Source organism: Tamandua tetradactyla, chromosome 9 (assembly GCF_023851605.1).
Source record: "Tamandua tetradactyla isolate mTamTet1 chromosome 9, mTamTet1.pri, whole genome shotgun sequence".
In the NCBI taxonomy this organism is placed as follows: Eukaryota; Metazoa; Chordata; class Mammalia; order Pilosa; family Myrmecophagidae; genus Tamandua; species Tamandua tetradactyla.
Window position 1 is genome coordinate 91022182 of NC_135335.1, and position 144179 is coordinate 91166360.

Genomic DNA, 144179 nt, shown 5'->3' on the forward strand with positions numbered 1-144179 from the left:
TTTGACAGCAGCCATCGGGGCCACCAGGGCAAAAGCTTGTCCAGTGTTGTAAAGGGCAATGACATCTGTCCTAAAGGGGAGCGTAAAGCCATATATAGGCATACCTCAGAAATATTGTGGGTTTGGCTCCAGACCACTGCAATAAAGCTATTGCAATGAAGCGAGTCACAAGAACTTTATATTCCCAGTGCATATAAAAGTTAGATTTTACTCACAGTAGAACTTCTTTCAAAATTGGAGTCAATCTTCTCAAAACTTGCTGCTGCTTTATCAATTAAGTTTATGTAATATTCTAAATCCTTTGTTGTCATTTCAACAATATCCACAGCATCTTTATCAGGAGTAGATTCCAGCTCAAACCACTTTCTTTACTCATCCATAAGAAGCACTTCATTAACTATTAGGCTTTGTTATAAGATTGTAGCTATTCAGTCACATCTTTAGGCTCCACTTCTAATTCTATTTCTCTTGCTATTTCTATTGCATCTTCAATTACTTCCTTCACTGAAGTCTTGCATAGCTCAAAGTCATCCATGAAGGTTCGAATCAACTTCTTCCAGGCTCCTGTTAATGTTTGACCTCCTTCTATGAATCACGACTGTTCTTTCTTTTTGTTAATTAAAAAAAAGAAAAGAAATTAACACAACATTTAGAAATCATTCCATTACGACTGTTCTTAATGGCATTTAGAATCAGTGATGAATATTTCTAGAGGTTTTCAACTGACCCATCAGAGCACTCACCTTCTATGTGACTTATCATTTAATGGAATTTATGTCTTGGGAAAGAAGATTTGAATGTCAAAATGACTCCATGATCCATGGACTACAGATTGGATGTTGTATTAGCGGGTGTGAAAACATTAGTCTCATTGTACATCTCCATCAGAGCTCTAGGGTGCCAGGTGCTTTGTCAATGAGAAGTAATATTTTGAAAGGCATCTTTTTTTTCTGAGCAGTGGGTATCAATAGTGGGTTTAAAATATTCAGTAAACCGTGTTGTGAACAGATGTGCTGTCATCCAGGCTTTTTGTTGTTGTTGTTCCATTTATAGAGACAGGCAGAGTAGATTCAGCTTAATTCTCAAATGACCTAGGAGTCAACTTAAAGTCACCAACTGATTAGCCTCTAGCAAGAGAGTCATTTTGTCCTTTGACACTTTGTTGCCAGGCATTGACTTCTTTCTAGCTGTGAAAGTCCTAGTGGGCACTTTCATCAAATAGAGGCTGTTTTGCCTACACTGAAATCTGCTGTTTAGTGCAGCCACCTTCTTAGCTAAATCTTCTGAAATCCTGGGGCAGCTTCTGCATCTGCACTTGCTGTGTCACCTTGCATGCTGATGTCATGGAGATGAGTTCTTTCCTTTAGTCTGATGAACCAGCGCTACTGGCTTCAAACTTGTCTTCTGCAGCTTCCTCACTTCTGTCAGACATCCTAGAATTGAAGAGAGTTAGGACCTTACTCTGAATTGGGCTCTGGCTTATGGGAACATTGTGGATTGTTTGATCTTCTATTCAGACCACTAAAAGTTTCTTCATGCCAGCAGTGAGGCTGTTTTGCTTTCTTATCATTCATGTGTTTACTGGAGTAGCATTTTTAATTTCCTTCAAGAACTTTTCTTTTGCACTCCCAACTTGGCTAACTGTTTGGTGCAAGAGGCCTAGCTTTCATCTTGTCTCAGCTTTTGGCATGCCTTCCTCACTAAACTTAATAATTTCTAGCTTCTGATTTAAAGGGAAAGACTTGTGAGTACTCCTTTTACTTGAACACTCAGTGGCCACTTAGGATTATTAATTGGCATAATTTCTATATTGTTGTGTCTCAGGGAATAGGGAGGCCTAAGGGGAGGGTGACAGATGGAGGAAGGCAGGTAGGTGGACCCCCCCTTATACTGATGCAGTTTACCATCTTATATGGATGCTGTTATAGTGCTCCCAACAATTACCAAAGTTACATTAAAGATCGCTGATCATAGATCACCATAACGTATATCACAGTAATGAAAGTTTTAAATATTGTGAGGATTACAAAAATAAGACACAAAGACACAGAGTGAGCACATGCTATAGGAAAAATGGTACCAATAGCTTTGCTTGATGCAGGGTTGCCACAAATCTTCAACTTGTAAAAAAATGCAATATCTACAAAAAGCAACAGAGTTAAGTGCAATAAAATAAGGCATGCCTTTAAATATTTCTTAATAAATATTTTGTAGTGTATATAAACCTTAAGTGTCATTCTTATGAAGGACCGGATGCCAAAAGGGAAAATTCGTCTAGTGACATCACTTTAAATGAGTGCACAAATCACAGCAATTAAAGCAGATCTACCAGCAGGGATAGGCAACATCTTATTTGGTGTTATGATAAAACATTTAAAAATCATCATTTTTCTGAAATATTCCTTCTGATAAAATATTGCCTCACAGCCTTTTTTTCATTCTTAAACTGTTCACACAGTGACACTTAAATGGAAAAAGACATATTACTTGTCAGGATTAAGGTAAATCAGACCAAAGGGTAAAAAATGATACTGACTATATTCTAATACTTCAGTTTCTGTGTGAGACCAAAGGAAGAGATGTTTATTTGGTGCAAAATTCGTATTCTCTGTAGCACACTAATTTAACTTGTATGGTCAGCTTATTCAAACACCATAATTACATGAATCCTTGAATATGTAGTGAGATCTTGTTGGTTTGTACAGATTAGTGTGATGCCCTGATTCACCACACAATAATGTGGGCAGAAGAGACAAAAGTATTCACAAAGTCCCCTTGAGGGACTGGGGAAAAAAGTTGGAAATATTAAACTTCCCCACCTGGGGAATTCCTGACATTCTTGCAAGCATTGGTGACTGCCAATTTGGTGGGCCAAGCCCTCAAACTTGGGGCTTGCTCTTATGAAATTTATTCCTGTAGAGGAGAAGCTAGGCCTACTCATGATTTTGACTGAGGGTCACCCTCAGAGAACCTCTTTCATTGCTCAGATATGGCGTCTCTTTCTAAGCTAATTCCACGGGTGAACTCACTACCCTCCCTCACTACATGGGACATAACTCCCAGGGGCATAAATCTTCCTGGCAATGTGAGACATGATCCCAGGGATTAGCCTGGTCCTGGCATGGGATGGAGAAAGCTTTCTTGACCGAAAGAGGGAATAGAGATGAAGCAAAATAAAGTTTTAGTGGCTGAGAAATTTCAAATAGAGCCAGGAGGTCATTCTGGAGGTTATTCTGTTGATCTCATGCATTATATAGATATCTCTTTTTAGTTTATGGTGTATTGGAGTGGCTGGAGGAATGTACCTGAAACTGTTGAGCTGGTTCCAGTAGCCTTGATTCTTGAAGATGATTGTATAAAGATGTAAGTTTTACAATGTGACTATGTGATTGTGAAAACCTTGTGTCTGATGCTCCTTTTATCCAGGGTATGGACAGATGAATAAGAAAATAAAGACAAATAAATAAATAAATAATGGAGGGAGGTACAGGATGTTTTGGGGTGTCCTTTTTTTTTTTTTTTTTTTTTTTTACTTTTATTTCTATTTTTATTCTTATTTTTAATTTTTGGGGGGTAATGAAAAATGTTCAAAAATTGATTGCGATGATGAATGTACAGCTGTGTGATGATACTGTGAGCCACTATTTGTAAACTTTGGATGATTATATGGTATGTGAATGTGTGTCTCAATAAAATCACATTTAAAAAATAGAGATACCACTGGGAGTTCTTACTAGTTTACCAAGCACTTGACTAGGAGTCTAAGAAGATTCAATGCCTTTTCCTCTCTCCTGGGTGGTTTAGCTCCAGGGTTTAATGTTAAATCGACTATTCTTTTCCGTGAGGGACTGGAGTATACCTGCCACTAGGGGGTGCAATTGCTCCTTTGCTCACTCCCTGGCAGTTTCAATTGTGACCCGGTCAGCCTAAATAGAGGAGAGAATAGAACAGGAGGCTTCCTGCATCCCCAGTGAGTTCTTTCCTCTAGGGCCCCAGAGTTGGCTGACTCTTTAGGAACAATTCAGAATAAAATGAAACGGCTAGTGAATGAAATGTCCTTGTTAAAATGTTTTCAAATGTCTCAGTGAGGTGAATCAGAACAGCTACCTGATCTCATCAGTGGTCTAGTCCCTTTATTAGAGTCTGGGGAAATCAACAAGTTTTTGAAAAGCTACTAAGGGAAAGGAAGGTGAATGGGCAGTGGGGGTATGTCCTAGCAGGAGGTGGGGAGAGACTATGTCCTTGCTGATCCTTCCCCTCTCTGATGGAAATCTTTCCTCCCCTCACCTGCTCTAGTATTGGCACAGACATCATTTGCCAAAACCAGCTTTGTGGAGTAACAGTTTTGGGGGGATGTTAGAAATACAAGTTCTAGGGTTGCATAAATTTGACAAACTCTGGGTTGAGCAAGTTAAAAGTTATTTTTGGTACATAACTTTCAGAGTATTTAATTTATGATGACCTGAGTACCGTGCTTTGCGATTCTCTAAGGCTAGGGGTAGAAGCTGTAACAGAACAGTGGTTGCCCCTCAGGGGACATTTGGCAATACAAGGCATTTTAGATTGCCATGACTGGCAGAGGATGCTACTGGGGTCCACTGGGAAAACACCAGGGATGCTGCTAGACATTCTCCAATGTACAGAAAGCCCCTTTCCCTCCACCTTCCTCACAAAGAATTATCCAGGCAGAAACGTCAAGAGTTCAAAGGTTGAGAAACCCCTCCCTATAAAACACACAGTTTTTTATACTTAACCACAAATTATTATTATTTTTTTCTTGAAGTGTCTTGCAGCACCAGAGTTCTGTGGACAATATGCTGGAAAACTCTGGCCTAAGTCTATCAACAATGCCCTACTTCCCAAATGGTGTGACTTTCTCTCAATACTCATTTTCTTTGACCTCCATATGGCATCTGTCATTGTTGACTGACCATTTCTTCTTAGAATTCCCAGAACTGGCTTGTCAACAGTATCATTTTGATTTTTTCTTCTCCTTCTGTAACCCATCTCTCTCTTTCCCATCTCATCTCTCTTTCTTCCTGCTTCCTGAAAAAGGAACTTTCTCATGGTTTTGTACTTCATTTTGATCAGTCTAGAGAACGTGTATCCCATGACTTTAGTTATGGTCCTTGATGCTGGTGGCTCTACCTATATCCCTACTCCAGATATTTCTCCCCACAGGGATCTGCATTTCAAGTTCTAGGGGTGGATGGCCCCCCACCTCTCCCCACCCCCAGCCAAACAGCAACAACAAAAAAAACCTCTCCAAAGCCACCTCTTCCTCTTGACTTCTTCTTTAATTTATTCTTAAATCCTTTCAAATCTCTTGGTCAGTCAAACTTAAACCATGTTCAATCAGATATATAAAGCCTTGTGAATTCTTCTTGTTCTTTTGCATATTCTTTCCTAAATGAGGCCCTGATTGCCCCTTCTCTGAACTACTGAAATAAATTCCAAGGCACTCTTCCTTCTTCCTCTCCAAAACCCTTCTAGGTGGGCTGCACAGTCGCACTATCACAGTCATTCTAAAACACTACTTTGATTATGTCACGTCCTTTTTAAAAAAGCTTCCAGTGAGTGAGTTCTCACTGTCCACTGAATAAAGTTCACACAACTCATGCTGGTGGTCAACATTTCCACAGTTTAGTACCCATCTATAGTTAAAGCCTTTGGTCCACTGGTCCTCCATTGAAATTCCAACAGACGAGAAATATTTACTGTGAAAGTAAAGACATGGAGATGAGAGAGTGCAAGGCACTTTGTGAAAGGCAGTTTTCTGAAGCCTGTTAGGGTTATAAAATCTATGAGATTCCTGCACTGAATGATTCAAGCTCTAAATGGTTATAGATACACCTCAATGTATATGAATCATCCCCTACACTGAGGATACTCTATAGACAGGCTAATGTGGCCTTATAGCAGGTAAGGGATGAAGAAAAAGAAGAATCCAGACAAGACTTCTACTGGTCGAATCCAATAGTCGATCACATTATTCATTCTCAGTAAATATTTGTTGTGTTTAAAATGAACTAATTAATCCATGAATTTATTAATCCACGAAAAACTGCAGTAGATGCAGTTGGTGTCCTGCCCATATCCTTTTAGCACTCATCTCTACGTGACAAATACAGAGACATGCAAATACCTGCAAACCTCTACGTAAAAGCCTTTTTCTGCACCTGTGTGACCCAAAGGTCAAGTGGAAAGTGTGGGAGAGTCAATGTCTTCAGAAACCACCCTTAACCCATGATGGGCAGGTGAGCGTGGATAAATACTCCAGTTTCTAAGAGCTCTTTAATTGGAATAACTCTGAAGTGTGCTCTGCAATGTATCCCAGTGTTTCCCATGGGAACTGAACTCCAGTTGCCCATGGATGAACTTGATAAAGCACGCTGACTAACTTCTTTCCCTTCCCAGTCTCACTATTCACCCCAGCAGTGCTTTCTAGGATCACCTCTCAAAAACAACAAGCAAGCAAACAAACAGACACACACAGCTACTTGCAATTGAATCCTTGACTCAGAATCTGCTTTTGGGGGAACCCAAACTAAGATAGCACAGAATATGAAATTGCAGACTATGTACTTAAAAGGAGTCAGTGAAATCTGACATTCATGCAAGGGGAGATGAGTTAAAAAATATTTCTTTTGGGAGTTAAGGACCATCTTCTCTATAGTAACAGTTTTTCCACACAAATTACTGATGATTTGAACAAAAGATGTGGATGCTTTGCCTCTGGAAGGCCACAATTAATTTATGGGGTGGGGTGGTTGGTTTCTATTATCTAAGTCCTTTGGATGCAGGAAGAAAAAGTCATTAAAATCTGAAGATATCTGCTGGTTGACTATTAACTTATAACATTAGTGTCAACTCAAATTTATTTTCCTACTTAAATCTTTTTTTTCGCATGGGCAGGCACGGGGAACTACTTAAATCTTATGTCGATCTTATCCATAGTATCCTTACATTGGGTTCCAAAATGTTTGACCAAACAGTGCAAATATAACTGTAGCTCAATTTCCACAGGAAATCTGAAATTTTGCAAGAGCTGCAGCGTTTCATGACATCTATGGAAGTGATGTTGGGAGAAGTGCTGCAGTCAATACAAAGCCATCAACAAACGAGGATCTGGCCAAATAAAATGAATTAACAGCTGCAGATGAGAAAATGGACATGGATGAGGATCCTGATAAGATCTTTCCAACAGAATAATTGAATATGAAAGGATTAAGGGAGGCTCTTGGGAAAATGGATTGCGCCCTCAAATGTGTATGCAAAAATGAGGCTCTTTGTGATCATGCTGTGAAAGTCAAGGACAGAAAGAAGGATACTGCACTGTACTGTGTGTGTTTTTGGGGGAGAAACTGTACTTCAGAACTGCATTTAGATCTATTCCCTCACAAAGTGTTCCCTCTCAGAGTTTGGTGTATAACACCCTTTAAGAGAATCATGAAATCATCCATGCAGTTTGGTAGATTGAACTGGAAGGAGGCTTGTCCCTAGCCTCACATAGAGATTTCTTTCATTGAAAATCACTTAAATATTAACTGAGAACATTTGCGATCTTTCCAGATTTACAGATATGTTTATCAGAAATATAGTTCCAAACAGTCCCAGCTGGCTATAACTAAGGCCTGTGTAATTGATAAAGTGCATCTGGCTTCAAGACACAGGCTAAGGATAGGGGCAGGCTAAGGATAGGTGCAGGCTCTTCCCGGAGAATCTGGTTGGGGTTAAGTGCTAAGTCTCGGGATCATTTGCTCTAGGATTTGAGAGCCAAGTTAATCCACACCAGTGAGAGATAGAGAGGGAGGCAGACAGCTGGGCTCTTTCTTCGGTTGAAAAACTGCACCCTGTGCCTGCAGTGGAAAATTTCCTCCTCTCTTCTGCCTTGAATGCTTTCCCAAACATGAAGGTAAGATGAAAATTTCATTACTTTTGTAAGTGAAGCTATCTCAATGAAAGTAATGCTTAACAGAAAGAAATTAAATAAAGTGAGGTACATGAAAAAAATAGAGAAGAATAAGATCTGGGGGTGATTCTAAGCAGCATTTATTTAACAGCTCAGCCAGAGTTAGTTCTTTCTTTCTTGTCTTGAATTAAATTATTGGTTCAGTGTTGGAAATTAGAAAGTGGAGATAATGTTTATGAAACTCCCGAGAAAGCCATAAAGAAACACAATAGAACTACTGCTATGTCTTAGGGAAAAAATTCAGTGTACTATTTCTGCTTGAATGAGAGGCATGCAATGAAGCCCTGTGACTTGACTGAGCTAAAAATTTTATAGAGAAATATATTTAGGGATTTGGAACTTTAGAATTTGGAATCCTGACTAAAAAGAGCAGGATTGTGAGACTAGAAGATACAGTTAGAAGGAATGAAGCTAGGGGTCTACCAAATACACGTGTTGGCCCAATGCATAATCACCAAATATTAAAAAAAAAAATTACTATTCAGGCAAAAGGGAGAAATCACCACTATAGGCTGAATTTTGGGTCGGCAAAATATGTTTAAATTATTTTTACAATTTTGTTATAAATTTTGATATTTAAACTTAGACATTCGTCAATTATACTGCTGGAACAATAATTTCAGTGCACTGTTAATGGCTAGATTATTCCCATGGTAACTATGCTGTACATTTGCAATATTGCATCCATGCTTGCTATCTACTGGGGTTGGAGGAGGAGCAAGATATGGAGCTTGAATAATTAATGAATGACTGGAATTAAATAATTAAGTATTAAGCACAATTTATAAAGTTAATTGGTTGAATGCTAGGGTACAAGAACACCAGATAAAAATAGTTGGAATTATCATATAATCTAATCTCTATTACTCCGCTTTCTATTTTTATTTAAAATTTTAGAACGTCTGTCAGCTCAAAAGCATATAAGGGCCTAACTGAAGTCATCTAGTTAACATACTCTCCCCCCATATTTGTATTAACTGCCAATCTAATTTTTAATTTATTTTATGATGAGATGTCTTAAAATTTCTTTGTGCTTAAAAGTAAATATTTACAGTCAGTGATTACTATGGTATTTGCTGCTGCAATAATCTTCAATTGACTGATAGAATATTAACTCCAAGCAGTTATTTAACTCCAAGTTGCATGTAGAATTCCTACCTGTATTTGAAAGCAGATATTCACATTTTTGCTGTAAATCTGAAAATCATGTTTCTGTGATAGGCTTGAGAACAGAAACTTGGAAAGCCCTGCGTTATTCAGAAACCAGAAGTGGTTTGCAGAACTGGCGTTTAGGGGTATTCTTTTGTCCTCTCATTCATGTGAACTAAATCCATCAAGGCTATTCCAGAATCTTCTTGGCTATCTCTATGTCCCTTCAATAAGAGATAACTTGACTCTAGTTGTTTTGGAGCAAAAGAAACTTCCCTATGAGCTGGCTGTGAGCCAGCCCTTTTATTCCATCCTGCCAGGACTGAGCTGAACCTGGGATTATGGTGTGGGGTATTGCTCAGTCACCTGGGGCTGCCAAGGGGCCACGCCTCACAGTGTTTCAGGTCAGGGCCTCTCTGCTTCTGTGCTACTTCCAGAGCTGATATGAAGTTATCCATTGTCTTCGATCAGTTATATTGTGTTCATATTTGTTGTGCCTTTAAAAAAAATTTCCTTCCCAGATTATACTACTATTTTATTGGCAAAAATAAGTTAAAAATTTAAAGAAGATAGCAGTATCTATTATCTCTCCACCCAGAGGTGACAACTGTTAACATTTTAATCTATTACTCTCTAGTCTTTTATATGAACATGTGCAAAATATATTTTATTAAATTGCTATCAAACTGTACTGGAATCTGTTTAAAGAATATACCATAAGCATTGTTTCTTGTAACTGGAAAATTTATAAAAACATGCTTATAGTGACTGCATTTTACTCTATCATATATATGGTACTGTCACATTTCTTTATTTTTAGAAGTATTGCAAATTGACGTTTATTTCTAACACAGATGTAAGGAAATTGATTTAAAAGTCTGCATTCTTCTTCAGCCATACAGTATCCTATGTTCTGAATTTATTGATCACTGCATTAAATAATACATGCCAATGATTTATATTTGATTTACCGTACTTTTTTGGGATTTGTGCATTTGGAATCCAATCTATACCATAGAATTTAATATTTTATTGTGACCCCAAATAAGTTCGTGATTCAGAAAAAACCAACACAAATGACCAGACTTGGAATTGAAAGAGCAGAGATGATGATTAGAGTTGGAAAACATTAGAAGAGGGAGGTAGAAGCTAATAGTTAGTGAAAAGGAAGAAGAGAGAGGAATTCTGGGAATGTAGTTTCAGCGTAGCTAGGTTGCCACACTGAAAATCTGCCATGTACCTCTCAACTAAGCAATTCCTTTATGGAATCACTTTAGATGTTAGTCTATTTCTGTCATTCATATGACTTTTATCTATTTTTTTCCATTTGATAATAAGCTCTTCACAGGCAGGAGCAGTCATTGCTTCCTTTTTATCTACCCCGCTAACAAGTTTTCAAGAGCTTGTCCTGGTTAGTAATTCAACTTGTATAACTCATTACCAGAATTGATCTGTAAGGAGCAGATCTTGGTGGTCTAGAATAAGAAATACATGTTTGGGGAAGGTGGTGGCAAATACAGTGCTGCTTAAAAGTATGTTCCCTAAAACTTGGTTGAAAAAATTTTAAGCTCATGTAACAGGATATTTAAAATGTCTTTTTTCCATGATGCCTTAATTTTGGCTGAAGTTTAAAGGCCCAGAGCAATAAGTGCTCAGTGCTCCCACATTTTAAAGTGAGGTGATTATATTTCATGCAATGTTTCAAAGAGAGTAGCTCCAAATCAGTCTGGTGACTCTTTGGCTATCCTTATTCTTAAGGCTATGCAAACAGAGGCTTAAAAGATCTCATCACTTGGAGTATGGGGGCTATAAGGACTGATACATGACTCATATTTGAGAAAAATCTATAGGTTGGCGGGTCTGCCTGGTAGCGAAGTAAATTGACAAAGCAGTGGCACTAACAACCTAATTTGTCAGGACAAAGATATGTGCAGGTCTCCCACTGGGCAGATATAGACCTTTGGAATGGAGCCAGTCTGAAGTCATTGGGGACAGTACCTGAGAGGCTGCCTTCAGGGTGAAACAACCCCAATAGATAGCATCATTAAGGAAAGGACTCCCAAGAAGCAGCTGCTGGTGAGTGTCACAAGTGAGGAAAAAAGGCATGAATCATTTCTGCCAGAGAATATGGGGCACAGGTCCCCAGGGTCCAGAATCCAGAGACCTACAAACACACCTCAAGAGATAAAGAATCAACATTCAAACATCCAGCGTACCCTAAGTCACCATCCCAGACTCCAGCTGGATTGGTCAAGCAAGATCCTTTTTGGCCTTTGCTCATCTTGCCCGGGCACTCTGATTTGAAGACGACAGTGGCAGCTTGGGAACGCAGAGGAGAGCAGTGGAAGAGCAAGGGAGAATTTTGATGTGGATCCCGCCTCTTTGGACCCTAGGAATCTAGGAAAGAAATTGAAATATCAACATTAGACTGTTCTAGAATTTCTGTTGCCTGAAAAATTGCCTACTAAGGCTTGAGCATGATAAGTAAAGCTACAAAATAGGCTTTCCCAGGGTCAGGAGTGAAAATGAGTTGACTGCACAGAGAAAGGGCACAATGTGAGAAAAAGAAAAGAAAAAGTCTACAATTAAACAACCACAACAACAACACAATAATTATATGCTTAATGTATTCAAAGCTTCCAAACCTTGTTCACCCATTTCCAAGCTGCTCACAGTACCTCAGTACCTCTGGCTCCTTTGGATATGCTAGTCAGAATGATAGGTTCTAAACTAAATTTTACTATGATTTTACTATGGAAAGGAAGATGGCTAATAGGAGGTCTGGTGGCCTAGGAAAGCAAGTGGAAGGGTCTACAAAAAAATGTAGGGAAACCACTTCACAGCTATGCTGAGGGGAAAGAAGTTTGGGGGGCTTTATACTGGGTTATGAATTGAAAGCATTTGCTATTCTTAGAGAGTCTTCACCAAAGATTTGAATTGTATTCCATCTTTGGTTGTCAGTTAAAGTAGGAAAATACATATAAGTAAAAATGATAAAATAGAAATCACCTATAATATCACCACCCAGAAATAAACGATCTTTTATTTTTTTTCCCAGATTTGTTTTTTCAGTACACGCATACCTCTTAAAACAGCATGCAATCACATCCTGCATACAGTTATGGAACTGGATAGAGTTACTCCGAATTTACTTAAAATTACTCAATATGTAGGCTTGTGGTGGCACATAAAGGTGATTACAAAAGATCTCAGAGGATGGGAATGTATAACTCAGTAGATCTTGTGGCAGACGATGGCTGTGACTAAAAGTACAGCTATAAAAATTTCCCTCCATGGACTAGAACAAAGGTATGCAACTATGACAAGGAGTTAACAGTGCAGTGACACATAGGAAAAAACATACCTACTGCAGACTATGGACCATAGTTACAGCAAATCTTACTATTCTTTCATCAACAATAAAAAATGTGTTGTGCACCATTGCTATGGATTGATGATAGGGGGGATAAGGGATATGAGATGTTTTGGGTGCTTTTTCTCTTTCTTTCTCTTTTGTTCTCTCTCTCTTTCTTTTTACCCACCCTCCTTCTCTCTCTCTCCCCCTCTCTCTTTCTCCTCTCCTCCCTCCCTCCCTCCTTCCCTTCCTTCCATCCTTCCTTCCTTCCACTTCCTGAAGTAATGAAAACACTCTGAAATTGATTGTTGGTGATGAATGGAGAACTGTGTGATGATACTGTGAGCCACTGATTGTTTATTTTGGGTAGATTGTATGGTGTTTGAATATCTCTTAATAAAATTCATGAAAGGGGAGAAAAAAATCCCTCACAGGGGCTTTAAACACTGAGGAGCCACCCACAGGACTAAGAAATGAGAGCAGAATTACTACCCTGTGCCCAGGACTGTGTCCTAACAGCAATCAGCATGTTATGTCTTCCAAGCTTTCTTCTCTCTGGATGTTTCTCCTCCAGGGTGCTAAACTTGGAGAGAAGGCAGGTAGAGAAAGGGATTAAAAGATGATAGGACCCTAAGGACATGCTTCAGGCTATTTTATTCTGCAGCACTAGAGAAGCCAGCATTTTAAATTTATTTTTCCATGACATTGCCCAATCCCTGGTTGTTTTTCCAGAAAAGAATAATAGAAGATAGGATCAACAGAATTATATTAAACTTTTATTTAAAATAGAAACTGAAAAAGAGAAGCAGAGTCATGTAGTTTCTCAATGGTTCCTTTATTTTCTTATGGTCCCAATTTACAAATCTCAACTTGGACAAATGTATTAATTTTCAAATCCTTAAAGAAATGCAAGCTAAAATATTGCCTTATTGTTTTTCTTCTTCAGGCATTAAGCTTATTCATTTTGGTGGGATTTATAGGAGAATTCCCAGGTTTTTCAAGGTAAGATGTTTTTTGGATTATGTGTAGAAATTATTAAAAATTCTTATATTTTACTTAAGATATTTTTTAGTAGAGTCTGATTTTATATTGTAACCTGGATGTGTTTTAAATATAGAAAGACCTTTGCTCTTTCTATATTTAAAAAAAGTAAGGATAGCAAAAATGTGTTTTCTTATTCTTATTCTTATTTACGTTTTTTCCCCATAAGGAAGAAACTTGAGGACTAAAAATACTTCCCAGTCCTTTGCTTGGCCCAGGACCATGGTTGTTGCCTGTAACTCAGAGAATCAGAGCAGACCTACACCTCGTAGAGCAGAATTTGATTTTTATATGTAATCCTTGCAAAACATCCTCTGGATTTTAAAGTTGGGAGGTTTTCTTTATTTTATTTTTTAAGAATATAGTTTTATCTGCTCCTGAGGCCTGGAAAAATTGCAGCATCATTTACTCATGATCTTGTTTTGCTTTCACATGTGTGTGATGGGATAAGGCCAAGTCAGTTCACTTTACTGTATTAGACACCTGTGTAAGTTCCTGGGATTCAAAGGGCAGTAAGATGGCACGGAGAATCTGTTGATCAATGCAGACCTTTAAGCAATGCATTTCAGGCTATAGGAGAGGCCTGCCCAGGGTGTGGTGGGAGTATGCACCACTGAAGCCAAGCCCCCTTCCCAAGCCTTGGGGGGTTTGGAGAAGGCTCTGGCTTTCCCTTGGATAAACAGACAAATAACAGTAAGTTCAGATTGTTCAAGGATCAAAAATACTAAGGTAATTGTACCATGGGTACCATTATTAGAGATATAGTAGAGATGTTAAAACTACAGGTAAAGTAAGGTTGATCCTATAAAAACACTAGAAGCACTCACAATTAAGAGGTGGGACTGATTGCAAAGGTAACTTGAGAGGTTATAGATATGCAAGAATCCTCTTGACTCAGGATGTCTCCTAGCCATGGAATGTAAACAAAATGTAGAAATCAGGAGTCCAGCTTCCATTATTTCTTGAAGAACCTGGTTTTAGGCAAGTCTTCCTTAATCTCTTAGCAGTAATCCGTAAAATCTCACTTACAGGACCAGAGCTGAGTATTGTATGAAAAGTCAGAAGCCCAGTTTATTGCTTATAGTACAATTTAAGCATTCTCTAGTGTCCACATATACTTATTAAAGTGGATTTGTTCAAGCTCAAAGCTGCTTCCTGCCTAGATGGATGCTTGGGAGGTGACCTAAATGAAGAGGGAGAATATTTAAAATTAATTCTTATCTATTCTGGGTCTGCATTTTTCAGTCTTTTACTTCTCATAGGGTCTTGTTAAAGCTTCTTGTCTCTCATTGAAAGTTTCTGGAAAACTTCAATTCATCATTTTGAACCCCTTAGGAGGTCGTAGTAACTTCCTCCTGTGTGTTTCTGCCTTCGGCTCTCTGACACTGACTGCTCTATTATTTATATTTCCATAACGTTTTATACTGTACATATTTCTTTATGAAATCTATCAAATTTGCATCAATCTTTATTTGTTAGACCTCTACGTTCCAGTCCTCTCCTCTATCAATAGTCAGTGACCTATTGTTTCGGTTTTCTAAAGCTGACACAATGCAATATACCAGAAATGGGTTGGCTTTTTATGGTGGTGGGGTTGGCTTTTACAATGGGATTTATTCATTTACAAGCTTACAGTTTGTAGGCCATGAAATATATCCAAATTAAGGAACCAAAAGGGCAATACCTTCCCTGAAGGCTGGCTACCAGCAAGCTTAGGCTCTTCTATCAGACAGCAAGATACATCGTAGCCTCTGCCAGGGCTTTTCTCCCAGATTTCATTGCTTTTAGCTGATGGGTTCAGTGACTTCCTCTCAGTTTTCTGGGGTTTTTGCTGTGAGCATCTTTTAATTTCATCTATCAGCTTCTGTCTGTGTTTTATCCTTTTATAAAGGATTTTATAAAGGATTCCAATAAGGGGATTAAGATCCACCTTGAATGAGGTAGGTCACATCTCAATGAAATATTACTATCCACAAAAGGTCTACAGGCACAGGAATGGATTAAAAGAACATGATCTACTTATTCATTACATAAATATCTCTTTTTAGTTCCTAGTGTATTAGAAAAGCTAGGAGGAAATACCTAAAATTGTTTGTCTGTAATCTAGCAGCCTTGATCTTTGATAATGATTATATTACTATATAGCTTTTATCATCTGACCATTTTATTGTAAAAACCTGTGACTGATGCTCCCTTTTTTCCAGTGTGTGAGCAGATGAGTAATAAAATAAAGACACCAGCAAGAAAAGACAGGGAAGTTATATTTCCTAAACAATGTGATGTGAGCATGATATTAATATCCGAAGAAATTGACATTTTTGTTCTATCTGGCTGTTTAATCTCCATTCCCTCTTCCTAATGCTATTCCAAATTTATTTGAAGCCTATCCTCTTGTTGAATCTGGGTTATTGATTCAGTGGTTGTGGTAGGTTGAATTATGTACCCCTGAAAAACGTGTTCTTGATCTCTTCCTGGGTGGCTGTGGGTGTAAGCCAATTGTAAATGGAATCTATTAATTTAGTTAGGATGTGACCCAATTGAAGGAGGGCACGCCTTAATCTGATTGCTGGGGTCCCTTATAAGCAGAATAAATTCAAACATAGTGATAGAAAGCCACAGGGGGGAACTGGTAGGAGCAAGTCAGCAGGAACCTGGAAGAGAAAGGAGAGGACGTTGCCAAGAGTCAGGGAAAGCTGAAGAATCCAAGGATTGTCAGCTAACTAGAAGGCTACTTACCCAGGAAGGAAGCAACGCTTCTAGCCTTCAAAACTGTGAGCCAATACATTAAACCAAAACAGAAAAGAAAAAAGAACATGATCTATTCTGGGGTACAGACAACTTCAAACTACTTTTTTTTTCTTCTTTTCATTTTAGGGTATTTTATTGTCTCAGAAAAAAAAAATCATGAAGCTAATGTTCTCTTATTTTGAATATTCTTTGTGTTCCTCTCTCTTATCTTTCTACTTGTTTTGTGACGGATAATTTGACACGGTGACAGTGCCTCTTCTCCAGTCAACTGCCAGTGGGACTCCTATGCCCCTTGGTCGGAATGCAATGGCTGTACCAAGACTCAGGTAGGACCATGAAGAAGTTTTGTATTTGAATATTTTTATGCAGAATTAGCTTAGAAATAGCCAAAGGTTATTAACTTTTGAATGATGTTTTTGTGTTTCTTGAAAATTACTTTAATAATTTTGAAGGGATAAAAGTGTGACTTGTTTAATAATTAATCTTGTAAGATAGTGATTTCTGCATTCTAAATTTTTTGAGCTAGAAGTGCACATGGATAAAAGGTAAGGGAAACTTGTTACGCTTTGAACTATGAGAGAAATAGGAATAACATGAAATGAAATCAGTAGGTTATTTGAAATCTGCTTCATGTTTACTGTTCAATCTTTTCATTTGAACAAACACTCACAAGTAGCAAGAAGGCCTGCTTTGTTTTACCTCACAAATAGGGAGAAGTCATGGAAAATTAAACATATTGTAATGTTTTGGAGTTAATTACTAAGTAATTAAAATAAAATATCGGATATAATCTGGAGATTATAAAATGCTTCTAAAAATGTCTTTTCTTTCTTATTATAATATGCCCATTGGAGAAAATACAGAAAAGTATAAAGAAAGGAGCAAACAACTCATCATTCTGCTATTTAAAAGAAACCAATAGGTCAACATATTGATGTGTATTCTTTCAGCTTACTTTATCTGCATTTATAATTTTTAAAAATAGGATGATTTGTTCACCAGTTTGTATCCTACTATTTTAACTTGATGTTATATTGTGAGCAGCTGCATAATGTTCCATAATATGAATATACCCATCTTTTTTATCCATTTCCCTTTTGTTTGATATTTAAGATTGTTTCCTTTTCTGTTATTATAAATAAAACTTTAATGGACATTTTTTATACATGGATATCTACCCTTTTTCCTGATTATTTTCTTCTGATGAATTCCTAGAAATGTAATGTTTAGTTTTAAAGGTCTGAACATTTTAATGGTGAAACAGCTTTAAGGTAGCTCAATTTGGATAAAAATATATATTCAAAAATATTAATTTTTTTAAGAAACAGACCCCTGTTATAGAAGATAATTTCTGTTTTGAAACATCATCATAATCATCATCTCCATTAAAAATTTATTTAGTATATACATGTGTGGTACTCCCAAAACAAGTTACACAAATGCAAAACTTGGCTTCTGGCAACTATAATAGATGACATCTCTGAGTACAGGCAAATGGGTACATCAATAACAAGGTAAAGGTCAAGAAAATGCCAAGCACCTAAACATTTTTAAAAATTTAAAACCACTTAAGAAAGAAAGACCTCTAAATAAAAATAGAAAGCTAGATGGTATTTTTCATATTTTTTTTTCTTCACTGAATAGACCATCATGCAATGGACAAAGCCTTGGATTATAAAAGCAAGCTGCTCATGAAGAAAGACACAAGTGAAAGTGGGAAAGCAGTCATAAGATCAGAATTTGACAGGTGGGAATGAGACTGCTGAGACAGGGTAGCCTTCATGGGCATCCTGGTAAAATGGAAAGGGGAAATATTACTTACACAGACAATACAATCTGTGCTTTGGGACTTTAGAAAAGAACATGTTAATTAGCTACATACAAAAGGTGTCTTCATCAGTCAAAAACAGAAAGAAAAAATTTATCTTTTTTTTTTTTTTTTACCAGGTTCCACTTTCCATTCATTTTCCTCAATGGCCCCTCTGCTTAGACACAAAGAGATACCGGATTCAGTTTTCACCTTGGTGCAAGGCTGCTCAGGGTTCAAATTTACATTACTGTAACTTCTTGTAAGGAATACCCTTTGTAACCCAATTTAGGACGGAGGTATAAGTTCAAGATTGGTTCACATATTTCCTCCTCCCTGTTAGTCTCTGCTTAACATTTCAGTCCTCTGGAAGCTCAGATTTGGTTCATTTTCCTGAGTGGCGAAGAGGGGAGTACAGAAGAAGCCCTAAAAGATGCATCTTTGATTGACATTGGGGAGGAAAAGGATTTTGCTGATCTTCTTTTGATACATGATTTCTTATTAAATGAGGATTAAATGAATTTTAAGATGAATTGGTTCTCAATTTCTCATTTGGCTTGATCATTTCTTCACTTTTCCCATACTGCTTTGTCCCCACACCTTTGTTCTCGACATATTTACCATTTTAGAAGTCAGTTTTTGATTATCTAATAAAATTCCATTGTAGAGGTCGCTTTACCTTTGGACTGCTTGGATTCTGTCCTGTAAACTTGACCTCCATATAGTATATTTTCCTCTCTCTGGATCCTTTTTTGCCTGGTCTGCCTGAAGAAAGTTTAAAGTTCAGCTCCAATCAAATGACGCCATTTTCTAATGGTTTCCCTGACTCCATTTCATCTCTGCTCCCCTTTCTAGTTTGCTTACCTCCCCTTTGGCATAATTCATTTCTCCTTTTCTGGTTAGTTCTTTGTATACAGTTTTGACAAAAACCTTAATAATTCTATATTGCAATCTGTTTGTTTGTACGTCTACGCAGATAAGCTTGACTCTTACAGGTTATTTTCTTAATGATTCATTAAGTTTTTTTCACTCAACCCTGAAAGTAGATATGTAACTGAGACCTTTCTATAAATTATAACCTAAGTGTTACTGAACTCAAGGGCAAGTGGGTCTGAGGGTTCATTGATTTTGTAGACTTTGTCAGAACAATTTCCCCCCAAATTGTTCTCCCATTGTTTTCATTTCACTTAGATTTTTTTTCTCAGATAAAGTAAACTGAACATTTCTAAAAGCATTACCTGTTTTCTGTTTAGACTCGCAGGCGGCCGGTTGCTGTTTACGGCCAGTACGGGGGCCACGCTTGTGTAGGAAGTGCTTTTGAAACCCAATCATGTGAACCCACACGGGGATGCCCAACAGAAGAAGGCTGTGGAGAGCGCTTTAGGTGTTTTTCAGGTAAGTCTTGTGTCATCGTCTTGGGGATGCAGGCTGTAAATTCAGTTGTTATTTTGTATAACTTGCCCAATATAGAGATATTTGTTGAATAACACTGAATTTATATTGGCCTATAAGTTGATTTCCCCCCAGCATCAGTAGGAATTTTGCTGGCATATTAATTGCACACTTAGCTATCATACTTTCAAATGCAAGGGTGAGCCCCTGGTAGTAGAGGTAGGGATACTTTTTGCCTCTTCAAATAGAGCTATGGTTATGGACAGACTCAAACAATTCTTGATGTCATATTTTTTAAAAATATATTTTCATTGAGAAATATCCACATGCGTACTGTTCAGACATATTATACAATCAGTAACTCACAGTATCATCACATAGTTGTGTATTCTTTACCACAATCATTTATAGAACATCACTCCAGAAAAAGAAACAAAAAGAAAAAAGAACTCATACATCCCATATCCCTTACCCTTCCTTCTCACCGACTCAAGTTTAACTCTTTATCTCCCGCTATTATTTATTATTATAACTTTCAATTTACCCAAGTTTTACCCTTATCTCCCCTATCATTCATTTATTTTTTTAGTCATCTGTCCATACCCTGGATAAATGAAGCATCAGACACAAGGCTTTCACAATCACAGTCACATTGTAAATGCTATATAGGTTTACAGTGTTCTTTAATAATCAAAGCTACTGGAACTCAGTTCAACAGTTGCAAATATTTCCCTCTAGCCACTCCAATGCACCATAAACTAAAAAGGAATATCTATATAATGCGTAAGAATAACCTCCAGGATAGGGGTGAAAGTCTCCCTGGTAGCATGAGATGTGACTCCCAGGGATGAGCCTGGCCTTGGCACTGTTGGAGTGACAATGCCAGCCTGACCTAAAAGGGGGAAAGAAGTGGAACAAATAAGGTATCAGTGACTGAGAGAGTTCAAATCGAGTCGAGAGGCTACACTGGAGGTCACTCTTACATAAGCTTCAGTTAGACATTGCTAATTTATTATAACTTGCCAAACTCCAACCAAAACCATTCCAGCCAATCCTAAAGAACACCTAGGGCAATATATTAGATTCTACAAAGGTTCCATGTACTAAGGTAACTTTCCAGAAACCTACAACCTCCAGATGTGTCCCTGGGCCAGATAAGCCCTGACATGCAGAGGGGTCAGCCTTGCCAGAACATCAACTAATTCCATCCCCCATCCCATATTATTGACAACCCCTTCCAACACGAAAAAGTCAGTATGGTCAAAGCCCAAATACCTCTAAAGAGTGGGAGAAAGATCAAAGGTGATGGTGGGGTTATACGGAGAAGGTAAGGTTTAAAAAATGAGTATGATTGCTGAATCATTATATTGATATTTCTTTTAGTCTTCAATATCTTAGAGCAGCTATGAGTAAAAACCTAAAATTGTGGCATTTTAACCCATACCAAACTCTGAAATCTGTTCTATAACTAATTGTTGTGCTGTGCTTTGAAATGTATTGCTTTTTTGGTATATATGTTGTTTTTCAGAAAAAAGAAAAAAGTGATGATAAAAAAATATTCCTTCTAGCTTCCAATGTTCTGGAGCAGCTAGAAGGAAAAATCTGAGAGGATGGTATGGTAGCCCATGATAAAGTCTGGGATCTGTCCTGTAACTACTTGTTGAAGAGTGCTTTGAAAACTATTGCTTCTTTCTTTCTTTACTTTTTTTTAAATTTATTTTTATTTATTTATTTATTTATTATTATTTTTTTATTAATTAAAAAAAGAATTAACAAAACAATTAGAAATCATTCCAATCTACATGTACAATCAGTAATTCTTAATAACATCACATAGTTGCATATTCATCATTTCTTAGTACATTTGCATCGATTTAGAAAAAGAAATAAAAAGACAACAGAATAAGAATTAAAACAACAATAGAAAGAAAAACAAAAACAAAAACAAAAACAAAAAACCTATACCTCACATGCAGCTTCATTCAGTGTTTTAACATAATTGCATTACAATTGGGTAGTATTGTGCTGTCCATTTCTGAGTTTTTATATCCAGTCCCGTTGTACAGTCTGTATCCCTTCAGCTCCAATTATCCCTTCTCTCTTTTTTTTTTTTTAATTAACGGAAAAAAAGAAATTAACCCAACATTTAGAGATCATACCATTCTACATATGCAATCATTAATTCTTAACATCATCACATAGATGCATGATCATCATTTCTTAGTACATGTGCATTGGTTTAGAAGAACTAGCAACATAACCGAAAAAGATATAGAATGTTAATATAGAGAAAAAAATAAAAGTAATAATAGTAAAATCAAAACAAAACAAAACAAAACAAAAACCTATAGCTCAGATGCAGCTTCATTCAGTGTTTTAACATGATTACTTTACAATTAGGTATTATTGTGCTGTCCATTTTTGAGTTTTTGTATCTAGTCCTGTTACACCGTCTGTATCCCTTCAACTCCAATTGGCCATTATCTTACCCTGTTTCTACCTCCTGCTGGACTCTGTTATCAAGGACATATTCCAAATTTATTCTCGAATGTCTGTTCACATCAGTGGGACCATACAGTATTTGTCCTTTAGTTTTTGGCTAGACTCACTCAGCGTAATGTTCTCTAGGTCCATCCATGTTATTACATGCTTCATAAGTTTATCCTGTCTTAAAGCTGCATAGTATTCCATCGTATGTATATACCACAGTTTGTTTAGCCACTCTTCTGTTGATGGAGATTTCGGCTGTTTCCATCTCTTTGCAATTGTAAATAACGCTGCTATAAACATTGGTGTGCAAATGTCCGTTTGTGTCTTTGCCCTTAAGTCCTTTGAGTATATTCCCAGCAATGGTATTGCTGGGTTGTATGGCAATTCTATATTCAGCTTTTTGAGGAACCGCCAAACTGCCTTCCACAGTGGTTGCACCATTTGACATTCCCACCAACAGTGGATAAGTGTGCCTCTTTCTCCGCATCCTCTCCAGCACTTGTCATTTTCTGTTTTGTTGATAATGGCCATTCTGGTGGGTGTGAGATGATATCTCATTGTGGTTTTGATTTGCATTTCTCTAATGGCCAGGGACATTGAGCATCTCTTCATGTGCCTTTTGGCCATTTGTATTTCCTCTTCTGATAGGTGTCTGTTCAAGTCTTTTTCCCATTTTGTAATTGGGTTGGCTGTCTTTTTGTTGTTGAGATGAACAATCTCTTTATAAATTCTGGATACTAGACCTTTATCTGATATATCATTTCCAAATATTGTCTCCCATTGTGAAGGCTGTCTTTCTACTTTCTTGATGAAGTTCTTTGATGCACAAAAGTGTTTAATTTTGAGGAGTTCCCATTTATTTATTTCCTTCTTCAGTGCTCTTGCTTTAGGTTTAAGGTCCATAAAACCGCCTCCAGTTGTAAGATCCATAAGATATCTCCCAACATTTTCCTCTAACTGTTTTATGGTCTTAGACCTAATGTTTAGATCTTTGATCCACTTTGAGTTAACTTTTGTATAGGGTGTGAGAGATGGGTCTTCTTTCATTCTTTTGCATATGGATATCCAGTTCTCTAGGCACCATTTATTGAAGAGACTGCTCTGTCCCAGGTGAGTTGGCTTGACTGCCTTATCAAAAATCAAATGTCCATAGATGAGAGGGTCTATATCTGAGCACTCTATTCTATTCCATTGGTCGATATATCTATCTTTGTGCCAATACCATGCTGTTTTGACCACTGTGGCTTCATAATATGCCTTAAAGTCAGGCAGCGCGAGACCTCCAGCTTCGTTTTTTTTCCTCAAGATGTTTTTAGCAATTCGGGGCACCCTGCCCTTCCAGATAAATTTGCTTATTGGTTTTTCTATTTCTGAAAAATAAGTTGTTGGGATTTTGATTGGTATTGCATTGAATCTGTAAATCAATTTAGGTAGGATTGACATCTTAACTATATTTAGTCTTCCAATCCATGAACACGGTATGCCCTTCCATCTATTTAGGTCTTCTGTGATTACTTTTAGCAGTTTTTTGTAGTTTTCTTTATATAGGTTTTTTGTCTCTTTAGTTAAATTTATTCCTAGGTATTTTATTCTTTTAGTTGCAATTGTAAATGGGATTCGTTTCTTGATTTCCCCCTCAGCTTGTTCCTTACTAGTGTATAGAAATGCTACAGATTTTTGAATGTTGATCTTGTAACCTGCTACTTTGCTGTACTCATTTATTAGCTCTAGTAGTTTTGTTGTGGATTTTTCCGGGTTTTCGACGTATAGTATCATATCGTCTGCAAACAGTGATAGTTTTACTTCTTCCTGTCCAATTTTGATGCCTTGTATTTCTTTTTCTTGTCTAATTGCTCTGGCTAGAACCTCCAACACAATGTTGAATAATAGTGGTGATAGTGGACATCCTTGTCTTGTTCCTGATCTTAGGGGGAAAGTTTTCAATTTTTCCCCATTGAGGATGATATTAGCTGTGGGTTTTTCATATATTCCCTCTAGCAGTTTAAGGAAGTTCCCTTGTATTCCTATCTTTTGAAGTGTTTTCAACAGGAAAGGATGTTGAATCTTGTCAAATGCCTTCTCTGCATCAATTGAGATGATCATGTGATTTTTCTGCTTTGATTTGTTGATGTGGTGTATTACATTAATTGATTTTCTTATGTTGAACCATCCTTGCATACCTGGGATGAATCCTACTTGGTCATGATGTATAATTCTTTTAATGTGTTGTTGGATACGATTTGCTAGAATTTTATTGAGGATTTTTGCATCTATATTCATTAGAGAGATTGGTCTGTAGTTTTCTTTTTTTGTAATATCTTTGCGTGGTTTTGGTATGAGGGTGATGTTGGCTTCATAGAATGAATTAGGTAGTTTTCTCTCCACTTCGATTATTTTGAAGAGTTTGAGGAGAGTTAGTACTAATTCCTTCTGGAATGTTTGATAGAATTCACATGTGAAGCCGTCTGGTCCTGGACTTTTCTTTTTAGGGAGCTTTTGAATGACTAATTCAATCTCTTTACTTGTGATTGGTTTGTTGAGGTCATCTATTTCTTCTTGAGTCAAAGTTGGTTGTTCATGTCTTTCCAGGAACCCGTCCATTTCATCTAAATTGTTGTATTTATTAGCGTAAAGTTGTTCATAGTATCCTGTTATTACCTCCTTTATTTCTGTGAGGTCAGTATTATGTCTCCTCTTCCATTTCTGATCTTATTTATTTGCATCCTCTCTCTTCTTCTTTTTGTCAATCTTGATAGGGGCCCATCAATCTTATTGATTTTCTCTACTGTTTTCATATTTTCAATTTCATTTATTTCTGCTCTGATCTTTGTTATTTCTTTCCTTTTGCTTGCTTTGGGATTAGTTTGCTGTTCTTTTTCCAGTTCTTCCAAGTGAACAGTTAATTCTTGCATTTTTGCCTTTTCTTCTTTTCTGATATAGGCATTTAGGGCAATAAATTTCCCTCTTAGCACTGCCTTTGCTGCATCCCATAAGTTTTGATATGTTGTGTTTTCATTTTCATTCGCCTCGAGGTATTTACTAATTTCTCTTGCAATTTCTTCTTTGACCCACTCGTTGTTTAAGAGTGTGTTGTTGAGCCTCCACGTATTTGTGAATTTTCTGGCACTCCGCCTATTATTGATTTCCAACTTCATTCCTTTATGATCCCAGAAAGTGTTGTGTATGATTTCAATCTTTTTAAATTTGTTAAGACTTGCTTTGTGACCCAGCATATGGTCTATCTTTGAGAATGATCCATGAACACTTGAGAAAAAGGTGTATCCTGCTGTTGTGGGATGTAATGTCCTATAAATGTCTAAGTCTAGCTCCTTTATAGTAATATCCAGATTCTCTATTTCTTTATTGATCCTCTGTCTAGATGTTCTGTCCATTGATGAGAGTGGGGAATTGAAGTCTCCAACTATTATGGTATTTGTGTCTATTTCCCTTTTCAGTGTTTGCAGTGTATTCCTCATGTATTTTGGGGCATTCTGGTTTGGTGCATAAATATTTATGATTGTTATGTCTTCTTGTTTAATTGTTCCTTTTATTAGTATATAGTGTCCTTCTTTGTCTCTTTTAACTGTTTTACATTTGAAGTCTAACTTGTTGGATATTAGTATAGCCACTCCTGCTCTTTTCTGGTTGTTATTTGCATGAAATATCTTTTCCCAACCTTTCACTTTCAACCTATGTTTATCGTTGGGTCTAAGATGTGTTTCCTGTAGACAGCATATAGAAGGATCCTGTTTTTTAATCCATTCTGCCAGTCTATGTCTTTTTTTTTTTTTATTATTTAAAAAAAGAATTAACAAAACAATTAGAAATCATTCCAATCTACATGTACAATCAGTAATTCTTAATAACATCACATAGTTGCATATTCATCATTTCTTAGTACATTTGCATCGATTTAGAAAAAGAAATAAAAAGACAACAGAATAAGAATTAAAACAATAATAGAAAGAAAAAAAACACAAAAAAAACAAAAACAAAAAACCTATACCTCACATGCAGCTTCATTCAGTGTTTTAACATAATTGCATTACAATTGGGTAGTATTGTGCTGTCCATTTCTGAGTTTTTATATCCAGTCCCGTTGTACAGTCTGTTTCCCTTCATCTCCAATTATCCCTTCTCTTTTTTTTTTTTTTTTAATTAATGGAAAAAAAGAAATTAACCCAACATTTAGAGATCATACCATTCTACACATGCAATCATTAATTCTTAACATCATCACATAGCTGCATGATCATCATTTCTTAGTACAATTTTTTCCCCATTGAGGATGATATTAGCTGTGGGTTTTTCATATATTCCCTCTATCATTTTAAGGAAGTTCCCTTGTATTCCTATCTTTTGAAGTGATTTCAACAGGAAAGGATGTTGAATCTTGTCGAATGCCTTCTCTGCATCAATTGAGATGATCATGTGATTTTTCTGCTTTGATTTGTTGATATGGTGTATTACATTAATTGATTTTCTTATGTTGAACCATCCTTGCATACCTGGGATGAATCCTACTTGGTCATGATGTATAATTCTTTTAATGTGTTGTTGGATACGATTTGCTAAAATTTTATTGAGGATTTTTGCATCTGTATTCATTAGAGAGATTGGTCTGTAGTTTTCTTTTTTTGTAATATCTTTGCGTGGTTTTGGTATGAGGGTGATGTTGGCTTCATAGAATGAATTAGGTAGTTTTCCCTCCACTTCGATTTTTTTGAAGAGTTTGAAGAGAATTGGTACTAATTCTTTCTGGAACGTTTGGTAGAATTCACATGTGAAGCCATCTGGTCCTGGACTTTTCTTTTTCGGAAGCTTTTGAATGACTAATTCAATTTCTTTACTTGTGATTGGTTTGTTGAGGTCATCTATGTCTTCTTGAGTCAAAGTTGGCTGTTCATGTCTTTCCAGGAACCCGTCCATTTCCTCTAAATTGTTGTATTTATTAGCGTAAAGTTGTTCATAGTATCCTGTTATTACCTCCTTTATTTCTGTGAGGTCAGTAGTTATGTCTCCTCTTCCATTTCTGATCTTATTTATTTGCATCCTCTCTCTTCTTCTTTTTGTCAATCTTGCTAAGGGCCCATCAATCTTATTGATTTTCTCATAGAGCCAACTTCTGGCCTTATTGATTTTCTCTATTGTTTTCATGTTTTCAATTTCATTTATTTGTGCTCTAATCTTTGTTATTTCTTTCCTTTTGCTTGCTTTGGGGTTAGCTTGCTGTTCTTTCTCCAGTTCTTCCAAATGGATAGTTAATTCCTGAATTTTTGCCTTTTCTTCTTTTCTGATATAGGCATTTAGAGCAATAAATTTCCCTCTTAGCACTGCCTTTGCTGCGTCCCATAAGTTTTGATATGTTGTGTTTTCATTTTCATTTGCCTCTAGGTATTTACTAATTTCTCTTGCAATTTCTTCTTTGACCCAGTCGTTGTTTAGGAGTGTGTTGTTGAGCCTCCAAGTATTTGTGAATTTTCTGGCACTCTGCCTATTATTGATTTCCAACATCATTCCTTTATGGTCCGAGAAAGTGTTGTGTAAGATTTCAATCTTTTTAAATTTGTTAAGACTTGCTTTGTGACCCAGCATATGGTCTATCTTTGAGAATGATCCATGAACACTTGAGAAAAAGGTGTATCCTGCTGTTGTGGGATGTAATGTCCTATAAATGTCTATTAAGTCTAGTTCATTTATAGTAATATTCAGATTCTCTATTTCTTTGTTGATCCTCTGTCTAGATGTTCTGTCCCTTGATGAGAGTGGTGAGTTGAAGTCTCCAACTATTATGGTATATGAGTCTATTTCCCTTTTCAGTGTTTGCAGTATATTCCTCACGTATTTTGGGGCATTCTGATTCGGTGCGTAAATATTTATGATTGTTATGTCTTCTTGTTTAATTGTTCCTTTTATTAGTATATAGTGTCCTTCTTTGTCTCTTTTAACTGTTTTACATTTGAAGTCTAATTTGTTGGATATTAGTATAGCCACTCCTGCTCTTTTCTGGTTGTTATTTGCATGAAATATCTTTTCCCAACCTTTCACTTTCAATCTATGTTTATCTTTGGGTCTAAGATGTGTTTCCTGTAGACAGCATATAGAAGGATCCTGTTTTTTAATCCATTCTGCCAATCTATGTCTTTTGATTGGGGAATTCAGTCCATTGACATTTAGTGTTATTACTGTTTGGATAATATTTTCCTCTAACATTTTGCCTTTTGTATTATATATATCATATCTGATTTTCCTTCTTTCTACACTCTTTTCCATATCTCTCTCTTCTGTCTTTTTGTATCTGACTCTAGTGCTCCCTTTAGTATTTCTTGCAGAGCTGGTCTCTTGGTCACAAATTCTTTCAGTGACTTTTTGTCTGAGAATGTTTTAATTTCTCCCTCATTTTTGAAGGATAATTTTGCTGGATATAGGAGTCTTGGTTGGCAGTTTTTCTCTTTTAGTATTTTAAATATATCATCCCACTGTCTTCTAGCTTCCATGGTTTCTGCTGAGAAATCTACACAAAGTCTTATTGGGTTTCCCTTGTATGTAATGGATTGTTTTTCTCTTGCTGCTTTCAAGATCCTCTCTTTCTCTTTGACCTCTGACATTCTAACTAGTAAGTGTCTTGGAGAACGCCTATTTGGGTCTAATCTCTTTGGGGTGCGCTGCACTTCTTGGATCTGTAATTTTAGGTCTTTCATAAGAGTTGGGTAATTTTCAGTGAAAATTTCTTCCATTAGTTTTTCTCCTCCTTTTCCCTTCTCTTCTCCTTCTGGGACACCCACAACACGTATATTTGTGCGTTTCATATTGTCCTTGAGTTCCCTGATACCCTGTTCAAATTTTTCCATTCTTTTCCCGATAGTTTCTGTTTGTTTTTGGAATTCAGATGTTCCATCCTCCAAATCAGTAATTCTATCTTCTGTCTCTTTGAATCTATCATTGTAGGTATCCATTGTTTTTTTCTATCTTTTCTGCTTTGTCCTTCACTTCCATAAGTTCTGTGATTTGTTTTTTCAGTTTTTCTATTTCTTCTTTTTGTTCAGCCCATGTCTTCTTCATGTCCTCCCTGAATTTATCGATTTCGTTTTTGAAGAGGTTTTCCATTTCTGTTCATATATTTAGCATTAGTTGTCTCAGCTCTTGTATCTCATTTGAACTATTGGTTTGTTCCTTTGACTGGGCCATATTTTCAATTATTTGAGCGTGATCCGTTATCTTCTGTTGGCGTGTGCGCATTTAGACAGATTTCCCTGGGTATTGGATCCAAAAGTTTGGAAGATTTTTCTGTGAAATCTCTGGGTTCTGTTTTTCTTATCCTGCCCAGTAGGTGGCGCTCGTGGCACACATTTGTCAGCGGGTCCCACCAGTAAAAGGTGCTGTGGGACCTTAAACTTTGGAAAACTCTCGCCGTCCGGGAGGTTCGCTAGCCGAAGCGGCTTGAGCCGGCCCGGGGTCCCAACGCAGTCTGGTCGCCGCAGCCTGGGAAAGAGCCCGTCCGAATTTCCTAGTCGGTCCTGGGCGACAAGCGTGGCGGGAGGGTGCCAGCGGCAGTGGCCCACCCGAGAGAGTGCACGTTCCCCAGGAGTCACGGGTTTAGAAGGGGCCTCCCCCACCCATCACCGTTCTCCGCGGCCTGGGGATTTCCGATCCAATTCTCTTTTGGTCCGGGGGGCTGCGCGTGGTGTGGGCGCCATCCGCCTTGGTTTCAGGGGCTGCCTCTCCAATTCTCCCAGCCGGCCCGGGAAGGGGGAAGGGAGTAACTCCGGCCGCTTCCCGTCCCGCCCGGTGAGGCCCGTGCGCCTCGGCGATCTCACCCGAGCTGCTTCTCTCAGCCAGCCAGCCGTTACAGGATGGGGTACGCTGTCTTTTTTATCTCTGTTGTGGCTTTGGGCGCTTTCTGTATCGTTTCTACTCCCGTAGTAGCTGTCCTGGAGAAGAAACTAAGATCCGCGCGTCTTACTAAGCCGCCATCTTCCAGGAAGTCCTTTCTTTACTTTTTTATATGTTATATTATACAACAAAAAAAGTTAAAAAAAAAAAAGGTAAATTGGACTTCATTAAAATTGTAAGGGAAAACATTTGTACTTCAAATAATCAATAGTGTGAAATGACAACTTAAAAATAGGAAGAAATATTTTAAAATTGTATATGTAATAGCAGATTGTATCTGGTCTTTAAAGAATTCTTACAGCTCAATAATAAAAAAGTACAAATAACACAATTAAAAACAAACAAACAAGCAAATAACCTCCAGGAAACCTCTTGACTCTGCTTGAAATGTCTCAGCCACTCAGACTTTATTTTGTCTCATTTCTCTCTTCCCCCTTTTGACCAAGAAGGCTTTCTCGTTCCAATGATGCTGGGTCCACACTCATCCCTGGGAGTCAGGTCCCATGTTGCCGGGGAGATTTATACCTCTGGGATTCACATTACATTTGTGGGAAATATGTAGAGTGAGTCTGGTATGAGCACTGAGATTGACCTAAATGATATTACCACCTAAATTATTGTTATATTTAAAGATAAACAGCTCTAATGAGTCAATCAAGAAAGACTACATCACCCCATCTTTAGAGTGATTAAAATATAGTTTTGATATTGAATATTGTTTACCCTATTGTCTTTTTTGTATTTATGCAGTAGATCAATTTAACGACCTTTAGCAAACATTTATTATTCTTATGTTCCAGATATAGCTCTTCCCTCAAAAATATTACAGTCTTATGGCAAAGTAGTACATAGATAATCCTTGTGTCTTAATTGCTCCTCAATAAAATATTCAAACTCCTGTCAGAAGACAACTGCTTTGGGATGACCTGAATCAGATGATGCTACCTTTGGAATGCCTTCCCTAAACCCTCAATTTAGAGAGCTAATTCACATTTCACTTCTCTATGTTTCCTACATATCTTCTATCATCCTGTGATCTGGATTATTTGTTGGCCTGGATATCTTTTTTTTTTAGACTGTGAACTCCTTGAAGACATGGGGCTTTATTTCTTGCACTTTTGCATTTGGAGTGCCTGGTACATAGTAGGCTTTTAACAAATATGTGCTGCACAAGATTGAGTGATAATATAGTAGGCTGCATGCTATGATAATTGTGTGTAGAACACACTATGAGAACACAGACGGAGGACAGGGATCCTAACTTGTGGGATAGGGATGATTTCTGAGAATATACAATGTTTAATTTGATTCTTGAAGGACATGTAGGAGATAGAGAAACCCTATAGGTAGAGAGAACTATAAGTGCAAAGTCATTGTGGATGATAGAAAACATAGTATTTTATTCAAGCAAGTGGTCCAGTATAACTAAGGCATCAGATGCTATAGGAGAATGACTGGGATGATGTTGAGGAGGTAGACAAGGGCTAGATCACATGTGTTCTAGTTTGCTAGCTGCCAGAATGCAATATACCAGAAATGGAATGGCTTTTAAAAAGGGACAATTTATTAAGTTCCTAGTTTACAGCTCTAAGACTGTGAAAATGTCCAAATTAAAGCAAGGCTATAAAATGTCTAATATAAGGCAACAACAAGAGGTTACCTTCACTCAAGAAAGGCTGATGAAGTTCAGGGTTTCTCTTGCAACTGGGAAGACATGTGGCAAAATGGCGATGTCTGCTAGCTTTCTCTCCAGGCTTCTTTCATGAAGCTCCCCTGGAGCATATTCCTTCTTCATCTCCAAAGGTCTCTGACTGTGTGGGCTCTGCAACTTTCACTGCTTTTTCACTGTCACAAAAATGTTTCAACTTTCGAAGGATTCTGGTAAACTCATCAAGACCCACCTGGAATGGGTGGAATCATATCTCCATTTAATCAAAAGTTAATACCCCCAATTGGGTGGGTCACATCCCATGGGAACAATCAAAAAGTTTCCAGCCAGCGATATTGAATGAGAATTAAAGGACATGGCTTTTCTGGGATCCACCACAGATTCAAACAAGCATAACATTGTACCCTCTTTCAGTGTTTCCTTGGTATCCTGGACATAGGCCTATCATAACAATCATAATAACGATTGTTTTGATTTGCTAATGCTGCCAGAATACAATGCACCAGAAATGGATGGCTTTTTTCTCTTTTTTCACATGGACAGGTACTGGGAATCTAACTCAGGTCTCCAGCATGGCAGGCGAAAATTCTGTCACTGAGCCACCATCGCACCACTTAGATTGGCTTTTATAAAGGGGATTTATTTAGTTACAAGTTTACAGTTCTAAGGCCACAAAAATGTCCATACTACGGCATCCAAGGAAAGATACGTTGACTCTGAAAAGAGGCTGATGTCTGTTACATGGGAAGGCATGTGGCTAGGATCTCCTGGTCCTTTGCTCCTATGTTGCATTGCTTCCTGCTTCCGATTCTAGTGGCTTTCTATGTTGGCTTTCCAAGAATCTCCAAAAATCTGTATCTGAGCTTTCTCTAAAATGTTCCAGTGTGTCTGCTCTTTTAAGGATTCCATTAATTAATTAAGGACTAATTAAGGTACACCTTAAATGGGCACAGCCACACCAACACAGAGATAATCTAATCAAAAGATCCCATACACGATTGGATGTGTCACATCTCCATGGAAATGCACCAATCAAAGATTCCACCCTAAATAATCAGTCTGTCCCCAAGAAGATTGGGTTAGGATTAGAAGAGCATGGCTTTTCTAGGGTATATAAGTTTCAAATCAGCATGATTATAAAAATTACAACCATCAGTGATTTATACTTTCACAGACTTCCCTATTAGATTGCAAGTTATGTGCAAAGATGGCCAGAAACCATGTTTACTCATATCTGTACTGAAACCCTCAAGAGTGCCTTACACAGAGTAAGTGCTAAAGAAATGTTGAGTTCTGAACTTTTGGCACATCCCTGTATTCTTAAAGATTTTATGTCTAAATGACCAAGAAAATCAGGACTTGGGCATCTTGGTCAATGATCATAGAAAAGAAATAGAAAGTTGGAGGGCAAGAAGTCAATCAATCTTCCCAGTAGTTGGTATTGTATGATTCCACCAGATGTTGGTGGAATCGAACAAACCACTTGATGATTGTGGTCAAGAGTTTGGAATTTTCAGTTCAGTTGGGTTTTTTATTTTGAATTTGACTGAGGTAAAAATTAGTGCTGAATGCTGCAAAATGAAGACCAGAATAATCATCAGTCCTTACCTGGACACTCTGAGGGTTTATCTTAAATCCACATTAGAAAATCAGTGCAGAGTTGGGAGTGGAAGAGAAATTTTTTATATCGTGGGTAGTGTTTCTCTTCTTCCTCCTTTCATTGGTGTGTGGGGCCTTTCTTGTTTTCAGGTCAGTGTATTAGCAAATCTTTGGTTTGCAATGGGGATTCTGACTGTGAAGAAGATGGTGCTGATGAAGACAGTTGTGATGACTCAGAAAGCAGACCCTCCTGTGACATCGATAAACCTCCTCCCAATGTCGAACTCACTGGAAACGGGTGAGGGGTTGGATGGTCTCCAGCATGCACTGACGCTGCCCTGCACATCACTTTCCATTCTGTTTTGTTTTGTTTTATAAAGGGCCTAGTAGAATGACTTGTTTGATTTACCCTGAGGTGGGACTGCTCATTCATGAAGAGAATGAAAAGATGAGAGAGAATGAGGACAGGAAGAGAAGGGAGAAAGGGATGTGCTGTAATACATGGGCTGAAAAGTGAATTCCTAACCCAGCTGGAAACTTTCATTTCCAAGTGAAGTTGGAAAAATCTGGTGTTTGCCTTTTCAAGAAAGAATTCAGAGGAACTTTTAGGGGTCATTTGATCTAAGTCAAAGTTCCAGGTTTTTAAAATAATTGATTTCGAAGTGATAGTTAGATGTGCCTTTTCTACAATATTTTAAAATGTATTTATAGCAAAACAGGATAAAATAATTCTGAATTATTCTGTGAATAAAATAATTCTGAATATACCATTCAGTACACCAGGAGGCAATTAGTTGAAATTCATTGTACCGTCCTCACGAGTAACCTTAATTGTACTGTTTTTATCTATGGATGTAGTTCAAAATCTGCTGTTGCCATAGATACAACAGGGCCGTGTACTTACCAAATATGTTCTTAGGCTGAAAGGATGTGAGATATTCCCAGCTATTAGTATTTGCCATAATACCAAGCAAAAGAAGATGGATAATGTATGGTTGGCATCAGGATGTGGTTTTCTTTCTTTGAAGTCTCTCAAAGAGTGCTTGACTGTAATGCATTTCAAGAACTTCCAGAGTTCTCTAATGATGTCTTTCTTGGCAAGTGTTGTTTCTCATTTTTAACTGCCTTTTATTCCTTTCTTCTTTTATATCTTTTTTTTCTTTCTTTCTTTTAATAGCTACAATGCACTCACTGGCCAATTTAGGAACAAAGTCATCAACACTAAAAGTTTTGGTGGCCAATGCCGAAAGGTATTTAGTGGAGATCAAAGAGATTTCTACAGACTGAGTGACAATGTCCTCTCTTATACATTCCAGGTACTTGAGTAAATTGGTTTATTTTATTTCCCATTTGTGAATTGTTGTCAGAGATCATTATTTATATGATATTAGTTTTTGTGGTATTTGTTGAGAGTTTACTTGTGACCTAATATGTGGTCAGTTTTTGTCAATGTTCCATGTAGACATTCAAGGAATAAGTATACAAGGCAATGATGATAATCAGATGATACAATTAACTTGTATCAGTCAAACTGAAATATCCTCAAGCAGTAATTTCAGCTCTAGAGTCCATATGGGCCCAGGACCTTACTATCAGCTTCTGCATGGGTATAAAATTCAAGGCCTTGGCTGTGACTGGTTATAATTTCCTTAGGATTGCCACATTGTCAACTTACTTAAAAATGATTTTATTTTATTATATTTTTAAAACATTTTTTGTTGAGATATCTTCAAGCACCATACAGTTCGTCCAAAGTATACAATCAGTGGCTCACAATATCATCATGTAGTTGTGTATTCATCACCGTGATCATCATTTTTAGAACATTTGTATTACTCCAGAAAAAGAAATAAAAAGAAAAGAAGAAAAACCCATACATCTCATACCCCTTACCTCTCCCTCTCACCAACCACAGGAATTGGAATATACCCACTTTTTAAAATAATGAAACATTTCATATCTACAAAAGAATGTAAATAATGCATGTACGGGTTAAAGAAAACTAATGAAACAAACATCCATATATGCCCACCATCCATCTGGAGGAATAGAATATTGTAACTTTGAAGTCTCCTCTAAGATTCTGCTTCTCGAATGCTGTTTCTGTCATATACACCTAAAGATGGGATGTATTACATTTCTTGATTTTTTGCAGAACATACTCATGCAAAATGGTTTTGCTTTTCGAGGATTCTCCTGAAGACTATAGGAAAGATAAGAGGAGAGAATTTCTATTGTAGTAGCGCAAAATTTTCAAATAAAACAGTTGGCATCCTCCATCTTAAGTATTCTTAAACAGTTTCAACAATTTAAAGTTTTTGGTCTCCTTCTGTTCCAGCCTCTTTCTTGTGCTCCTCTTCCAATATCCCCTCCATCCTTCTTTTCCTTCCTTCTTCCGACTACTCTAAAATTTTCCTATGCAGCTCTTCTCCTCTACTACTCCCAAATTTATAAAAGAAAACCATTAGGGTATTCATAGAAGAGCCTTTTGTTTACCCAGATTAATCCTTTTCAGTCAGCAGTTTTGATTATAAATAGCAAACTCACCACCCTTCAATTTACAATAGAATAAGTTATATCTGAAAGTCATTGAATCACAAAAATTAAAAGTAAAACTGGTCCGAAGAACCAGTTTTTGAATGTCTAATTTGGCATCTGCAACGATCTTAGGCAATAAATGTAAATTTAATCCTTACAACATCCTTGGAAGGTAGGTGATATCTTACTCTTTTATCTATGTGGAAATCGAGGCTCAGAGGTCAGCTGATTTGCTCAAAGTTACAAAATTAAAAAGTAGTGGAGTTTGGATCCAGGTTTGTTGAATTTTAAAGCTCTTTAGTTTTCTACTATATTTTACTTTCCCATTTCATTGTGTTTAACACTTTTTTCATCTATAAATTCCACATGGGGAACAGTACTAGGTATTATCATTTAACCTTTGGTGGAAAGGAGAATGCAAGGTAAGCATATACTTCCTCTATTCCTAGGAAGATGTGCTGTTCATTATTTAATAATTATAAGGGCCTGGGGTGGAGGGAAATTGCATGTACTTTTTGGGGTCAAATTTGGAAAGTTTCAGAGCAGAGAAAAGAATAAGGAAAAGCATTCTAACTTGGTTGGAAGGTAGATTTGCTAGAAATCTGCAGCCTGTGAAGAAATCTGCAGCCTGTCAGTGTGATCCTGACATTTGTTTTCCTCAGCATGGCTTCATTTTTGGATTGACATCTGGAATGCCTTTCCAATCACTGAATTTGAAGGTGTTTCTCAGAAGTAGAGGGAAATTACAACCTGATATTGAGGGAAGAATAGGGCGGTTTTGAGAATCTAGATTAAGGGAAGCGGCAGGTGGGTGAGTCAGTTATAAAAGTATTAACCCCCAGTGTGAATTTGGGCAGTGAGCAGCCTAATGGTTCAAATGCATTGACTTAGGGCCCCTGGGTACTGAGTTCTCTAGGAGGTAGCTGGTAGGAAGGTAGCTTCCACTGTGTGGAAGGTGATTTTTGGCTCGTTGGAACTTAAATATAGTGAATAAACAAAAAACAGAATCAGTCAACCTCTCCTATAATCTGCTTTGGTTGTCAGCATTGTGCTTTTCCCAGGACAAACCTAGCTTTTGTTGGATAAACCACTTACTTTGATACTATGCACGTTCTGTGCTTATGCTCACTTCTCATCCAACAAGAAAGGTATTTGTAACCTGAACACACTCCTGCTCCATGGTCTCTTTGGCAAGGTGCCCCTGTCCTTAGTTCAGCCTGGGAGACAGCTGAATAACTGTTGTGTTTATTCTCAGCATGTGATGAGTTGCAGATGGGGATGAGTAAAGATCATGATGGAGAAAATAACTTCCTGGATCTTTCTGTATTTGTTCTTGAATGTACGCCATTGTATTTTTTTGAAGCGAGATCCCAGATGCATATCAAATGAATAACGAAAATAAATTCTAAAGGAAATTTTAACCAGTGGTAAATTATCGGAGCCTCTGCTGGTATGAGTACTGATGGTTTTGAAATCTACCTTGTTAACCAGGAATAATTTGGGTAATGATAATAATCGCGCACATATGTTAAGAGCCTTTTAGATACTAAGCAAGGATCCAAGTGCTTTGCATGGATCTTTTTCTTGAGACTAATTCGAAGTAGGTACTCTCATCCCTATTTTACAGACAGTGAGATGGAGGCAATGAAGTGCTAAATAATTTACCTAGAATCTCAGAGGTAGTAGATGACAGTCCTGGGTTTTGAACTCTAGCACTTTGCCTCCAGAGCCTTCTCTCTTCAGTGACTATAGTTCTAGGAGGGAGAGGGAGAGGAGAGAGGAAGGAGAAAAGAGCCAGAGAGAAGGAGAGAGGAGGGAGGTGTGAGAAGAGAGGAGAGAGAGAGAGAAAAAAAAAAGAGAGAGAGAGAAAGAGAGAGAAGGGAGGGAAAAGGAGTGGGATAGGGAGAGGGGGAGGAGAGGGAGAGCGAAAGAACTGGAGGCTTAACATAAAACGTGTGTTTACTTCTTCACCATCATGCTTCCTACTGGATGTTTCCAACATTTATATTACTTCCCAGCTCTCTGGGGGCATTTCATTTTGACAGTTGATCTAGAGTAAATAAAGGATAAGTAAATTTCTCCTTCACCAAGCATACCTTTAGAAGAGCTGTCACTTCTTGGTCATCCAATGTGGCTAGCCTATTATCTTTAAAAATTGTTTTGGGGTGTCCTGTTCATCTACCATCTAATATAGGAAAAAACTAATTTTAACACTTGGTCAAGTGAAACAGAATTAGAAAGTTAAATCTACTAATGGATCACACACAAAAAACATGCCAAAACAAAGTCTAAAAGATCTAATTGTTTCCTATTTTACCTATTTGCATTTCTGTTTCCCTCTATTAGATGACACATTGAGAGCCAAATGCTTTGTGGTTTTCTGTTAGTGTGGTTGTGTTAACTGCCCATTTCAATGCTAAGTGCTAACATTTAACAAGAAAATGGAAGATGCCTATACAGGAATATGTTTTGTCTATCATTTGGTGTCTTAATTTGCCAGGGCTGCTGTGAAAATACCCACCAAACCTCCCCCCACACACACACATGCACACACACGTACTAATTGGCTTAACAACAGAAATTCACTGTCCCACAAGTTTCAGAGGCTGAAAGTCCAAAACTGAGGTGCCCTCAAGGACATGCTTTCTCCCCGAAGTCTATACTATTCTGGTGTTGGCTTGTCGCAATTCTTGGGGTTCCTTGGCTTGCACCTCTGTCTCCCTTTAATGGCAATCCCTCTCTCCATGCGTTTGCTCTTCTGTTTCTGCTGATTTCTAGCCCTTTCCTATGGTCTTCTCTTTATAAGGTCTCCAGTAATACAGATTAAAGGCCACATCCAAATGGGACCTTTAGAACATCTTTTCACAAATGAGTCCACATCTTAACTGAGAATACATCTTTTAAAGGTCCCATTTGCAAATGGGCTCATATCTACAGGAATACAGATTAAGATTAAGAACATGTGTTTTGTTGGAGTGCAAAATGCAATCTACTATGCTTGGGATTGCTGTTATTGACACCATGTCTCCTGCTTAACAAGCTGTAATTATAGAATGAACTCTATTCCTTAAACTCATAAAGACCTAGTTTTAATGACAGTCACAGTTTTTTTTTTTTGAATTGCCTTTTTTGGGAAGATTATGTGAAAAAAATATTCATAATATGATAAAATATTTTGGATGTATCCAAGGCCTTATTTTGGTCATCAATTTTCTTTTTCCCATTTTCTATCCAGGTGAAGGTAAATAATGATTTTAATTATGAATTTTACAACAGTAGTTGGTCTTATGCAAAATGTACATCAACAACACATACATCATCCACTGAGAAAAGCTCCTTTTTTGGATCTTCATCATCTGTTTCTAATTATTATTCTACCAATAGCCAAGAACTCCATAAGGAAAAGGTCGGTATGAAGTATCAGTCAACTTTTCTATTTTTTACTGGTCTTTAAGTATTGTTAACTTTAATAAAAAAATGTATTCACTAAGTTCCCAACTTTCAATTACTTGAGTAATAGTATGTTCTTTAAAGGGTCGATAGACTATATTTCTTTTAAAATAGTCTTGTCTTTTTATTTCTCCTTAATAATGTATTTATTTAAACTTTTTATCTTCTCATGAAAGTATTTGCTATCATTTGAAAGAATTACAAAAACAACTTACTACCTTGAAATCTGCTTAGAACTATCTCAAATTTCTCGTTCATGATTACTGATGCTGTTATTTTAAATATAATGCACAATCTAAAAAAATCCAATTAGTGCTTATATGTGTGCCCCAAACTCTAAGTATGAGTCTTTTTAGATGTATAAAACTAAAAGATCTTAATATACGCTCTTATTTTTGAAATACCAAAATTTTCATCTGAGGGAGCTAAAGGACTTGTTTTTTAACACTGTTGTTTTGAGATTCTTGGGAAACCTGAACAGTTGAGACAGATTGGAGTAATGGATATATACTTATTGCTGAAGAGCTTCACAGGGGGTTTTGGCATAAGGTAGATCTGTCCTGGACAACATTAAGGGATGTCCGTGATTAGGAAGTGTTGAAAAGACTTCATTGTAATGTGTCATAATCTGTAAGTATCCCTGAATGGGGGATAAATTATATGATCACCCTACCTATAAAGTCATTTTCATGATGTGTATCTTAGGGACACATTATTTTTTATTTTTATTTTAAGATTATTGAGCAGTTAATGAGATTGATTCTTTTTCTAGTTGGGGAGGGAGCTTCTAGTTGGGGAAAGCACAGCAACTTGGCAACATGGTCTTGGTTTAAAAAAAAATTTTTCTTTTTGCAAAATGTATATACAAAAAAGCAATAAATTTCAAGGTACATTGCAATAATTAGTTGTAGAACAGATTTCAGAGTTTGGTATAGGTTACAATTCCATAATTTTGGGTTTTTATTTCTAGCTGCTCTAAGGTACTAGAGACTAAAAGAAATACCAGTATAATGATTCAGCGTTCATACTCATTTGTTAAACATGATCTTCACTGTATAACTCCGCCATCACCTTTGATCTTTCTTCCACTCTTTAGGGGTATTTGGACTATGCCCATTCTAACTTTTTTCATGTTGGAGAGAGCTGTTGATAATATGGGATAAGGGGATGAATCTGGTTGATGTTCTGGAAGGGCTGGCCCCTCTGCATTTTAGGACTTACCTGGTTCAGGGACCTCTCTGGAGATTGCAGGTCTTGGAAAGTGACCCTAGTGCAGAATCTTCTATAATGCCCTAGATATTCTTTAGGATTGGCAGGAATGGCTCTGGTTGGGATCTGGCAGCAATGTCCTACTGAAGCATGTGCAAGCATGAACTCCAGGATAGCCTCTCCATGCTACCTGAATTTTCCCAGCCACTGCACCCCATTTGCCACACTTCTTTTCTTCCTTTTTGCCAGGATGGCATTGTTGATCCCATGGTGCCAGGGCCAGGCCCATGGGGGTCAACGCCCACGCTGCCAGGGAGACTTTCATCCCTGAATGCCATGCCTCACGCAGTGGGGAGGGCAACGGTTTCACTTGCAGAGATGGGCATAGAGTGAGAAAGGCCACATCTGAACAACAAAAGAGGTCCTCTGGCGGTGACTCTTAGGCATACCTATAGGTAGGCTAAGCTTCTTCACCACACACACAAGCTCTACAAGAGTAAGTCTCAAGACCAAGGGCCTGACCGATTGACTTGAGTGTCCCCAGTGTCTGCCATAGTATCTGGGGTTTCCCCAGTGGCAAAGTTCAACAGCTCCATAATCTTTGGCCTTGGGGTTTTAGAGGTGTTGTTTAAAAGAAATTAATGTGGTGTTACTCAGATGTTCTTTCTACTTGGGGCTCCAAAACATCCTTGGTTTACTTCCAGAAGGTGGCCCCCAAAGAGACTTCATCATGCATCATGTATCAAATTTGTACTCTCTGGGTTGGTTGGAGGTGGCACTGATGCAGACGTTGGACAGGGGACTATTCCCAATGCCTTTTTATCTACCATCTAAAGCTCTTTTTACTCTCTCATCTTTCATAGAGCTATCAATTATTGGTTATTCAGAACACTGTTGAAGTGGCTCAGTTCATCAATAACAATCCAGAATTTTTACAACTTGCTGAGCCATTCTGGAAGGAACTCTCCCATCTTCCCTCTCTCTATGACTACAGTGCCTACCGAAGATTAATTGACCAGTATGGGACTCATTATCTACAGTCTGGATCCTTAGGAGGAGAGTACAAAGTTCTGTTTTATGTGGACTCAGAAAAAATTAATCAAAAAGGTAGAGTATTAAAAATGGTTATATAAAAGCATTGCAGGGATTTTTTTCTTCATTGCAGGGATTTTAATGGGGGGAAAATGGTTAATTTAAATTTGACAAATAGAGATATAAATTGCAAAGAAATCCAACACTGAAAGTATCCCTTATACCCTACTCAAAATCTGACGTGCTTTAAGAAAAGCCTGCTTCCCCTTTCTGAGAGTTCCCTAAAATGTGAGTTTAACCATTATTATTATTGTTTACCTCCAGAGGGTGTTGACTGGATTTTTCAAAGACTTTTTAATCTTGCCCTTTCTCTGATTAAATAAAAGCCTCAAGGAAACCTAAATGAGGTACATGCTGATATTCAAGAAGTCAAATTTTTTAAAAAGTATTTTATTTACCTTTATTCTTTACCACTTACATTCCTTTTAAAAATCTGCCACTCTGGCCCAAATATCACAAGTTTGCTTACTACCTAATACTCATAAAAAACTGCCAAATTTTAGTGTATCACTTCTTCATGACAGGTGAGTTACATATGTTAGCAATAATCCTTCTTGCCATCCAGAAGACCAGGCACCATAATCCCTGACCTGCATATTGAGGAAGGAGATGCTATTAAGGGGCTCATTTAAGATCATATACACTGTAAGGAAGGTATTTATTCCTCTATGGCATGCCTCTGCTAGAATTGCCTGTTTTTTGATTAGAGTCAGGTAGGCCTCTGAGTTCTTGCTTTGTTGACTTCACCATGAGGGGAAGGTTCTCACCATCTGCCCCAATGTTGAGTGGTGGGTGAGTGGGGAGAGAGGTGTTTCAGCATCCTCTTCTCTCCAAAGACCTTTAGATTTTAGCATATTCGAGTTAAATTTGCCTCTTCCCACCTTTGTTTTATAGCTTATGCCCACACTGCACTTCCTTCTCCATTGCAAATCACATTCATTTTGATGGTCTTCCCCTTCACCTTTCTTACAACCTTGGAAGAGAATAAGACTTCTTTTGTGAGATTTGGAGGGGTCTTGTAGACTTGCCTTGTGGGTGATTTACAACATTTTTGTGTGTTTTCATCGGACATTTTTTTTTCTTTTGGTAGGTCTCCATTAAACAAGGTTTAACTAGAGTTTGGACTTTTCTAACCTCGCCAGGACTGGAAATGAATATACAAGCACAGTCTTCTGTAACAAAGACCGAGGCAGTGTTTCTTTGGAAAATCAATCCAGCAAGATGTTTAATCTAATCTCGGTTTCACTGCCTGTTTCCCACCTGCTCTCCCCTCCCCTCCCTCTGCCCAGCATTTAAAAGAAATGGGAAAAATTTTAAGATAACAGCTTTCCAAATTGGTAGAAATATTTGTTAAGTAAAAATTTTACTCTTGAGCAGTTTCTGTTCTCTCAAAGCAGAATTTAAATTTAAGAGTAATCAAATTCCCTGAGAGCTATGTCCTACCCCCCTTCCACAATTGTTCCTTATTTGAAGCAATATTAGGGTTATTCTAATTATGGCTAGTAAAATTATACAAGAGAAATACGTCTCCAAACTTCATTATTTTTATTCTCCTTTTTTTTTCATGCATTGGCAAAACTCCATTTGATAATGGGTAGAAATTCTCACATTCTAAGGTTATAAGTCATGGAAAGGATATGGTAGAAACAATAGATATTAAAGAGGGAGAGAGTGAGGCAGTAGAAGAAAGGTTAGGAATTAATTAACATGTGTAGAACCAGAACCCAGCTTTGGATAGCCCAGTAGGTGTGCTGGAGGCCATCCCACTCCTACTTGTATTTGCTGGATGACTGTAAGATAGCACTCCTTGGGGTGCTCATATCCTTTCACTCTTTTTTGTTTTCTTTTTTCTTAAGTTAGATTTTTTTTTTTTTGGCATGGGCAGGCTCCAGGAATTGAACCTGAGTCTCCAACATGGGAGGAAAGAATTCTGCCACTGAGCCACTGTTGCGCTGCCCCATATCCTTTCACTGTTGATTACATAGATACAGTTGCAGGAAACAATCCTTTATCCCTGCTCCCACACTCGGCCACCTGTCAAAGGAGGTCTTAGTGAGTATGGAAATTAAACACATGTCTTTTACATTCTTTCTAGATTTTGATTTGGAGATGAGGAAGAAATGTTCTGCCTCAGCTTTCAGCTTTATATTTTCATTCTCGCAACAAGAATGCAAGGAAGCAAAACAGGCTTTAAAAGCAGCTTCAGGTAATTAAGAAGGGACAATTTGCATTTTAAATCTTCATTCTTGTCTCTTGTGGTTATTTCCTAGTCTCGAAGGGCTTTTTTTCATGCATTTTTATTGAGATATATTCATATATCATATAGTCATCCAAAGAATACAATCAATGGTTCATAGTATCATCATATAGTTAAGCATTCATCAGCACAGTCAGTTTTAGAACATTTTCATTACTCCCCTCAAAATGAAAACAAAAAAGTACATCCATGACACCTCATGCCTTTCATCCCCCCTTAGTATTTATTTATTTTTTTGTCTTTATTTTCTTACTCATCTGTCCATACACTGAATAAAGGGAGTTTCAGTAACAAGGTTTTCACAATCACATGGGCACATCATAACAGCTATATAGTTATACAATCATTTTCAAGAATCAAGGCTGCTGGATTACAGTAAACAGTTTTAGGTATTTCCTTCTAGCTATTTGAATACACTAGAAACTAAAAAGGAATATCCATATAATGCATCACAGTAACCTCCAGAATGACTTTTCCACCACTTGAAATCTCCCAGCCACTGAAACTTTATTTTTTTCATTTTTCTTCCTCCTTTTGTTGAAGAAGTCTTTCTCAATCCTATGATGATAGGGTCTCTAAGGGCTTTTGAAGCTTTTGTATGTGTATTATTCTGTGTGTTTCCTATCTATTTGGTAATTTTTACCTCTGATCTCTCTTTCATGCATCCTAACAGTAAGACATAGTACAGAGTAGAGAGATCACTGGGTATCTCCTGTGTACTATAAATACATTCTCACAGTCCAACTTCCCCTTGATGTGAAGGGGACCTTGCAGTCTTCTGTCCTTGCCCAGTGAGACAAGAATGGCCCAACACAACATTCTATAGTTCAGTCACAAAGGAAAGTGATTTATTAGCCAGCAGAGGTGGGAGGCTTAGTCTCAGTCTGCTTCCCTGAAGGGCTGCAAGAATCAGGGTTATATGCATTATTTGGATCAAAGAGAATTGGGGAGGAACAAAGGAAAATCATGGAGATGACATTGATGAATTCTTTGGGAAATGAGAAAAGTTAGGGAATGTGATCAAATGTTTAGGGAATACAATCTAGTTTCATATTTGGGTTTTCTAAGATGTAATTAAAATGTGCAGAGGTAAGCATTTGATCAGGGGAATTGGTCAGTTGGAAGTCTGTTTACTGTCCAAGTAGTCCAATCCTTCCTTTGTTGAAAGGTCAGAGCAGCTGGGAGAGGATGGAGAGAAAAGCAGAGTTTTATTACTTCTCCTGGGAACTAAGAAACTTAATTACAGGGGCTTTTTCAGTTGGCAAACAAGACTAGCAAAATGACAAGATCAGAAAATTCAGTTCTACTGTGTGATATGGATACTCAGTGCCAAGTTTTTGGTGCATGCTGTTAGTGGTGGTGGTGATGGGGCAAGTGGGATAGGTGATGAAGTGGTCTTTAAGTGATTGAAAGAGAAACTTGGGGGGATAAACTGATATATACTGTGAAGGATCTCAGATGCCATGTTAAGAAATTTGGAATTCATTCTGATGGCTATAGGGTGCCATTAAAAGTTTTTGGGCAGAAATGATGAAACCTTTGATGAACGATTACAAAGGGAAAGGTGTAGAGAAATAAGAGGGACTGAAAGGGGATAGTCAGAGAGAGGATAAGAACCAGAAGAGATCAGTGACTTAGGAAGTACAGAAGAAGAAGAGAGTGGTTGACAGAATGAAATGCTAGAGGGGTCAAACAAAATAAGGAATGAAAAAATATACATTAAATTTGGCAAATAAGAACTAATAATTGCCTTAAAACAAAGCGATTCTGTGGTATGGTTGGGATGGAGGCAAGACTGTAGTGCATTGTGTGAGGTCATAGATTGATCCATATTACAACTTTAATTCTCCTGGAGTGATGGCAGAAATTGGGGTGAAGGTAAAGACTGAGTGCCAAAGTTTTTGGTTAATAAGCAGGGATTCTTGGGATATTGATAAATGACTGTAAGAGAAAGAAGACAGAGCAGTAAAACTAGGTTTATTTACTCATGTACTTACTTCATTCCCAGCTATTTATAGAGCCCTGAGCTGTGTGCTAGGAATTATTCTAGGCACCGGGGTTATAGCAATGACTATGACAGAGGAAGTGCTTGTCTTCATGGAGCTGACATGACAAAGGACACAGGACGTAACTCTGGAAATAAAAACAGGAATGGGAGCATTGGAAAAATGTTGATATCAGTTATCAGCAAGGCTGGCTATTGGAAATAGCTCACCTATTTTATTTTGTACCTAACAAACACTTACTATGCACCAGGTGCAAGTTACAAAAACAAACCAATATATTTCTCCTACGTTGAGTAGGTACTGTTAGTGTTCTTATTTTATAGATAGGGACACTGAGGCACAGAGAGTTTGCCTAAGATCACAATGAATAAAGAGTCAGTCACAAGGTTTAAATGAAGGAAATCTGGCTTCATGATCTGGCTTCTTCAGAGGGGAGTAGAGTCAGAGGGGCTGATTCTTCTGGAGGGACTATCTGGACTGAAAATGAAAAGATAATTGGTTTAAAAATAAATATAAAACTGATTTCTTAGAATCTGTAATTCTTAAACAGGTATGCAGGTTAAAGAAGTAATTCTCAAACTTCAGTATGCATATAAGGATTACCTGGGGAAGCCTGTTAAAATGCGGATTCTGAGGTTTATTCTCTCAGGTATTCTGATTTAATAGGTCTAGGTTGGTGCCCAGAAATCTGCAGTTACCTCAAGTGATTCTAATTCAGAGATTCAAGGATTAAATTGCTGTGATACACTGAACAAGAGGGTAAATATTTGCGTATTAAAAAAAATAGTTATTTCCTGGACTATGCACCCCCTCAAACAAACAAACAAACAAAAAACATAGCTAGCAAGGAAGATGAGAAAGTATTCAGAATGTTTTTTTAAAATTAGGTCTTAGTAATTTCTGGTTATAAAAGTAAAATATGCTCATTTTATGAAATTGATAAAGTTAGAATGTTACAAGAAAGAAAATGTACGTCACCCAAAATCCAATCTGCCAAATTAGGAATTTTTAGTCATTGTCAAAGTACAAATCAATTAAAAATGGAGATAAGAATATTTCTTAAATGGAATAATAGGATTCAGCTAGTATTCAAAACTTTCAGAACATTTTTCTTGTGTTAATGAATGCTTGTACTACAGCTTTTGCTTTAGCATTAAGTATATACCAATCTCCCGTTTAGTTAAATTAAAATATAATTAACACACAGTAAAATTCATCCCTGTTAGTACATAGTTCCATTCATTTTGACAAAGCAAGCAGCCAGGTAAGCACCACCACTTTCAAAATACAGAATATTCAGAATATCCCCCTAAATGCCCTTGTTTTCCTGTGTAGTCAACATCTCTTCCCATCCCCACTCTTAAAAAGCACCAATACTTTTTCTCTTCCTGTCACTTTACCTTTGCCAGAATGTCAAATGAATGAACCAGGTAATATGTTGAGTCTAGCTGTTTCCCTTATCATAATCCATTTAAAATTTATGCCTGTCATTGTGAGTATGTGTATTTCCTTCCTTTGCTGTTGTTGAGTAGTATTAAATTGTAGAGATGAGTCACAGTTTTTTTATCCATCCATGACTTGAAAGAAGTTTGGGGTGTTTTCAGTTTTTGATGATAATAAGGAAAGCCATTACAAGCATTTGTATGCACATAAGTTTTAATTTCCCTTGGCTAAATCCATACGATTTGAATTGTTGGGTCATATGGTAATGTCTAATGATATAAGAACCCTCCACATTGTTTTGAAATGCGGTTTTAATATGCTGCAATCCCACCCTCCTTGTATAAAATATACAATTGCTCTATATTCTTGCTGGAACTTTACAGTGGCTCTTTATTTATTTTAATTCCTCCACTTTAATAGGTGGGTAGTGGTATCTCACTGAAGTTTAAATTGCATTTCCCTAAAGACTAATGATGTCAACTATTTTTTTCATGTGCTTATATGCTATCTCTATATCTTGCTTGAAGAAGTGAAGAAATCTGATTTACTATTTTAATGCATCATTCTTTTGTTGTTGAGACTTAACAGGTTTTTGCTTACTGTTCTTATTCCAGATGCAATGAATAATTTTTCTCCCAACATTTTACTATGAAATATTTCAAACTTATGGAAAAGTTGAAAGAACATAATAAATATCCACATCCTATATACGACAATTATTTTGATATTTTATCATATATGACTATATAATATTTATATTGACTGATTATTTAGCAATATATAAATGTTATATATTAAAAACATTTATATTATTTGCTGAACCATTTGATAAGTTTCAGGCATTGTGACCTTTCATCCCTAAATATATGCATGTATCTTCTAAGAAAAAGAACTTTCTCCAGTGTAACACAATGCTCTTATTACATGTAATAACATCAACAATTCTCTAATATCCTATTGATATTTTGTGGACTTCTTTTTTGGCATGGGCAGGCTCAAGGAATTGAACCCGGGTCTTTGTCATGGCAGGTGAAAATTCTGCCACTGAGCTATCATTGCACCGCCCATTTTGTAGACTTTTTACTTTTATGTTCTTGTTTTCATTTCACTTGTGCATTCTGACTTATTTCATTTGATTTCTTCTTTTATAAGGAACCAAAAACAATGTGTTGCGAGGGGATCCATTTGTCAGAGGGGGAAGTCCAGGACACGTAGCTGGGCTTAGTTTCTTAGAGCTGGACAATCCTGCTGGAAACAAAAGGCGATATTCTACCTGGGCAGAATCTGTATCTAATCTTCCCCAAGTCATAAAGCAAAAGGTATGTGATGCTCTCTTTGAAGCAGCAGGAAGCAGTCTTGTTTATTTGCATTGGGAAATGAGATTAAATCAAGGTGGTTAAACAGAGACTGCTGTGATTAGCATGTTCTGTATCCCAATTATGTTTTGTATAATAAAATGCATGCATCATAATAATGAGAAATAGCAGGTGCATTATCTAGTGTGTTCACATTTCAATTGTAAAGGGTAAATGTCTTGAAACCCCCAAGAGAAGCTAGTGACAAAATTTGCATTTTTAATTTATGACCTAAATTTGATTATGTTTTCCTTTTGTCCTAAATTCAGACGAGTTTATAGATTCTTGTAAGTGGAAGGCAAATAGGCTTGTCCACTGCCACAGCTGTCAGGTCACCCTTCTTCTTGTGGCCGTGGCTTGCAGGGCACTGGTCTAAATGAAGATGGAACCAATTTTGCTGGCAGAAAAAAAAAATTGTGTTCTTACAACACAACATATGTGTTCCTACAGATTACTGAGCTCTGCAAAATTGCACAATAAAACCTCAGGGAAAAATGGGGCTGGGGCGCAACACTCCAAAACTGTATCTGTAATACTCATTAAAAAAAAAAAGAAGATAGGCACCAACAAATACAGTAGCACCATTTACTCATATTAAAGCATTTAGAAATGAATGAATTCTACAGTGGAGGTGGCGTATTACTTGAAAAAGATCTAAAACTTGTTTGTAGATAGGGCGATGGAAGGGTTACGGCTTGTGAGTTGTTGGAAAGTGATAGGAGTAATCTGCAATTGGAGGGACATGGTAACAGCTGATGTGACTGAGTGTGGTTTACAACACAGGCTGTGAACGGAGGTAGGTGTTAGAGCTATGCGTGTGTGTGCATTTCGTATATTCCTATGCATCTCAATTCAGCTGGGTACAGTTTTCTGTGTTCACCTAGTGTTTTTTTTTTGTAGATAAAATTGTACATAAGCAAAGGCAGCAATCACAGTGGAAACAACTTCGCATTTTCGAAACAAGTCATATAGCAGAACTGAGGGCCTGTGATCTGTTCCCTACCCTGGCAAAGCTTGACTTTCAGAGATGAAGAGACTTGGATACATTTTATAAGCTCAAAAATTACAACAGCTTTTCAAATACCCTCCTCATATAATACTACACCCAGTTGCCTCGAAATAAGAGCGTGGGTGAGAAGGGGCATTTTCCCTGGGAAGTCTTACCTTAAAGTCCTATCCGTTAATAGTCAATGACCTATATCCATTGTGTACCTTCCTATACAAATCCTTAAACATCCTAAATTGTTGGTTAGGGCAAAACAGACCTCCCTTCCCATTCTCAACTATGCATCTTTCCACACAGGACTTGCACTATCAGAGCTGTGCTAATTTACTAGCTGGCCAGGAAAGGGACAGGGATAGAAAGCAACATAATCCTGTTGAGAAGAGGTGGGTGGAGATGGAGGGAAATGTAACTGGCTTTCTGAGTTAATCTCCATCACTCACAGTGATGGCTGGAAAGCTGCAGCCAGGTTGTGCCCACTGTCTCTCGAATGCCTCTCTTCCCAGCTTGACGTTCAGTGAATTATAGCCTGAAATTGGCCATTGTGAGAGTAGTTACACTGAAGAAATTGGCAAATGCTACAAATCAGAGACTTTTTGTTCCCTGGAGAGTAGGTTGTTAAACTTTTACCAGCACTGGATCTATGATCTCGAAGTTGGTTTTCATCTGAAATACCAACCCAGAGCAGTAATGTTTACTTGCTTAAAAATTTCTCTAGGAGGAGAAAGTCCATGAGTTCCATTAGAAAAACAGGTGAAGTCTCTTAAAGTTAGGACCTTTCTTCTTAAGTTTAATTGCACTTAAATTAAATTTAAGTGTATTTCCTTTCCTTCTGTCCCCTATAGCAGTGAAAATGTATTGTCCTCAAAATAATCTTTAACTAACTGGAAAATATGCTCCTTAAAAATTTTATGGATGTGTAAGCATAAAAACAAACAAACAAACTTGTCTTTAGAACTACCATATATCCCAAAGAATTGAAAGACAGGGACTCAGACAGATATTTGTACAACAATGTTTATAGCAGCATTATTTACAATAGCCAAAAAGTGGGAACAACCCACATATCCATCACAGATGAATGGATAAACAAAATGTGGTATATGAAAACAATGGAATATTCCTCGGCCTTAATAAGGAATGATATTCTGATAAACGCCAGTATATGGATGAATCCTAAAGAAATCATGTGGAGCGAAATGTCAGGCACAAATTGACAGATATTGTATGATTCCATTTATGTGGAATAGCTTAGAATATGCAAATTTATAGCCGCAGAAAGTACAGGTTATCGGGGATCAAAGGGAGTGGTGGGTGATAGGGAGTTAATACATAATGTGTGTGTGAGGCTTCTGTTTGGATAATGGGGAAGTTCTGGTAGCGGATGGTGGTGAAAGCAGTGCAATATTGTGGATGTGATTAATTCCACTGAATGATATGCTTGGGAATAGTTGAGATGGGACAGTTTATGTTGTGGAGATGCTTCCACATTAGAAAAAAAAAGAGCAGCTAAAGAGACAATGACAACTAAATGTGATACATGATCCTGGACTGGATCTAGTAATGGAAGAGAAAAGACTCAAAAGGACATTATTGGGACACATGAAAAAAATTGCAATATCTATTGTAAGCATATCAATGTTAAATCTTGTGAACTTGAACACTACTTAAGGTGGTTCAATAAGTAAATCCTTATTCTTAGGAAATGTACATAGAAGTGTTTATGTGTTCAAGGAGCATGATATATACAATCTACTCCCAAATGTTTAGAAGATAAATACGCAGATAGATAGACAGTAGATGAATGAATTGATCAATAGATGGATAGATGCAATGATATGGCAAATGTGGCAAAATGCTAAAATTAGTGGATATGGAGTTCTCTGCGTGGTTTTGTATTTTTTTGCAATCATCCTGCAGTTTGAAATTATTTCAAAATAAAAACTTTAAGGAAATAAAAATATTGTTCCTCTCCTGACTGATCTTAATTTTCCCTAGGTTTGTCTAAATTTTGTTGCAAAGAAAGTATCACTCTCTCTCTTTTTTTAAATTTGAACAGGAAACAACTGGAATTGTTATTAAGAGTAGCTTTTGGTTTTGTTTTAATGAGAATTGAGACTAAATGTTCTCCTCTAAAGCACTGATTACTGACAGCGATGTCTTTACCTTCACAGCTGACACCTTTGTATGAGCTGGTAAAGGAAGTGCCCTGTGCCTCTGTGAAAAGACTGTACCTGAAACGGGCTCTTGAGGAGTACCTGGATGAATTTGACCCCTGCCATTGTCGGCCTTGTCAAAATGGTGGCATGGCCACTGTTACGGGGACGCAGTGTCAGTGCCATTGCAAACCCTACACATTTGGTGTGGCCTGTGAGCGAGGAGTCCTTGTAGGGAATCAGGCAGGTTAGTGCACTGAATTTTCCCTAGTCATGCTGACCACAATGAAGTGGAAATTACCCTTCCTCTCTGGCCCCCAAGATTGCGCATTTTCGTGTAGGGAGATGCGAAAGTCTCATCAGGCATTTGAATTTAAGTGTCTCTTTCCCTTCCCCACCTCCAGATTACAGCTACTGTTTATTGTATCTCTATTTCCCTATCTGAATCAATAGGCCCACTGTGCCCTCAGCTCCCCATTCTCCACTAGAATAGAATTATCCTTCCTTCCACAGTCATCTGTTGTCTTAACATAGGTCTATGCAGCTTATGGTACACTGTTTAACCTTTCTGATGGTAAGCTCTTTAAAATGTCTTTATTTCTATTTTGTGTTATGTACAATCAATCAATTTTTTGCAAATGCTTGTTAAGCTTCTGAAGGATGCTCAACAGCGTGCTTGGTGCTTGAGGCTCTTGGTACAGGGCTATGCAGAAGTGACTTTAAGAGTAGGCAAAGTATCACCACAATTTATATAGCTTTGTTTTTATATTTATTTATATTATTTATATGTCTCTCTCCTCTAGAAAGCTCATTTCTTATGTTAGGGCTGTTTGAGTCTCTTTTTTTAATTCCCAGTGCCTAACATAGGGCTTGATTCATCGAAGTCACTAAATAAACATTTAATAAATGAATAAATGAATAAATATATGAAAAATTATGGTGACTTACAGGCAGTGTCAGGAAAGTATCCTTTCACCCAAATATCTCCCCAAGTAGTCTGTCCTGGTAAACTGAGATTCCATCGATGTGATTCATTATTTTGCTGCTGAGATTTCTAGTTATCTGTTAAAATGAAAGCACCCCTTGCTGGTAAGGATTAAAATGGCAGTTACAACATATTAAGTCATTATTGCCCATCCTTACATCCCTGTTAATATATCCAGGTTGACTTTATTAAATAAATTTCTAATTAGGAAAATATAAGGAAGACCATGGGAAAATGTTGTGCAAATTAGTTTAGCTTTGGTGTGTGTGATATTGAGTGGGTATGGAGTGGGGGGAAAAGAAGGACATGGGCCACACAGCGTAGAGATAGCTAAGGGGTAATAAAGCACCATCTATTATTAGGAATCAGTGCTTTGGGAGAGGGGTTCTGAGATCATTTCCCAGCTAGGAGAGCAAGACTCTTAGAATGGGGTGCAAATTCCCTCCTGCCTCCTCCAAGGGGTAAGATGGGAGAGAATGCTAGAACTGTGAATGTTGCATAGGCCCCTCCAGTGGAAGGTGGCTAGGATGGGTTGAAGAATTTCTGTGGACTGGAGAAGGATGCTGGAAGGAGGTAAAAGAAATGGCTTAAAAAGCATTTCTCTTACTTACTCATTTCCTCATCTTGTAAAGAGCCAGGCCTGGGGTTAGCAGCGCGGCCATGCTCTGCTCATGCTCAGTCACTTCCTGAATAATAAGAACTTACTTGCCTTGTTGAGGAACTTGAGATAATGCAAAGAACCTGAACTCGGCCAGGAGTCCAAGTTACAGTCTGTGATGTGCATCTTTCCAGCTGCTACAATTTTGGGCACAACATTTAACCACTTACTCTTTCTTCATTTCCTCGTCTCTCTCTTTTTAAAATTTTAACTGAATATTTTATTAGAGCAGTTGTAGGTTTACTGAAAAATCATGCAGATAATACAGAGTTCCATATACTGCTTGTCCCCCACAGTTTTCCCTATATTAATATTTTTGCTTTAGTGTGGTACTTTTGTTATAATTGATGAAACAATATTGATATACTGTTAACTATAGTCCATAGTTTACATTAGTGTTCACTCTTTGTCTTGTATGGTCCTATGGATTTTCCCATTTAAAACCACTTTCGATTTCACAATTCAGTGGTGTTAATTATGTTCTTGGTGTTGTGCTACCATTACCACCATCCATTACCAAAACTTTTTCATCAACCCAAATACAAGCCCTGTACAATTCAAGCATTAACTTCCCCCTCCCCATGCTTACTGACTTGGCACCTGTATTCTAATTTCTGATGTTATGAATGTGTATATTCTAATTATCTCATATAAGTGAGATCATGCCGTATTTGTCCTCCTTATCTTTTTTTTTTTTAACACGATAAAGTTTATTCCTGACTAGGGTTATACAGTCCTGGGTTGATATGGTTGCTCCACAAAATCATCAGAGAGTCACAGTTCCACGATCTTGTTCTATCATGCATGGTTTCCATTTCTAAGGTTATGTCCTTCTTATCTCTTAGTGGAGATAACTGGCCTCCTGCCCATCTCAACTCATTGTTGCAAGTAAATAAATGATACAATTCATGCAAAAGTGCTTTGATACAGTTGTAAAACAATATTTTAAAAATATTATTTCTAGAAAGAGGCTAACACAGTCTTATATGGACATTCCAACTCAGCGTATGGGATATTCTGGCTATTCTAGAAAATGCCGGTGAACAGTGTAAAGTTATTAAATACCCAGAATCCTCTGCTCTTCCAGTAAACACATCAGCAGGAAGCATAGGACTAAACTCCGAAATCCTCTTATCCAAGTACTTACTGCAAAACCTCCCTCTTATCTGAAACAGGAGGGGTCGATGGAGATTGGAGTTGCTGGTCTGCTTGGGGTCCCTGTGTTCAAGGAAAGAAAACGAGGAGCCGAGAATGCAATAACCCACCTCCCAGTGGGGGTGGGAAAGCGTGTATTGGAGAACCATCAGAAAGCAGGCAGTGCGAAGATGAGGAGCTGCAGCATTTTCGGTAATGCAGACCAGACCTCCTGGCACTTACACAGAACACTGTGCCCCATGCAGGAAGCGAGGAACACAGGATTGCTGCTATTGAAAGATTCGAAAGTTACATGTGATTTTTATGTCTGACTGCTTTACCTCTTAGCACTGGGTCAGCCGAAGGAAGCAGACAGGTCATGGCCTCCTGCCTTACATTTCTGTGATTCTGGCTTTCTTTACCTACATGTTGCAAAACTGGGTCACTGGGGGGCAGTCCAGCTGAGTGGGGAAGAGCATAAGTTTAGGCATCAGACAAGACTACTTGCTGTATAACCTTGGGCAAGTTACTGGCTATACCTCTAAAATGAGGCTAATAATACAGGAAAAACAAGAATGGGATGCTGCCAAGATTTAACAAGTTAAGTGTGTAAAGTCTTTAGTAAGGTAGATGGCATAGAGGAAGCATTCAATAATGTAAGTATAGCACTTTTCAGATATACCCCTCCATCTCCCTCCCTTCCTTCTTATCCTCTTCCTCCTCCTCCTCCTTCTTTATTAACCCAGACATTTGAGATGGATGATATCTTGACTGATTATGCTAGTACTCTGGTACCAACTTCCCATTTGCTAGAATCTTTCAAAAGTGACCTTAAAATTTCATAATTGATGAATCAAACTTCTGAATTTTTTATGCCACCTTCTACAGGTTTTTTTTTGGAGGGGGGTGCATGGTCTGGGAATCAAACCTTGGTCTCCCATGTGTAAGGCGAGCATTCTATCACTGAACCACCCATGCACCCCGCACCCTCCATGGTTTTAAACTGTTCTTATTAACCTCTTCTAACCAGGGACTTGGCAAAAAGTTCATATAAGATTATTCGAAGGTCGTTTGAGTTGAAGAAAGATGTTTGCATACCTGGTTGAAGCATAAGGAGATGCTGTTACTTATTCTGGGGTCTTTGTGCCTTGTAATCTGACAATAATCAATATCTCTTACTTGAGGAAGCTGGCCAGCATTGGGATTATTGTGGGAGGAGAATGCTGGGTTTCAGAACATAGCTCTCTGGAAAGATGAGGGTTTCAGAGGCCTCTGCCCCAGTGGGGGTATTTCCTCTGTCTCTTAGATATGCAACTGGAGGGAGGGAAGCATCTTAACGAAAGCATTGAAGGAATTTTATGTCAATGTTCAGTGGAATGGAAATCTACTGCTCCTCCTCAGTTAAAACAGGAAATTTATGACCTTCACTTGCATTTCTCTTTCCTCAGTGTGTGGCAAGAGTATAAAGAACTCAGCTGAGAAGGAGGTACTTTCACAGGTTGTTTTGTAATATTTCCCCTCAGATTTTGTATCTCTAGAGTGGCCATAATACGGGGGTAAATTAACCTCAGGGACTATTGAAAATCATTGCTTAATGATGGATGCTATCATTTATCATTTGCATCATTACCTTCTCCTTCCAGAGGTGGCCATGGTGATAGTAAAGTGTTGAGACTCGAGCATTGGTGAGATGGTCTTAGGACTTCCTCCATCTTCCTAGTAGGTCTAGGAAGCAGATTCCTGCCCCAAGCCTTAATCAATCTTGTTTACATCAAAGGATCTGCTATCAGTCATATATACTGCAGAAAAAACTATAGGAACTTTGTGACTCATTAATTTTCCTCATTGCTTTTAAGAGGTAGAAAGAGAGTGATTTTAGGAGCTTACTCAGTGGATCTGAATCCAGTTCTGGTATCAGTTTATAACTGTGGATAAATTATTCAAATTTTCTGGCCTTTGCTTTCTTCACATATCTCAGAAGCTGCAGTGAGTACAAATTGAGATAATGTATACATGAAAAGCAACTTCCATGGTACCCAAGACATAATAAATGCTCAATAAAAGATAGTATCATTGCATGTCTCACAGGGTCAATAATTCTAATTGCCTTACTTTAAAGACAGAATTAAATCAGTGTTAAAGGAATTTGAGAACCAAACATGAGGAGAAAAGGTTTTTAATTAACTAATTTTTTTCTTTTCATTCTTTTCATCTATTTTTCTTATTACTGACCTAATATCGATTTAAGTTATTTAAAGCACTTTTATTTTGGAGGTTGAATTTATATTTAAGTTTTCTACCTCAGAATATGGTAAAATATTTGATTCAGAACACGTTTAAAAGGTCACATCAATGTGCCTACATGAATGGACTCCTTTCAATATAAATGAAGAATTCACTGTAGTGCAAAAGTATTTATTAAACTGAAGAAATCAATCACATTAATTATATGTCTTCTTTCCTTTTCCTTTCAGATTGCTTGAACCACATTGTTTTCCTCTGTCTTTGGTTCCAACAGAATTCTGCCCATCACCTCCAGCCTTGAAAGATGGATTTATTCAAGTTGGTTATGAAAAATACATTTTTATCTCTACATTTACTCTTTCTCCCAAGTTCCATCTCTCAACTGACCATAATCTATTTCTTTTTTCCATGGTGAAACAGTGCTAAAAATCTTTTATGCAAGCACTTTAGTTTTAACAGTGAGGGTTTTAGTTTGTAACTTTCCTTCTTTGGCCTGAGGTAATGAGAATCCTGCAGAAGGTTGTGTACCTTCTGTGGTAAGGGAAATCAGTATTGCTGCCCAATGAATTAGAAATGTAATCATGTCACAGGGCTACTAAACATTTCCACTTTGGACATTAAATTAGGAATCTACAAGCAAGTTCTTCAATTTAAAGAACTTTCCTTATTCTTGCCACTGAAAGAAGCTTAATGTGGGTGCTTGGGATGAGATATTAGTTCTGGAGACAACAAGACATTTAGCCAGTGTCTGGTGAAATATGGGCCATTCTACTTTGAGCAATTTTCTTGTTCTGGAAGGAACAAGAGTCACCTGTCACTTGTCCTCTTGGGAAATTTTCATAGTTTGGAGGTCTTACTCCCTATTACAATGAGGCTTTGGCCCACACATCAGGAAGTCTCTTGGTGATTTACAAAGGGTATAGTGTTCACCAGGATTCTCTCAAAGCTGCAAGCCTTACTTTCCCATTGAAGGATTTTGCCTATCAAATTCCACACCCTTGAGCCTAGGCTATACTCACTGAGAGTTTGCTGAAGTTTCCTCAAGTGTAGGTCTTATTGGAAGATGGAAGAAGTATGTGAGTGTGGGTGAGTGGAGAACAAGTACAAAAATGAGCCTTGGATCTCCACCATCCAAGAGAAACATATACTCACACTATGACACCAAACAAATTCATTGACTTTAGCAAATCATGAAGTTGTTGTTCCAAACTCCAGTGCATGATGTGCCTTCTAAGGAGCCAGAGGTTCCAAACGCTGCTCCATTGAATGGTACATCAGAGCCAACTCAGTAAACTTAAAAATATTCCCCCTAATCCTGTATTTCTGATTTAGAAGGGCTGGGAGTCTGTCCTTTAAAAAATTTGCTGCTCGTGGTTCTGATGGAGAGAGAACCAGAAATATAAGGGAAGGAAACAAGAAAGACCACAAATGAGCATGATTACCCCTAATCGGTACAGATTTCAAATTCTTCCTCACTTTTCCATGAAGTTCACCTCCTGGCACTATAAGCTAATGAAAAGTCCTTGAATCTGATCAAGTTCTAGCTGCATTTCCTTTACACAGATAGAGTTGGGGGGGTGGGGTGGGAGGAGATTGACATCAGACTGAACATTTTTGGTTGTTCATACTGGCATTTATTAAGAGATATTGCCAATGAACTGCCCATAACCTCTTAATACAAAGAGTTGACTGATGAAGAAGTCTTGAGAATATGATAACATATTGCATTTCCTAAAAATACAAGGGAAAGAAATTACTTGGACAGTGTCCATTAAAGTAATTTCAGTGAAATGCTTAGCACAGGATTTGGTATTTTGGAAGTAATCGATAAATTATGGTGCATTAGTGGCTTTATTGCAATTAATGGCGTATCTATGCTGCTGACTAGGACTAAATAAGAGAACATGGTTTTATAAATAAGTTTCTAAATCAGTTATTTGAACTTAGGTTGCCTGATGATTAAAAGAAGGTATGATTTCCAGGCAAACTATGTCTAAAGAAACATTTTGTTAATGCAAAATAGGCAAACCTTAACTTTTTCCATCTTTTATTTATTTATTTTTTTTAGGGTGAAGATGAAAAGTTTCCTGTTGGGAAAAACATAGTATACACTTGCAATGATGGATATTCTCTTATTGGAGACCCTGTTGCCAGATGTGGAAAAGATTTAAAGTGGATTGTTGGAGAAATGCACTGTCAGAGTGAGTCGTCTCGGTTGTAGTACATAATTTAAGATGAGTCAATAATGTGGAAAAGAAAACGATCAAGATAAATAACTGCTCACTATATGCTCCATGTTTTGATTACTCTTTCCTGAGAGGCTGATCTGATCCAGTCCTAGTTTCAGGCATTCCCTGAATAAGTCCTCAGTATTCTCTAGTTGGTAGTGCTCAAGTCAGGTGATGTAAATATTATTGCAATTTTAAACTATCTGGTAGATACTAGAATAGGCCAGGAAGCTCAGTTCTCCAGTTAGATTATTAGGGGTGCACCACAGCCAATCTACTTCCTTAAGTACTTTGGATCTTACTATGTTCAGGCTTGGAGTAAGTGTTTCTGCATGCCAGACCACTCCCCAAACTATTCTTTGTCTTCCTTCTCGGTTGTACTACAATGTAAGGTTGTTTAGCAGATAGATCAACAGAGGTGTGGAGATATATTATTCTTATTGCAATTTGTCCATGTTTTGTGAGAAAAGCTCTAGTGCACATACACAGTTTTCTTTGGGATATAGATATCTTACAGTGGAATTTCTGGGTCATGTCTCCAGATTTAGAAGATGCTACCAGATAGTCTTCAAATGGTTGTACCAGTTTATATCCCTGCCAGAAATCTGAGAGTCAGGATTCCTCTGTAGCCTTACCAACACTTGTTATCTATTTTCCAAAAATTTTAGCTATACTGGTAAAGTGCATATTGATTTTTTCCTAATGACAGATAATGTTAAGCATGTTTTCATATGTTTATTTGCCATTTGGATATCTTGGTTGAAATGACTATCGAAGTCATTTCTGCCTATTTTTCTAATTGTCTATTTTTGTCTTCCTGATTTGAAGGATCTTTCTTTTTCTCTTTCCCCCATGTGCCTCCTGGAGTCCTAGATTGGAATAGAATTTAAGTATTCACTTGTTAGGAATAATAAAGCTGGTAGTTGGTTCTTTGAAGAAATTGATAAGATAATTCTGCCTGAGGAGCTTCCATTCTTTCATCATGAATCTATTGGTGAAAATTATCTGAAAAATTTTATTCACCAATGTTTTTATTTTGCCTTCATGTTTGAAGCATACTTTTACTGGGTAAGGAGTTGTAGGTTAGCAGTTATTTTCTCTAAGCCCTTTTAAGATATTATCCCATTGCCTTTGGATTCATCGTTTTCTAGAGAAATCAGCAATCAGTTTTACTATTTCTCCTTTGGAAATTATGTCTTTTTTTCTCTTGCTGCTTTGAAGATTTTTTTGTGTGTTGGAGGTAAGTCTTTGTTTTTCAGTAACTCTACTCTGATGTGCCCACATGTGATTTCTTTTTTTTTTTTTTTTTTATCTTGGTTGATGTTCAAAGAACTTCTTAAATCTGTGCTTTCATCTCTTTTGTCAGTTTTGGAAAATCTTAATCATTATATATTCAAATTTTGTTTCTGCCTTATTCTTGTATACCTTTCCTCATGGGACTCAAATAGTACTTTTTTTTAGACCACTTTATTTTCTTACATTCTTTTCTTTGTTCACATCTTTTTTCTCTCTGTGCATTATTCCGAGTTCTTTATTGATCTGTCTCCCAGTTTTATTAATTCTCTGTACAGTTGTGTATAATCTGCTATTAAGAGCTTGAACTCTTAATTATGTTTTGGTTTTCAGTTCTAGATGATTCTTTTGTTTTTACTTTATTGTACTTTCTTATTCACTGGTGAAATTCTCTATCTTATCATTTATTTATATTTTTTAACATATTAATCACAGTTATTTCAAGGTCCATATCTGTTAAATCTATTATCAAGATTTCTGAAGGTCTATTTCTATTGTTTTTGTTGTTGAATTTGGTAAATTCTTGTCTTTTTGAATGTTTAATTAGTTTGATTGAATGCCAGGCATTATGCGTTAAACATTGAAGAAATATTTTGAAGCTTTGGATAATGTTATCTTCCTCTAAAGAAGATTTAGTGTTGTTTCTGGTAGGCAGTGAGGGTAGGTTCTAGTCAGGGTTTGAGCTAATTTGAAACTGGGCTTTGGTCTTCATGATATTTTATTTTATTTTTCTGGTTTACCTTTACTACTAGAGTTTGGCCATTAAGTGATCCCATTAAGTGATAGCCATTAAGTGATCTAGTGTAGTACTAGATTTCTCCCTGGGTTTCTCTTTTTAAATAGAACCAGACTTTAATTTTTTTTTTTTTTTTTTTTTTTTTATTAACGGAAAGAAAAAAAAGAAATTAACACAACATTTAGAAATCATACCATTCTACATATGTACTCAGTAATTCTTAACATCATCACATAGATGCATGATCATTGTTTCTTAGTACATTTGCATCAGTTTAGAGGAACTAGCAACACAACAGAAAAAGATATAAAATGTTAATATAAAGAAAAGAAATAAAAGTAGTAGTAATAGTAAAAAACAACAACAACAAACAAACCAACAAGCAAACAAAAACAAAAAAAAACCCTATAGCTCAGATGCAGCTTCATTCAGTATTTTAACATGATTACTTTACAATTAGGTATTATTGTGCTGTCCATTTTTGAGTTTTTGTATCTAGTCCTGTTGCACAATCTGTATCCCTTCAGCTTCAATTACCCATTGTCTTACCCTGTTTCTAACTCCTGCTGAACTCTGTTACCAATGACATATTTCAAGTTTATTCTCGAATGTCCGTTCACAACAGTGGGACCATACAGTATTTGTCCTTTAGTTTTTGGCTGGATTCACTCAGCATAATATTCTCTAGGTCCATCCATGTTATTACATGGTTCACAAGTTTATCTTGTCTTAAAGCTGCATAATATTCCATCGTATGTATATACCACAGTTTGTTTAGCCACTCTTCTGTTGATGGAGATTTTGGCTGTTTCCATCTCTTTGCAATTGTAAATAATGCTGCTATAAACATTGGTGTGCAAATGTCCGTTTGTGTCTTTGCCCTTAAGTCCTTTGAGTAGATACCTAGCAATGGTATTGCTGGGTCGTATGGCAATTCTATATTCAGCTTTTTGAGGAACCGCCAAACTGCCTTCCACAGTGGTTGCACCCTTTGACATTCCCACCAACAGTGAATAAGTGTGCCTCTTTCTCCGCATCCTCTCCAGCACTTGTCGTTTTCTGTTTTGTTGATAATGGCCATTCTGGTGGGTGTGAGATGATATCTCATTGTGGTTTTGATTTGCATTTCTCTAATGGCCAGGGACATTGAGCATCTCTTCATGTGCCTCTTGGCCATCCGTATTTCTTCTTCTGGTAGGTGTCTGTTTAAGTCTTTTTCCCATTTTGTAATTGGGTTGGCTGTCTTTTTGTTGTTGAGTTGAATAATCTCTTTATAGATTCTGGATACTAGACCCTTATCTGATATGTCATTTCCAAATATTGTCTCCCATTGTGTAGGCTGTCTTTCTACTTTCTTGATGAAGTTCTCTGATGCACAAAAGTGTTTAATTTTGAGAAGCTCCCATTTATTTATTTCCTTCTTCAGTGCTCTTGCTTTAGGTTTAAGGTCCATAAAACCACCTCCAGTTGTAAGATCCATAAGATATCTCCCAACATTTTCCTCTAACTGTTTTATGGTCTTAGACCTAATGTTTAGATCTTTGATCCATTTTGAGTTAACTTTTGTATAGGGTGTGAGAGATGGGTCTTCTTTCATTCTTTTGCATATGGATATCCAGTTCTCTAGGCACCATTTATTGAAGAGACTGTTCTGTCCCAGGTGAGTTGGCTTGACTGCCTTATCAAAGATCAAATGTCCATAGATGAGAGGGTCTATATCTGAGCACTCTATTCGATTCCATTGGTCGATATATCTATCTTTATGCCAATACCATGCTGTTTTGACCACTGTGGCTTCATAATATGCCTTAAAGTCAGGCAGCGCGAGACCTCCAGCTTCGTTTTTTTTCCTCAAGATGTTTTTAGCAATTCGGGGTACCCTGCCCTTCCAGATAAATTTGCTTATTGGTTTTTCTATTTCTGAAAAATATGTTGTTGGGATTTTGATTGGTATTGCATTGAATCTGTAAATCAATTTAGGTAGGATTGACATCTTAACTATATTTAGTCTTCCAATCCATGAACACGGTACGCCCTTCCATCTATTTAGGTCTTCTGTGATTTCTTTTAACAGTTTTTTGTAGTTTTCTTTATATAGGTTTTTTGTCTCTTTGGTTAAATTTATTCCTAGGTATTTTATTCTTTTAGTTGCGATTGTAAATGGGATTCGTTTCTTGATTTCCCCCTCAGCTTGTTCATTACTAGTGTATAGAAAAGCTACAGATTTTTGAATGTTGATCTTGTAGCCTGCTACTTTGCTGTACTCATTTATTAGCTCTAGTAATTTTGTTGTGGATTTTTCTGGGTTTTCTACATATAGTATCATATCGTCTGCAAACAGTGATAGTTTTACTTCTTCCTTTCCAATTTTGATGCCTTGTATTTCTTTTTCTTGCCTAATTGCTCTGGCTAGAACTTCCAACACAATGTTGAATAATAGTGCTGATAGTGGACATCCTTGTCTTGTTCCTGATCTTAGGGGGAAAGTTTTCAATTTTTCCCCATTGAGGATGATATTAGCTGTGGGTTTTTCATATATTCCCTCTATCATTTTAAGGAAGTTCCCTTGTATTCCTATCTTTTGAAGTGTTTTCAGCAGGAAAGGATGTTGAATCTTGTCAAATGCCTTCTCTGCATCAATTGAGATGATCATGTGATTTTTCTGCTTTGATTTGTTGATATGGTGTATTACATTAATTGATTTTCTTATGTTGAACCATCCTTGCATACCTGGGATGAATCCTACTTGGTCATGATGTATAATTCTTTTAATGTGTTGTTGGATACGATTTGCTAGAATTTTATTGAGGATTTTTGCATCTGTATTCATTAGAGAGATTGGTCTGTAGTTTTCTTTTTTTGTAATATCTTTGCCTGGTTTTGGTATGAGGGTGATGTTGGCTTCATAGAATGAATTAGGTAGTTTTCCCTCCACTTCGATTATGTTGAAGAGTTTGAGGAGAGTAGGTACTAATTCTTTCTGGAATGTTTGATAGAATTCACATGTGAAGCCATCTGGTCCTGGACTTTTCTTTTTAGGGAGGTTTTGAATAACTAATTCAATCTCTTTACTTGTGATTGGTTTGTTGAGGTCGTCTATTTCTTCTTGAGTCAAAGTTGGTTGTTCCTGTCTTTCCAGGAACCTGTCCATTTCTTCTAAATTGTTGTATTTATTAGCGTAAAGTTGTTCATAGTATCCTGTTATTACCTCCTTTATTTCTGTGAGGTCAGTAGTTATGTCTCCTCTTTCATTTCTAATCTTATTTATTTGCCTCCTCTCTCTTCTTCTTTTTGTCAATCTTGCTAAGGGCCCATCAATCTTGTTGATTTTCTCATAGAACCAACTTCTGGTCTTATTGATTTTCTCTATTGTTTTCATGTTTTCAATTTCATTTATTTCTGCTCTAATCTTTGTTATTTCTTTCCTTTTGCTTGCTTTGGGATTAGTTTGCTGTTCTTTCTCCAGTTCTTCCAAGTGGACAGTTAATTCCTGCATTTTTGCCTTTTCTTCTTTTCTGATAAAGGCATTTAGGGCAATAAATTTCCCTCTTAGCACTGCCTTTGCTGCGTCCCATAAGTTTTGATATGTTGTGTCTTCATTTTCATTTGCCTCTAGGTATTTACTAATTTCTCTTGCAATTTCTTCTTTGACCCACTTGTTGTTTAAGAGTGTGTTGTTGAGCCTCCATGTATTTATGAATTTTCTGGCACTCCGCCTATTATTGATTTCCAACTTCATTCCTTTATGATCCGAGAAAGTGTTGTGTATGATTTCAATCTTTTTAAATTTGTTAAGACTTGCTTTGTGACCCAGCATATGGTCTATCTTTGAGAATGATCCATGAGCACTTGAAAAAAAGGTGTATCCTGCTGTTGTGGGATGTAATGTCCTATAAATGTCTGTTAAGTCTAGTTCATTTATAGTAATATTCAGATTCTCTATTTCTTTATTGATCCTCTGTGTAGATGTTCTGTCCATTGATGAGAGTGGTGAATTGAAGTCTCCAACTATTATGGTATATGTGTCTATTTCCCTTTTCAGTGTTTGCAGTGTATTCCTCACGTATTTTGGGGCATTCTGGTTCGGTGCGTAAATATTTATGATTGTTATGTCTTCTTGTTTAATTGTTCCTTTTATTAGTATATAGTGTCCTTCTTTGTCTCTTTTAACTGCTTTACATTTGAAGTCTAATTTGTTGGATATTAGTATAGCCACTCCTGCTCTTTTCTGGTTGTTGTTTGCATGAAATATCTTTTCCCAACCTTTCACTTTCAACCTATATTTATCTTTGGGTCTAAGATGTGTTTCCTGTAGATAGCATATAGAAGGATCCTGTTTTTTAATCCATTCTGCCAGTCTATGTCTTTTAATTGGGGAATTCAGTCCATTGACATTTAGAGTTATTACTGTTTGGATAATATTTTCCTCTACCATTTTGCCTTTTGTATTATATATATCATATCTGTCTTTCCTTCTTTCTACACTTTTCTCCATGTCTCTCTCTTCTGTCTTTTTGTATCTGACTCTAGTGCTTCCTTTAGTATTTCTTGCAAAGCTGGTCTCTTGGTCACAAATTCTCTTAGTGACTTTTTGTCTGAGAATGTTTTAATTTCTCCCTCATTTTTGAAGGACAATTTTGCTGGATATAGGAGTCTTGGCTGGCAGTTTTTCTCTTTTAGTAACTTAAATATATCATCCCACTGTCTTCTAGCTTCCATGGTTTCTGCTGAGAAATCTACACATAGTCTTATTGGGTTTCCCTTGTATGTGACGGATTGTTTTTCTCTCGCTGCCTTCAAGATCCTCTCTTTCTCTTTGACCTCTGACATTCTAACTAGTAAGTGTCTTGGGGAACGCCTATTTGTGTCTAATCTCTTTGGGGTGCGCTGCACTTCTTGGATCTGTAATTTTAGGTCTTTCATAAGAGTTGGGAAATTTTCAGTGATAATTTCTTCCATTAGTTTTTCTCCCCCTTTTCCCTTCTCTTCTCCTTCTGGGATACCCACTACACGTATATTTGTACGGTTCACATTGTCCTTGAGTTCCCTGATACCTTGTTCAAATTTTTCCATTCTTTTCCGGATAGTTTCTGTTTCTTTTTGGAGTTCAGATGTTTCATCCTCCAAATCACTAATTCTATCTTCTGTTTCTTTAAATCTGTCATTGTAGGTATCCATTGTTTTTTCCATCTTTTCTACTTTATCTTTCACTTCCATAAGTTCTGTGATTTGTTTTTTCAGTTTTTCTATTTCTTCTTTATGTTCAGCCCATGTCTTCTTCATGTCCTCCCTCAATTTATCGATTTCGTTTTTGAAGAGGTTTTCCATTTCTGTTCGTATATTCAGCATTAGTTGTTTCAGCTCCTGTATCTCATTTGAACTATTGGTTTCTTCGTTTGACTGGGCCATATGTTCAATTTTCTGAGCGTGATCCGTTATCTTCTGCTGGCGTCTGGGCATTTAGTCAGATTTCCCCGGGTGTTCGACCCCACAGGTTGAAAGATTTTTCTGCGCAGTCTCTCGGTTCTGTTCTTTCTATCCTGCCCAGTAGGTGGCGCACGTGGCACACGCCTGTCTGTGGGTTCCACCAGCGAAAGTTGCTGTGGGTCCCTCAACTCTGGAAAACTCTCGCCGTAGGGGAGGTTCGGCAACCGAAGCGTCTTGGAAGAATGCCAGCCGGCCCGGGGTTCCAAACGCGGGGAGGGTCGCCGGCTGTCGCAGCACAGGAGAGCGCCCGGCCAAATTAGCTAGTCGGCCCGGGGCACCAAGCGTGGCGGGAGGGCGCCAGCTGTCGCAGCCCGGGAGAGTGCACTGTTCCCAGCCGACGGGGGAGTCACGTGTTTGGAAGGGATCCCCCGGTCACTGTTCTCCGCAGTCTGGGGATTTCCGACCCAACTATCTCAGTTGTTCCGGGGGGCCTCGTGTGGTGGGGGCACCAGCCGCCGCGGCCTAAGGGGACCGCCTGTCCAATTCTACCAGCTGGCCTGGGAAGGTGGAAGGGAGGGACTCCAGTCGCTTGCTGTCCCACCCAGGAAAGCCCGTGCCCCTTGGTGATCTCACCGGAGCTGGTTCTCCCAGATAGTCAGCCGTTCCAGGATGGGGTACGCTGTCCCTTTAATCTCCCTCGTGGCTCCGGGAGCTGCTCTGTATTATCTCCACTCCCCCAGTAGTTGTTCTGGAGGAGGAAAGGTGAGGGCGGCAAGGCTGTCGAGGCTGGTGGCGGAGGAGCACGGTGAAGGCGGGGGAAGAGGGCACCGTGTTGGTTGGAGAGCAGCCGGAGCAGGAGGGGGAGGAGGGGGGTAGGGAGGTCGGGCGGCTCGGCTGCTGTGGGGCGCGTGCGCCGCGCGGCGGGCCGGCGGAGAAAGAGAGGGGGTAGGGAGGTCGGGCAGCTCGGCTGCTGCGGGGCGCGTGCGCCGCGCGGCGGGCCGGCGGAGAAAGAGCCAGACTTTAATTTTTGACCCCTAACCATAAGAGACTATCAAAACTTTTCTCAGCTTTTCAGCTTTAAGCTGTGGCTTTCTCCTCAATTCATCAGGCTTTTAACATTGCTTTTCAAAGTTACAAATACCTCAAGGAGAAAAACAATACCAAATGTTGTAATCACTATGTTAGGCTTCACTTTTCTCTGGAATCTTAGACTTTCAAGGGCCACCTTGGTAGCCCTCTGATTCCCCCCCAAAATTTTTTTTTAATTTTAATTTTGTATGAATTTGCCACTTATTCTTAGTAGGAAAGTGAGTATGAAGCCAGCAATTATGTCATGGCCAGGAGCAGACAAATTCCGAATGCTAGATTTTTACTTTCATTAGGGCAAATTGTGTGACTTGTACACTGTTTCTCCAGCAGTATGTAGCATATTTGGCAAAAGAAAGGCACTCAGTAAATTCATTTTATGAATGACTAAGAAAATGACTAAGAAACAGAGCAGTATCTTGTAGAACATTGTCCAAAGACCATTGGAGTGATTTCTCCATTGGAGATTTCTCCATTTCTCTTATTGGAGACCCTGTTGCCAGATGTGGAGAAGATTTAAAGTGGATTGTTGGAGAAATGCACTGTCAGAGTGAGTCGTCTCGGTTGTAGTACATAATTTAAGATGAGTCAATAACGATCAAGATAAATAACTGCTCACTATATGCTCCATGTATAAAAAACCCATGTAGGGTTTTTTTTTTTTCTTTTATCATGAAGACTCCTGACTATTTTTCCATGGTTACAAGTGTTTTTCAATTTGCTCTTTGCTGTTTTTCCAGATAGAAGTTTTAGCTAATGATTATAATTGAGTAAGAAAGAATAGAGATGGGAATACCAAAAAAACATTTAACACTTTCTGATTGCAAATTTAAAGCTGATCCTTAAAAAACTTCAGATAATAAAATATTTGATTGGACATATGCAAATGATCTGCAAATATAGCAGAAGATTGCACTTAGGAAAATACTGATAGGACATCACCAGAAAGATAAGTTGAAGCTGTGAAAAGTCTGTTTTTAATAGACAATTGGGTTTTAAAACCCTGTATTTATAAAATTTATTCATTTAAAATTATCATATTGCTTTGAGGACAGGGGTGGGAGAGTGAGGAGCTGTTTTTGTTTTTGGCCATTCATTGTTCAACTACATGCAAGGCACTATGGGAAATGTCCTTCAGGAGCAAACTTACTCCTTTCTCCTGGTCCTTTAACATTGGAAAAAAAGCAGATCAGGTGTATCAGCACCAATCAAAGCTGTTATTATTTTTTTACAGATGGTTTAGAAAATCAATGACACTTGTGTTCTGCTCCCTTTTATCTTTAGAAATAGCCTGTGTTCTACCTGCACTGACAGGCGGCATACAGAGTCTTCCCCTCAAGAATTTCTATGCAGTTGGGGAGAAGGTGACCTTGACTTGTTCAGGTGGCATGTCCTTAGAAGGTCCCTCGATCTTTCTCTGTGGCTCCAGCCTTAAGTGGAGTCCTGAGATGAAGAACGTCCAATGCGTGCAAAAAGGTGAGCCATTCCCTGCGTCTGTGTAAGAACACCTGCACTTAGGTGAATGAGGGTCTTGGCATCATTCTCAGGGCACTTTAGCACCAGCCCTTATGTCCAATGAGAAGGAGCTCAGTTTGTAGTCTGGATAACAGACATTTTTCACATGCACAGATAGATCATAGGATGCATTAAAAGATAAGAATAGTCATGGTGATTCTGACACTTTCACCTTAAATCCTGTGTATGAATTTTTAGCTTTATATCTGTTATGATGCCAGGAAAATAAGGTATTTTTAAAAGCAGTTTTTTGTTTTCTTCCTGTTTGTTTGTTTGTTTTCCCTGTACTTTTGCTGAACATACACTTGATCTTATAATTTATACAAAATTCTGTATGTTTCCTTTCTGGGCTCTCAAAGAGTTTATTGGTTTAATTGAAATAATAAAATTTAATTGAAAATTTAAGACATTTAACACCACAAAGCAAAAGTTACTGAAGGAAGGAACTGGTTCTTAATAGCAGAAATTCTGAAATCCACTGTATTGAATACCAAGCAAATTAAAGTGATCTTTTAAGAACCTTAAGTAGGAAGGGATTTAGAAAGTCAAACTACTTCATTTTTAGAGATATTTGAGACGGGGTGGATTTGTTTTAAAAATGACCTCTCATTTCCTTTTTGTTTGTATTTTTTACATAAATGGAAGACATTTATTTGTAACAATTGAAAACAAGAAAGGAGAAAAATGTACTTGCATGCTATTTTATATAATAGTCTTATATGATAATATTATTTTCTCTAATAAATATTTTTGAATTCACTGATGAACTTTGTCTTTGAATAGTGTGGATTAAGTATTGAATTCTATGAGTGGTACTATTAGGTGAACTAGATGTTTTACAACTAAAAGAGAGACTACTCTGCAGGGAGCATGCCATTACTAATGGGTTGATATGGGCTGCAGTGTTAAATAAATGATTGAGCCTAGAATGTCAGAGGAGCTTCTCTGTGACAGTCCTGATGTGCTCTTTAGCTGTCAAGGACATCACTGGAAGGCAGCTATGCATACATATGAGTTTATTTGTGGTATTTAAAGTGGTGGACCTGCACCAATAATTTCAAAATTAAAGAGAACAAGGTACAGGTGATGAGGTTGCACTTTTGTTCCAATGAAATGATATACCTGTCTGTCTAAAATATCTGCTTCAGTTGTTTCTCAGCATAATTTGGTATGAATTTTCTCCCACTCACTGGAAAAATCTATTAAAGTGAGTTTTATTTAAGGATGTTTTTTCAAACCTATACGTTTTTTTCTGAAGACGTGGATAACATTAATCACTACTCTTAAAATAAGTTTATAACAAACAAAATCCCAGGTTTTTAAGCCTCCAAAGTTGTTTTAAATTTTGGTGTTTCAAAATACCTTCAGTTTTGGTATTTAGTCTTATGTGAAGATATCTGGTTTTTAAAATAGCAAAGATGCTTACCCTAAGTGGACCTTAAGGGTGTATGTATTTGTTCAACCCATCTATGAAGATAACAGAGCTATTTCTTCTTAGATGCAGAAGCCCTTGGTTTAGGTAATTCTGTAAGTGACTTTTCACAAAGAAAAATAACTTTTTGAAAAAAAAAATCTAAAACTTTAGCCTTATCAATGATGAGCAAATATGTTCCTAATCATAATATAGAACTAATTTACTCTGCTTTATCACTAAACATTAGTTTTGAGAACTCTAGAGCAAAGTTTTTCTCAACCCTGGCATTACTGGTATAGGCTGGATTCTCTAGGTTGTGGGGCCTGCCCTGTGCATTGTCAGAGGTTTAGTAGCATCTTAGGTTTCTACCCACCAGATGCCAGTAGCACCCTCCAGTTATAGCAATAAAATACTTCTACACGTGGCTAAATGTCCTCCAGAGGGCAAAAGTGACTCTGGTTGAGAACCATCAATCTGGATAATGTCGTTTTTTAAAATTTAAAATTTTGGATTTATTTTAGACTTACAGAAAAGTTGCAAAGATAGTTTCCTTCCATATACCCTTCACTCTACTTCCCCTAAGATTAATCTCAAGTTGATATAACTTGGTCAAAACTAAGAAATGAATATTGGCACAATATACTATTGACTAAACTAGAGACTTTATTAGTATATCATCAGTTTTTCCACTAATGTCCTTTTATTCTAGGACCCAATTCAGAATATCACTGTACACTTAGGGTAATACCATTTTTAAGAGCTGTATTTCAAGTTCTTGTTAAAGAGATTGTTGGACATGGCAGGCATGCTTCAAATGGCCACCATTTTTGCAAGTTTATAAACTGTTCATGAGATTGCAATGTCAGTGTTTAAAGCACTTACACTTTCCAAAGTAAAATATTCCATAGTTTGTTTTAGCCATAAAAACATATTCCTCATATAAACTGCTTTTAAAGATTCATAAAATAGGCATCTAGTTTTTGATGCAAAAGTATATTCTACTGTGTCCATTGTAATGAAGCTGGCAAGAGGTGGAAATATTGGTTTGTTTTAGACTATTCATATCATACTTAATATATGGCGGAGGTAATGACTATCATATTATGCTCTTGAAAGCTGGACCCTGATATTTTTCTGTCAAAATTCAATGATGGTTGACTTTTATCAGTTCGTAGAAAAGACAAAGGTAATGGAAGGAATCTTATTGGTGAAAGTACTTCTGGACATTCATTCACTGTTGAGGGGCGACCACTTGGACATTTATATGTAAGAAGTAAAGATCTCCTTGGAATAGCAGGCAATTCTCTGTATATAGGTTAAGTTTTATTTTTGCTTCCTGTATATAATGGTTTATAAACACCAGCTTCTTGAAAGGGTGGGGTCCTGCTCTACTAACCATGGACTCAGACAAACCTTGACTTAAATCCTGGCTTGGCCAATTGGGTAAATGTATAAACAAGCACCAGTTTCCTAAATTTTCTGTCAATTTCCTCATCTCCTAAATGGGCATTTGTTAGGGAGGATTACATATTTTAACGTATAGAAAGTTCATGGAAATTGTGAATGGTCAAGAAGAGGTAGCTATTATCAATGAAATTTTTAGTAGGGTGCTCCTAGGAACTCTCTTCCTGATTAAATGCTTTATAGTGCTTATTTTATTTTATTTTTTGGTACAAACTTGTTACAGTTGAGACATTACATGGCCTGGTACAACAATTAAAGTGATACCTTTAAAAATATGTTATTTACCATGAAGAAGCTCTTATTCTCTTAATGATTCATCTCCCTTATCCTTTTTCTTTTAGATGCTCCTTTGACAGTGGCGGTACCTAAATGTCAGCGCTGGGAGAAACTTCAGAATTCAAGATGTGTTTGTAAAATGCCCTATGAATGTGGGTAAGCTCTGTCTTTGCTCACTTCTTTCAGTTTTATTTTACTCAAAATGACTGGGATGAGATCTTAGATATTAGTCTCTGTTAGATCGAGGGCATTGCTTACCATGGGCATAATTAAGGATTTTTGTTGCATTTCAGCCTGGTCCATCTGCTGCCTGTTATTTGCCAGTGGCATTAGGCAGTCGGTGTTCTAATCTGGCTAGTGAGTAAGGCTGAAGGACCACTTGAGCACTGCTTGTTCTCTATATTAAATGGAGCAAAATGTCAAAGCTGTCACCTGAGGATTTAGAGCTTTAGACGATTAGGACTGAAATTCCTTTGGGACATAAACTCTTAAGGCAGTACTGATAAAAAAGAGAATAGCTGCTTTGCTGATTATTGAGGTATCTTTAGATTTGCATTTTAAGAATGCCACTCAAGTCAAAATCACTCCATTGTAGGAAGATATCTGAAATAGTCACTAGATGTCTGTGTCATAGTCCTAGCAGGAAACAGATGGCGCAATTAAATTAGGACAAGAGGAGGTTTACTAGAGGGACTATTAACAAAAGTGTGGATGGGGTAAAGAAAATCACAACCTACAGATCAGTACTTATCCCTGGATTGGTAACAGCTGGACTTTGTATCCATGCCCAGGCTTGAAGGAGCTAGGAGAGAAGAACTTATGAAATCCTGGAGACCAAATAGGCTGAGTTGAGACCCTCATTTTAAAGACCTCAGACATCCCACAGGAGTGAACCAGGGGAATAAACACCCCAACTTCACTCTTTTCCCTCTCTCTGGTCTCTTTCCTTGCTTCACATTGGCAGGAACACCCAGAAGAGGGGTCCATTGATATGGCCTATACACCCTCGACCTCCCAGGCAGCATAGGCAAGGGTGAGTGTTGGATCTGGAGAGGCAAATGGGAAGTAATCCAGCCCCTGGATTAATTGATCATCTTCAATGTTAAGAATGAAAACATTAATTTACTGGTCATTTACTTGGCTTTCAATAATCTGGCCATTAAAGTTCACATCCAACTCCTTTCCCATCTATAGTGGGTGATATCAGATAATAAGTAACTTCTTGCGTGAAGGACACTATCACTTAATGCTGTAATTAGAAATGTCGATCAGCCCAGATGCATTCTGAGATATTATTGTGACTCAGCTGTTATTCTCTATTAATTATTGTATACTTTGATTCACTTTCATCCTCTTTCCAGCTTCTCCAATTCGTTTAGTTTATCTGCCACCTGTTAATGGATATGTGCAAGTTTTCATATTATTTCGTAGTATCAGATACTAATAACAAGGTGGCACTGTAAATTCTCTGCCCTTTCAGTTGGTCTGAGTAGTTCTGGTTAAGGTTTAAAGACAGGGATTAAAAGACAGATACACGAATCTGCTTTTGTTATTTAAATTTAGCTCCTTACCAAAGGAGAAAATATTGATGGTAAATAAAATGTGTGGATGTAGACACTTCTTGATCCCTATGATGTGCAAAAAATGCTTTGTTATTTAAGGTTTCAGTGCAGTTGCTCTTTCTTTTTCCACATCATTTAGAAATATGTTTTTGTTTTTATTAGTATTATTTCTAAATACTACCATTTTAGCATCAGTGCTTAAGGGAAAAAGGTAAATTTTATGGAAATAATTCTAAATTATCTTGGAAATATGGATACTTTTAAAAATAGCATAGAGAAAAGGGTGCACGGGTGGCTCAGTGGTAGAATGCTTGTCTTCTACGTAGGAGACCCAGGTTTGATTCCCAGATCATGCACTCCCCCCACCAAATAGCATAGAAAAATGCAGTTTCATTTTTCCTTGATGATTCAGAGCTATGAATTGTTGGAAAACGTGAACTGCAGACATGACCCCTTGGGCCTGCAGGGCTGGGAGAAGCTAGTTCTCCCTGCAGTCAGTGGTCCCATTCGATTGTGAAGTTTTTGAGCCTTTATTCTTTGCTGATTTTCTGTCTCTTTCCTTGTTGTCAGTCCACCAGCTGTCATTAGCAGATCTTGCCCTCTCTTCTTGTTCGCTGCATCTGCTCTGTTCTAGATGAAATGAGATCAAAACTAGATATCTAAGCATGTAAAAATTGTGAGCAAACAGAGTAAATATGTTCATTTTGAACATCTGAGAGCTGGGCCATACACTGAAGGGGATTTGAATTTCTGTTCCACCTTTTACTATGGATGATAACATCTGAGGCACTGAAATCAGTCTCAGTTTTCATGAGTCATTTTCCACTTTTAAGAATTGAAATCTTATAAAAAAATATCATTTAAAAAATTCTTTTCAGATCCTCCTTGGACGTATGTGGGAGAGATGAAAGAAGCAAAAGAATCCTGCCTCTGACAGTTTGTAAGATGCGTGTTCTTGAATGCCAGGGTAGAAATTACACTCTGACTGATGGAGAAAGTTGTACTCTGCCAAGCTCAGCTGAGAAAGCTTGTGGTGCATGTCCACTCTGGGGAAAATGTGATGGTAAGGAGCATGCCATATTTGTAACTATAAGAATGCTAAAGTAACAGTACTGAGAGTTAAAAAAATGCTTTAAAAAATTTTGTTGTGGTAACATACATATCTAAAACATAAAAGTGGCCATTCTAACCATTTTTAAATGTACAATTCTCTGCCATTAATTACATTTATAATGGTGTGCTACCATCCCCATCATTCATTACCAAAATTTTTCTACACTTCAAACAGAAACTCTCTACCCATTAAACAATAACTCCCCATTCCTCTTCCCTCTTCCCCACCCCAGCCCCTGGTCACCTCCAATATACTTTCTGTCTCGATGAATTTGTTTGTTTCAGATATTTCATATAAGTGGAATCATAAAATATTTTCTCTTTCGTGTCTGGCATTTCTCTTAGTATAATGGTTTCAGTGTTCATCCATGTTGCAGCATGTATCAGAAGTTCATTCCTTTTTATAGCTAAATGATATTCCATACATATACATATAACATTTTGTTCTCTTCATCTGTTGACAGACACTTGGGTTGCTTCTACCTTTTAGCTATTGGGGAATAATGCTGCTATGAACATTGGTGTTCAAGAATCTGTTTGGGTGTTTATTTTCAATTCTTTTGGGTATATAGCTAGGAATGGAATTGCCAAATCATGTGGTAATTTTATGTTTAACTTTTTGAGGATCTGTCAAATTGTTTTCCACGGTGGCAGCACCCTTTTACATTCCCATCAGCAACGCATGAGGATTCCAAACGTCATACGTTCTTGCCAACACTTGTTACTTTTTAGTGAGTGTTTTACTTAGTACTTAGGCTTTTAAAAATGTAGTGTCTAGGGCGGTGCCATGGTGGCTCAGTGACAGAATTCTCGCCTGCCGTGCTGGAGACCTGGGTTCAATTCCTGGAACCTGCCCATACAAGAAAATATACGTAGTATCTAGTGCAGCAGAGGACCGAAGCAGGTCCCTGAGGATGTCCAAGACTCAGCCTGTCCCTAAGAGAACAAGACAATATCCACGATGCTCTCAGTGTTCTCCAAAATGTCGGTGATTCCCATTCTACCATCAAGACTTTTACTGTCCTTATATTGTCCATATTAAATATTCACCTTTATTTAAATAGTTACTTATCAAACCAAACAACATAATTTAATTTTAAAGGAAACTATATATCACTTCTTCAAAAGGAAAACCAGTATCATTGGCTCTCCAAAATTAGATGACTGTAAGAACAAATATAAAAAAAAAGCAAAATGATGTTTTAGATTCTAGCCAGATCCTTCGGTTAGATGTTTCCTCGCTTGAGGAATGTTCTTGCTTTGTGATAAAGGGTTGGAGGGCCGGGCGTTAAAAGCGTGGTAGTGCCAAACTAACACTTTCTACTACAGCTAATCAGAAGGATTTGAAGGGAATAGAAAAAGGAATTACTTTCTCACGTTGTGACTCAATATTTGCTAACACTGCGTCCAAGGGGCACTTAGAATGATGTCAAGTACTGCCAAGGACTTGGCACACTTCCGATGCTTTGGACTGTCTACGAAAGGGCAAGGCCTGGGTCACTGGCTCCAAGTCACTGCCCTGGGTCCATCATCTGGAAATTCAGGAGTGTGACTCATAAGGTCTCTCTCTGCCAGCTTTTCAGGCCCTCCTGCTCCTGCCTTGTACCCGCTGGGCACCTTTTCCCTTAATCCTGTGGCAGTTGTAGCACTGATAATGCGATACATCACTCTAACCGCAGCTGGGTCTGTCCAGGTTGGCCAGTCACCATTGTCTGCTGTCTGACCTTGTTACTCTCCTTTTGGAGACGCCTGGCTGGTCAGTTCCAACTGTGCACGCTCAGCGCACAGACTCCTTTTCTCCCCAAATCATTTCTGGTTTGTTTTTATGGAATAGGGATAAGCCTTTTGCATCTTATGCTCTTGCTCTCAAAGCAACTTAGAATAATAATAATTCTTCATCCTCCCCTCCCCCTCTTCCTTCCCCTTCTTCCTCCTCCCTCCTCCTTTCTCCTGTTTGCTGAGGTCTCCTTTGGTCTGGAGGGTGAAGGATTTCCCTCCATTTTGGAGGCTCGCAGTTGCAGCGGCACGTATGGGGAGAGGACCCGGGAGACGAAGACTTGGAGCCCTCCGTGGCACCAACCTCCAAGTCTATTTATTGAGTGACACCAAAACGTCTCCATTACTTTACTGATTTTTCAAAGGATCGTTTATTGTATCACCAGAGGGAGAGGGTTTCACTGCTCTCTAATCTCCAAATTGTTACGCTGGCGGAAATGTCATTGACTGTCCCCCACCGCCACCGTGTGCCATTAAGCCTGTCGCTCTTATTTTTCCAGCCCAGAGCAACAAATGCGTCTGCCGAGAAGCATCGGAGTGTGAGGAAGAAGGGCTTGGCGTTTGCGTGCACGTGAGCGGCAAGGAGCAGACAATGACGGAGTGTGAGGCTGGCGTCCTGAGGTGCCGAGGGCACAAGGTGTCCGTCACCCGCCTCACGCCCTGCTCTGTGGAGCCCCAGTAGGCTCTGGGGGTGCTCCTCGCCGCCTCCAAGCCTGCAGCCAACTGTTAAAGCATCTGCATAACCCGGTTCGTTAGACAACCTTTGCAGCACAGAGGCACATTCTTTCTCCTTCCGCCCCAGTGTCCTCTTCTCTCTCTGGTTTGCAGCCCATGGGTATAAGCGTAATCTTCCATTCGCCCAAACCTGAAAAGCTGAATTCAGATTACGCCCCACCCCTGCCCCCCTCCCCTCTCTAATGTCAGTCAGGATGGAGACCTTTCACGTGTCTTTGTATGAACCAGCTGTGTGTTTTCCGAAACATTGCAAAGTTCTCTATACCTTAGATTTTTTTTATCTGTAAATTAGAGGATTAGACGGAGACAATCGAATGTTCCATTCAGCCCTCTAATTCCATTAAGTATGACTGATTCAGCCCATGGGCCAGAAGACACTTCACAAATTGATTAGGGAAGAAGGAAGAGCACAATTGCCTGATTAGAGAGGCTGCTTCCCTGAATGAAAGGTAATACAAAGGAGGCCTTGAATGAAAATAGACAGCTATAATTATCTCCTCCAGAGCAGTAATCTCACAATTCACCTTATCAAATCAAGCACCACATGTAGGGGTCCCAGGTCCTATTCTTATCAGGAGATTGAAACACTTAAATGTCAGAGCAGAATTCATCCTGCCGTGGTCACCGGCTGTCGTCTGCATTTTTGTCTGAGAACGAGTAGAAGTCTTTTCTTTGGGACTTTCTTTTGTATGTGTCAACCACAAGCCCAGCAGTTTGCCTTTTATTATTATTATTACCTTTTAAAGGAAGCACCAGGTCATGTCCGAGCTGTTGAGTGGTTGGGAATTTGAGAGAACAATTTTCCCCAGTGTGGACATATTCCTAAAGTGTTCAGGTGGTATACAGGTAGATTAGTTTGAAGCGTTGGCCTCCTATTTACCACTTATTCATCTTTCATTAAAGCAAAAAAAGCAGCTGTGGGAGATGAAATGAGAGGGTTTCAATGGAATTTAAATGTACTTTTATATACAAATATATCTGTATTTTTCTGATACTGATGAGTACTTTTCAAAAAAATTTTAGTTAAAAATGGCAATGATTAAAATACTGATTGTCACAAGACACTATTCTTTGGAATGTTTTTGATTTGTACTGTGTTTAATTTTAGAGAATCTGTACATGGGGAATTATTAACATGCTCTTGCCCGAAGTTTTATGTCTGCTCCAGATTCCGCTTTTTATACCAAAATTTCCCTTGAGGAAAGATTCACATATATGCGAAAGTTACAAGGAGAAAGGTTTAAACTGAAGGAAAAGAATAACAAGGAGTTGAACAAATAATTTCTTTGGGAGGAAATACCTCAATATCCTTTAAATAATTTCTCTTCTTAAATGAGAATTAGATTTGTAATATTTATGCACCTTTCTCCTCCTCCAATTAATGTAGAGGATATGGTCACCTTATCAGATGTCCTAGGAGAATGAAGTCTGAAAAAAAGAAACAGATTTGGTAACTAAAAGGTTTAAGAAAGCAGCTTCAGCAGTTAATGAAGGGGAAGTAAAGGATTAATGAGTAGTTGGTAGAGAAAGAGAGAGTAGTGACTGCAGTTGTAGAGAGATGCTCTCTTGAAATGCTGATTTTTGTGCTTTTTTTTTCTTTTCTGAACACTCATGTACTTGACCTTTCCTCTTGTCAGACAATATACTCACATCGTCTATGGGAGAATTAGGATTGTTACTGCAGGTCTGCAAGGAGAAAATAACTTTCAACTTTAATTTTTTTTTAAATGTCTTTAATCTTCCAAAATAAATTCATAGATATCTAAAGAAAAGACTTTGAGGAAAGCTGGAAGTATGATTTATGCCATAAAAATAGATTGGCATGAGAATCGAGGGAGTATGAGAACTCCCCCCTGCCTGTCCCGCCTCACTCACTCAGAACAGGTGAGGCTCATCTGGGCTAGATGGGACTTAGCCTTGGAAGAGAAGGCAGGAAGCAGTGCTGAGATTCGAGTTGTCTGGCTCTGTTGGTAGGGGTGGGGTAGGCGGTGGGCAAAGGGAAGGGAGGAGATTGGCTGGCGCATTAGCTATCATTGGCTTCAGGGAGCTACCTGGAAGCCAAGTCAAGTCTCACAGACAAGCGCTCCCATCTAAGTGGGCCTGCAAGACACTTGGGCAGAGAGATGGCCTTTTCAGGTCTTCTGCTTGCGTTTGGGAGGGCCTTCTTCTGACACCCACACATTTCCTAATCATTGATCAGCAGAAGTGCTGCTCATCAATGTCCTGAGATTGATTAAGCCCCATCAAAACCTTCCTGCCCCCACCAACAATCCAGGATACTTATAACCCCCAAGAAAAAGAGGGAGGATTTCTGACATTCAGGGGATATGGTGGAGGTGTGGAGCAGCAAGTAGGACTATTTTACTAATGACCCCTTGGACTCTTCCTGGGTTTTTGGCAACTAGTCAGGTAACTGGTTAAGGTGAGGGCTTCCCCTCACAGCCAGGGAGACCATGGCCAATCTCACTTCCACGTAGCTTCTGTGTCCAGCTGATGTGGAGCTGTCCAGGGCTCCAGATTCTGGCCTTTGCTAGCATTCCTTGAAACAGCTGGTACAGAAGCTCATTATGTGTGCTTTTGGTTAAGGTAAGTGTTATTGATTCCCATAGTTTATCCTTTATTCTATATTTTATTTCTGTTCCTACCCAAGTGTCTTATGCCTGAATACTCACACATATACACATTCGCCTTAGGCACTTGAATTATTTATGGGACTAACAGAAAAACTAGTGGAAATAATTGTCATAAACTTTAAGACAAATTAAGATACTACATACTTTGAATACAAGAGGAAATAGTTGTTCAGGTATATCCGCTTCTTTTTCCCTGGTTACTGAGCAAACACTCACTGCCCAGTGCACACAGAAGCCAATAGCATGACATCAGGATTTTTAGAAAAGAAAGAACTCTAATGAAGGTCAACCAGAATGGAGATAGGAGGCCAGGCTCAAATCCATCTCCCTGATCTGAGACTTAAGGGGGATTTCATAGGAATGAGAGGTGAGAGGTGGGAACAGAGGTGGAGTGTTTTGACTTGCATTGTCCAATTGGCTAATTATAGGGCTGTCCATATGTGCGTGAGTGGATTTTAGGCTGGATCTTCCTTACTGAAGGGCCGTTCATGTTTGATTTGCTTCTGATGTCTCCCTGTCCTCACATTCTTGGTTCCGAGGGAAGTGACCTCTGTTTCTGGTGTCTCAAAGATTGTCCAAGGGACAGGAGTCAGTGTTTTCTGCACATGCTCAGGTTCTATGATCTTCAGTTAAACAAGCTCAGCAAAAAAGTTTATTGGAACAGAGGATACCGTCACAAACTGGTTTTTCCTGCCTGTGGTTTTACCCTCTCTGCGGTGGGAGGGTGGGAGGGAAGGAGGGAGGGAGGAAGTGAGGGGGCAGGGAGAGAGAGAGAGAGAGAGAGAGAGAGAGAGAGAGAGAGAGTATTGACTGTTCTATGTAGGGGTTTTGGCAGAAGTGAGGAGCCACATTAGTCCTGGTACATACCAGTCCACTGGGATATTTCTTCCTTAATGGACTAGTTAAAGTGTATTCAATGCTTGTGCTAGAAATGGAATGACCTGTTTTCTTCTCAGAACACTGAGCCAGAAAGCAATCTCAGTAGGAAGTCATTTTCATTAATATCTGAAAAACCAGAGAGGGTTATGCATGCCTTTCAATTGCCTTGGTCTTTCAGGCAATTCACACATTTGGGGACAAGAAAGCTGATGGCAGGATAGGAACCCCCGCTGTGATAACGAAAGCATCTACAATTTGTCCTTTTATTTATTCCTATAGGCTCTGAAGCAAGGCTCCAGACTTTCACTCCAAGCATTAATCACTTAGGGAAATTTGCCTTTTCAGCCATGGGTTAACAGGACGAGATAGAAAGACTACAGCTGTTTCAGAAGGGGTGGGGGTGGAGGTGAAGAGGTGGACAGGAGAAGAAAGAACATTAAAATGTTCTTTTTGACACACAGACTGCAGACAATTTCCTGTGAAAGGACAAACACAAAGAACTGCTCTGTTATCACAGTTATTTCCCGCATCCCTCTAAGAGGAGACTTACACTGAATACCAGGGGAGGGGCCTTGGATATGTAACAGATCGATGGTACCCAAAACAGAGAAGCATTGGCTGAAAGAATGCAGCATATGTATTGCCAATTAAGGGCCCAATAAATAATAATTGGCTGACCAAGTCGCCTGGGAACACTGAAAAATCAAAGAAATTTTCTGCAACAGTGAAATGGAATTTTCTCACCAAAGAAAAGCTTTGACATCCTAATTAACACAAAAAGCTCAGGATTGGCATACTACCAAGCTATATGCAACCTAAGTATGCATTATGGCGATGTTTAGTAAGAGGCCACAATTGAAGTCTAGGTCCAGAAATTGTTGTTTGCACAGACACTGAGGGCAAAGAGGAGCTCCTGAAGTCAGGTGTGATGTAAAACTATGAACAGACCTGCTAATTGGGTGGTTGTGGTCCTTTAGGGCTAACTAGATTTGATATGGGGACAATGAGCCTTCCAGAATATCTTGAGTCTCTGATAATACATATTATCAGAGTGATTGGCCCTTTAGCATAGAGTGATGCACAGGTTAATCAAATGTAAGAGAGAAAATCACCTTTGACATCTGATCCCAACTCCCTCTCTATGCTGGTGTATTAAGGTTCTCCAGGAAAACAGAATCAACAGGATATTTATCATGTAAATGTTATGAGATTTATTATAGGAATTGACTCATGTGGCTGTGGGTATTGGCAATTCTCAGTTCCGTAGGGCAGACCACAAGTTGAGAACTCCCATGAGAGTTTCTATGAATTCCCTAAGAGAAGCTGGCTGACTGAAGTAAAGATAGAAATTCCTCCTAACTTCTGAAATCATCAGTTCTCCCTTTATGCCCTTCAATTGATTGGATGAAGTATTTATCATTGTTGAAGGCAATCTCCTTAACTGATCAACTGACTAATGATTTAAATCCATAAAATATCCTCACAGTAATAATCAGGCCAGTACTTGCTTGATCAAACAACTGGACACCATCATCTAACTATGCTGACACAAGAGCTTAGTCATCGCAGCTGGGGAGGAAGGGACTTTGTCTTATGTGATTCTATAGCCCCCAGTGCCGAGAACACTGACTGTATATGCTCATTAAAATGTCCATTTGCAGTCACTTGTCTACTGTCACATAGCTAATTAGCGAAAGTCCTAGCCCTGGAAATGCATCTCCTGCCTCCCAGAGTCATACTTATCTTATTTCACCATACTACTGCCCCCTTTACCTTCTGTAGGTCTGCAGATGGTATGTTTGAGGCAGAGTTTAGTGAGCTGTGTAGGGTTTGTCTCTTGCCATATCTGCAGGGCTGGTATTCTTAAATGCCAGCATGGACTTAAATATGTGTGCCTTTTCTTTTGTGGTATGGGAGGTAAGTCTCTCCTAATTCTCTTTCTTCTTTATTTTGAATAGAGAGAGGGAGGATCTCTTCTCACCGTTATTGCAGTGGATTGATTGGGGAGGAGGAAGCCCGCTGTTGAGAGCTGCAGTAGGAAATGAGGCCGAGGACTTAAGGAGGAAGCTTAGAAATTCCAAAGATCTAAACAATATTAGCCAATAAGCCTAGGAGAGTTGGTACCGACTTAACAAGTGACGGCTGCCGCTGCTTCTAACAGTGGAAGTGGTCAGAGCTGACAGTCACCTTGAATAGACTGGGAATTGTGATCCCACACTGAACTTTCTCACTTTGTTGATAGAGAGGAGACAGTAACTGCTGTGATTTATTGGTCAAACCGGTTTCTTCATTCAGTGGTTTGTGATCTTATCTCAAGTTTGCTCATTGGCATTCTTGGCAGGTGAGGCAAAAGGATCAAATTAAATTTATAAAGCCTGATGTAGTCTCATAAATTGCCCCCTTGGCAATTTTGGCAAGCAAGGCCAAGAGATCACATTAAACTTATAAAACCTGATGTATTCTCTCTAGGGTCTCTGGGTAGACATTTTTCTCTCATACTATAATGGTAGTTCTTTAAGGGTGTAATACAGGTCCAGAGAAGGAACACTGTAACTCAGTCTTAGAATGTGGAATGCAAAGACCTGAATGCAGCAAAGAGGTAAGTTAATAATTAGAGCTAAAACTTATATGGTGCTTATCACATGCCAGGCCCAGCTGTGAGCACTTTACTATATTAACTCATTTAATCAGCATAACACTCTGATTAACACTACAACTAGCCTTCCTTTTTTTTTTTTTTTTAATATTTTACATATTTTATATTATTGAGTATTTTTACCCTACAGAAAGATGCAGAATTGAAGTGATTTATCAGAAAATTCAAGGCCCAGAAGCAACTTAATTTCAATCATGTATGAAATTACAGAGCAAGGATTATTTCCTTTTTATTAAATTTTAGATGGTGCAGAACAACACATTATATTTTAAAATACACCTCAACAGCTGGATTCCAACAATTCATTCTGCAACCCTGGTTTCCACCTGACACCACGATTTACCTTCTATTACCTTGTTCCATGCCCTCCTCTGCTTAATACTTTTCATTTGTTTCTGTGAAAGGAAGTGAAGGCAAAAACACTGAAATAACATTGTAAATATGAAATGGAGGAAATGACATAAGAAATATGTTATTTTGCATGATTGTGCAAAAATAAAGTGAAATACAAAACTTACAAATCAGAAAAGAAAGCAAAAGACAGAATCAAAGAGATCCACACGCAAAGAGATGTGCAAAATGGGGACGGGGGAAAATGGATATAGTGATTTGCCCTTCCAGAATTTAACCATTAATCCATTCTTTTGCACCAATTTAAAATTTTCCCTTTATCATTTTTTAAATTGTATAGTATAACATATATGCAAAGAAAAGGAGTAAAAAGGCGATAGTTTTCATAGCACTCTTCAGCAAGTAGTTATAGGACATATCCCAGAGTTTGTCATGGGCTACCATATGATCCTCTCAGATTTTTTCCCTTCTAGCTGCTACAGAGTATAAGAGGTTAGAATGCTTAAATATTTTTTTATCATCACAATATACTTTTTTTCCTTCTTTTTTTGTGAACAATAACATATACAAAAAAAATCCATAAATTTCCAAGCATAGTGCCACAATTAGTTGTAGAACATATTTCAGAGTTTGACGTGGGTTACAATTTCACAATTTTAGGTTTTTACTTCCAGCTGCTCTAAGATACTGGAGACTAAAAGAGAAATCAATTTAATGATTCAGCATTCATATTCATTTGTTAAATCCTATCTCCACTGTATAACTCCACCATCACCTTTGATCTTTCTATCCCTCTCTTTAGGGGTGTTTGGACTATGGTCATTCTAAATTTTTTCATTTTGGAAGGGTCTATCAGTAATATGCGTTAGTGAGATGGAAATATCTGATGTTCTGGAGAGGCTGGGCCCTCTAGAGTTCAGGATTTATCTGGACCAAGGACCCATCTGGAGGTTGTAGGTTCCAGGAAAATTACTCTAGTGCATGGAGCCCTTGTGGAATCTTATATATTGCCCTAGGTGTTCTTTAGGATTGGCTGGAATGGTCCTGGTTGAGGGTTGGCAGGTTACGATAGGTAGCAAGGTGTAGCTGAAGCTTGCATAAGAGCAACCTCCAGTACTCTATTTGAACTCTCTCTGCCACTGATGCTTTATTAGTGTCACTTCTTTCCCCCCTTTTGGTCAGGATGATCCTACAGTAGCAGGTCTGGATTCATCCCCGGGAGTCATTTCCCACATCACCAGGGAGACTTTCACCTTTGGATGTCATGTCCCATGTAGGGGGAAGGGCAATGATTTCACTTGCAGAGTTGGTCTTAGAGAGAGTGAGGCCACATCTCATCAACAATAGAGGGCCTCCAGAAGTAACTCTTAGGCATGCCTATAGGGAGTCTAAGCTTCTCTGTTACCTACATAAGCATCAGAAGAATAAGCCTCAGGATCAAGGGCATGGCCTATTGACACAGTATCAGGGGATTCCTTGATGGTAAGGTTTAATAGTTTCATATTCTTTCTCTCATCCCTCAAGGGACTTTGCCAATACTTTTAGATTATCAGCTTAATATAGCCTAAGACATATCCAGGCATTACAACAATCTATACAGGATTAAAGGACCTCTTTCTTATTCTGTGCTCTCTGTATTTCAATTGTTCAAATGAGCTATACAGATAGGTTGAGTTAGATTACGCACTACAGAAAATTTCAGTTCTAGACCAAATAAACCTTTCTTCCTTTCGTATCAAAGAGTATGTGTGGTTCTAAAATATAGACACTTTCTTCCTTACCCTTGTGTTCTGAATTACTTTAACCCAACCTGATTGGCATCATCCTTTTCTCTAAATATCAGGTTATATGTATGTATGTATATCAACCTCTTGAAATCCAGAAATAATAATCATCACTCCGGACTTAATGTGTCTGCTCTAAAAGCTTACAATCTAGGCCACTATTTTCTTATAAGCATTTTCTAAAGGTGACCATACCATAGTTGTTCTTTTGTTCCTAGCTTATTTTGCCTCACCAAATATCCCACATGTTCATTCACATCATTGCATGCCTCACCACTTTGTTCCTTTTTTGTAGCAGCACAACCTTCATTCATAAGTATACACCATCGTTTACCAATCTACTGCTCAGTCAGCACATCCTTCAGCCACCTGCTTTCATCAGGCATCATGTAGAGGGCCCAAAGTTCACAGTCCATCAACATTCTCAATTTTAGATAATTTCATTGTTCCCAGGAGAAAGAAAACCACTAAACACACCCTCGCCAAATACGAAATCTAAACCTCCTCTTAACTCTTGCCCTCCCTGCCCCCCATTATTTACCTCTGCTGTTGCTGTGGTAGTGCTGATGGTTTCCTTTTGAACATAGCCTATAGTATGCAGTAACAGTTTGCTCCCTGTACCCTGGATTTAAGCACTCTTTGTACAAGAATCATATCTTTGAAGTAATTCTTGCAAGAACAAATTCATATTTCTAGTGTTAATCAGTGGGACATGTAGGTCCATACAAACTCTTTCAATATGTTCATCTTCAATGTGGTAATATTACTTATCGACCCACTAGTGAACCACCTTCACTTCTATCTATTCCTTTATACTACAGTTAAACCTCATTAGCTAACGGTTCATCCATCTCTAGCTTCTGTGTATTTCTAAGTCCTCTATATTCTATATTATAAGCCTCTGATTTTACCTTCATGCTGGTCATAAAAGTGAAATCATACAGTTATCTCTCTTTTTGTGTAGAGCTTATTTCACTTGACATTATGTCCTCAAGGCTCATCTATCTTGTCGTGTGCTTCAGGATGTCATTTTGTCTTACTGCTGCGTAATATTCCATCGTATGTATATGCCACATTTTGTTGATCCACTTGTCTATTGATGGGCACTTGGTTTGTTTCCATCTTTTGGTGATTGTGAATAATTCTGCTATGAACATCGGTGTGCAAATGTCTGTGCAATTGCTCTCAGCTCTTCTGGGTATATACCAAGTAGTGCTATTTCTGGGTCTAGGGCAATTTGATATTTAGTTTTATAAGGAACCACCAGTCTTTCATACTGGCTGCATCATTATACATTCCCACCAGCAATGCATAAGTGTCGCAGTTTCTGCACATCCTCTCCAACATTTATAGCTTCCTATTTGTTTACTAGCAGCCATTCTTATAGGTGTGAGGTGGTATCTCTTTGTAGTCTTGATCTGCATTTCCCTTATAGCCAATGAAAATGAACATCTCTTCATGTGCTTTTGAGCCATCTGTATTTGCTCTTCAGAAAAATGCCTATTCAAATCTTTAGCCCATTTTATAATTGGGTTGTTTGTTCTTTTGTTGTTGATTTGTTTGATTTCTTTGTATATACAGGAAATCAAATCTTTGTCTGATATATGATTTCCAAATATTTTCTCCCATGGAGTTGGCTGCCTCTTCAACTTATTGACAAAATCTTTTGAGGTGCAGAAGTATTTGATTTTGAGGTGTTCCTATTTATCTATTTCTTCTTTTGTTGCTTATGCTTTGGGTGTAAAGTCTAGGAAGCTACCTCCTACTACTAGGTCTTGAACATGTTTCCATACATTTTCTCCTAGAAATTTTATAGTGCTAGTTCTTATATTTAGGAGTTTTGATCCACTTAGAGTTAATTTTTGTGTAGGGTGTAAAATAGGGGTCCCCTTTCATTCTTTTGGCTATTGATATCCAGTTCTACCATGCCCAATTATTAAAAAGACTATTTTGTCCCAGTTCAGAGGATTTGGGGGCCTTGTCAAAAATCAATTGACCATAGATTTGGTGGTCTATTCTTGCACTCTTGATTCGATTCCATTGGTCAATGCTTCTGTCTTTGTGCCAATACCACGCTGTTTTGACACTTTGGCTTTATAATAGCTTTTAAAGTTAGGGAGTGTTAATCCTTCCACTTCATTCTTCTTTTTTAGGATGTTTTTAGCTATTTGGGGTCTCTTTCCCTTCCAGATGAATTTAGTCATTAGCTTTCCCAAGTTTTCACAGTATGTTGTTGGAATTTTGATTGGTGCTGTGTTGAATCTGTAGATTACTTTGGGGAGAATTGACATATTAACTATATTTAGCCTTCCTATCCATGAGCAGGAAATGTCTTTCCACCTACTTAGATCTCCTTTGCTTTCTTTTGGCAATGCTATGTAGTTTTCTGTGTATAAATCCTTTACATCCCTAGTTAAGTTCACTCCTAAGTACTTGATTCTTTTAGTTGCTATTTTGAATGGAATTTTTTTCCTTAACTGACTCCTCAGCTAGGTCATCACTTGAGTATAGAAACATTACTGATTTTTGCACGTTAACTTTATATTCCGTCACCTTGCTGAATTTTTTTATTAGTTCAAGTAACTTTACCATAGATGTCTCAGGATCTTCCGAGTATAATATCATGTCATCTGCAAATAATAAGAGTTTTACTTCTTCCTTTCCAATTTAGATGCCTTTTATTTCTTTGTCCTGCCTGATTGCTCTAGCTAGAACTTCTAGCACAATGTTGAATAATAGTGGTGACAGTGGGCATCCTTGTCTTTTTCCTAATGTTAGGGGGAAAGCTTTCAGTCGCTGTCCATTGAGTACTATGTTGGCTATTGGTTTGTCATACATTCTCTTTATCATATTGAGGTAGTTACCATTGATTCCTATCTTTTGGAGTGTTTTTATCAGAAAAAGATGTTGAATTTTGTTGAATGCTTTTTCAGCGTCAATTGAGATAATCATGTGATTTTTCCCTTTTGATTTGTTAATGTACTGTATTACATTAATTGATTTTCTTGTGTTGAACAATCCTTGCATTCCTGGTGTAAACCCCACTTGGTCGTGGTGTATAATTCTTTTGATGTGTTGTTGGATTCAATTTGCTAATACTTTGTTGAGAAGTTTTCCATCTATGTTCATTAGGGAGACTGGCCTGTAGTTTTCCTTTCATATAGCATCCTTACCCGGTTTTGGTGGGTGTATTAAAATTATATTAGCTTCATAAAATGAATTAGAAAGAGTTCCTTTTTCCTCAATTTTTTTTGAAATGTTTAAGCAGGATTGGTGTTAGTTCTTTTTGGAATGTGTTCTAGTTTGCTAGCTGCCGGAATGCAACACACCAGAGACGGATTGGCTTTTAATAAAAGGGGATTTATTTTGTTAGTTCTTCAGAGGAAAGGCAGCTAACTTTCATCTGAGGTTCTTTCTTACATGGGAAGGTACCAGATGGTCTCTGCTGGCCTTCTCTCCAGGCCCCTGGGTTCCAGCAGCTTTCCCTGGGGTGACTTCTTTCTGCATCTCCAAAGGCCTGGGCTGAGATGCGATGCTGAGATGAGGAGTGCCAAGCTGATTAGGCTATGTTGTGCGCTCTCCTTTAAGCACCAGCCAATTAAGTCAAACGTCATTCATTGCAGCAGGCCCGCCTCCTAGCTGACTGCAGATGCAATTAGCAACAGATGAGGTTCATGTACTATTGGCTCAAGTCCACAGCAGCAGAACTAGGTGCCTTCATCTGGCCAAGTTGACAACTGAATCTAACTACCACAGAATGTTTGATAAAATTCCCCTGTAAAGCCATCTGGCCCTGGGCTTTTCTTAGGAAGATTTTTGATAACTGATTGAATCTCTTTCCTTGTGATTGATTTGTTGAGATCTTCTATTTCTTCCTGAGTCAGTGTAGCTTGTTTGTGTTTTTCCAGAAATTTGTCTATTTCATCTAAGTTGTCTAGTTTGTTGGCATATAGTTGTTCATAGTATCCTTTTATGATTTATTTCTTCAGGGTCTATGGTTATGCAACCCTTCTCATTTCTGATTTTGTTTACCTGCATCTTCTCTTTCTTTTTTGTCAGTCTTGCTAGTGGCCCATCAATTCTATTGATTTTCTGAAAGAACCAATTTTTGGTTTTATTGATTCTTTCTATTGATCTTTTGTTCTCCCATTCATTTATTTCTGCTTTAATCTTTGTTATTTCTCTTCTTTTGCTTTGGGGCTAGTTTGTTGTTCTTTTTCAAGTTCCTCCAGGTGTGCTGTTAAGGCCTCGATTTTTGTTCTTTCCTGTTTTTTATTTCTTTTTCTTAGTTTTTTTTTTTTTTTTTAACATAGGCATTTAAAGCAATAAATGTCCCTCTCAGCACAGACTTTGCTGCATCTCATAAGTTCTGTTAAGGTTCATTCTCATTTTCATTCTTGTCCAGATAGCTACTGAATTCTCTAGCAACTTCTTCTTTGATCCACTTGTTGTTTAAGAGTGTGCTATTTAATCTCCATATATTTGTGAATGTTCTCTTTCTTTGGTGGTTATTGAGATCCAGCTTCATCCCATTGTGATCAAAGAATGTCCTTTGAATAATTTCAATGTTTTTAAATTTATAAAGACTGTTTCGTGCCCCAGCATATGATCTATCCTGGAGAATGTTCCATGAGCACTGGAGAAGAATGTATATCCTGTTTTTTGGGGGTGAATGACTTATATATATGTCTGTTAGGTCTAATTCATTTATCAAGTTATTTAACTTCTTTATTTCCTTGTTGATCTTCTGTTTGGTTGTTCTATCTATGGAGGAGAGTGGTGTATTGAAGTCTCCTACTATTATTTTGGAAATATCTGTTGCTTCCTTCAGTTTTGCCAATGTCTGTCTCATGTACTTTGGAGCTCCTTGATAGGGAGCATAAACATTTATGATTGTTATATCTTCTTGTTGAATTGAGTCCTTAATTAGTATATAGTGCCCTTCTTTGTCTTTTATGATGTCTTTACATCTAATGTTTATTTTTCTGACATTAGGATAACTATTCCTGCTTTCTGTTGTTTACTACTTGCATGGAAAAGCTTTTTCCATCCTTTCACTTTCAATCCATTTGTATCCTTGTGTCTAAGATGAGTCTCTTGTCAGCAGCATATAGCTGGATTATATTTCTTAATCTATTCTGCCAATCTGTATCTTTTAATTGGTAAATTTAGTTAACATTCGAAGTTATTATTGAAAAGGCATTTCTTAAATCCACCATCTTATCTTTTTTATTTTGTCAGATCTATATATTATTTTTCTTTTTATCCTGTAAATTACCCTTACTAGCATTGCTCAATTCTGTGCCCTCCTCCAGACCTCCCTCTCCTGTTTTTTTTCAGCTGGCAGAACTCTGTTTATTATTTCTTGTAGGGCCAGGTTCTTGTTGACGAATTCTTTCAGGATATGTTTGTCTGTGAAAACATTAATCTCTCCCTCAGTTTTGATGGGCAGTTTGGCTGGGAACAGAATTGTTGGCTGGAAGTCTTTCTCTTTCAGGATCTTAAATATATCATACCACTGCCTTCTTGCCTCCATGGTGCTAGTTGAGTAGTCTGAACTCAGTCTTATGTGATTTCCTTTGTATGTAGTAGATTGTTTTTCTCTTTCCACTTTCAGAGTTTTCTGCTTCTCTTCAACATTTGACAGACTGATTAGTATGTGTCTCGGGGAAGGCCTATTTGGATTTATTCTGTTTGGAGTTCATTGGGCTTCTCTGACTTGTATATTTATGTCCTTTATAAGGGTTGGGAAGTTTCTCTCCATTATATCCTCAACTACTCTTCCTAGCCCTTTACTCCTCTCTTCTCCTTCTGGGACACCAATGATTCTTATGTTTGTGCACTTTGTTTTGCCTATTATTTCCTTGAGTTCCAATTCAAATTTTTCCATCATTTTTGCCATTTGCTGTTTTGAGTCTTCACAGTAAGTTATCCTATCCTCTATATCGCTTATTCTTTCTTTTGTCTCTTTAAATCTGGTGTTGTGTGCCTCTTTATTTGGTCAATAGAGTCTTTAATCTCTGTGATGTCTGCTATTTTTCTATTTATTCTTTAAAATTCCTCTGTATGCTCTTCCACTGTCTTCTTGATCTCCTTTATGTCATTTCCCATCCCACTTATTTTATTAAGTACAGTTATATGAACACCTTTGATTAGTTGTTCCAATGTCTGTGTCTCCTCTGGTGTTTTAATTTGGTCATTAGGCCGGGCTCTATCTGTCTACATTGTGACATGCTTAATGATCTTCTGTAGTTTTTGTTGCATGTAAGTATTTTGATTGATTTACTTTGGGAGTTGATTTCTTTCAGTAGTCTAAGACCTTTAGTTTGTGGGGTGGATGTGCTGCAGGGAGCAGGGTACAAGGCAGGGCACAACTGTGTGGTGATTCATTTCACGGCAGGTATTGGTGCACGTTGGGGATTTTACTCTGATGCTTGTAAGCATGGGTGCCCACTGGCCAGAGAGGATGTATCTGTGCAATTGTACTATTCTGAGGGGCATAACCCTGGTGTGCACTGGTCTAGGGCATGGGTTCCTTCATGCACATGCATAGAGCAGTGGTAGTGGGTCTGTGTTATGCCTTCACTTCACACTTCACTCAGGGGCAGATGTGACCTGGCTGTACAAGTCAACACTTTCTCAGAGCTGGAAAGTATGACTGAGGGTTGTGCATATGTACAGCTCTAGGACTGCCACAAACTGAAGCTCCTACAGCTGAAGGATGTGATTGGGGGCCCATGTGCATGCACAGGTCTAGGAGTGCCATAAACTGTTGCGTAGAGCTCAGGAGGGGGCTGGGTAAGGCTGTGTGACCCAATGGGTTGGGAGGCAGGGGTAGCCAGGGTTTGGAGGATAGCACCGTAGCCTTTATGCACTGGCAACAGCCTGCAGGGAACAGTGAGGGGAAGGTCATGCTCAGGAAGGGTGCAGGAGAAGTGGGTTGGGCTACACTAACCAATTTTACCAAATTTTCTGCCACTTGAAAACAAGGGTCACCTTCCTTCCAGTTTGCAATGACACATTCATTATTTCTGTCTGAAGTCTCATCAGAGGTATCTTATGGTCCACATTTCTATCAACAGTTTCTTCAACGCATCCTAGGCCTTCTATCAAGCTTTTCACCCTCCCTCCAGAATCTTCCCCTTATTCATTTAAAAAGCTATTCCAACATGTTTGGCATTTGCAAACTGTAGCACCCCACTTCTGGTACCAAAAATCTGTCCTAGTTTTTTTAAAGCTTCCAGAATGCAATATATCAGAAATGAAATGGAGTATAAAAGGGAATTTATTGAGTTGCGAGTTTACAAACAAAATGTCCAAACTAAGGCATCTAGAGAGAGATGGCCTGATTCAAGAAAGGCCAATGGGTCTGGAACACTTCTGTCAACTGGGAAGGCACATGGTGATGTCTGCTAGCTTTCTTTCCAGGCTTCTAGTTTCAAAAGACTTGCCTGGGGGCATTTTCCCTCTATATTTCCAAAGGTCTCTGGTTGTGTGGGCACTGTTGGCTCTGAAGCTTTTTTTGAAAATGATCCCCTCTTAAAGGGCTCCAGTAAGTGTCCCCACCTTGAGGGATGGAGACACATCTCCATGGAAACCACCTAATCAAAAGGCACTACCCGCAATTGGCTAGGTCACATCTCCATGGAAATAATAAAAAAGATCCCATCCAGCAATACTGAATGAGCGTTAATAACATGGCTTTCCTGAGGTACACAACAGTTTCAAACTGGAATACATGCTAAGGATGTCCTATAGTTCTGGGAGTGTCTCAACCCAGAATCTATTAATATTCATTACCCCATGTTCTGAAACTGCTGTACCACATGGTAAAACTACCAGTCACATGTGGCTATTAAAATTGAAAGCAATGAAAATTAAATAAAGATAAAAATATAATTCCTCCTATGCATTAGCTGCATTAGCTAATTGCCACTGTGACTGGTGTCCACTATACTGGTAAGTGTAGAGATGGAAATTTCCGTCATCGCAGAAAATCTTATTGGACAGTATTGATCTAAAAAGTCATTTGATTTATAATAACCTGCAAAAAGATGCCAACTAATTCTACAAGCTTTACCTTCTTTTTCTTGCTTTTCTTTGCATGTTATATCTGGGAATAATTTCACTCTATTAAGAATATAATGAAAGTCACCATCTGGAAAATGTCCATAAGCAGTTTTCCACAGAAATTTGCATACAGTTTTGGTGGGATCATGGACCCTTTGTGTAATAGTTAAATACTGGTGCACTATAAATTACCTCAAAACTTAGGGTCTTAAATCAACACAGATTCATTATCTCACACAGTTTTGTGGTTCAAGAATCTGGAAGTAGCTTAGCTTGGTATTCTGTCTCAGGGACTCTCATTAAGTTGTACTGGCATTGCCAGATTGGCAAGTAAAAATACAAAGTATTCAACTAAATTTGAATTTTAGGTAAACAATAAAATACTTCTTTTTTTAAAGTAAAGTACATCCCACACAATAGTTGGGACATAGTTATACTAAAAAAAATTAATGTTTATCTGAAATACAAATTTAACTGGGCAACCTGTATTTTAGCTCCTAACCTTATGTTATAGTCAATGTGTTAACTTGATTCATCTGAAGGGCGAGCAGGCTCATGGATCCATTCCCAAGATGGTCATCTACATGCCTAGCAAGTTAGAGCTGATTGTTAGCAGGGGGCATTAGGTCTTGCCTCAAGGATTTCTTTATAAGGCTGTTTGAGTGTCCTTATGACATGACAGCTGGCTTTCCCTGGAGCAAATGATTTGAAAATGCAATATATTTAATGACCTTGTCTTGGAAGTCATGCACCTTCATTTCTCCAATATTTTATTGGTTGCACAGGTGAGCCCTATTTAATCATGAATACCAGGGAGCAAGAACCTATTTAAGCATGAGTACCAGGGGCTGTTGTAACAAAGTGCCACAAACCAGGTGGCTTAAAACAACAGAAGCTTATTATTTCATGGTTCTGGCAGCTAGAAGGTCCGAATCAGTGTTAGCATGGCCATGTTCCCTCTGAAGTCCGTGGGGGTCTGGTGGTGCCTTGCCGGCACTCAGTGGCATTCACTGGCCTGTGGCATAACTCAATCTCTGCCTCCATCACATGGTTATCTTCTCTATGTCCAAATTTTCCCTCTTTAAAAAGACAGCAGCTGTATTGGATTAGGGCCTACCCTAACTGTAGGCACTGTAGGCACTCAACAGATATTTGTTAAATGAATGACTAAATGGACTCCTGACCAATGATTTCTGACCTAAAACATTTCTTTGGTTCCTAGAAGGTTTTGTAGAAACAAAAGGAGTTTGGGGAGGAAGTGATTAGAATATAAGTATTAGGAATACTTATATTAGGAAAAGTATAAGGGACTTCCTAAAGGTATATATCAATTTAATGTGCTGTTAATGAATAATCATGACAGTTTTACTGTTGAAGGAGTGCCAGGCTCTGCGTTATAAACTTTCTTATGCACATAATTTCAGGGTTGTATGAATTCATACTTGAATTCATGCATTCAAGTATGCATGAATTTCAATGCATACTTGAAATTTCACAATTTCAAGTACGCATTGTGAAAAAGTAAAGAGTTGTAAGATCCAGAGAATATGGAATCTAAGGGAAGGACTGTTCTGGGTTAAAATTAGAAAAGAGGATGTGAGATTTAATAGAAGTTCAGAAAGGGTCTTTGTTAGAAAAGCACCTAGCATAGTCTCAACACATAAATTACCATGTGGGAGAGAGCAGACACCTTAAAGTTTATCACAAGATTGCATTTTAGAAAGAGAAGAGTGTGGGTAGTAATTCAAAACTGACAAATATATTAGAGGAAATGACTATATGTGGAAAAGAGCAGTGGCCCACTTAGTGGTAGCAAAATTGTTTCAGATTCTGTCATTTTTCGATAACTGTTGGGATTTAAGTTTCCCAAGGAAAGGAGCTAACCTGTACCAAGCCATGAAACTGTCACCTCTCACATCACAGCTTATTCCTGAAGAGAATTTGTGGGATTTGTGCTTTATTAGTGGAAGCCAACAGGGAAATTTTGGAAAGTAAGGAATTTACCACCCATTCAAGATCACCATCCTAGGTGCCAACTCTTTCCTCAAGATGCTACAAGTTTATGAGTTATTAGGATAAGACAGGGAATCATTCATAGAAAAAGCTTAGCAGTTTATTTCCTGGTGATTTACAGAGGGATACCTGTCTCTTTACATCTTCTCAGGAGGGTCTGCAAGGCAGTTTCAGCTGCTCTCTGCACACTAATGCAGGGGTCTTGCCGTAGTGCTTGGAGCCCTGAAATGGAAAGAATAGCCAAGTTCAGTGAATAAAGAAAGCTGAGTCCACAGCAAAGATAACCCAAGCAAAGGCCCAACCTAGGAAGCCACATTGTAAGGCTCACTATTGAGCCTCATTTCTGTCTGAGGCTAGGAACCTGATACTCACATTTTATCCCAAAAGGCAAGATTTGGAGCTGCTGGCTACGAAATAATTTTAACCTTGAAATATAGGAAGAGAAGGCCCTGACCGTATGATCAGTAGATTCATAGACAATAGAAAACTGTAGTCTGTTGAGAATGATACCTGCAAGGGGTGGAAGTGGAAGTTGTTCTAGATTCTGGAGAAATGCCAGTATTTAGGAAGTGTCAGAGGCAATGACTGGATACTAAATGTTCTCAATTTATGGGCTACTATGGAACTTAGAACAGCCAAAGTTGCTCTTTTTCTAAAAAAATAACAACGGACTGGGTAGAAACGAGAGTTGGTACTTACGGGTCGTCAGTTGTTCTTTGTCTAATAGCTCCACATATTGGTTGGTCAAATTGAGAACAATGGCGTCTAAAGACAACAGGAAAAATGTTACCGATTTCATTATTGGGCAAAAGGTCATGAAGATAAATGGTCTCATCAGCAAATGAGCAAACCAAAAGGATTCCCCAGAGGATGATGCGAGGTCAACCTCTATTGGATCTTGACCACCATGCTTCACAGTGATCCCTCACTTACCAAAATGTACTTGGGAAAGCTCCTCCGGGGAGGGGGTGGGGTGGGAGTGGGGGTTGTAGTTGTTGCTGCATTTCAAAGGTATATAAGATAAGATCTCTGTCTTCAAAATGTTTACAGTGCAGTGGGGGTGGGAAAGAGTGGATCATATGCATAATCTGATAACAAATCCTTAATCCACTCTTAAAGGTGGCCAAGGGAGTGGGCCTTTGTACTGTGGGATGGATTAGTTGGAACAAGCTTTGGGATAAGAGTTAGAATTTCATAATCATCCAAGATTCACTTCCTCTCTTATTTTATAGATTAGACAGAGAGGTAACAGAGAAGTTAAGTGACTTGTTCAGAATCACAAAGCAGAGCCAAGATCTGCTGGCTGCCACATCAGCCCTCTTTCCAATTGTATTGTGTTGCTACTAAAGCTCTTAGTTTGAATTGACCTTTGGGGGCTAGGTATGGTTTGTGCAAAGGGATGATGAAAAGGAAGGCATTTAGACAAGGGCAATAGGCTTGGAGCAGAATGTTGGAGACCCGAAGCGGCATGGAGGAGCCAGTAAGAAGAATGGTCTGTTTGGAAGAAAGTGACTTCTAGTCATAGAGTCAAAGAGGTCATAACTTTTCCTTTGCAACATAAATTCAGCTCCTTTGAGGGAAGATGAAAGATAAAAAATACATTCCTTCCTGGCCTTTTGATTTTTGTCCCAGTTATACTTGTGCTCACATTGCCACATCGGGGAACCTTTCCATCAAAGCAAATCTAGCTGGGGAAGAGAGAACAGAACTGTGCAGGGCACACGGGTGTGACCTCACCTGTGAGCTTGACGGCGGCACTCCTGATCATCTCCCAGCTGCTGCTGAAGAAGGTAAAGGAGTGCGTGTGGAGGATCCACAGAATTTCCTGGTTTTTCTTTGCCTGGAGGAGAGGTGTATTAAGGAAAGGGCAACTGGAAAGTGATACTTCATGCAACTCAGCATCCTACGTGTCCTCAGACTGGAACTCGAAAGGCTAGTCAACACTCGCAGAGCCATTAATTATTCTATTGGAAGATGTCTTATGGCTTTTATCACTCAATTAGTGACTTAAATTTAATCAGAAATGCACTGGAGGGGGGGGGTCAAGGGACTAATCAACAGCTGAGTTACAGGAACATGGGATTCCAGTCAGGACTTGGGAAAGGAGCAGAGAGAAATGTGGCAAGATGTCAGGAATCATTGCCGTTTGTCCAGGACAGTTCTAGCTCTGGCCAGGGATGCCCTGTTATGCTGTTTGTCCTTTTGGGATTCTCTTGGACTCATTTTCTCCCTTTCTTTCTTGGAGGCAGCATCTGTTGGATACTCACCAGCTTGACACAGAATTGCCTATAGAAATCTCTAGCCCTCGGTAGGTCCTGGCCATCAAATAGGTGGTCTACCACCCCATAGAGTTCATGGAGTCCCAGGAAAGGAATGCAGACAATCAGTACATCACGGCAAGCCTGGAAAACAGAGTTCTTGGTGTCACGGTCTATAATGCTGGGATCTCCATTCCAGAAGGGAAGAAATGCAGAAGAGACTTGGGAAAGAGGAGCAGTGAAAGCCCGTGGTGTGAAGGGCCCTTATAGTCACTACTGGCACCTTTTTAGTTTCAAGGCTGGAAGGACAAGCCCAGAAAGAGACGACAAGAAAGAATCAGAATTGGAAGAGTGGATTTCAGGTTCAGTTAAGAAGGGTGACTTCAGATCTGGCCTCTCATTCCAGCCAGCCTGGGCTTGCCGGCACGTCTCGGCTATGGGGAAGAGTAGGAGTGGGCATAGGGTTCTGTGCTGGGCCACTTACAGAACCAATCTTGGGATTGCGATCCCAGAGGTGGAGAAGAAATGAGATCATGCTCTTTTTTATTTCTTCTGCAAAGAAAATCTTCCACCTTCTTCCTGTTAGTGATGCCAGATTCTCAAATAACAGGATGGCAGTCAGTCTCACGTCATCCTGTTCCTGTGGCGGCAAGTGCATCTTGTGGGTGAGTTCCCCCTCACAGCCCAGTCCCTCTCCACTGTCTGCCGCCCCCCTCCCCACCGCCCACAAAGGAAGGTTGGAACAGAGGCCTGAGTGCCTTCTGGTCACAGCCCGTCTGTGTTGCAAGAACTCTCTTCCTTTCCCGGCAGCTCTCCCCCTCCACACTAAGAGCATAAATAATTGTAGGTTTGGGGTTTGAGGGATACTGTACAGCTGGAGGCTGATTTCTGCCTTTGAGTAGCTATTGGGAAAGTGTGACCACAAGAATGATAAACAGAGGGTGTTGCCAACAGAAGGCCAGGGGCAGTTCCTGCTTGTGTCTCAATATCTACAAATAATGTCTCACACTAATTAGCCTGGTTGCATAACTGGCCTAGAGTTATGGCCTCTAATTGAAATTTTCCAAGGCCTAGGCAATTTCTCCAAGCCCCCAAGTACTTTCTACTAAAGGGACTGCAGGCAGCTCAGGAATTTGCCTCTTGTGTCCCAGAGAGAAGTTAAACAAATAAGTGGCTAGCTCAACTCTTGAGCCTGTGGAGATTTGGAACTTCTTCACTTGTTGTCCAGGATGGTAGCACAATGATTTTAGGAAACAAAAGGTGAGGTGGTGAGGGAAGTTGCCCTTCAGTTATCTCATATTTGGCCGATATGGTTCAGAGTTCAAAGGATGTACATGAGTTTGCAAATTCAAGTAGATGAATTTCCCAAAAGTTTTTTTCTTTTTTTTTTTTTTATAATTTTTTAGGCCTAGAAAAACCAGTTTAAAGTATCCATATTAAAGCAGAGAGGTAAAGGGAAAAGTATTCCTAAATAGCAGAATATTATTTTGATAAACAACAAAAAGCATTACCAGGAATGGAAGGGGGAGAAGACGGAGGAATAAATTTTGATGGCAAATAAAGGGCATAAGAACATGGCACCTAAATGAAAATGTCATACAAAGGAAATTAGTACAAATATTTCAGAAGTGATAAAGATTACTTGTTGGGAAAAGGCCACAAAAGTTAAATGTGACCCTGTATAAGGGAAATAGAAGAAGAAATGCATTCTTTAAATGTACCAGGGATAAAGTCAAGATATGTTTTTAAACAGTCTCTTTTATACAAAAAGAAACCAAACTTGTAACAAAGTACCAAAAAGATAAAGGTTTACTTAAAAAAACCCAACAAAATATTTATTTTCCAAAATCAATGAACTAACGATAGGTCTAAGGAAGAATTATCCAATTGGGATGGTGAAAAAGCAGAAGAAAGTGGCAAAAATGTTGCAGGGGATGGAAGAGATATTAGAGAACATGAAGTTCAATGTCTTTGTTTTGAGATGAGAAAAAGAAGAAACTGATTGCTCTGAAGGACCACACGGGGAATACTAGCACATGGGGACTGCAGGTATATTTTCCGTTGTACCAATTCATGAAAATTTTGCCATATATTTTGAGAATTCCAAGAAAGTACAAAAATATTTGAAAAAACAAATGAAAGGAAAAACTAGAGGTCATAGAGAATTATATGCTTTATTTAAAAATATAAGGTTAAAATACTATAAAATATAGTTAACATATAGTTGCAGAAAGATAGCATTCCTGGAAAATAAATGGCATTATTACTAAGACTTGACAAACTTCTATGAAAACGTGGTGTGGACTTGGTAGTTATTATGAATGGGAAACAGCAAATCTTCTGATCTAACAGCAAGATTTTAGATTTTTTTTCCTTATGCCATAATACTGAGAAGCATTACCTTGACCACAAAACTCTTAGATGAATTTGGGATTTATTTGTGGCTCAGATCCAGAATTATTATCGTTCGATTAGCAACAACCCAGGGAAATCTAGCTGGTAGGATTCTATATGAATGACTTCAGCCCTTTGTTGTTAAAGATTGTCATCAATTATCTTCATAATGAAAATAAAAACCATCTTTGTTATTTTTACAGAACTAAATTGGGGAGGGGCCAGTAAGCATTTTTGAGGATGACATGATATTTAAAGGGATTTCGACAAACTGGAGAACGAGGGAAACAGGCAGAAGGTTGTTTTCAAAGGCCAGGTTTAGTTTAGCACTTAAAAAAGGAAAATTTTAAAAAGGTGAGGGCGGTGCGACAGTGGCTCAGTGGCAGAATTCTCGCCCGCTATGCTGGAGACCTGGGTTCAATTCCTGGTGCCTGCCCGTGGGGGAAAAAAAAAAAAACAGAACATATTCGGGCAGTGCGATGGTGGCTCAATGGCAGAGTTCTCACCTGCCATGCCAGAGACCCAGGTTCAATTTCTGGTACCTGCCCATGCAAAAAAAAAAAAAAAAAAGTGAAATGAGGATTTGTGGGTTAAGCTCCACATGACTGTGGGCATATGTTGCAGACTAAAATCCAGAGGTCAAAGTGGTTATTAAATTGCCAAAGAATCAAGAAGAAAGGGCAAAATCAACAAAAATACACTGGAGTAACTAAAGAGAAAAACACTGGGCTTGAGAGATGAATTTTCTTTACACTATATTCAATATTACTCAGATCTTATCAAGAGGTCCTCAGTCGCCAGCCTGTAAAATATTTAAAGAGATGAAAAATTTGGTTTATGAGTAATAATGAATGAAATGAAGACTTTTTAGTCTGAAGACTAGAAGGTAAATAGGTCATTTCATACAGCTCAATGCTTATGAAGGATGCTTCTAGAGGAAGCAACTAGCAGTTTTCCATCTCCTCTGACAATAAAACGTGAGGAATCAGTTTAGATCACAAAATAATTGATTTCAGCTTAACACGAAATAGAATTTAACATTGGTAGCAGTGAAGAAACCAAAAATAAATGGTAAAATCTGGAAGGACTTTACCTTCCTGCCCAGGTATCACTGACTGATCTTTTTTAAAATTAGGGCTAATGACTAGATCAAGAGTTGACAAACTTTTCCCATAAAGGGTCAGACAGTAAATAGTTTAGACTTTGTGGGCCATATGTTCTCTGTAGCAATTACTCAATACCGCTCATGTAGCAGTCATAGACAGAATGTAAATGAATGAGTGCAGCTGTCACAATAAAACTTTATTTAAATAAAAGAGGCTGGAGCCTCGGCCGCCGCCAGGAGCAGACTCCATTCCGAGCCTGACGCTCCTAGGTGGACCACCAAGATCTGAGAGGGTCCGGCGGCCGCCGCCAAAGCATGAAGAAGGGCTAAGGCAAGAGCCCCCAAGATTTCATGGTACCAAGAACTGAACCCAGGTCTCCAGAATGGCAGAATGTACTCCATTTAAAATTTGATCCAGACTTCCGGAGAAGATGGCGGCTTAGTAAGGCGCACGGATCTTAGTTCCTCCTCCAGAACAGCTACTAGGGGAGTAGAAACGATACAGAACAGCTCCCGGAGCCATGACAGAGATCAAAAAGACAGCGTACCCCATCCTGGAACGGCTGACTGGCTGAGAGAACCCGCTCCGGTGAAATCGCCGGGGGGCGCGGGCTTCCCCGGGTGGGGCGGCAAGAGGCCGGAGTCCCTCCCTTCCTCCTTCCCGGGCCAGCTGGCAGAATTGGGCAGGCGGTCCCCTCAAGCCGCGGCGGCTGGTGCCCCCACCACGCGCGGCCCCCCAGACCAACTGAGAGAATTGGATTGGAAATCCCCAGGCCGAGGAGAACAGTGACCAGGGGGGTCCCTTCCAAACACGTGACTCCCCGGTCCGGCTGGGAACGGTGCACTCTCCCAGGCCGCGGCGGCTGGTGCCCTCCCGCCACGCTTGGCGCCCTGGGCCGACTAGGAAATTCGGATGGGCGCTCTCTCGGGCTGCAGCGGCCGGCGACCCTCCCTGCGTTCGGACCCCCGGGCCGGCTGGCACTCTTCCAAGCCGCTTCGGCTGGCGAACCTCCCACACGGCGAGAGTTTTCCAAAGTTAAAGGACCCACAGCACCTTTTACTGGTGGGACCCGCAGACAAACATGTGCCACGAATGCCACCTACTGGGCAGGATAAGAAAAACAGAACCCAGAGATTTCACAGAAAAATCTTTCAACCTGTTGGGTCCAATACCCAGGGAAATCTGACAAAATGCCGAGACGCCAGCAGAAGATAATGAATCATGCTCAGAAAATTGAAACTATGGCCCAGTCAAAGGAACAAACCAATAGTTCAAATAAGATACAGGAGCTGAGACAACTAATGCTGAATATACGAACAGAAATGGAAAACCTCTTCAAAAACGAAATCGATAAATTGAGGGAGGACATGAAGAAGACATGGGCTGAACAAAAAGAAGAAATAGAAAAACTGAAAAAACAAATCACAGAACTTATGGAAGTGAAGGATAAAGTAGAAAAGATGGAAAAAACAATGGATACCTACGATAGATTTAAAGAGACAGAAGATAGAATTAGTGATTTGGAGGATGGAACATCTGAATTCCAAAAACAAACAGAAACTATCATGAAAAGAATGGAAAAATTTGAACAGGGTATCAGGGAACTCAAGGACAATATGAACCGCACAAATATACGTGTTGTGGGTGTCCCAGAAGGAGAAGAGAAGGGAAAAAGAGGAGAAAAACTAATGGAAGAAATTATCACTGAAAATTTCCCAACTCTTATGAAAGACCTAAAATTACAGATCCAAGAAGTGCAGCACACCCCAAAGAGATTAGACCCAAATAGGCGTTCTCCAAGACACTTACTAGTTAGAATGTCAGAGGTCAAAGAGAAAGAGAGGATCTTGAAAGCAGCAAGAGAAAAACAATCCATCACATACAAGGGAATCCCAATAAGACTATGTGTAGATTTCTCAGCAGAAACCATGGAAGCTAGAAGACAGTAGGATGATATATTTAAGTTACTAAAAGAGAAAAACTGCCAACCAAGACTCCTATATCCAGCAAAATTGTCCTTCAAAAATGAGGGAGAAATTAAAACATTCTCAGACAAAAAGTCACTGAGAGAATTTGTGACCAAGAGACCAGCTCTGCAAGAAATACTAAAGGGAGCACTAGAGTCAGATATGAAAAGACAGAAGAGAGAGGTATGGAGAAGAGTGTAGAAAGAAGGAAAGTGAGATATGATATATATAATACAAAAGGCAAAATGGTAGAGGAAAATATTATCCAAACAGTAATAACACTAAATGTTAATGGACTGAATTCCCCAATCAAAAGACATAGCCTGGCAGAATGGATTAAAAAACAGGATCCTTCCATATGCTGTCTACAGGAAACACATCTTGGACCCAAAGATAAACATAGGTTGAAAGTGAAAGGTTGGGAAAAGATATTTCATGCAAATAACAACCAGAAAAGAGCAGGAGTGGCTATACTAATATCCAAAAAATTAGACTTCAAATGTAAAACAGTTAAAAGAGACAAAGAAGGACACTATCTACTAATAAAAGGAACAATTAAACAAGAAGACATAACAATCACAAATATTTATGCACCGAACCAGAATGCCCCAAAATACGTGAGGAATACACTGCAAACACTGAAAAGGGAAATAGACTCATATACCATAATAGTTGGAGACTTCAATTCACCACTCTCATCAATGGACAGAACATCTAGACAGAGGATCAATAAAGAAATAGAGAATCTGAATATTACTATAAATGAGCTAGACTTAACAGACATTTATAGGACATTACATCCCACAACAGCAGGATACACCTTTTTCTCAAGTGCTCATGGATCATTCTCAAAGATAGACCATATGCTGGGTCACAAAGCAAGTCTTAACAAATTTAAAAAGATTGAAATCATACACAACACTTTCTCGGATCATAAAGGAATGAAGTTGGAAATCAATAATAGGCGGAGTGCCAGAAAATTCACAAATACGTGGAGGCTCAACAAACACTCTTAAACAATGAGTGGGTCAAAGAAGAAATTGCAAGAGAAATTAGTAAATACCTCGAGGCAAATGAAAATGAAAACACAACATATCAAAACTTATGGGACGCAGCAAAGGCAGTGCTAAGAGGGAAATTGATTGCCTAAATGCCTATATCAGAAAAGAAGAAAAGGCAAAAATGCGGGAATTAACTGTCCACTTGGAAGAACTGGAGAAAGAACAGCAAACTAATCCCAAAGCAAGCAAAAGGAAAGAAATAACAAAGATCAGAGCAGAAATAAATGAAATTGAAAACATGAAAACAATAGAGAAAATCAATAAGGCCAGAAGTTGGTTCTATGAGAAAATCAATAAGATTGATGGGCCCTTAGCAAGATTGACAAAAAGAAGAAGAGAGAGGATGCAAATAAATAAGATCAGAAATGGAAGAGGAGACATAACTACTGACCTCACAGAAATAAAGGAGGTAATAACAGGATACTATGAACAACTTTACGCTAATAAATACAACAATTTAGATGAAATGGACGGGTTCCTGGGAAGACATGAACAGCAACTTTGACTCAAGAAGAAATAGATGACCTCAACAAACCAATCACAAGTAAAGAAATTGAATTAGTCATTCAAAAGCTTCCTAAAAAGAAAAGTCCAGGACCAGACGGCTTCACATGTGAATTCTATCAAACATTCCAGAAAGAATTAGTATCAACTCTCCTCAAACTCTTCAAAAAAATCGAAGTGGAGGGAAAACTACCTAATTCATTCTATGAAGCCAACATCGCCCTCATACCAAAACCAGGCAAAGATATTACAAAAAAAGAAAACTACAGGCCAATCTCTCTAATGAATATAGATGCAAAAATCCTCAATAAAATTCTACCAAATCGTATCCAACAACACATTAAAAGAATTATACATCATGACCAAGTAGGATTCATCCCAGGTATGCAAGGATGGTTCAACATAAGAAAATCAATTAATGTAATACACCATATCAACAAATCAAAGCAGAAAAATCACATGATCATCTCAATTGATGCAGAGAAGGCATTCGACAAGATTCAACATCCTTTCCTGTTGAAAACACTTCAAAGGATAGGAATACAAGGGAACTTCCTTAAAATGATAGAGGGAATATATGAAAAACCCACAGCTAATATCATCCTCAATGGGGAAAAATTGAAAACTTTCCCCCTAAGATCAGGAACAAGACAAGGATGTCCACTATCACCACTATTATTCAACATTGTGTTGGAGGTTCTAGCCAGAGCAATTAGACAAGAAAAAGAAATACGAGGCATCAAAATTGGAAAGGAAGAAGTAAAACTATCACTGTTTGCAGACGATATGATACTATACGTCGAAAACCCGGAAAAATCCACAACAAAACTACTAGAGCTAATAAATGAGTACAGCAAAGTAGCAGGTTACAAGATCAACATTCAAAAATCTGTAGCATTTCTATACACTAGTAATGAACAAGCGGAGGGGGAAATCAAGAAATGAATCCCATTTATAATTGCAACTAAAAGAGTAAAATACCTAGGAATAAATTTAACTAAAGAGACAAAAAAACCTATATAAAGAAAACTACAATAAACTGTTAAAAGAAGTCACAGAAGACCTAAATAGATGGAAGGGCATACCGTGTTCATGGATTGGAAGACTAAATATAGTTAAGATGTCAATTCTACCTAAATTGATTTACAGATTCAATGCAATACCAATCAAAATCCCAACAACTTATTTTTCAGAAATAGAAAAACCAATAAGCAAATTTATCTGGAAGGGCAGGGTGCCCCGAATTGCTAAAAACATCTTGAGAAAAAAAAACGAAGCTGGAGGTCTCGTGCTGCCTGACTTTAAGGCATATATGAAGCCACAGTGGTCAAAACAGCATGGTATTGGCATAAAGATAGATATATCAACCAATGGAATTGAATAGAGTGCTCAGATATAGACCCTCTCATCTATGGACATTTGATCTTTGATAAGGCAGTCAAGCCAACTCACCTGGGACAGAACAGTCTCTTCAATAAATGGTGCCTAGAGAACTGGATATCCATATGCAAAAGAATGAAAGAAGACCCATATCTCACACCCTATACAAAAGTTAACTCAAAATGGATCAAAGATCTAAACATTAGGTCTAAGACCATAAAACAGTTAGAGGAAAATGTAGGGAGATATCTTATGAAACTTACAATTGGAGGAGGTTTTATGGACCTTAAACCTAAAGCAAGAGCACTGAAGAAGGAAATAAATAAATGGGAGCTCCTCAAAATTAAACACTTTTGTGCATCAAAGAACTTCATCAAGCTAGGTATCTACTCAAAGGACTTAAGGGCAAAGACACAAACGGACATTTGCACACCAATGTTTATAGCAGCGTTATTTACAATTGCAAAGAGATGGAAACAGCCAAAATGTCCATCAACAGACGAGTGGCTAAACAAACTGTGGTATATACATATGATGGAATATTATGCAGCTTTAAGACAGGATAAACTTATGAACCATGTAATAACATGGATGGACCTAGAGAACATTATGCTGAGTGAGTCTAGCCAAAAACTAAAGGACAAATACTGTATGGTCCCACTGATGTGAACCGACATTCGAGAATAAACTTGGAATATGTCATTGGTAACAGAGTCCAGCAGGAGTTAGAAATAGGGTAAGATAATGGGTAATTGGAGCTGAAGGGATACAGACTGTGCAACAGGACTAGATACAAAAACTAAAAAATGGACAGAACAATAATACCTAACTGTAAAGTAATCATGTTAAAACACTGAATGAAGCTGCATCTGAGCTATAGGTTTTTTTGTTTTTTGTTTTTTTTTTTGTCTGTCTGGTTGTTTATTTGTCTTTTTTTTTTTACTATTATTATTACTTTTATTTTTTTTCTCTATATTAACATTCTATATCTTTTTCTGTTGTGTTGCTAGTTCTTCTAAACCAATGCAAATGTACTAAGAAACGATGATCATGCATCTATGTGATGATGTTAAGAATTACTGATTGCATATGTAGAATGGTATGATTTCTAAATGTTGGGTTAATTTCTTTTTTTCCGTTAATTAATAATAAAAAAAAAAAGAGGCTGTGGGCCAGATTTGGCCTGTAGGCTGTAGTTTGCTAACTCTTCAACTCGATGAACATTATAAGTGCTAAAGTGGGTAAGATAGGGTTGGGAGGGACATAGAATTTATGCAGGCCTCAGTCCTGCACAAAGTACTATAATAATTTGGATTTCTCCCAAAGCAAGGGATTAGGTATAAATATTTGATTTGGAAGGTGAGTCTAGGAAGCATGTCGGGTAGGTGGCAATGAGATAGAGAAAGGAGGGAAGGTAATGAATGAGTTACCCTTACAGGCAAGTGCAGTTCAATCCTTTGGAGATGAGGAAGCTGGAGTATTTATCTACAAACTCTCATTCCTAATTGTGTGAGGCTCCTTCTCACCTCTCCTGAACCCCCTTCCTAGGAAAATCATGACCCTCAGGTTGGAAGACACCTTCAGACAGGGAGACACAGGAAGTCAACAGCCAAGTACAGGGACTATCTGCAGGTGACCTTTGGGGCAGGCCATGCAGGTGGGACACTGACATTGTCTGCTCCGAGCACTACCTTGAACCTCTTTCTGTCCACTCACTTCTTTGGGGAGGGAAGATTCCCGAGAAGGCTCACTTACATCTTCAAAGAAAGTTCTTGTTTGCAGGACTATTTCTTTGAAGTAGAAGCTCACATCGCGGTCTGTGAGCAGCTCCAGGATCTGTTTCAGAGCCTTCAAGCTTTCACAGACGACTTCAGTGCGGGCCAGGTGATACAGGCCTCTGATGATAGATTCTAACATTATCTGCTTATGCTTCTTTACCTATATTGAAATAAGGCATCTTAATCATGAAAATTTTTCTAATGTATATCTGGAAAAGGCTAGGAGTTTCCCAACCAGGATATTGAATTCTATCATGGGCACATACGCTTCAAATCAAGAGCCACCATTTCAGCCAATTTATTTGGATTTTCAATTCCTATGCAACTGCTAGGTGTGGTTAGTAAGGAATTATTTTGGAATTCTTCTTAAATAAACCCTTTTACCTTGTGAGGGGCTCCAGAAGCAGTATTACCAAGCCCTCGGATGGCCATTTGCCTCAGAATGGCGTTGGTGTCCCAGGCACTCTGATCCATCAAGATCAGCACATCGCGAAGATTCCCGTGCTTCCAAAGGATTGGTTCCTTCATAAGCTGAAATCAACACACTCCTCCCCCTTAGTTAAGGGAGTGTGGCCTTTGTTAACCAAAGAGAAGGGCAAGGTCCAGGTGCTTGTGGAGCAGCGGAGGAAGCCCTTGGGGGAGTGAGCAAATCTGGCAGAAACTAAACTCTAGATGTGAGCAGCCCATGGGTCAAGGGTGTATGGGGATGCCAACCACAAGCCAACCACAAAACAATAAGAGACGCCTCTCATTCAGATGGGCAGATGGGACAGGGAAACAGGAATTTCTGATGATGTTTCTTCTCTGGATTGCCTGGGATAACTTATATATCCCAGAGCTTGGAGGGCCAGTAATATGCTTGTTTTGTCTAACTCAGATCTATTTTCTGCCCTTCTCCACTCCTCATTTGGGAGGCTGGGAGGAGAGTGAGGTTGGAGTACTTCTTTCTTTTCTTGCTTAGGTACCATATCCCTTGCAGTACTGGGTTCCTCCACTACTAAAACTTCTCTGAGTGGTCTCTGCTTCATGTTTCTAGCTCTCTTTGAGTTCCTGACTCTGAAAGAAATAGCCCCAGGGGACTGACTGAGCCCGCTGTGATGGCTGCTATCCCTTGCCTCAGAAAAGAATGCAGTGCCAGTTATCCGGTAGTTTTCCGAGGAAGAGGTGAGAGATGAGAATAGTTGCTCCATGATGTCCAGTATGACTCCATGTTGCCACACCGCCATGCTCCTAGAAAATGCAAGGCTCCATTTTTAGGAGAGACTTTTTCCCTAAACAGCTGGGGCAGTCTTAGTCTACCTGTCCTTCTTTGAACAATGCATTCTCTAAAAACAAGTCCTCAATGACTATATGGTATGTGACTATATCTCAATAAAACTGCATTAAAAAAAGAAAAAAAAAAGGAATGCTCAAGAAAGAGAACCAAGATTTCAATTTTGAATTAACATCCCAGTGGCTTATTTAAATGCAGTTTATCTAAGGCTGTTTGTTTATATTACTTTTTGATCGGGGAAGAGGGTGACTTTTGGGGTGACCCTACCATCTCTTCCAACTTCCTTTTGTTCTTTCTTCCTTGATTATTTTCCTTAGATCACAAGTCCAAGGTGAGTCAGTTACTCTCAGTGAGGTGTGAGGTGCCTAGACTGTAGTTTTACTCCTTGTTTTTGTTTTTCTCTTGGTAACTAGTTCTAGAAGTTCTGTGCATTACCTGGCCAGTGCACATACTCCTGTGTGGTGGGTGCCAGGGTTGCTGAGTAGAGTCCATAAGTTGTCCCCCTCATCAGATTCTTTCGCCAGGCCTTCTCTCATGGCTTGGGCCTGCACACATTTCAGAGTTGCAGTTGACAGCCTGGAAGAGACAGACAACATCATAATACAGGGAATTACGAATCCCCAAGTTCACTCTTTCTGCTCCCTCCCACCCCCACCCCCTCATGCCCCACAATCTTGGATGATGGATGTTGTGCCAGTAACAGCAGAGGCAGCCTGAGCCTCATACTTCAGTTTTGGGGCCAAAAAGGACATTCAGAATAACCTGAACCAGTAAATAATGTCACAAAATCTTGTCAAACTCCCATGAAAAAATAAAGCCCCAAACATGGAAAGTATCAAATACCATATTTCATTAAATCTAAAACACAAGTTTTCGTGCTTTGGTATCTCTGAAATCAGGATGTATCTTGTAATGGATGTAATGGTGTGCTACAATTATTGTTGGCCAGATGGTACATGCACAAGATTTGGGTGTAGTTATTTATATTATTGTCATTTTAGTAAAGTTATATGCATTGTTGGAACTACGTATGTTGAATCTGATTGCTGTTTAAAATTTCTTTAAAGGATTACACTATGATTTGACATTGGGATGGAAAGTTATGCAAAAGGGTTGGGATAGATAAAAATCTATCCCTGATGATCCTAAGAGAGCTCTTTTGATATATATGAAATACAAAATTAGAGTTATAAGAAACATTGATTCATGACTTAATTGGGAATCTATTTTCCTTTATTAATGGTACACAAAATAATGGTGCTTCATTTAACTGATGACATTTTAGATTTAATGAAATATGGTATTTCTTTTTAGTTCTCTTCTTTGCCTAGTGGCCTGGAATATAATGGAAATGCAGTTTTCCCAGAAAATTCCCAATGGCGGAGGCAAAAGGAAATACAGTGGTCTCTAGAAGGAGGGAAACAGTCATGTATTTCTTATGTGACAGTTCTGGGAAACTCCATTGGGGACTGGCTCAAGGAAGAAAAACTACAATGCCTGGTAGAACAGTGTTAAGGGAGTAGAGGCTTATTTCTTCCTGGGCAGTTGATGCCATGACAGAAAGTGCAGGCACTAAATCCCACAGTCCCTCCTCTGGACAATGAGACCAGAATTTGTGGAACGCCCTCCCTACCCAGCCATTTACCTGCAGGGGTCTGCAGCCTGCTGCCGTTCTCCCTGATGCATGACTCGCCGCCTCCAGCTCAAGGCAGAAGTGGGCATCTTCAGGCCCAGTGTGCAGCTGACCAGCTTCAGGAGGAGAGTGAACAGTTCTGGGTACAAGCCTGTGATAGGGGTGCCAGTTATTACCACTTCTTGTATAGCACAGGCAACCTGAGGGGAGAAAAGACCCCCAGGTTAGGCAGGCTTCTTTCCTCTAAGGACATCTTCTTTGTAGGCTGATCTTCAAGTTTATTTTCTCCTCAGATAGTTGCGCTCCAAGTTGACTATACCTTTGATAAAAACACATAGGAAAGGGACAGTTTGCTTTTTTGGAAATTACTCAACTCTGATTGTATTTCTTTCTCAGGTTTGCCATGTTGGGTGACCCCAAACTGCAGGGGGACACCAATCATGTAAAATGAAATGTTTTCCTTCTTTGGGGCCTTTCAATGAAAAATGGCATTTAGATATCTTGAAGACTAATTTAGAAATATAGATATAGATTTTATTTGGGCTGATGATAAATTTGCTTCTAAAAATGATCAGCTTTGGACAAAGTTATTACCATATCAGCCCAACAGAAACTGGAGTTGAGTTAAAATTGGGGTAAAAGAAGGGAAGAAGTATGATTAATGCTACTTCACCAAGTTCTAGGTAGGAATGATCATGGAGCAGTCAGGTACAATTCCAGGCACATAATGGGGTGTCCAACTCACTGAAATTGCATCCATTCCGGCCATATCATCTTCTATCCTAGTCTCCAGTTTATCTTTTAAGGCCCGCAAGAGTTTGCCACTGGAAGTTGGATTCTCAGCCAGAGACTTCCACAATGTCTTTGTGTCCCTAGGGTGGTAAGGCAGGAAGCTAATGAAGTACAACCTTGTGGAATTTGAGCTTTCCATCTGACTCACTCTAAAACAGCATTTCCAGGGCAGATGGACATGCTGTTATGCCTGGGGATAATAAGGATGTTTTCTCTAACTATCCAAAATCCTGGTCTTGGGTTACTGAGTTTTGTAGTGTTCATTAAGATAGAAGCATCTCATTTAGGTATATTCTGGGCAGCCAGAAAGAGGATACATATTTACTCATTAATATTCACTTAATCCTATGGTGTATTTTTACCCAAAGAAATCTCATTATCATTCACTGAGGATATATATGAAACATTACATGTGATCCAAATACCAGTTTTTAGGTTATTAGTCAGGTGAGATGCTTTCATTCTTTATTTGCTACTCTTTGCTCAAACAAAGTACTGGGAGAAGGCACCAGTACAATTAGAATCTACCTGTCAAAGGGCAGAGGCTTCTGCAAGAGGTTGGCAACGACTGCATCCATGTGAAAGCTGGCTATCTGGGAGATGGTTTCTAGCATAAACTGAAAACTTTCCTCCTTCTGTCTTAGTATTGGCATGTGATGGTAAATCGTGTCCAAGATCTCCAGTAGCTATAAAGAAAAAAGTTGAATCAAGCATGAAGTTGCTATTTTCCCTCTACACGAATGGCTCAGGGCAAGTACCATCACATATTGCAGTACTGGTGGTAGCTGATGAATTTTAAATAATACTAAAAGCAATAATGCAATGGCCTATCTCTTGCCCAAGAGTAATACTGATGAATTGGGTGTTTACTCTTAATTCAATTAGCAAAGATTTAGTGAAAGGCCACATTGGTAGGGATTGTGTTAGGCATTATGGGGTGAATGATCCAAAAAAGGATATCAGCCATATACCCAAAAGCATGTGCACAAAGCAGTATAGGGCAAATGCTATACGAGAGTTACACAGGACAGACAGGGGAATTCAGAAGTAATTGACGTCATTTTGGAGGGGCATCTGGCTAAGTTCTCGAAGGATATGTAGTAATTTCAAAAGGCAAGGTGGAGCTGGTGAGAAAGGGTATCCTAGTAAGAAAGAAGAATATAAGTAAAGATAAAAAAAAAAAAAAACTGTATGAGAGCACAGGAACAAGAAAATGCCAGGAAGATATTCTGAATAGGAGAATGGTTCAGTTTGGACCACAAACTGAATGAGAATGATGAAAGGAAGATGATTTGATTGAAAAGATGAAGCCGGATTCTAGAGGGAGGAGAGGGCCTTCTTTCTGAATTTGGATGTTAATCTGTGGGCAGAAGTGAATGATTTTTGAGATAGAGAACAGCAGATTTCTATTCTAAAGTAACTTTGCTTCTGTGGTGGTTTGCAGTTATATGTATGCCAGAGAATCAGGTTCTTAAACTTAATCCATCCCTATGAGTGGGAACCCATCGTAAGTAGGACCTGTGGATGATGTTACTACAGTTAAGGTGTGGTTTTTCTCAATCAGGATGGACCTTAATCCTATTAGTGAAGTCCTTATAAATGGAATGAAATTAAGACACTTAAAGAGAAAGCCACAGAGGGAGAAGCCAGAGGCTGAACATCAGTGGAGCCTGGAAGAAAATTTAGAAATCAGGAGACGCTGCCTTGAGCCTTACACACGACAAGCTATCAGGGATCACCAGCAGCCAGCCCCAGAATGCCAGTCTTTAAGGAGAAGGCATAGTCTTGATGACACCTTGAATTGGACTTTCTTTTAGCCTCAAAACTGTGAGTGAATAAATTCCCATCATTTAAGCTAACCCATTGCATGGTATTTGCTTTGGCAGCCAAGGTAACTAAAACAGCTTCTATTAGATCTTCCTGTCTGTTTTCATTTTGAGAAGAGATAAATTCTCAAGGTATCTAAAAATCTGGAATAAATTTTTTTGGAGGGTTTTAATATGACATGTCTCTGAATTATAATTTCCTAATTATAAATATCTCTCAGATGTGATTGCCATAGATTCCCATTCTAATGTCCTTTGGTAAGACTTTACTATTGCATAAATAACCCTCCCTTATGCTATGAATACAAATACATTCCAAATTTATTAATCTTTGATTCTCCCACATGTAGCCTAGTACCTGCTCTGTGTAGTTGGGCTGAATAAATATTTTTACAAATCTGATTTGAAAGTGATGAGCAGGTATTTCATTTCTAACATTCTTATACAAGTCATCCTTTGCAGACTTTTTTTTTCCAATGAGAGCGACAGAGTCTGGGCTATGGGGATCAGAACTTCAGAAATTTTAGAATCCTGCTCAAATGTGAAATGGGCAGTCAGTTCACCTGATCTTCCAAAGCAGCTCCCTGCTCCTTCAGGGCAGCTATCATCCAAATGCCACAGGCCTTTGTACAAGTGGGGTTGAGGCTCTCCAGACCATCCAGTGTTTCCTCCAGGAATATTTGGATTTCTTCACTTGGGATGAACTTGCTGACAATCTGAGAATTCAACCAGAAAGATTCATGCATTCAAATGATCAACCACATCATTTTTATATCCAGATACCTGCTGCTATTGCTTGTTTTAGGATATTAGAAACCACGGGGTTTTCCAAACAGTTAGTATATGAATCTGGGACCATAGAAACTAGAGAAAATCCTAAATAAAACACAGACATGATCTTTTAACTCTGAGTAAATTTTCCATGGAGTTGCCTTTTTATCATTTCATACTTATTGCTTCCCAAGAGTGCTGAAGAGATTTCCCTTCCACGTCATATGGTGTACTCCATAAAGAAAAATTAATACACAGTATTTATATCACAATTTATATATTGTAAAGCATTTTTACATACATTTTATATATCACAGATATAAGTCTCGAGTCTGTCAAAGAGTAGCTAAGGCTTAAGAACTCAGCAAATCTATCAACATGTACTAGTGCCATGTTAAACTCTTATGGATTATGATGAGATTTCATGTCTTTTGCTCTTCCATATTTCAGTGTTGGAAACAGTCAGTAAGTGGTCAAATTAAACATTTGCAATTTTGATTGTTAGAAGAACTAGATACAATGCTTGGCTAATAGGAGTGGGTGAGCAGGTATGTCTGCATTAAGTTAATGAATAGGGGATGGGTCAGCAAGGAGGGGAAGAGCTGTCAGTTTGAGCAGGTTCCAGGAAAATTATCTGATGCTTTCACTAAGCAAGACGGTAATGATTATGAGCTTATACATAGGAAAACATATCTATTCACAACCGACTGAGCCCTACATTAAAATAGCCTGATGGTGTTTTGTAGCACAATTCTGGAGAGGAAATGAGCTCTTTTGCACAAGAAGTCACATCCCAGCCATTCTCCAGTTATCATGGGTCTGAGGTCAAAGGATTAGACTACTGCTTTTCTTCTAAGTAATGTGGAATGCTCGCCTGGTGTGACAGCTCAGTGGCTATCTCTTTTGTTCTTGCATTGGGATGGATGCTTCTTTAGAAGGAAAGAAAGTGGGTGGTGGTGGGGAGGGGGTCGGAACTCATGTTCTTAACCGGCCCTGTAAAGCCCTCCTATCAGCTCTTGGCTATCTCTTGGATCTCATTACCCACCTCTTTCTCCACCTCAGGGATTTTACACTTGCTATATCCCTAATCCCCTGCCTAGAATGGAATGCTTTTCCCCAAACATCTCCATGGTTCACTCTTTCAGAGTGGTGTTCTCTGGGGAATCACCCTTGCTTACTCTGTATTCCCTTGCATGACTTTATTTTTCTCGGTTATCACTACCGGACATGACATTTATTTGTCTGATTCCCGTTAATAGAATGCAAACTCAGTGAAAGCAGATTTTTGCCTTTTTCCATCCTTAGAGCCTGGCATATGGTAGTTGCTCGGGAGGTATTAGGTGAATGAATGAATAATTGAATAAATGAATGAATTGGTTGATCAATCCTCACAACAATTCTGGAGCTAGGCTACGGTCTTTGTTTTGAAGATGAGGAGACTAAGCTTCAAGTAGAGCACAGAGAGTATATCTGATTGACTCTCACGTCTCTGCTCCTTCCATTCCACTCCTCTGCCTCTGAAACCTGGAGGAGGCCACTTGCCTCACAAAGTTCTCCAGAGTATAAAGTGACTAGTGGCAGACTTTGATGGGGCACATGTACTCAGAGTTAAAAAAAAAAAAGGCTGGGAAACAGGTCTTTCATTCAGCCCAAAGCACTAGTAGGGAGTAAAATCTTCCTCGTTTGGAAACTGACTCTTGATCATCTTTCCATCCATTCCAGTCATCCATTTCAATCACCTTAGCTATTTTCGATGAAATCTTGATCTGGACCTGCACATCATCACATTGTAATCCTTCCTGCAAATCCTGTAGTCTTTCCATTTCCAGCCGAATGCCTAAAATTAAGAAAGAGGGAAATAAGAAAGAGCCCAAAGACCCCAAGTGGTTGAAGAGATTGGCTATATTTTGATGTTCTATTAATTCAGCCCCTGGACACATTTAAAAAAAAAACACTATAGGCTGCTTGATGATATGGTGCGCAAAATAGTTATCATATATTGAGCAGTTTATACATATCTGGCACCATGCTAAACACTTTGTGTACAATCATCTCTTTTATTACTCATACAAATCACCTGAGGTTGACTTTGCTGTTTTGTCCCTACTTTGCAGATGAGAAAGCTGAGGCTGAGAGATGTAGAGCCATTTGCCTGAGATGATGCAGTGAGTCAAAATGAGAGAGTCAGAATTTGAACCCTGGTTTGCCTGACACTGAAGCCTAGGCTCGAACAACTCTGCTGCACTGCCACCTTTGTCGGAGTTCCATTCTGCAGTGAGCTACTTTGGGGAAAATTGCAAAGTAAATATTGCAACAGGGTTGTATTAGCAACTGCAGAAGTGTCTGTTAATATCAATTTATAAACAGATTATATCAATTTTCTATTTGATGATTAAATGGATAGTGACTGTGGAAACGGGAACAGACACATTGCTTTTGGTATCAGAAAGATGTGCTTTTGGAGTCAGAAAGATGTGGGCTCAAAGCCCAGCTCCACTACTTTCAGCTGTCTTAAGTAACTGGTCAATTTCTTATTCTCAGATCCTGCATCTCAAAAATGGATTGAGCAACATCCATGAGTTTTAAATGGGTATTTAATTTAATATCACTCCAGTTAGTTGGAGTAGGTATTTAATGCTCTCACCCCACCATCCTCTAGAATCGAGGAAAAAGAGTTCATGTGAATGACAAAATATGGGGTTTCTTGTTAACAAAGAGAATGCTTGAGGACTTAATTTTGTACATTTCAGTAAAATAAAGTAACCAAAAGTAAAAGGCAAAATGGGTGAGAAAATAATGGAATTCAATTCCTTTCTCCCCGTGAGGTCCCTCTCTGGTACAGTTCTTAGCTCACTTCCTTTATTGCCTCTTTTGGGCTTGTTTAGAACATATATCCTTACTGAATTAGCTCCCCACATCCCTAGAGACTCAGCTGATTTTTTTTTTTTCCTTTTGAATGACTATCCTCCAACCAAATCCCACTCTGGCTTTAATACACTTTTTATTATGTGAATCCTTTATCAGAAGAGTGCTGGACAGATGGAAAGAAACTCAACAAATATTTCCTCAGTGCCTCAAAGAATGAAGAGAGGAATATAGGCATGAGTTGGTATTACACTTAGACTGCATGTTCCTAGCCGTACCTGGTCTATGCAGAATTGTGTGCAGCCACTATGTAGGATTCTCCTTGGAGAGAGATTTTCTGATTTAGCCTGAACAGGAGGTCCTGTTTGTTGATTTCAACCTGAGACAGAGGATTTTACAACTCTTTATGTTTATTGATATTGACAGTTACTCAAGTGTACTTGTTGGAGAATAGGCAGTGGCCCAACTATTTAAGTTGGAAAAACCCTGCAAAAAGTAATTTAACTTAGAGAACTTTGCAAGTCACTTAATACCATAATGATGGTGAAATTTTCTCCTGAAGAAAACCATGTGATAGAGGAAGTGTTGCTCATATGCCCAATTGCTCAATGATTTAAGTCAGAAACTCTCAAAACCTTTTATCTATTCTGATGGATTCTTTGCAGTGCCTCTGTGTTATCTTTATTTTTAAAAACAGAAAAATAAAGCCACTGAGGAAAAAAGTGGCTTGTCTCAGGTTGAAGTGAATGACATTCTGTGACATAGCTATAGTGTTAGAACTCAAATATGGCTGACCTGGAGAGGGTTGGGAAAGAAGAAGGACAACGAGGAGGAGGAGGAGGTACTGGTAGAAGAAGGAGGAGAGAGGGAAACAGAGGGAGAAAAAGAAAGGGAGTTCTTGAGGGTAGTGAGGGGAGAGGGTAGAAGGAGACATATAGATGAAGGAGGAGGAAATTGAGAAAAGAAGAAAATAGTTATCTTTCTTTTCCTTACCTTTTATACAGAACAGACCAATGGCCGCGCTAGTAGCCGTCTGACGGATGGTTGGCAGGGTGTCACAGGAGTGGGGAGCCAGGAGCCCCAGGAGTGAGCCAATTTTAAAGTTCTGTGGTGCCTGTAGGTCAAAGAAGGCACCTCAATGTGATAAGGCAGTGTGATGATATCCCAGGTTATCCCCACCACCAGCTATTAGGTCTCTTATTTCTCTTCGCAGATCCTTGGGATGAAAATGAATCTCGAACTTTTCCCCTAACAGGGACCTGACTTCTTAAGGCAGTGGAAAAGTAAGCAATCAAGCATGCAAAGACAACCAGATAGCTTAATTATGATGTGCTTGCCACACTTTGTACTTAGGAGACACTTCTCAGGTGGGTTTCCTGGAAAGGAAGGATCTCCTGTACTGGGGATCCATCATGCAGAAGGAGTTGGGCTTTCCAGAGGCCAAAGAAAATCAGATCCCTCTTATCAGAAAGCAAAGAAATTTATTCAGTCTCGGGCCTTACTTACCTCAACATCATTTGTCAGCACCTTCCCAATGATATAAAAGGCTCTTTCTCTCTCCCATTCTTTTTGTGAAACGAGCCACATTCGAAGAAGCTGTTGGTCAAAGAATAAACAGCCTTTCCTTGGTATTCTTCCTACTCATTCACTCGGCCTCTTTCTCTCTTGCTTTGGCTCACACTCTCCCTCTGCTGCTTCTGTAATGTGGGGCTCACTTCCCCACAAGCACTTTTAATTGGACTGGCCCTGCATGGTGGTGAGTGGGCCAGGCTGGGTGTCTCCTTGCACAGAGGATGGGGTAGAGTTTGGGGCGGCGCACTGGAGGATAGATTAGGGGGCATGGGCATCCAGTTCAGGGGTGACCCTACTCACATTAAGCATTTCATGACATTCCTCTGCATTTACATTATCCCATATCATGGTCTTCATAAGCCTTCCTAGAGCTTCCATGGATCGTTCATAGAGAAACTGAAATGGAACATAAGGTTATGTCTCAGCCTGGGGTGAGTGCGAACAGCCCCACGACAGTGCTCAGTTCGACTCAGGCCTCACCCGACATACATGAATGTGCTCCTTGTCCTTGTCAGTTTGGCCCTCGTTTTTGAGTTTCTCCAGAGGTGGAAGGGGCAGCAGCCTCCGAATATTCTCTTCAAGAATATTAAGATGATCATTTAGTGACAGCTGAGGTTTCAGTTGACTGAAATAAGAACCAGGTGGAGGAATGGATGTTATAATGTCAAACAAATCGTAACCAAGTCTACTGCCAGTCAAGTCAGAAGGGGTCAGATACATTTTCTGATCTACTGGGATGTTAAAGGAAGAGGTGACAAGGAGAGGAAGAGATTGGGGACATAGATTTGGACTGCATTGGTAGGTAAAGTAAATATGCCTGAGGTCTTATTTATCAGGGTGACAAACTACTCTCTTTGCATTACTTTCACACTTTATAATATGATTTGTGATGACATTAGCCTACTTGTTTTCTTAAATGTATGTGCATATGTGATCTTCTCAACTGGATGCTAAGTTCTATTTAATAGACATTTCAATCTTTATATATCACTAAATCTGAGCAGCTCCTTAGTCTGAGTCAGTCACCAAATGGCCAATTTCTCATCCATTCTATAATTCCTTGGAAGGAGAAAAACCCCTATTTCAAGCTTAATGATAAGTTGTGTCCATTTTGGAAAGAGTGCACTGGAGTCTGCACAGGGAGTAAGTCAGTTGCTCAGAGCAGGTGGATGAAGGAGGGAAGAGGAAATATTTTTTCAATGAGAACAACAAGAAGGTCTCTACCTGAGGTATCTGATGGCAATTAAAGCTTTCCACCGAATGGGGCTAGCTAAAGAATCCAAGGGCTCATCCCTAATGAAGTCCTGCAATGCAAACAAGGAGGTGATACGACACAGAAAAGTTCAGGAGCCTTTAAAGTTCCCAAATGCCTCTGCAACCTCATTGGGCACTTGGGTGCCCTGGATGAGAAATGTGGTCAAGAACTCTATGACTGGGGGCTGGAGGGTTTTACCCATTTCTTAGAAAGACAGTGCTGAATTCTTGGTGGTGGAATTTCCCAGGACCTCCCCGTGCCCTCCGCACTCTCACCAGCATGTGACCCAGCAGCACCTCCTTGTGGGAGAACTTGAACCATTGTTCCTCAGCCTCATGGATGGCAATGCTGACCTCAGTGACGCTTCTGGTGAAACTCATTTGCAGATCCATGTCCTAGAGCACAATGATTCCCAGTACAGGCCCAGATTTTTAGGCAGCGCACCAGGTCAATAAGCAAACGTTCAACCCAGGGCTGAAAAATGGACACAAGCAGGAGCGAGAATCTGTGCTCCTTTTGCCAGCTCCTCAGCCTAGGATCTAAGTTGTAGGGACATCAAGAAATGAAGGTCAATCTCTCTCCCACTCAACCAACCATAGATTGATGCTTTTCTGGAGCAGAAGCTTTCAAACTTTTTTGACCATAAACCAAAAGGATGAAATATAGTTCATGACTTCACCCAGTGCTTATATGTATTATATGTATAACCAAAATAAAAGTTTTATAATACCATGGCTGTATGCAATGCATTTTCTACTCTTTCTTTGATTCCATTATAAAAAAATTTGTTGATTGTGATCTATTAAATTGATTTCTTGGCCCATTAGGGGCCACAGCCCACAGTCTGAAAAATGCTGCTCTAGTTTCCAGCCCAACTTCCAAACGACCTGAACCAGAAGTTCCTTGTTCTGTCCTGGATTAGGCTGAGGGATCTTGGCTTCAGAATCAGATATTTAACAATATACAAATCAAAAGGACATGTTATAATCGCTGCACTTCAAGGCAGCATGATATATATATATGTAATATGCCTACATACCTTGGTCATCATGGACATGCCAAGAACCTGAAAAATAAAAAACAAAAGCTGTTACTCAGCAAGCAGTAGTCAGACATCCATAGAAAGGATCCCCTCATCAGCCAGAAGGATGACAGTGAAAGAGGACGGCTGAAATAGACTTTGATAAGGAAAAAGGCTAAAGGCCTTTGAGGGAAAAGAGTGGTAAAATGCCAGAAAATGAAAAATAATAGGGCAGGACTCTGGAACTGAAAAACAGTCAGTTCTACTCTAACGCTTGTTTGGAAACCACAAATTTGTTCCAACGTGGTTAACATTTTAGGGAACAACGTTAGCATAATGTACATTTTGAATTTTGTGTTTGCTTATGTGCTACTTCAATCATGAGAGCAAAAAGCTACACTCAGTGGAACTGAGTCACATGGAAACACACACAGAACACTCACATGCATGCCTCAAACATGTGTTTGGTGACAGACATCCAAGTTTGGCATTACAACTGTCCCTAGATTTCAGATAACCCTCCTTCCACCACTTAACAACACAGAAGCTGAAACTCGTCCAATGACCATTTCTGTAAGGAAACGTCAAGGAGTTTTCAACAAAGTATCATATTTATTGTAATATTTATTTATTTCTTCACTACTTAACATGTGAATTGTGTTTTTTTTTTAAATTAGGTTCCTATCTTTTTAAAAATGTTCCATTTATGGAAGTTTTGAGTATTGTGTCCCAAATCCCATTTTTCCCATACTCCCAGTGGTTTTTCTCATGCGATTTTGCAGTGTGGTGATTTCTGGGGGAACATATCGGCTGTGTTATAGCAGAATTGACTCTACACTGAAATTATTCAGTCATCTCTATTTGAATCATCTTTATCCCTCATCCTTTTTTTTTTTGTCAAAATTTTCCTCAATGGTAGACTAAAAATCAATGTAACATAAAATATCTTTTATTATGCTTTCAATTTTTATCCTCGATTACCAGATTTTAGGTACACTAGAACCACTCCCTGAGAAGCCAGTTAAGAATACAGGTTTTATGATCCATCTCTGATGGTTGTGATTCATTAGCCATCTTTCTTCCTGGCACACTCTCTGGGTAATTCTGATGCAACTAAGGCAAGCGGCTCACTGCCCTGCACTCTTCCACTGGTGTACACATATATCTACAATGTCATAAGCACCCTCTGATTCCCCTTTCTTACCACACACACACACACACACACACCTGAATGTCAAAAGCACACATTTATCAAGCATCTGGTTCATGGAAAGCACTGATGAGGAGATAAAGGAGTATAAGATATAGTCTAATATTACATCTGCTTCTCCCAATCTAATGGGAGAAGCGGATATGCACACCATTGAGAGCAACCTAAACTCGAGTATGGATAAGGATCATTCATAAACCTTTTTAAAAATACACATTTCCAGACTCCACCCCTGACCTACTGAATCAATATCCCTGGGAAAAGACCCTGGGAAGCCTTTCCTAAAACTTCATCCCTGGGTGATTGTTAGGTAGTTAATCTGGAACTGCCCAGCAAACAGGTGAGTTGACAGCTTGTGTAAAGAATTTTATTTAAGACATGAAGAGAGTGCTCTGAGGGACAGACATGAGCGAATAGAATTCTATTCTTGGCATGTTTGGGGAATGCTAAGGGTCACTGGAGGGAATACGGAGGGAAGAATAGTACAACACAAGGTGGTTGAGTAGATTGATGGATGATGCATTTAATTCACTTAAAAACACATATTCGTGAGGCACTGTTTTAGGTTGTTTTTAAACATTACCCTGTGAAAGGTTAAACAATTACCCTTAAGTAACACTTAAGAGAATATTGCAGGGAAGAAATAAGCTAGCCCCCTAAAAAAGCAGAACAGATGGATTTGCTTTAAGTTTAAATGAGGATGAGATCACTAAGGACTCCATGGACCTGGGAAGATGTCATAAGAGTTGTTGGACAGAAAACCATCCTAGACCTTAGGAAAGAAAAAAAAATGACCTGTTCCTATTTTATAGTAATGTTTTTTCCTTTTCGCCTGTGTTCTCATCTCACAAATGTGCCAGCTCCAATGGTTCTCTTGGCCTGGGCAGAACTTTGACCCTGAAGATTCCCCAGAGCTGACCCCATTCAATGTTCGGGAAGCCTAGGTTGGAAATCGAGGCAGCCCTATGATGTCTGTTACCTGGCAGCACTGGTTGTAAAGAAACAGGACTTGAGATACAATGTCTTGATCCACCCTGGAGAGAAGCTGCTTTTTGGGAGCCTGGAGGGCCACGGCTCCGTAGATCACCATAATATCAGTCTTGCTCAGGCTCCTTTTCCCGGAGAAAAGACCCTGAAAACCAGGAAAGAGACTTGGAAAATGTGACTCAAGGAGTTTCGTTTTCCTTCATGTCTTTCCCTAGTATCATGACCAATATAGGGTTTAAGGGACAGATTGAGTTGATTAAAATGGGCCTAAAACTCATATGCTCTTGTTTACCAAATTAAGTGACATCAGTTATGGATCAACCAGGCTTTAACAGAGGTAGCTATGAGAAGATGTGCTAATTTTTAATGCTCAGGTCCCTCTCTTACAGGGTGAACAGAGCATATACAATGGAAGTTGCTCAAGAGACTCAGAAGATGGTAAAGGACAGACCTAGCTATATTTAGAGCCCATTATAGCTCTGTGACTGAAAAAAGTGGAGGAGACCTTTTATATAGCTGGTCATCTATGGCTGGGACAGTTACTGGGGTTGGACTGTTCCGACCTGGAATAAGAATCTGAGACAGGAGTGAGTATAATTTGGAGAAAGCCTATTCCTGAAGGAATCAATTTACCCTTGTAATCACCAGTGTCTTCAGAAGAAGATATTATTCCTTTTACCTTACATCGATTCATGAAAAACTTTTCCTGATCTTGGAATGCTTTAAGAACTTTTAAAACAACATCCAAGTGGCTCTCAGCACAGTATCCTAAAATAGATGCTGTTCCCTAAAACCAGAAAAGGCATGGGATTTTGAGTTTAGACATTCATTTATTCAATAAATACTTATTGATCAGCTATGATGTGTCAACACTCTTCTGGATGCTGGGGATACAGGAAGGAACAGAACACACCAAAATCCCTGTTCTGGTGGAGCATGTAACTAGGGGAAGCGACAGGAAAGTGATAAGGAAGTGGCCAGGAAGTGACATTAAATAAATATGTGAATTCAGTAAACATGTAACTATGTGGTTTGTCAGATGGTGATAAGTGCTATGGAGAGAAGAAAAGCAGGAAAAGGGAATAGCTGGTGAGAATGGAGGAGAGTTTGAAATTTAAAAAAGTTGGTTTAGATATGATATAATTTATAGGGTGAAGTTGAACCCTGAAATAAGTTAGTAAGTGAACCATTGGACTATTGGGGAAGGGGTATTCCAAACAGAGATAAAGTAAGTGCAAAGACCCTGAGATCCACCAAGGAGGGCAGAGCTTCTAGATTGAAAGATCATGAAGGCGAGCAGTGCAAGGTGAGGAGGGCTTTATAGGTCAAGCTAAAGATTTTGATCTTTTTATCTTATCTTGATGGAAGCCAAAGGAATGTTTTTTAAGCTTGAGTTGACTAACATTTCAAAAGATAACTCTGCTTTTAACTGTATTGTATCTTAGGTGGTTAAATTTTTGGAAACTGGTAGCATTTTTTTCTATAGTCCAAAATTATATTCCCTTTCATCTATATTCTTCTCTCCCCACTTCTCTTGCCTTAAACTGATTTCACCACAGTCCTGTCATGGTAATTTGTTCATGAATCCTATTATATGTAATGTAATACATGCTTAACCCTGCCACAGCCACCACGAGAACTCAGACCAGACCACTGTCCCCATGGTCTCTACCAGCACTGTTTTAAGTTTTTACATGCCACCTACCTTCCATCATCAGAGTAAGCTTTGAATAACTAGTTAAAAGTTTCTGACATCCTTGTGTTCTTTGATCATGGACTAAGATATAAACACTTGTGTCTTATCTTTTAACCTTTTTGTATTCTCAACCTATAATGCTCTGTATTTTTCTTTTATAACTTATCTTCCTAGCTTCTTGTCCTCTTCCCAAACTTTCCTTCTGTCATTTAAGTCTGGCAAAATCCATGTCCTGGATAAATCTAATTTTTCAATCTCCTATCACCTATCCCTACATCTTGTCTGTTGAATGTTTTTGGAAAAAAAAAGTAACACCACTGTGAAAATGGGTGGCTGCAGAAGTTTATGACTTCAACTTCAACTGGACCCTCAAATCTGCACAGATATCTACTTTTCTCTCTATAATGTCTCAAAGTTGCATTCTCAATCTCCAATCTTTCTCTCCCCTGAAACTCCTCACTAAGCATAGTACATTCCAGATACATAGTACATTCCAGATGGATTTTATTTTTCCATATTTTACTTTGGAAGAACTTGAGGAAAATGTATATACTATGTTGTGGAGACAAGATTTGAATCCAGTTAGTCTGACTCCAGAATTGGAGCTCCAAGGTTATACGAATGAAGGAGTCATGTGTAGATTGAAAGCCAATTAGCCTCACTGAGGTTAAAAAAATTTTGTATTGATGTTTTACTTTTCCAGAGGTCATTTATTAAGCAATTCTAGTGTGGGGCATACACTTAAGAATTAGAAATGGAGTACAGAAAAGAACTTGAAAAGCTCAAATGGATATCAAAAAGTTCATCTTCAAATGCTGCAAAATCTTCTGACTTTGAATGAGAGCCTTATTTTACGCTTATCTCTAAAATATACTTACTTTATTTTCTAACCCATGGCAGAACTAAAAGAGCAACTTAGATGGGTGAAAAATGGTGTAAGGGAAATAGCACCAAGCATATTAAATGATAAACTGAGTACCTGACAAGGAAGAAAGAAAAATGGTAATACAAAGGCAGTTTCAAAATTCAGTAAAGTCCAATGATTTGTGACCATTAAGTGTGGGGGAAAGAATATTTCAGAATTCTTGAACACACTACAATAATTTATTTTCATATTAGGTCTTTATTAATGGTATTTGTTCTATAAACCCATTTTTAAAATTTTTATTTTCCATAACACATTCTCTCTTTCCTCCACATTCATGTATGCTCTCCACTCTAGGCTAGGGTAGGGAGTGGGCAAAGGTTCTCTCTAAAAACTCCCCAAATTATACTTACATCCTCTCTAAGTTGAAAATCAGTAGTTTGCAAGGACAATTTCAGCTTGCAAATGAAATGATTTGAATGTTTACAATGACATTCTATGTTATAAAACCAAGGTCAAAGTACATTAAAGATACTCTTGTTTAGCAAGAAAGATAGAAAAATATTTTTTCAACATTTTTACCAGCTTGGATAACTAATGTAACATATGCATTGAAACAGGGAAGCCTCATTTTCCTGAAAAATTCTATTGGACGATTCCAAATACATTCATGGATAATTCTAGATAAATAAAGCATCATCATAAGACCTGTGGGAGGCTTTGTGGATGGGACTAATCATTGTCACAATAAAGAAATTGAGAGAAAGGGGCTTTACCTGTCGCTGGTCACCAAGTTGGGTGGGAGCAATTAGAAACTCCTTCACCTGTGAGCTCACAAAGTCTACATCTTGGCAGCATGCTAAGGTGGTCCCCAAGGCTTTCCAAAGGAATTTCTGAAAAGCAAAAGATGCATAATAAGATGTTGAAGGTTGGAGAGCAAGACTGCTTAACGATGGAAGGAGAACAGTCGTCTGAAGGACAGAAATTGAGGTGACACCTACTTAGTGTACCTCAAGCATTCTCTCTTCTTGAAATGGTTTCTTTCTGGTCCATCTCTGCCCCCCACAGGCTCCTCTGCACACCTTTGATGTCTTGGGGTCCATCACTATAATGCCTTTCACTCCCTATTGTAATCTGAAAATTTTCTTGTTTGTATCGATGCTAAACTGTGAGTTCTTGGTAGCAGCAGGTCTTATTTATTATTTCTCTTGTATGGTTCTTATAGCTAATAAGCACTCAGTAAATGCTTACTGAGTAAACAAATGCAAAGAAAACAGGGTTATTTTAAAGATCACATTGTCAGATAGTCTCCACTTCCAAAATATGTTATCTTAGCGTATAGTTTAGGTGATTTCATCCATTATAGCTTTGAAAAGAACCCTTAGTAAGTTCTACTGCAATCTCTCTCCCAGGTGTAGGAGGGGTTGGCCAGAAGTACTGTCAGAACAGTGTCAGGGGTCAAGGACAAGTCACCTAAGGAGAACTGACTATGTCTTCAATAAAGAACTCTGTGAGTTGGCAAGGGAAAGCTCCCAGTGGAGGAACATTGGCGGGAGAGCATGAGGGGAATCGGTCTGTGGCTGCCACATCCCTTAGATGGGGTGAAGATGTTAGATTCTTTACACCAGCCTTAACCTAGTTACTTCTGTAGTTTCAGGATAGAGGAAAGACTGAGTCAAATAGGACATGACTTTCCTGTTCTCTTTCCCTAGAAGCTGTACAAAATTTAAAGCTGTGCTTGGGTAAGTGGGGCATCCAGCAGTGGCCTTATGTTTGAATGCCACATATGTTCATATGTACGTATCTATGTATTTGTATGTATATCTACAGTCTTGTGGAGGTAAGATATGAGGAAGAAATTAGCAAGAGGAGGTATTTGCCATATGGATAGAAAAGTAAGGCCAAGGAGCCTTGATTTGTTTTCTAAGATTCAAATCAATTATGGCTACATATTATCAGCTTGACATCTCTTTATTTAGAATCTTCAACTTGACACACACAAGGACAGAATTTTGGCCAGTCAGAGGTCCACTCCAAGAATTCTCCGGGGCTCAAAGGGTTGTAGTTATTGTGATGTCATTATTCCTCAGAAGGGAATCTATGGCTCAGAGGAAAGCAAAGGCTAGTAGAAACAGAAACAGAGCTAAAGTCATACAAGTCAGGGGAAGCTGTGGAAATCAGACTGAGTTGGGATGAGAGTGGAACAGAAGGTGATGAAACAGTTGGAGTGGTGGCTATTATCTCAACTATAAGAGGGAAAGTTGCCTCCATCATACGGAGAATCTGACTAGGCAACAGCCACTCCACTCTTGGTTGTCCATATGTTAATGAAATTGTAATGAGGAAAATTGCATACAACTGAAGTAAATAGTCATTTGGGGCAAAGTTGGCAGGGTATATTTAACTCTACCAGGGGGAAGAACTGAGTAGGTGTCTGGAAAAGTCTTGTGCTGAAAAAAAAAAAAAGATGCCATGAAGGGGAAAACACGACTTATGTGTAAAGTGTCAGCCTTAGTGCCTCCTGGTGTTGCTAATCTGTTGCATCTCTGCTGATTTTACTCAGATTCGGCATGGTATATTCTTGTTTTGGAACTTGGCATGGAATACCAGAAACCAGGAACCTGGCGTTAGGTAAAAATTTGGCAGATTGCAAATATAGCCATAACTTTTCTATCCTACCTCTGCTGAGCTATGGGACTTTACTTCTTCCATCAAAAAGATTGAGCATTTTTTTCTCAGTTCTTAAGTTTGGGCTGGTTCTGTGACTTTCTTTGGTGGAAATTATAATGTGTCAGTTATCAGTCTAGACCTCAAGAAAACTTGCATATTTCATTGCTACCCATGATAGCAAGCCTGAATTAGCCTGCTGGAAGATGAGAGACCACAAAAATTACAAAGTTGTCTCATTCTAGACCAGCCAGCCCCCAGTCAACCTTTGAGCCAGGTGGAGATCAGAACACTGACCAAACTGCTAATCTACAAAATTGTGAGCTAAATAGTGGTTTCATTTTAAGCCATTAGGTTTGGAGGTAATTTGCTGTGCAGCAAAAGCTAATTGATATACTCTTACTTTCCTGGTGTGCAGTGTAAATATTGAGACTCATTTACGAAATTCATTGGAGTAACCTTTGGGCCTGGAAGCCCTTAGGTGAATGGTATTACCTGAGGTATAAGGCTAGCTCATATGATAAAAAGATGAGGTATTGCTCACCAAATCTTCCTACTGGATGCGTCTGCAGGCTTGGCAAACCTATTTGGAGATTTGGAACTTTGTGCCAAGTTAGAGACTCAACCAGTGGGGGGGAATTTTGAAAATTACATATGAGTAGAGTTGAAAGTTGATAATAATCTGTTGGAAAAGATGCTTAATACTGGACTTTATGAAACTTAGGAAATGTTTTTCTGGAAAAATAAATCTAGGAATGATAATACCATAATAATGATTGAGATATAAGCTATTTTTTTAAATTGAACTCATGTCTTTCGCCAGGCATGTCAATAGTGACTTTATACACTTTGTTTCATTAAACCATCGTAACACAACAACCCTCAGAGGTGGGAATAGTTTTTATTTTATAGATGTGAACACCGAGGCTCCAGAAATGTTAAATAACTTACCTAAGGCTACATATGTAGTAAGTAGCAGAACCGCATTCAAATCCCATTTGGAATAGATGGCTACAATGTGCAGAGTTAGACAGAAACCATTTCGATATGGAGGAATGGAAGAACTGACTGTTTTAGGATTTTTTTTTTTAGCTTTAAGTAATGTTTATTTTGGCAGACTGCTTTTTAGCCAGCCTTACAAGACTGATCCAAAGGGCACTAAAATATAAATGACATTAAATCCAGTGCTGGGGCAGAAACCGCTATTTGTCTTCCAATATCCATTATTCTTCCTCCTCTAGTAAGAACCCCTGAATTTTAGTCAGGCACATTGCTATCCTCTAGACACTACACTTCCCTACAGATAAGTGTGTCCCTCTCACTAAAGTTTGGCCAAATTCGATGTAAAGCAAAGTGATATACAACTTCTAGGAAGTGGCCTTAAAAGGAGGAAGCCCCTTTTTATAACTAGTGCCCCCTCCTTTTACTTGCAGAGCAGACAAGATGGAGCTTGAGCCATCATTTTGGGCCATATGGTAAATCCTGATATTTCTTAGATGAAAAACCAACCTTTTCAATGGAGTTGTTGTTGTAACTGCCCATTTGCTGGCTGAAATCCCTACTCAGTTGAATGGTCCAGGCTGTGTCACTGATCTTCCATAAAGTTTCTTTGAGCAACTGTTGTAGGAAGTGGAAGTTAGATATAAAGGTGACTAACGTGCTTTCTTGGTACTTTTTTGCTACCTTATTATTATTGTTATTTTTACTTATTATTATTATTTTTTTGCATGGGCAGGCACCAGGAATCAAACCCAGGTCTCTGGCATGGCAGGTGAAAACTCTACCTGCTGAGCCACCGTGGGCTGCCCTGGATTTTTTCCTCTTAGTTTATTTAAAAAAAAAAATCATTTTATGATATGTTCTGAATTCCCATTAAGAAAAAGAGACGCATTGTGAAAATAACCCCATGTAAGCACAGGCCTTTTTCTCCTCACAAATAAAAATAGCAGAAAGATTTAAAATAGAAACAAATCAAATCTTAAACTTAGATCGAAGGTAAGTTTTGATAGACTTGTTAAATATATGTGTCAATGATATTAGTTTTATAAAATGCTGGGGGAGAAAAAAGGAGGGCTATTTTTGGATTAAAGAGATAAAGGTCTTGAAGAAGCAACTAGATGTAAGAGCACATTTCTGCCAACTCGAATTCCAGTAGCTAAATATTCCTGGCTTCACCAATTGTTGTGAGCCACAGACACAATCAGTCCCTTGAACCCATGCCCTTCCTCATCAAATAATCATGAAGAGGTGCTTTTGTGTTTTGGAGGACAAAATCTACTGCAGTTTTTAAAAATCTATTATTTTCCCCATATTTTCTCTATTTTAAGCTTAGAAAAAGGACACAGTGTTGAAACAAATGAAAGGCATTGTATGCAGTTTCTTAAGAAGTTAACAGCCTTAGAAGTTTAAGGGAAGAAGGTTCTTGCAGACACTTTTGGCAAAAGAAAGCTAGAAGTATACCCAAGGTTGGAAGAGGGAATAGAACTCTGAAGTCTTCCTGGTAGAGAAAGAAGCTTCCTTTAATAAAGCAGATATTATTATTATTGTTTTCATCTGTAAAAATCTTTTTTTTTTTCATTTTTTTTTCTGTTTGGGGACTTTTCCCCCCATTGTTGTTTTTTTAAAGCTATTTAAAAAAATTGTAAAATATAACATATATACAAAGCAAAGAAAGAAAAAAATAATAGTTTTCAAAGCACTCCTCAACAAGAGGTTACAAAGTTTGTCATGGGCTAACATACCATTCTCTCAGATTTTTCTTTCTAGTTGCTCCAGAATATAGGAGGCTAGAAGAAATCATTTTTTTTCATCACAATTAACTTTTTTTGTGAAAAATAACACATATACAAAAAAAGCAATAAATTTCAAAGCACAGCACAACAATTAGTTGTAGAACAGATTTCAGAGTTTGGTATGGGTTATAACTCCACGATTTTCAGTTTTTATTTCTAGCTGCTCTAAGATACTGGAGACTAAAAGAAATATGAATTTAATAATTCAGCAATCATGTTCATTTGTTAAACCCTACTTTCTCTGTATAAGTCCACCATCACCTCTGATCTTTCTATCCTACTCTTTAGGGGTATTTGGGCTATGGCCATTCTAACTTTTTCATGTTGGAAGGGGCTGTCAATAATATGGGGTAGGGAGATGTAAAGCAATTATTTTAAAAATATTAGCAGAGGAAAATGACAGGAATTTTGAGAAACGGAGAGGAGAAGCCAGAATACAAGAGGGAGGTAGATCCTAGAATTGGGGAGCAGGACAGTAGAACAGTAGTTTTCCAATTTTGTATTGGTTTAGAATCACTTGTAGAATCTGTTAAATATGTCAGTTCTCACACATCACTCCCAGAGATTCTGACACTCCCAGACATTCTGTAGGCTCCTGAAATCTTCTCTATAAAGCCAGTGTCCAATTCTTGTCTGGGATGAGTAACCCATCCTAATTTGATTTGGCATTGTCCGTGGCACTGCTTATTTGTTGTACAGGTTTATAAAATTTATGGATGAGAGAAGGAGATTCCTTTCTGTAAAGGTGACACATTATAGCCTTTGTTTTTTAAATATTAGGAAAAAGACAGTGAGAGGCACATAAAGCAGGAAATGAAGTTGTACTGAGCATAAAAGTGAGGTAAATAAGGCAGTTGTAAGGAGATGAAAAAAAAACCCTGAAAATTTGAGAAGATTCAACAAAGAAACCAAAAGAAATACTAGTAAGTAAAATCTTCGAAATTGTCTTAAACTCTTAATCAAATCAAAGACTAAAGATTGCTGTTCAAATTATGGTGATTTAAAGAGCATAATCCTTAAGCAACTACTTAGAACATTCTAGTCCTTTTTCCAAGAAGAGGAAGGGTTATGACCCTTTGGAATACAGTTCTTTTTGTTAAGATAGGTGACTTTACCTGATGTCATCACACCATCATCATCAACTAGTCAAGAAGCCACCCTTACCTGAAGCAGCATGGTTTCCCATAGCACGATACTAGGGTTTCTTCCTAGAAATAGAAATTGATGCAATAACTGCCAAAAAATAAAGACACAAGTTTTCCCTCACCAGATCCCCAGTGGCTGCTGGAGATCCATTTCAAGCTCCTTCCTTACACAGATGATATTTACTATGCTGACAGTTTTGAAGTGCTAGTCAGATGTACAGAGGGTCTTCAATCCATGGTACAATCTAGGCTTTTTTGCTAACTTCAACATCATCTGCCCAAATGTCCATATTTTAAGTATTCTAACATGAGTGAGTAATAATAATTCTCTAGAACAATGCCAAAACCAAACAACTTTCTAGATATAAGAGCCAAAGTGAAAGTTCTTATTAAAGACATTACCCACTAGATCGTCTGTGAGTTATTGGGTGAGGAAAAGAACATTAAGAATCAAGAAAAAATATGGCTCTCTACATTGTGTATCATATTCATTGTTTTTATTGCCTAAAATGAAAGTTGTTTTTATTGCCTCCTTGGATAGAGACCTGAACCCACTCTTCCGTACCTTCCAGAGGCTGCAGGAGCTCAGGTAAGCGTGTATTCCATAGGTCTACCAATTTTGGGTGGATGATCTCTGGCAAGATCTTCAAAAGTCCTATTGCACCAACACCACATAAAGTCCCTAAACCAGCAAGCATAGATATTACCTGAAGAATAGAAGAGAAAATGCTAATCAATTTCAGGGGAATTTAAAAGGCCCACCTACCTTTTTTTTTAACCACTGTTTTGGATTCCTTTGATTCCTATACTGGATAATTGTGGTAGTTAGGTTCAGGTGTCAACTTGGCCAGGTGAAGGTGCCTAGTTCTGTTGCTGTGGACATGAGCCAATGGTACGTGACCCTCATCTGTTGCTCATTACATCTGCAGTCAGCTAGGAGGTGTGCCTGACGCAATGAATGATGTTTGATTTAATTGGCTGGTGCTTAAATGAGAGTGCGCAATATAACACAGCCCAAGCAGCTCAGCATACCTTACCTCGGCACTCGTAACTCAGCCCAGGCCTTTGGAGATGCAGAAAGAAATCACCCTGGGGAAAGTTGTTGGAACCCAGAGGCCTGGAGAGAAGGTCAGCAGAGATCACCCTGTGCCTTCCCGCAGAAGAAAGAACCTCAGTTGAAAGTTAGCTGCCTTTCCTCTGAAGAACTAATGAAATAAATCCCCTTTATTAAAAGCCAATCTGTCTCTGGTGTGTTGCGTTCCAACAGCTAGCAAACTAGAACAATAATCTTTTAAAAAATTGTCACAGCCTATTCTTTCTTATTCTATTACAAATCTAGTATTTAGACATTCTATCACCTAACTTTTTTTTTCCCTGAGGATAAAGGTGAAAAAAATGCATGGAAGACATCAACCAAAGATAAATGGTAGGTACAAACACTCAGCTATATCTATTAATTAAATAACGACATGTGAAAATAATGCTTGAGCAAATTTTACAAATGTGACTAAAGAAAGAGGGAAGGGAAATTCAAACAATAAATGTAGAATTCATGTGAATGGTACTCTGGATCAGATTCAGTCTATGCTTATTTTAAAATTATAAATGAAGTGCAACAAGGATTTCAGAATGGGAAGATAATCTTGTCAGTAATAAACCTTCACGAGTGCCATTAGTATAGCAGAGAAGTTATCATGCCATTTTAGTTTCGGTTTTCCCTTGGTAATTTTTATTTTCACTTATTTGGAACTGAATTATCTTCATCAGCTTAACTTTATCCCACTTTGGAACTGTGTAATTCACTCACCAGAAGTCTGGCCAGTAACTGCTGTGGTGAGGGAAGTTTCACTAGAAAGAGAAAACAATTTTCATTATGACTGTGGGGGCTAGAGGAATTCAGATTAGGGTCGGGTGTAAGATGAAAGTATTGTAGCCTTTCTGGAAATGTCTTTCATAAGATAAATGTGTTCCTTTGTTTTTGAATATACAAACCAGCTCCAGTAGAGATGACAAGTGCTGTTGACTCCCTAGCATTCTGCTTCTTCCTCTCCTCTGCCATAATCAGAATTCTGATGATATTGAACAGGTGTTCCAGAGTTCCTGTATATTCTGCAGGAACCACAAAAGTCAAGATTCTTGGCCATAGTACCTGTGGAAAACATAAGGCAAGATGAAAGGATTGTCTATTCTCTTCCATTATTTCTCCATGGCCCTCACTCTGTGTTTCCCTCTGATTTAGTCATTTTTCTTTCATTTGCTATCATTTTGCTATTCAGGCCAGGTCAAAATGAAATCATTAAATAAAATCTCTGCATTGGAAATTTATTTTCACACTTTTCAGATTCAGCATTGGTCAGTGACTTTCTGTGGGGTTGTTGCTGGAATTTAGGGCAGGACAATTCTTTGTGAATGACTGTTTCCGGCACTGCAGGAGGTTTTGCATTCCTGGGCTCCACTTACTAAGTACCTGTAAGTCCCTTAGTCAATGTGACAACTGGATATGCTACCACATATTTCCAGAAGCTCTAAGGGGGAGTGGGAATGCCAAACTGTCTGACTGTTGCCAGCCAACCTGTTCTCACACCTGGAGCCTTTGGTTACACAAGAGACAGGAGCAGCTGCTTAACACTTTCATGAGTATCCCATCCCGATCTGAGGGAGCTTCCTGGGAGAAAGGGCCCTGCTTCATGTTTAAACTTCAATTTCCCTGCAGAGCTTTAGACAGAGGATCAAGAAACTGCTCCTAACTGATGATGACGTTGATGATGATAATGATGAATTTCCCTAGGTAACTGGGGAAAAACTAGGATCAGAGGCTGTGAGATGAATATACAGTATCAAAACAAACACCATTCTCAGAGACCTCATAGAGGCAGATGAGAGTCAGCTGGTCTGGAAATTTTCTCTCCAGCAACACTGATAGATTTTTTTGATTTTCTCTTTAAGATTTCATTTTCAGTACTCATAAAATACTTCTTTATTTTTCATTTTCTCACCGTTTATATAAAATATCCTTGATTTATTTTCCAGGAGAAGAGGGTTTTCTTCAAGAGCACACAGCTCCATTGATCATAGAATTAGTGAGGATAAATACAAATGGATATACACCGCAATCCCAGAATAAAATACTGTCAATGATCTCGTGGCATCTATTATAATAGCACTGGACTAATTTTGGGGGAGGCATAGTTTAAGAAGAACAAGGTTTTATTTACCTAAATATTTCTTTGCCTTTGAGAAAACATTTAAAGAATATCTTTGCCTAAACAGTTTTAAAAATTCACATTTATTTTGGGGATATTTCTACCCACTTACTTTAAAAGAAGGGATTTCTTGGAAAATTGGATTCCACAATTTGAACCATAAGACAACATTAACTGCCTGCGAAATGCCGTCTTTGTTTATGAGCCAATTGCAACCATAGCAGGCTTGTGAATCTGCTTAAGGAAAGAGATCCTATTTCCTTTCCAAGTCATGAATCCTCTCAAAGTGATGGGTAGAGGATTGGACCCCAGCAGACACTCAAAAAATGTTGAGAGAATCAATCTTGGTGTTGTCAACAATGAGTTTTTAACTATATACAAGACCTTTGGAGCTTTGTTTTCTTATTCTGTCTGATTATAAGAATCACTTGGTTTGTTTAAAGAAAACATGGATTTCCCGGCTCCTCCCCTTGAGGTTCAGATTAATTAGGTCTCAAGTAAAAGCCTAGGAATATGTACATTTAACATCTTATCGGATGAATAGGAAAGTTCGGCATTCACTGCAATAGGACAGAAACTTACTGCTCAATAATACAGTAATATGTTAAGGTACTAAAAAATTGTCATGTGCTACCCAGATATAAGAGATTATTTGGTTAATTCATTCACCATGTGTTTTTGCAGTCCCACTGTGTGCCAGGTACTGAGCATCGCAATGGGCTTCCTCTAGTCAGGGCAACGAAGAGCTAATGATACACGGATTACAAACTCTTGTATTGACTTCTAAATGAGCAGAGCTTTAGAAATGTGATTAAAGTAACTATTGAATGGCTATGGAATAAATAAATATATATTTTCTCATTGAAGTCGGAAGCAGGGTGTCAAAAGACCTCTTACCTGAGGCATTCCAATGACCAGTGGGTCCAGGGTTTTTAAGACCTTGAGGCTTGTTTCTTGGACAGATTTCTCTCCATTCTCATCCTCTCGGGAGTTTGTTTTTGTCAATTTCTCCTTTAAGAGAGATGAAACCAATAACTTGCTGATAATCCCTCATGTTCTTTCCTACTGAATTCTTGAATGTGTTCTCTGATTCTGGAGTGGAGGATGTAGTCACTTAAGGGGCTCATGGAACCCAGGCATCGTGTGCCCCAGAATCTAACCCCTGGTTTAAAGTGTCCCATGGAGGAATGGGTTAGAAACGCACCCCTTGCTCAAACAGGAAATCACACGTGGTAAGGATCTTTGAACTGGAGATACTCCCACTCTCCCTCAGGCCTTTGAGAATCACTCTAGGATGAAAACAAAAGTTTCTCAAAGGCACTGCCTCCTAGTGGAGTGGCTTATGATTTCAGCTGGGACAAAATTGCTGACCACTGAGCTCTTAGACACAGGGTTTTCAGCCTATTTATCCAAAGGAAGCTGACCCCAGTGCAGCAAGTACTGGCGTCTCTTTTCTCGAATGCAATCTGTTCAGTCCTCTCCATCCCACCCCTAGGAATTTACTTTGGAGGCCAGGTTGATTCATCCTTAGGGAAAACTGTAATCTACTTCATGTTTATTATTAGTTAGAAATGATATATCAGTGGAAGGGAACTGAGAAAACTAGGGGCCGATAAAACTATGGATCACTGAAAGTGATAAGGCTGAAATATAGTTCCTAAACCAGTTACTGAATTGAATCTCAGCCATTAGAAAAAACAAAGCAAAACAGTTAAATCTACTGCAATATAGCACTCAAATCTGTACCCTTTTCATACCAAAGTCTTGCTGGACATTGCAAATTGGGAGAAAACATAATCAATTAATGGCCATCCTTCCCGAGCTTCAATGTAGCTCCTTTCACACATGGTTTGGATGAGGAGAAGGGTGGAATTCCTCACCTGTAGTAAGAAAAATATCTTTGTAGCAGTTTACTTGTTGGATAGAATGAAAATTTAGTTTCTATTCTTTAACTGTCATAGTCATTTAGTGGGATTTTTTTTCAAACAAGAGTATAAACTGTGTGATCTGTTGCTATAAGTAGATAGAACAGGAGGTAACCTATGAGTTATGATTTAAGGGTTACTGGAAAGATTCTCTTTAACCAAAATGTTTCTCCCAAAGAAAGATCCTTTATTACTATACAATATGAAATGTTGGTAACTTTGGGCTAAAACATTGCCTCACTTTAAAAACCCTCGATGAAAAATAACACATTGAATTACAGATCTGCAATTTGAAATTCAATGATCCATACAGCTGAATTGTATACTATAATCATTAAAACGGGAAATTTTCAGTTATACATATTGTTACTACAATTAAAAGGTGAAAAAAAAAACCCTGAAAACTGGAATTTTTCTTTAAATTTGGCACCAACTCATTTGGTGGCAAAATTCAAACCAAATTGATATAAAACTATTTGTAGTCTTTATTTATTCAAACCAAACTGATATAAAAAGTATTTGTAGTCTTTATTTACTCTATGTAGCATGGCTAGTCATACATTTTGTTGCAGAAATACTAGTGAGTTTGATTTTGGGTTACTGTCACAGTAATGTTTTTCTAAAATCAGAAAAAATCATGAATTCTGAAATACATCTGCCCCTAGTAATTGGAATAAGGGGCTATGAACTTGTCATTTATTAATAATTTGGCTTTAATTTATTTATCAGGTTCTTCCCTGGAAGATAAAAAAGCTTAAATTCAATCCCTTAGAGTATGGGCTTTTAAAGGAGGGTGGAAAGAAAAGAATAATTTTTAAATGGGAGACAGGGCAACGTGGTGGCTAAAGCAGTTAGCTTAAAGGCTCTGAACGGTCTACCTGTGTGGGGAAAGGAGGCACACCTCTCTATTTTTGACTAGGAAACTGGCCTGCCTTAGAATTTCTATACTCTTTTATCCCACCCTAAACTCTTTTCACAATTCTCGTTTTGGCTGGGTCAGTTACTCGGTCTGGTTTTTATACCTGAACTCCATTATACTCCATTGACTTACTTCGTTCTTTCAAACATAGCCATTGGCCATTAAAGTTTGTTAAGGGAATTTTTCTTCTCATTGCTGGTGTCTGTGTAGGGTTTTGTTCCAAAGCAAAATATGGTTTTCATACAAAAATACAATTATTGCTATTTTTTCTTGATTTATCTCAATGTAAGTTCTATATATTTTCTAACATGGAATATTTTAATCAATTAATTAGGAAATATTTGTGCAGCTTATTATATGCAGGACTTACCCCAGATGTGTCCTCACTGGGAAATAATATGTCTACGCAAAGAGCAAAGTTCAGGGGTTATTACTTTTTTGGAAGAAGATATATTATCTTTATAATTAACAATTAGTTATTACATTATTTGAAGAGAATGGCATAGAGATGCTCTGCCAAAAATCTTTTCTTCTACTGATAAGCCTCTGAACTGAATGTACTTTAGGACTTTACCTTGATGTACGGCAACTATTTGGTAAAGTTAGTTTTTTTAAAAATAAATAGAATTGATCACTGAGCTCTTTCTAAAACAATGTCACCAGTAGAGTCTTAAAAAGTCAAAATCATTTCATTCATTCCTTAAACTACCATTAATCAAAGAAAAGTCTCTTTAATTCTCTTACGTTTACACTGAGGTCACCCATGACGATTTTGACAATTCTTTCCATGGAAATGATGTGATCCCTCAACTTGGGCTCTGAGAAATAGAGAGAAAAATTGAGGGGCCCAATTCAGTAGAAGTAAAGCATGTTCTAGGATTGTTGAAAATACATTAGAGTTATGGTGCATAATTACAAAGACTTTGGTCCTTAACAGTCTATATTATTCAATTTCCTCCTAACTTTTTTTTTCAAACTCTTTAAGGATGTTGATTGCTTTCCTTGTTCTGTATTACATGTTCTTTCATTTTGTTTAAAATGTTGTACTCCAAAGTGGATTCAGTATATCATGGCCCAAGGGATCAGTTCGAAATTTTGTGAGATTTCTTGATATTTCTCATCTGCTGATTTCTCAATAAATCTTATGGTAACTGAATTTTTTTTTCCAACATGGGCAGGTACCAGGAATCAAACCCAGGTCTCTGGCATGGCAGGTGAGAATTCTGCATGCTGAGCCACCATGACCCACCCAGTAACTGAATTTTAAAAAACTATATCATGCTCTAAAAAAGTGAATTATCATATATTTATTGACTCCAAGGTATCATTAACTTTATAATGCACTCTTACATTATGTTGCACTAAAAAAGGAAAAAATTGTGGGCTATTATAATTAAAGATGCTATCAATTATAAGATGCATTTTGATGCTCTGAAAATATGCACTTTTTGGAATCAATGAAATATGGTTAGTCCTTAAATTCTGCTCTTTTTAAACAGCAGCAAACTCTAGAATATTGTGTACTTCCCCTCATTTCCTCCTTCTTGGGTCACTTAACTTACTGAGTAAGGTCTTCTAAATTCTAAATCTGATTCCCAAACATTTTATTCATCTTTCCCAACCAGGTGCTTCCATTTGATATCAGGAAAAAAGAGAGATAATTGAAAATGTCTTTTTAAAAAGGAATAATTGCATTGGAATGAAAAGTTTCACTCATATATGATGTTACATAAACATCTCAAAGACATAGGATAAGATTAAAGAATGTGCTGGCCTCAGTTTGTTTCTTGGTGCAAAATAAATCACTTTGGCTTCATCCCTCCTGCTTACCCTCAGCATTGATAGCTGATCTTAACAAAGTCAAGATTCCCGTTCTGATGACTTCATTATTGCTTCTCATTTGTTCATCAAAAAATTCTATCAGGTCTGCAGGGTTGGAATGGGCTGTGGATTTAAGAAAGACTGGGGTCATATAAACTTACGTTCATCTTCGGTAAAATATTTGTGACTGAGAAGAGGGGGAGGATTCTGTAGGAATTGGTGAAGTTACTCTTTGGTAGGTAATTTGATTTCATGATGTCCAGACATCTTTCTTACCACAGAGTTAAATAAACAGTTCAGTCACTAAAAGGACTTTTGATACCTAGGTGAATGTAGTTCTGTTCACAGTGATGGAAGAAGCAATCCCCGCAGCCAATAAATAATTACGAAGGAGAAAGAAAAATTCACAATGTGCTTGTGCTGGTTTGAAAGAAAGTATGCCCCCTAGAAAAGCCATGTTTTAATCAAAATCCCATTTCATAAAGGTAGAATAATCCCTATTCAATACTGTATGTTTGAAACTGTAATCAGATCATCTCCCTGGATGATGTGATTTAGTCAAGAGTGGTTGTTAAGCTGGATTAGGTGACGACATGTCTCCAATCATTTGGGTGAGTCTTGATTGGTTTATTGGAGTCCTATAAAAGAGGAAACGTTTTGGAGAATGGGAGATTCAGAGGGAGCAGAACGACATAGCCATGAGATGCAGAGTCCACCAGCCAGCGACCTTTGGAGATGGAGAAGGAAAATGCCTCCTGGGGAGCCTCATGAAACAGGAAGCCAGGAGAAGAAGCTGGCAGATGATACCGTGCTTGCCATGTGCCCTTCCAGTTGAGAGAGGAACCCTGATCGTGTTCACCATGTGCCTTTCCAGATGAGAGAGAAACGCTGACTGTGTTCACCATGTGCCCTTCCACTTGAGAAAGGAACCCCGAACTTCATCGGCCTTCTTGAACCAAGGTATCTTTCTCTGGATGCCTTAGATTGGACATTTCTATAGGCTTGCTTTAATTGGGACATTTTCTCAGCCTTAGAACTGTAAACTAGCAACTCATTATATTCCTTTTTTAAAAAGCCATTCTGTTTCTGGCATACTGCATTCGGCAGCTAGCAAACTAGAACAGTGCTCCTCTCCTTCTACTGAATGTGATTCTTCTGATCACCAGGCTGCCATGACATCTGGCCCTTGGCCCCTGACAGGTGAGTCATATTCGTAAGCCTTCTGTGAAAGACCATGATGCAGTCGTTGTTGCAGTTCTAACATTAAATCCTAAAGCAAGTGGCGAAGAAAATAAGTTCCACAGTATTTCCCGAAAAAGCAGTGTGGAAAAGTAGAATGCATGTGAGGTTTAAACCCAGAAAGACTTAAGTTTGAGTCCTGGCTCTCCTACTTATTCTTCGTGTGAGTCTGGATAAATTGCCTAAACCTCTGAGCCTAAATTTCTTCTATAAAATGGAATGATCTACATTTAGGGCCATGTAAATTGCAGGTGCTTGGTTGTTATTATTAATAGCAACATGGGTTTTCATGAAGGAAGAAACTCTATTTTTCATAGGTAGAACACTGGCTGGGGAGGCTGCATTTCTGGAGGCGTAAGGCATGGAGCAGAGAAGAGGGAGGAAATGAATACCTGGCTGGAGCACAAGAGTTTTTGTTGGAAATTGTCAAAGATAAAGTTAGTTAGTGAATTACGCTGAGGCATAGAGAAGGGGAAAGTAAAGAAGCAGAGTGGTCAGGTAGGAGATAACTAGAGCACAATACAAAGACATGCAATCAGGTGGCAGAAAGGACACATTTGCTACCTATAGGGTTACTGGTCTTCCTAGATTGCCTGGGACTAACTCCCAGGAACTCCCTCAGTCTTGGGCAAACTGGGATGGCTAATTCCCCCCCCCCCCGCCCCCCACCGCCTCCTGGGAACTCGTGGGGATGGGGTAGGCACAGAATACCGTGAGCTTAACAAATAGTTTGTTTGCGTGTGTGATAGTAACTAATGGGACAGTGTGAACATCCTTCATTGCTGTCATCCTCATTAAGTGAGATATTTCCTATTAAAAACCCTCTGAAGCTCCTACCTAGAATAAGGAAGCAGCCTGAAGCTTCAATTTGATTTTCTTTTACTGGAGGCTCTGGAACTCTACAGACCTGAATGTGGAAGAAACATCAGGCAATAGATGTGAAAAATAGAAAAAAACAGTTAAAAAGATAATCATATTTGACAGCATGGTCTACTTGCCTGGTGAAGTAAATTGATGAAGATAGATTTTCTCAAGCCCCTTGAAAAGCCAATGCCATAAAGGATGGCTGCAGACAATATAAGTTTCAGACTCTAAAACGGAAGGCCACAAGGGTTAGGTGGAAGCTGCTCATGGCTGTGGAAGGGAGATAATTAAATGATGCTTTGCGAAGAGAACAAACCCATAACCTTCTGGCAGTTAATACATTTTCTTTGCTGCTTCTGTTCCTGACCTCTTGCTTTGGTACCTCAGCAACTTGCAATGAAAATTCTTAATCCCTTTCTGCAGTTTCCATCATTCAATGATGCCAACCGCTTCCCTACCCTGTATGCCTCTACACCTCTACAGGTATTTCACATTTGGCATTTAAGCTCCTTAGTCTCTCCTGGGAATTAATTTCTCCCTGAATAGTTGCAGACTGACTGATGAATCAGTTCCTTTGGGGTGTAGCTCTTACCTGAGTGACATGGAAATCAATCTCCTTGTCTTTGTACTGGTTCAGGAGCCAGGGTACCTGGCCCAGGGCATATTCACAGAGGTCTTCCCGATGCAGCAACAGGCTCACCGTGGGGCCATGGGCTTTAACAATGGCCAAAATCTGTGAAGGCAGCCAACGAATATAATCTCTAATTCTTTATTATGTTTTGCATGCATTTCTCAGAGCACCAGGCAGTTTTATAAATCCCCAAAACGTTTTCCTCACCACTTGCCATCAAGAAGAGTCGGAAGATATTCTCCTGACCCAAAGAACTCAAAGCATATGCTTTAAAAAATATTTAGGTTAAGATCATTGCATGAGGCAGAGATATCTGCATCCATTTCTATATATTTGTGTCCATATCCATATCTATATTAAATTAACCTCTAACTCATCTCTATTTGTCTCCCTTATCTATACAGTACCCATGTCTGTTTGTATCTCTATCTTTGTATTGATATTTCTATCAGAACTTGAGCCCTCTCTCTAATTGCCACTTTCTTTAAATTTATTAAGTTTAAAATTGTTCTCATTAAAAAAAAAATTTTATCCTACATCCACTACAATCTGCATCTAATTCTGTTTCTCTTTCCTTTCTCCAAAGTGAAGTTTAGTAAGGGGTGGCCTACATTTGTTATCTCTACTTCCCACCTCCTATTTACCTCTCAATCAGCCATAATCTGGCTTTTAGTGACGTGAGAAATGAAAAATTTCCAGAATATAAAATGCAAATATATTTATGCGTGTGTAGTGAGTAATGTTATAAAACTTTTCAAAACATAAAAATTATGGTAAAGAAGAAAATGTAGTACCCTTAGATAATTACCATTTGCTCTGTTTTTAATATCTTTAAATTCATTTGGCTTGCTTTTTCCTATATATTTCTATGCATTTTCAATCTCTTAAAGATTGACACATTTTAATATATACTTCTATATTTTGCTTTTTTCTACCTAAAATTATATGATGAACTTTTTGTATCAGCTAAGTGTTGATACACAAGAACCTCAAAGCTTTTTAAACACGGGCAGGTACTGGGACTCAAACCCGGGTCTCTGACATGGCAGGCAAGAACTCTGCCAGTGAGTCACTGTGGCCCACCCCAATTTTTGAATAATAAT

The 144179-nt window shown here is 38.5% G+C and overlaps 2 protein-coding genes and 1 long non-coding RNA gene across 3 annotated transcripts in view; 2 read left to right on the forward strand and 1 right to left on the reverse strand.

Moving 5' to 3' along the window:
• The first annotated feature begins 7591 nt into the window (after window positions 1-7591).
• On the forward strand, window positions 7592-78332 carry C7 (complement C7). The gene is made up of 18 exons (XM_077117064.1): window positions 7592-7915; window positions 13423-13478; window positions 16516-16591; window positions 19326-19467; window positions 33266-33413; window positions 34293-34431; window positions 38889-39059; window positions 41176-41419; window positions 43500-43610; window positions 48263-48429; window positions 51643-51871; window positions 54443-54614; window positions 56876-56963; window positions 58714-58846; window positions 68700-68891; window positions 72150-72240; window positions 74525-74709; window positions 77036-78332. The coding sequence occupies exons 1-18, from the start codon at window positions 7910-7912 to the stop codon at window positions 77215-77217; spliced, it is 2532 nt and encodes an 843-aa protein (XP_076973179.1). The 5' UTR covers window positions 7592-7909; the 3' UTR covers window positions 77218-78332.
• A 17398-nt stretch (window positions 78333-95730) lies between these two features.
• Window positions 95731-144179, reverse strand: part of MROH2B (maestro heat like repeat family member 2B) — a 57453-nt gene continuing 9004 nt past the window's right edge. Inside the window, exons 7-42 of the mRNA XM_077117067.1 lie at window positions 143038-143178; window positions 142580-142672; window positions 142419-142488; window positions 140352-140465; window positions 139266-139339; window positions 137435-137557; window positions 136575-136688; window positions 134467-134623; window positions 134282-134322; window positions 133040-133181; window positions 132494-132537; window positions 130047-130154; window positions 126647-126763; window positions 123989-124096; window positions 123302-123454; window positions 121131-121157; window positions 120367-120486; window positions 120061-120140; window positions 119326-119461; window positions 119137-119232; window positions 118771-118860; window positions 118258-118378; window positions 116139-116236; window positions 114192-114344; window positions 112331-112488; window positions 111756-111882; window positions 111023-111210; window positions 109813-109953; window positions 109220-109334; window positions 108489-108635; window positions 108082-108264; window positions 98399-98554; window positions 97924-98058; window positions 97394-97496; window positions 96356-96421; window positions 95731-95878 (exon numbers count right to left, since the gene is read on the reverse strand). Coding sequence (XP_076973182.1) covers window positions 95772-95878; window positions 96356-96421; window positions 97394-97496; window positions 97924-98058; window positions 98399-98554; window positions 108082-108264; window positions 108489-108635; window positions 109220-109334; window positions 109813-109953; window positions 111023-111210; window positions 111756-111882; window positions 112331-112488; window positions 114192-114344; window positions 116139-116236; window positions 118258-118378; window positions 118771-118860; window positions 119137-119232; window positions 119326-119461; window positions 120061-120140; window positions 120367-120486; window positions 121131-121157; window positions 123302-123454; window positions 123989-124096; window positions 126647-126763; window positions 130047-130154; window positions 132494-132537; window positions 133040-133181; window positions 134282-134322; window positions 134467-134623; window positions 136575-136688; window positions 137435-137557; window positions 139266-139339; window positions 140352-140465; window positions 142419-142488; window positions 142580-142672; window positions 143038-143178 — 4146 coding nt within the window. The 3' untranslated portion in view covers window positions 95731-95771. The remainder of the gene's footprint in view (window positions 95879-96355; window positions 96422-97393; window positions 97497-97923; window positions 98059-98398; window positions 98555-108081; window positions 108265-108488; window positions 108636-109219; window positions 109335-109812; window positions 109954-111022; window positions 111211-111755; window positions 111883-112330; window positions 112489-114191; window positions 114345-116138; window positions 116237-118257; window positions 118379-118770; window positions 118861-119136; window positions 119233-119325; window positions 119462-120060; window positions 120141-120366; window positions 120487-121130; window positions 121158-123301; window positions 123455-123988; window positions 124097-126646; window positions 126764-130046; window positions 130155-132493; window positions 132538-133039; window positions 133182-134281; window positions 134323-134466; window positions 134624-136574; window positions 136689-137434; window positions 137558-139265; window positions 139340-140351; window positions 140466-142418; window positions 142489-142579; window positions 142673-143037; window positions 143179-144179) is intronic.
• LOC143647259 (uncharacterized) lies at window positions 127956-133823 on the forward strand. The gene is made up of 4 exons (XR_013157939.1): window positions 127956-128080; window positions 128434-128501; window positions 132110-132252; window positions 133016-133823. It is a non-coding gene; the product is annotated as an uncharacterized LOC143647259 (long non-coding RNA).

What these genes read in the sequence shown, in the direction of transcription:
- C7 (XM_077117064.1), top strand. An exon ending in ATGGCTGTACCAAGACTCAG is followed by an intron (nt 16,592 to 19,325) that starts GTAGGACCATGA and finishes TTTTCTGTTTAG; the next exon opens with ACTCGCAGGCGGCCGGTTGC. An exon ending in GAGGAGCTGCAGCATTTTCG is followed by an intron (nt 54,615 to 56,875) that starts GTAATGCAGACC and finishes TTTTCCTTTCAG; the next exon opens with ATTGCTTGAACCACATTGTT.